The 144,179-nt window shown below is 39.3% G+C and overlaps 3 protein-coding genes across 3 annotated transcripts; 1 reads left to right on the top strand and 2 right to left on the bottom strand.

Moving 5' to 3' along the window:
* Positions 1-59,319: 59,319 nt before the first annotated feature.
* STMP1 (short transmembrane mitochondrial protein 1) lies at positions 59,320-66,477 on the top strand. Its single transcript, XM_040561443.1, has 3 exons — positions 59,320-59,532; positions 63,968-64,021; positions 66,019-66,477. The coding sequence occupies exons 1-3, from the start codon at positions 59,518-59,520 to the stop codon at positions 66,097-66,099; spliced, it is 150 nt and encodes a 49-aa protein (XP_040417377.1). The 5' UTR covers positions 59,320-59,517; the 3' UTR covers positions 66,100-66,477.
* A 7,474-nt stretch (positions 66,478-73,951) lies between these two features.
* Positions 73,952-101,288, bottom strand: SLC13A4 (solute carrier family 13 member 4). The gene is given in 16 exon segments (XM_040561431.1): positions 73,952-75,472; positions 76,215-76,352; positions 77,925-78,086; positions 78,901-79,031; positions 80,189-80,286; positions 81,468-81,569; positions 82,071-82,172; positions 85,065-85,184; positions 86,468-86,658; positions 88,159-88,236; positions 88,941-88,982; positions 90,474-90,541; positions 91,218-91,399; positions 91,986-92,122; positions 94,638-94,766; positions 100,452-101,288. Coding segments are annotated over 16 exon segments (1,917 nt in total). The 5' UTR covers positions 100,551-101,288; the 3' UTR covers positions 73,952-75,334.
* A 3,227-nt stretch (positions 101,289-104,515) lies between these two features.
* Positions 104,516-130,798, bottom strand: FAM180A (family with sequence similarity 180 member A). The gene is made up of 3 exons (XM_040561421.1): positions 130,504-130,798; positions 106,587-106,687; positions 104,516-105,731 (listed from the first exon to the last, which is right to left on the bottom strand). Exons 1-3 carry the CDS (start codon positions 130,577-130,579, stop codon positions 105,390-105,392), a joined length of 519 nt encoding a protein of 172 aa, XP_040417355.1. The 5' UTR covers positions 130,580-130,798; the 3' UTR covers positions 104,516-105,389.
* Positions 130,799-144,179: the final 13,381 nt, after the last annotated feature.

Raw genomic sequence — 144,179 nt, 5'->3', positions numbered from 1 at the left:
TTCTTTAGAAATTCAAAGAGGTATGTGACTACAGACTTCAAAAATCCCACTTTGTATTTCCAGTTTTTAAACCCTAGAACTGCAGGTAAAACTTGCAGAATGCCATGCAACTTATGATTGTAAATGCTGTTAATATTCAATGCTTTCGGTCCTGAAGATTGCTATAACAATATACATTTGTATTTCTTTCTCCTGTTGGTTGTAGTGCTTCTTGTTTCTTGATTAAGAGGGGAAAGATTACTGAAGAGAGCAGTACCAAATGGTTGTATAATGATCCTAATGCTGTTTAAAGGTTCCTTCAGACACAAATCTGAGCCCTAATTCACTAGTTATCAGCCACTGCTAAAAGGCAAATTGAGACGGTTTTTCATAATATCTATAAGTAAAGCAAAACTTAAGGTAAGGTTGAAACTACTGAGGGAACATGTCTTTTATTAACTGTGGGGCCTGATGGCACTTTTTCTAGGCCTTGGAGCTTTGAATTGAAAGAAATCCAAATTTCTCTTCAGTCTAATTCTCCCATTATTTTTGTGCAGCTGGCTGCACTGAAAATATTCTATTACTTGTGAGAAAACGTGTTTGCTATTTGTGTAGTCCTTATGATTTTAGAATACAAGTGAGTTATAAGCACTAATTTCTTTTTTCTTACAGTAACTCTGAGGGGTGAGAACTATTATTCCATATTTTTCCTGTTAAGAAATGAGAGACCAAATTAATTCCACCAGAATGTACAGAAAAGCCAAATCAAAGCTCTTGGACAGATCCTTCCTGGGTGAATGGCTGTGAAGTGTGGCTGCAGAATTGGTATTGGTATGGAGAATGAGAATTTTCAAATGCTGTAATCCTAGTTCAGAGAACAGATGTTATTGGAATTTTAACCAAATGGATGAAGAAATATTTTAAGAATAAGTATCAGCCTTTCCTGTTCATTGTTTTTGGAACTGATCAAAAGTTAGTGATTTAGGCATTATGACTGCTAACTGAATAATCTTGTAAAAAACCATCTATTTGCAAAATATTGTCAAAATATTGTCAGACTGTGATCTTTTAACCCTACATCCTCATCTATTTTCCTCTTGATTCCAGTTTATTAACTCAAATTCCTTATGATGCTTCAATAAAATTAGATGAAATATGTTATGCAAGACTAGAAGAGAGGAAGTGATGGGGAACAATATTGGTAGGTGACCATGAAGAGAGGCAAGTACCAATGGAAAATATTTTAGAACAATTTGAAATAACTGTGGACATTTATTTATCTGAAACATCTGGACAGTGCAGCATAGTGGCCAAATTAGGGTGATTTAAAAAGAGATAGATCTCACTTCTGAAAATACCCACTACCCTCTCATTCTACATACAGCAGGTAAGATTTTTTCATTACACATAGGCAGGCACATTCTCAGCCCAAGGAATTTGAGCCCCACTGCTTTTGTCCCGTTTTCTGCTTTTGAGTCACTTCTATATCTCCCTCGGATTCTATTAATTCCTTCTGAGTCATGTTTTATTCCAAATATAAACTCTTGAGCAATGAATGTAAGATCCAGAAATACTGAGATGACAAACATTTGCTAGTGTAGTCTAGATTAGTCTTGGGTATTTCATCTTAAAATATTCCTTTCCTATGTATTGTATATGGTTTGCAGTAGAGGACAGTATTAATTTTTCCAAAGTATCTTTTATTCCATTCCCCAATGCATGTTTCTTTAATACTGTCCTCCTGATGAATTTTCATTGTTTTCCTAAACATAACTTTTGACCTTTGCAGCAGTTCTGCACTCATAACTTTCATGACATACTGAGTTCCTCTCTTGTCCTTTAGGCAAAAATGTACAATGTGCTTCTATCCTGTCAGACAGAGTCTGTCTGTCTTCTGTTTGGTAACCCCTTGCCATTTATTACTGACAATCAGTAGGTATATCTTTTTTTTTTTTTTTAATCTACTTTTTACTAAACATCATCTTCAGTATATAGCTCACCTAAGGTCATGTCAATATCTACCAGCCTCTTGCTCATCCATCTCTCTCCCACTCTTATTTAGCCTTGTATAGGCTTGTTTTTCCTCCTGACTTCCTTTATTTTCTCCTTCTCCTGTGAATATAGGTGTCAGGGTTTAGCTCTTTCATACTTAAATCTTTTCTTTTTTGCCCCAGTGTAAGTCTGTGCTACCAGTAAAGCCCTGGTCACTCCCCAGTACCTTTTCCCCTGTGTCTCTTTTCTGCACTCAGAGCATTTATGGAAGAAAGGCCACAAAATATTTACCACATCTTTTCTGTCCTCATTTTCCATTAAACAACTCTTTTCCCATGTAGTGGGTTTTCTCATCTCAAACATCAATTGCCTTGTCACTGTCTTCAAGACTTCCCTACTGCAGCCACCTTTCACATGTTCCACAAATAATCTTCAGCTCCCAAGAGGAACTGGACCAAACTGAGTGCCTTTGCTTTACGTTTGCCTTCCTTTTCTTAAACTATTGAACTTGCCTGTTAAAATATGATGTTTCTTGACTGCCTTTTCCCTAAGTTGTTTGCTTGTTCCAATGGCCTCACTGTGTAGCCTGTCCTTGTCATCTTTTTCATCTTTCTGCTTTACTGTTTTCACTACAGAACAGTGCTTCCTGGGATGTTTTTTCTTCTCACAAAGGCATCTTTATCTTTTGCCTCTGAGACATCCCTTTTCTGCATCATTGCAGATGCTTGTGATCTGCCATTTAAATTTGTAATCTAGGTTTAATCTTTAATTTAGAGTGCTTTTAACAATGACATGCAAAGCTGTGTTTAATGTGGCTTGTTGAGATCTGCCATTTAAATTTGTAATCTAGGTTTAATCTTTAATTTAGAGTGCTTTTTAACAATGACATGCAAAGCCTGTGTTTAAATGTGGCAGATTCTTTTCGGTGGTGGTGAGAGCTTACAGAACACTGCAAATATACGGTTTTGTTGTCCATTTTAATTCCTAAAGCTTTGCCATCTTACATTTCAGTTACTGTGACATCATGTTGTCTGTTTGTGTCAAAGGCAGTTTTGCTCCCTGTGTGTATGTAGAAGGCTGCTGCTAAGGTCATTTTCTTAGTCCATCACTTTGATTTTCACACTTTGCAGTTGCACTCTCCTTCTGTATTGCACCAAACATTTTTTTTTTTTTAACTTTCCAAACTCTTTAGGCCTTATTGCAGTACCAAGTTGTCATTGCCCACCTCCAGTTGGGCTTTGAGGCCAACTTTCATAACAGCCATATTAAATTCTCAACTGTATACATTCAGGCACTGAGTGGCACCTTCACACATCTTTTATTTCCTATGGTCTTCCATAAAGTTCTGTTATTCCCTTTCAAGCCACAATTTAACATTCTTCTTTGGTGTGGTGCTCACAAAAAATAGGGATTGCTGGGCTTTTGGTGTTCTGAGACCAGAAGCCAAGCACACCCACAAACATTGCCTCATTGTTTTCCTTTACTCCTCCCATCTGTCTCCGTCCATCTGTTTTATCATATAGTTTAATTCTAGGCAATCTAAGCAAAAACAAGTTTATATGTCCACAGCGTCACTACCTACAGCACTTGACACATTGGCATCACAATCTGTGGCTAAAATCCAAATCTAAAGGCCATAAGATAATGCAAACACATACAAATAGATGTAATTATTATTAGGTGTTTACTAATATTTTACCATTTTTCTTCCATTTTCCTGAAGGTGATATTATTCATTATTAAAATATATATTCTTGTCTTTTACCTGTTAATTTAGAACTGCAAGTGTTGCTTTTTTTTTAACCTTCTGTCACAACAAACTATTCAACATTAGTGTGTGTGAATTTTGGCAGAATTTTCCCATCAACTGTTCATGAACAGTTTCTCCAAAGCAGTCAGTAATGTGGTGACACAACATGTGTTAAAATGACACATAACATTCCTGCCAATGATGACAAGAGGGAGTTAATCCATATGTTGATATGCTGTCATTCAAAAGCAAAGTAAGAAATAAATTTATCTTTAGGCAAAAAAAAAGGGACATTCCTTGATTTTATTGTTTGGATGTTGTCCTCTCCCATGAGTTAGTGTGGCAAGTGTTCATAAGAATAAATACCCTGGCTCTTGCTAAACATGTTGTGGTCCCCATCTCAGGAAGATGAATTAAGTTTGTATCTCTTTTTCTGAAAGCTGTTCTCATTGCACAGTCTAATATCTTGAAGCAGAGGGAAACAGATAGCTTGGTGTCCTTTCTTCTTCCATTTTCTCAAAACCTTCATTGGAGATCCATGTACATACAGTGCTACTTCTACACACAACTACTTGCCCTGTCCAAATCTCAGTGGCACAGGTGTGTCAGGGATGATGACTAGAATGTAAAAACAGCAGAGCAGCACTTTTAAGGACCAAACTTTTGTACTGACTACATGGGACATACTGGTGTTTTCAAATACTGTTTTATTTTATATTTATATTTATATTTAATTTATTTATATTATTTTATTTTATTTATGTTATGTTATTTTATTTATGTTATTTATTATATTTTATTTATTTGTTTTATTTTATTTTATTTTATTATTTTATTTTGATAAGGAATATTAGTTGTGAACATCTGGGCCTCTCTAATGGCTACTGTGTTCTCCTAAAATGCTTTACAGGGGGGAATTAAGTCCCACCAAGGGACTTAATCATGTCTTTAAATGATTTGATGAATTCAGAACATAGTTTTATTCATGAAGACTTATAATAATCTTTCATGTGTGTGCCTTAGTTAACAAGGTATTTTGATAGAATTTTATCCTGATATGTAGCGTCAGAGCCCCTAATGTCCCTAACCTCTGAAACAATTTGTATTCCAGATAATGAAAGCCAATGTCTGCCTGTCATTTGTGTCTTTGAAAATGTCTCCTGAAGCCCAGCATATAATGGAGTGCAGTTTTGATGCTGACTGCTCAGAAGAACAGTCAGTCAATGGTGAGACTTTTTCTAATCTGGACGCATGAGATAAGTCTGTTAACAAAGCCCAGAGAGCTCACTACAATGGCAAGTGTCAAATAATTTTGTCATTTGATATAACAAGTGTTGTACAAAGTTGTATTTTGTACTGCATTATTCAGTAACTTTAGAAAGTGCTATCTGCTTCACCTTAATTTGTGTGCGTATATATGAAGTTTCTATGTCTAATGAATACCTCTGCTAACTCCACTGTGCAAAAAGATTCCCTCTATCAGACAGTGACAACTCAATCACAGTGTTTAAGCATTTCTATTTCCTAATGGTCAGAATATACAGCACATCCACTGCCATAATAAGAACCTGATGGAATTACTTAGCCAGACCGCTTCTGGTTTGCATTAAAATATAATAATAATAATAATAAAAAAATATAAAAATACCTATCTTTCTGTATGAATTCATTTCAGTCCTCTTTGGACCCTGGAGATCCTAATCTGAAAGTATGATTTGATACTGACAGAAAATAAGAACTCTTGCAATTCTTCTTTTTCCTCCCTCCCCATTCAAACTGTATTTGTACCCACACTGACAACCAGTACCCCAAATACAACAGAAAAAGTGGCAATCAATCCTAAACTGTGCAGTTACAGATTAATATGTTTATAGGTAAGGTTTCATCTTAACCGCCTGTCGTAGTAAGGGTTTTCTTGTTGACTTATAATGCATTGGGATGGAAGCAAGATCTATCTTGGACCCATGCAATTCAGTGTCATATTTCCTCCTTGAGTTCAGTGAGGATACATGTTTTCTCTGAGACATTCCTTTCAGATTTCTCTGTAAAATTCTGCTCTATCTGCTTCCCCTTGAGAAATTAGGCCAACCATCTCTGGAGTCATTAGCAATAGCAGAAGTGACCTTTAAGGTTAGCCAAGGAATTTCATGGAAATCTTATTTTTTTCTCTCTTTCTATCACTGTCCCAATATTGTTAGTGAACAAGATCCATACCACTTGCTGTGTGAAAGGCAGGACACTTGGATGTGTCATGGTTATATTATTATAAGTAGCTCTTGACAGATATAAATATAACAGGCAACAAATGAAAAAGTGACAAACAATACAGCCCTCTAATGATAAAAGCGAATGCTAACATTTCAAGGAATAAATAATAATTATATGAGAATAATATTTTTATAAATCATATAAATGTAGTATCCATAATCCTTTCTTTGGTACTACTGATACCAGTCGAGTTTAAATAAGGAATATGTTAAATCTGCATAGTGGAAGGTAATGAATCCCAAAGCCTAGCAAAAAGATGTAGCCCCTGTGTAATTTTAAAAAGTCAATAGAACTAAAAAAGGCAGGAGAAGCATGAAGGATGCAACACTTCCTCTGTGATTGTTCTCCATAGCTGCACAGCTCAGAAACTTACACTGTGCTTTGGGGCCACCTTAGCTTGGTTTCCAAAAAAACAAACAAACAAAAAAAAAACAAACAACAAAACAACACAACAAAAACTTAGACCCACTGGGGACATTTTTCCATCCTAAACTAAACTGGCCTGAATTCTACTTTTAAATGCTGATGCCTGAGCCTAAAGCTGCTTTGGTGGTTGACTGTACATGTGGTAATGCCCTACAAATTCTGTTTTCCAAGACAGTGATCCTGTGGTGCTATAAAGGCAACAAGTAAAACTAGGGCATTTTGCTCTCTTTGTGAATGTCAGAAAACATAGCTGTGTTCAGTTAACTAAAACGGAAGGTAGATGGTGTTAGAAAGTATTCAGAGTTCTCGCTTTTCCATTGTGGAAATCTCGCTTTTCCATTGTGGAACAGACCAAGGGTAGGCAGAGCCTATGTGAGAAACTGAATTAAGATATGTATTAGTAATATTGTTTATGTGGAATTATTTCTGTTGTTATCTGGGGATAAAACTTCAGTTTTAAGGGTATACTTCTCCCTGTAGAGTTTTCTGATGTTTTTCTATTTCATGTCCTTTTAGGTCCATCCCTAAGACAAAGGACTATGATTGGTACTGAAGTCCTTGCTAACAGTCAAACCTAACAGCTTCATCAGTATCCCAGTACCTATGTTTTACTTTCACATCCTCATGGTAGCCTCAGCAAGTCTGACAGGCTGATATGGAATCACAGGCAATTTGCCCTCTTACCTCATGTGTACAAATGAGGAGTTTAATGTATTTTGTATGTTTAAATCCAGATCTTTTTCTACTGGAAAGCTTAGAGTTGTGTTGTAGCTGGCCAACAGTCAGCCAGTGTATTGTATACAAATATTATGAACTACAGGAATAACCAGTGTTATCACCTTAATCTCTTATTGATTGCTATGACATCCACATTACTTAACACAATTGCAGTCTAAGCTTTTGTTTGTAGAATAGAACACTGACTTTCTGCTGATAAAACTGCGTGATAAATACATGAATGAAGGACTAAACTGTGCTCTTACAGCAATCAATGAATGTAGTTATTTCATATCTGGGCAATCTTTTAATACATTCATATTTTCAGCTGAAGGTATCATTTGTTTTCTATAAAATTTAAGCTGCTTCAGGGCTGATGAAGCCTTCTGGATACTTATTTAAGCTACCTTTTGAATCCAGAAATTTGTATGAACACTGATTATTCTGAGGTCTGTTACAATTAGAAGCACACAGAGAATCTTATATTACTGAAACTCTTCAGTTAAAATACAAGTCAACAAGACATACAAGTTTGCATGGGGCACAATAGTTTAGGTTTAGTTTGCACATTCTCTAGAATGGAAAGAGACAGCAAATAAGAACATTAGTCTAATCAAAAACAGCTCCAGAAATAACTACACTAGAATTGCATCAATGACATTTCAGCTCATTTCTCAGTTCCTCTGAGCTTGAAATACAAGACAGCCAGACTTCAGCAAATAAACAAATAGTAACATTTGTTCAGTTTATAATTCAGAATAAATTAAGGACAAACATAAGTATGTGAGTGATACCAGCAGTGACACTGGTGAAATAGAATTTATCATATGTTCCCACAGTATGCACCATACTATACAGCAGAGTACTGCTTTCTCATCTACTTATATTTTTAATAGAAACAATTGTGTTTTCATTCAGAATCATTTAACATGTCTATGGCTGTTTTATCTGTGAGAAACTGTTATTAGGGGAACAATTTAGTTTTTCCTCTTCAGTGTTTTCCAAAGCAATTTAGCAATTGCAAATGAAAAGATGAGAAAGCCAATTTTTTTAGACTATATACATGGTATTATGGATCATGTCTGGAGAACTTGTGAATTCTTTGGATTCAAAATAGTTGATTTATAGGGTAGAAGGGCCTTAACAAGACAACTTATGTTTTCATCCTCTCAAGAAATTGTTCTCTTCTCATTTCAATTACGAATGTCTGTTTTGCATGGATACTCAATACTAAAGTTCTCTCTACTGATTAAAATCTCAAATACTTTGCAGTCCATTCCAGAACAGAAACTTACATAGTTCATTACAGTTTGTCTTCTCAGCTTCTGATATATAGTACATTGTTTTATTCCAGAGATTACCTGTATATACAGACTCCGATAGATTTCTTCTGTTTATATTCAGACTCCTATAGATTCCTTCCATTATATGAATTTCTATGAGAAACAAGTCTATTAGTTCCTTGCAGTTTTACTCTTATGAGTACAATTAGACCAAATTCCTCTGTCCCTATTACATTTGTCTGAGAATCTTACATGGGGAGTTTAGTAATGCTAATTATCTCAGCAGTAACAAATCCAACTTTAAATATCAGTCCAGACCTGATGCACTCACTGGAAATGTCTCTACCAACCCATTGATTTTACTGGGAACACAAAGAAATTAAGCTCTAAATGCAAACAGTTCAATTTAGTGTCTTAAATAAGGTGAGTCCAAGCTTAAATTTATGAATTTCTCTTAAAGATGTTCTCCAATGTCATCTTTGTTTCTTTGAAGGCCAACCTTAGTGCAAGAAAAATTGTCTTGAAGCCACCTAATGGTTGTAAAATAACTAAGTTATATTTGATTTTGGGATTCAGGAGACTCAGGACACCAAACAGGAATCTTGCATTCTGTAATATTTTCAAAACAAATTTCAGAGCAAATTTTTATAACTAAGCAAATTTTACATTATTAAAACCCAGAGGCAGTATTTCAGTATTTCTAGCTGCTGAAAACCTTCAAGAATGTACTGCTCTGTTTTCCTTTGTTGTTGTTGTTGCTGTTGTTGTTGTTGGATTTTTTTTTTTTCTGAAACACTTTCTGTATCAGTTGATGGTGTAAAAACAGCACCTAAGAGTGGGTCTCCTCACTTCATCACGTTACATTACAAGGATGAATTTTCTTTCACCTCATTTTCCTGGTTGTATACTGTCATTACAGTATCCAGTCTGTAGTTGAACAACTGCAATAACAGTGGGTTCAGGAGGAATAGGTGGGTGGAAACATCATTTATTTCTCATCATGAAGACACACAATCACATCTAATTTTTTGCACGAGTGCTTTTTGCAAGAGGAATGACAACAGACTATTGTTTTGACTAGGACTTTTTACATGCAGACCTGATTTGTGAGAGGTGTCTTTTTCTGCTGCCTAGCCTCACTAGTCACAGAAATCTATTTGGTCAAATCTAATTTGTAGTTTGGGTTTTTCAGTTCAGAGTAGTATAATTTGAGCTGTAAAAATGCCACACATAACACTCACTCCTCTTTGCAAAGGTGAATCAAATAGAAAAAGAGCACCCTGACACTTTGTGGGGTCAAAATGTAAATGAAGTGTCAATGTATTTTCAATAATCACCACTGACATTAAATATAAAGCAACTGCACAGAGAAATATTTCATCTCTTTATAGTAACAGAGGCTTTGTTAAGTGCTTTGACATTTATCTTAGAAACAGATTATATATACTGTTCTGCCATTTCTATAATTTCTTAACTTTTGTTTGTTTGTTTGTTTGTTTGTTTTCTTTCTTTTGGGTTGAACCTTTGTTCTGTATTTGCATTTCATTTATTACATTTTAAAGAATCCCACTAACCAGCTCAAAGCTATGTAACATTGCCTGCAATGAAAGCCATATATCATTTTCCTGTGGCATTAGAGAGACATTTTTCAGGAAGCCATCTGCAGTCACAGGTGAGCTGTACACCTTCTTCCACAGTGGCCTATGGATGATGAAATCCTTTAGAGAAAGAGAGAGAAAGGTCATTGCATTGGGATACCTTCTTGATAAAGCTCAGTACTCTGCAGTTTAGCCCTTGAAACAGAAATGAAAGGAATTTGTTCATTCAGTAAATACATTGTTCATTTGGGAGATGGCTTGTAGAATTCTGTTGGGAATGTGGAGAGTTTCTAACCAACTAAGGCTTTGGCAGGACCCAGACCAGCTAGTGATGCCAAACTTGGAGACCAGCCTACCCATAGCAGAGAGTGGAGACAAAACAGTCACAGCCTGAAGGAATATCCTCTGCGTATGGATAGGAAAGAAGCAGTAGGTGCTACTCTGAAAGGTTCAGCAAGCACTGGAGCAGCATAACCACCTATGGCTAGATCAGCAGCAATTTCCACACAAACAGTCTGAGAACCAAAATCTTCTAACACAGTTAGTGAGCATCAAATATTCTTCAAACTGACTATAAGTGAATGTCAAATGTTCTTCAAACTAACTAAAAGAGACTGCTTCCCAAAGAACAGTTTGAACTAGCTGGGTGAAAACTGACAGATATGATGTAGAAGGGCAGCTAACAAAAGCCTCGTTCTGAAAGCTCTGAAAGATGATCTGAAGTATCATTTTTAGATACATCTGAAGATATCTGGCATTGTTGATACATTGTGTTACTTCACTGCAGAGCAAGTTACTAGAAAGTAGGAAGGCATACATAAATGAATATGATCTTTGAATCCCTAATTGATTGGCTGACAATCCCACAAACTGCCTGATGAGATGTGATATAACAAAATATTTAAATTACATCTGAGAAAATAGGAAGATTAATCTCTTAATAAGTTAAGAGATTTAAATGCCATTCCCATGTTCTACCAATGATACTACAACTAAACTCTTTTCTGACATTAGTAGGATAAAACTGATTATTCCTTTTTGAGTTTCCAGCAATAACAGTCCTCTTAATAGATCTCTTGTGTAACAAGATATTTCACAGAATGAAATGATCACCTGTGTGTGCAAACACGCTTAATAGGACCAACTGTGCTCACTGTGATGACTAATGCTTTGAAACCCAGAGGATTTTTGCATATAGACACCTATGGAAATTTAAGACATTATAACCTTGTGAGGAAGAGGGGCTCTTACTGCATCTAAAACAAAGATTTCTAATATCCAGCAAAATAATGTATGTGATAGTAGAAAATAATCCCACAGCTAGGGAAGACAACTGAAACCCTAAAATTGAACCTGCAGTGGGGTTCACTAGAATTATTACACACAGAGGTCAAATCCCAAATTAAGTCTCTATTTATCAGTTTAGCCTTCTCTGTCATCAGTAGGCCACAGATCTACAGCTGTCTACTTGAATGAACTCTTGTTCTCAACATAAGTTACATATCTGTTGATCAGAGTAAGTCAGATTCTAGTTTATACGAAGGTGGAAAAAAAGGAAGGTGAGGTATCTATCCTCACACTGAGGGAAGAAAACACGCAAGAGGAAAACAGGAAGGAGGATCTGGGGAGCTATACAATGGTGAATCTAACCTCAGTTTTGGGGAAGACATTGGAATAATCCTTGTGGAAATTATTTCTAGGAACATGAAAGATGAGAAGGTGACTGTGAACAGCCAGGATGGATCTAGCAGTGGAAATCACAACTGACCAACCTGATTTGATTTCCGTGAGGAGATGACTTGCCCTGTGGACAAAAAACAGAGCAGCAGATGTTATTTATCTCTACTTTAGCAAGATTCTCAACATGGTATTCCACATTGCCAAATTGAAGACATGTTTTGGATAAATGGAGTGTAAGGTAAATGGAAAATTGCTGGAATGCTCCCCTGAAGGTCTAATGGTCAGAAGTTCAAAATCTAACTGGCAACTGTGTGCTGGTAACTCTCCTTGGTAGTTGATATCGGCACTGATACTGTTTGAATTCTTTGTTAATGACCTGAGTGAAAGCATGGAATACCCACACAATGGGCTGAGCAAATAGGAGGAGTGACTGATTATGCTGGAGAGTTGGACTACCATTCAGAGGGACATTCACAGGCTGGAGACACAGATCATCAAGAACCTCATGAACTTCAGCACTGACAAATCAAAGGCCTGCACCAGGATTGTAATTACCCCATACAACAGAACAGACTGGGGACCAGCTAAATAAGTAGGAACTCTGGAGAAATGTTTTTGGCAGTCCTGGTGTACAACAAACTGAATAGTAATCACCAGTGTGTTCTTGTGGTGAAGGAAGCTGTAAACTGGGTTTTATTAACAGGTACATAGTCTACATGTTCGGAGAGAGCTTATGCCTTCCTCCTTCTTCATGTAGCATGCTTTTTATTCATCACCTCATGCTGTTAAAAGCTGTGGGAGCATTAATGAAAATGTGAGCTAGATAAATGACAAAAGTGTTTTTCCAATCTGATTACTCAATAGAAAAAGTGCATTTAATTTGAACACTCTTCTTTATTTATGTGATTCTATCATTTAACAGGCATTTATGTTTCACTGGGAAAAGACTGGTTAGGATGGTTTTTACAAACTAGGTTGGGTTCTAACAAACACAGCAAAGAAGGAGATTTTGTTACAGAACCTCAGAAGATAGATCACAAAGCTTGTGTGCTCACACAGAAATTCAGGGAATTTGCAGTCTCTGATGCGTGATATTTTGGTCAGTGTCAGAGCAAGGAAACTGAAACCTCTTCTGAAAGGAGAGCCTCTCAGTGTGGACATAAAAGGATATGAAAGCTGTAAAACCAAATCCATTATATATATATATATAATAATATGTAATATAATATGTATATATATATAGTCATGTTCAATGCCATAAGGAAATGGTTTCTTCCAAATTTTGCATCTTTCCAAGGAATGCAGTTGATTCATCACCTATGACATGAGCTGGGTTTTTTGAATTGCATCTGATGCTTGTTCATGTTAGTGGCAAAGTTCATCAATACTCTTGCATGGCCAGAGTTCTTGCCACAGTGGGTGCTGACTTTGCCAAGAGTATCTTCCAAATGTAGTGGCTCAATGATTGATGATTTCCAGATATATAATCTAAGATAACACTAGAATCTTTCTCTGTGGTCCTATCAGTATTTCTTTTACTTCCTTTTTCATGAAAAGATGTTTATATTCTCCTTTATTGATTTATCTCTGAATACCATATTAATTGGGATCATAGCTCTGGTTTGGTATCATAGAATCAGAATATCCTAAGTTGGAAGGGTCCCACAAGAAACATTGAGACCAACTCCTGGCTCTACACAGGACCACCCAAAAATTAGACTATCTGTCTGAGAGCGTTGTCCAAATGCTTCTTGAACTCTGGCAGGCTCGGTGCCTTGATCGCTTCCCTGGGGAGCCTGTTTCAGTAAAACATAAAGAAGCAAGTGAGGTAGGAGGACTTTCTAGAAACATCAGTAAGCTTCTGAGAGTCATCTACACTGATCTTGGTAAATGTTTTCTGTATCTAGTAAATACAATACCAACAGAGGTTTTATGGTGCATGTTAATACACTTAATGCTATTCAGCACCAAAAGAAATACAACCCTCACAGGGTAGTAGAAACAAAGCATTTCCATACACAGTAGCTGAAACCTACCCATATCAAATGTTTAGTAGATATTACCTGTAAAAGACAAGAGCAACTGCAATTCAGTCCCATGGCAAGGATGGCACTATTTTTTTCATCTCCATCCAGTTTTTGAATTCAGTATCTTCTGGAAGTGCACAGCTGAAGGCTGTCCATAGCTATTATGAATATTATAATTGGAACAAGGAGAAGGAAGCCATATGGCCTTTTCTTCCCCTCTCCCATGGGCCGACTTACAGCTGGTGACAGGGATCTAGACTGAAATCTGAGCTGTGTTAATCTTCTTTTTTTCAGTTCTGTTTCACATTTAGGATACGAAACAGCACATGGATGGAAAAGTTCAAAAGTATTTGTGAAATAAAGGTTTTCGACACAAGTTGAATATCCATCCCCTGAGTTCCATGTGAAGACTGGAAGGAAAAAAATAAGGATTATTTTCAGCATATTTTACTTCTTTCTACTTATCAAGTTATAAAAGAAAAGCATCTGGATTCCCAAATCACATTTGTAGGAGAAAAAGTGGGGAGATCAGGCAGATATATCTAATAATTTTAGAGGAATAAATACTGTAAGGGTATAAGTTACTGCAGCTGAAACATGTAGAGACCTCACACTTCCAATGTAGTTCTTGGTATGCTGCTGGGAGTAACATAGATAAAAAGCTGCAATTATACAAGGAAATAGCAAAGTTATAGAAAGTTTAATCATAATTTCTTCAGAGATTAGAGATTAGCATTGCTATATGAATTTTGCAATACTCAACACTTCTTCTCTAGCTCTTCACTAGGTTCCTGAATGATAGTAGCTATTATTACATCCCAGCATAACAATATGACTTTAAGTATGCCTATTTACATCATGTTTCTTTATCCTGACCTTTTACATGAAACAGTTCTACCCCATGCAAATTTTGCATTTCTGTCTTCTGTCTGTTTTTTTACTCCCTGACTGGACCTCTAGTTCTGCAATGGTTGTTGTCTGAGAGATACTTTGGTTTTTGTACCGTAACGTGGACCTCTAGTCCTGAGGAGAAAAAAAAAAAAAAAAGTTACACTGCCAACTCTTTTTCTGCTATGCTTGTGCAACATTAGCCATGAAAGTTTTGGTGAAGCAATGCTCCCTTCTCTTTACTCAACCTTAAGTCATCTTGAAACATGGTGAAAGGAATAGGGCTAGGAACTAAAGAGTGATCTCATTTGAACTTATTGGCATTTTAAAGGCTTTATTTTGATCGCTGTCATCCTCCAGCTCTTCAGTGGCATAACCCAAATGAAATTGAGCTATATTTAGAATATCAATAGTGGTGTTATGATCGATTTTCAACTTCAGGAAATACTACGTAGCAAGAATTCTTAAATCCTGGAGGGAAAGATAAGTGCTTCTCGCCATAAAATAATACTCACCTTTACCACATTTTTTTTTTTTTAATAATAAAGGAAAAAGAAGAAGGAAGGGGAAAAAAGATTAACTGTTATCAAAAAATTCTAGCAGAATAGATGAGCTGAACATAAGTTACATTTAGTAAGCCTACAAGCAGTTCTACATGGTATTCCTGCTCCCAATGTATTATTAAGATGATTTTTCAGAAATGAAAATCATTGAAATTGACATTAGAGGAACCAGCAGCACAGAATAATAACCAACAGCTAAGATACTGGTTTCTGACTAAGGGTTTCTAATTCTCCATAAGCTCTTCTCAAATTCCTGTTAATATGGCCAAAGACATTCACAAATTGGAAAAGCTTCAGCCAATAGAATATGGCTTATGGACTTAGTGTGAGAAAGAGTTGGCACAGCTTCACAAAGCTCCCTCAAGGCTCTCTCAGGAGAGACTGAAGTGACCAAAGACAGTGGCTTCTCAGACTCTCTTGTCTTTAATAACTAAATCCAATATTAGTTCATGATCCCTTTAAGAATCTTTTTGAATCCTCTTGTAGCTGTATGGCTCAAAAAGCCCAGGAATTTTGAAGCAAGGTGGATTTCTAGTGGAAGCACATTTGAATGAGAAAAATGTATTTCTCTCACACACAAATAATAATTCTGTGCAAATTCTACAGACCAATGGATTTGCAAGCACAGGATATGCAGCATTTTGGAGGACTCTGAATGTCCTTGTAGAGACTAGCTTCAGTTTAATAACTGCGTAGTCCCAATGTCAAGAGAACTATTGTGCTTCTATTGCTGTAAAATTTGATTTTACCATCCAGATTAGTTATTATATAGTAATGAACCCTGTTACAAAGATATGGTCATTTTTATTATAAATGGTGATAATAATTCTGTCTATGAGGCACTCCTACTTCATGCAATGTATTGCACTGTCACAGGATTAAGCACACTCTCTGTTCCAAATCACTGTCCAATGTAATATATGATATAGGGCTCCCTTTTATTGTATTCAGCATCTTCAAACCCTTTCAGCTGTTTAGAAGTCATTGGTATGTTTTCTTGTGTAAAATGTTCCTCCCTCCTATTTTTTCTAATTTTGCCGGTATTTTAATTCTCATCAATAATTTCAATATAATTAAAAAGAGATGAAAACCAACCATTGTGGAGAAAAAGTCTAATGATCTCCACAAAACAGAGTAATTGTGGTTCAGCTTTTGTTGTTGTTGTTTGTTTTGTGGAAATGTTCTGGCATCAGATACTATCCTGAACTACCACCTACTGACTTGTAGGTTTGTGCTTTGTTTTAAAGCACCTATTGTGACAAACATAATTTCTCATGCCAGGCCTCAATCCTGCAGAGGACTGTCATGACAATGAGTTATCCAAAATTCCTTGCAGGGTGGGAAGCTGAACCAACAAAAGGAAAATGAGGGCATGCATATTTATCACTTATACTCCCACTGTTTCAATGGAAAACTCATGTGCTCCAAAGGTAAAGATAAAATTGAACCAGATGAAGAAGAGGTACTCAGACTGGTTGATAATCTGAACCATGTATAAATCGATGCAATATGTTCTTGTGTCTATAGGTGCCTTGAAACAATAGCTCAGAGCAGGATGAACCACCATGCTCACTTCTGTTAAAAAGTACATAAACACAGACAATACAAAGACATTGTTATCTGTAATCCTTGTTTAGTATTTCTCCTCCATGGGATTCAGCTCTCTGTGGCTCGAGGCTTAGCTCCAATGCAGCCTGGCTACAAAACCTGGAGCTAAATGTCAGAGCAAATTTTTTGTTGTGAGAAAGGTCTGTGAGGAAGTGCACAGAGCCATCCAAGATAAAGAAGCTTAAAATGCAAATTCATAGTTAGCAGCTTGAGGATTTAAGAGGAAAAATACCAACACAGCATGCTGGTGCATAAATTCCTAAAAGAACAAAACAGGAAGCCAGAAGACAGCAAACTAGCAGAATCAAGGGTGCAGGCTGACCTTTTGCCCCCGTGCTGATGAATGGCCAGCAAAGACTGATAGGGTATCTTGTTGAGGATGTAAATATATTAATGCTTAGTCAAATGGCTTGGCAAATGTAGTTATTTATTGCATGTATTTATTGTGTGTATCTTTTGACTTTTAAGCTGTGTCTGAAGCTCTGGGACACATGACAAAAGCTGCCTGACTCAGGAAGAGTTAAAACAATGATATTGCAAATAAATTTGTAATTTGCAGCTTGTTTTCTCCATTTCAAGGGAGGGGTTTAGCTATTTGTATAACCACAATTCAGAAAACTACTAACAGATTTTGTTTTTTATACTAACCTCTGACCACTTAGATGGGAGTAGAAACCAACAGAAGAAAAAAAAAAACAACCTTGTCAACTGAAAGAATTCACTGTAGTCTTTTATTTGATCTTCTTTCCTAAAGTATGATTAAAAAAAAAAAAGAAAAAGAAATTTGACAACTTTTCTTCCACCACATTTGCAACCTTCTGTATTTCTGACCTGTTTGTCATTGTTCCTATCAGTATCTAAAGCTCTTAAACATGATATAGAATTCATAGGGTAAAAATATTCTAACATGGAAATATATACTCTATGGAGAAAGAGAAAATATAAATAAAATTATACCTACAAAGGTGATCTTGCCAACCAATGGGGGAAATTTGCAAATTATTCCATCTTGCTGATTATTTTTGAAAATCTAGGATATTAAAAAGAAAATAGAATTATTCGAAGCATAGTTTCTAACTTTATATCCTTAGTGAGAATAGTGAGAGAAATAAACTCCAATTTTGTTTAACTGTCAGAAACTCTTCAGAAAGATGGAACTAAACTCTCAGGAACTTAGTTAACATTTGGTCTCTTTTCATTATAACAACATTTATTTTTTTTATTTTCTTGCTCAGAACAAAAAAGATGGCAGAAGATAGAGGTGATAGACAAAAAAATATATATATTATTTGGATGAATCTTTAAAGTTCTTAAGCAGAGTTGTGGAAGAAAATAGAAAATGATGCTTCAGGTATAAGATGTAAAGCATATCATGTGTCCTTCAGTTTACAGTAATAGAAAATATGATGGAGAAGACATGCTTTGGGGTAAAATTGCATACTAACCACTTTTGAATGGAGGCAATGCAAACAGAATATTAAAATATAATAACACCTTTATTGAAAAGTCAGATGAGAGAAAAACTGTCTGCTGCTATTTTCTTCTCAGATCTTTATGTGGTCTGACATTTCTAAGCAGACTAGCAGCAAGCAGCTGCACAGCTCTGGGTGATACACTAACAAAGATTGCTCTCCTGTAGAGCTGAGCCATCAGGACAAGCGTCTTAATATTTCTGGCATGAAACAGAGACCTTTCCTAAGATTTCTCTAGAGCCTGTGCACAGAAACAGCTGACACCATGTGGGCTCCCTTTAAACAGTTTTGAAATACACTATGTTCTCCTGCCTTTGGCCTTTCACACTGTAAACAATACACTTACATCTTTGATTTTAACAGCTCTGATCCTCCAGGCCTGATTGTTACATCCCCACCCCCCTGACAATGGGTCTCACACCTCACCTCAGCATCTCTTCTGTTTCCTCTTTCATGTCCCCTCCATGCCCAGGAGCCTTTCAGATTCTATCTTCAAACTATCGTGAAGCCTCTGAATGTGTTTGAGCTGGACAGTACACAAATGCATCTTTGTGAACTTTGTGATTTAAGATACCGGGTAGTTTAACTCTACTGTGATTACATTCAACACACAGCAAAAATCTTGATTTAGGATGGATGCTAGGGTGTGATATGATCACTTTGAACATGCAATCAATAAATTATAGTTCCAGAAACACACATAGATCACTGAGGAGAATTACCTTGCTAATGAAATGCCCATATCACTACAGAGGAAGAATGGCAGACCCATTTTTAACATATTTCACCTGTGTGTGAGGGGTGACTAGAACTAAGGCAATCTTCTTATACTCAAGCTGATGCCAGATGTATTTTCAGAGTGCTGGGTTTCTTAGTAGTTAGGGGTGGCCTAACCTCTCAGACAGCTTCCTGGTAACAGAAAAGGTTTACATTATCTTTGCAAAGTTCTCCTGCCTGGTGCAATGTGCTTGCAATGATAAAGAATAATTGGGTCCCCAAAGGTGTTTTTTTTTTTTTTTTTTTTTTTTAAATGACTCCACACTGCTGTTCATAACCATTTCAAACGTAACAAAACACAACCATTTTTAAATAGGAGGTTCTTAGAATTAATGGGGAACTCCATTTTATTTCCATTCCTGGATTTGGATCTTTCTGAAGAAAGATCATCCTCCATGAAATAACACTACTGGATCATATGAGAAAGTTTTCCCTGCTATCAAAAAATATGGTTCAGGCTGTTTGTTTCATGAACCTGAAAGTATTGACATAACAGCATTCTCATGTCATTGCAAACAAGACACAATTATGTAATTATGAGTTTTAAAGTAGATCTGGAATAAGATAGTAAATTTATTCCCTTAGAAATTATTCTAGGGATTTGCAAGAAAATAATGAATATAAGTTAGAGTTCATTTTCACCAATATAATAATCTGCATCACTCCTCATAGTCAGATGAGTACTTTATAGATTTTTTTTTCTCCAGGACAGCGTGATATCCTAAGACTGTTTTAAGATGCTTTGTTGTCAGATTTTTAAATAGAGATGTACAGAGAAAACACATTTTGAAAACAATACACTATAAATTTAAATCAATGTTTTCCTTGATTGCATGTCTACCCAGGAGAAAGTTCTAGTTCATTTACAGGACTATAGGTTCAAAACAGAAATGACTGGATGAAATTCAGTGAGTCAGATGAAGTGGTAAGTCAGAATAAATAATGCTTATGGCTTAAAATCTATTTCAACTGTTTAGAGGAAAAATAATAATAAAATAAATCAATCCAGATAGATTTGTAACATCAGTTGTTTGTTTTGTTATTTTCAATGGAAAGAGAGAAAGCTCTAGTCTAGAATAACACCACTTCCCTGGAGCTCTGCTTGGTTTATTCAAACTAAGAGTACATTCTACATACTTTTGAAGACCAAGAATAGGAGCTGAAAACTTGGGCACTGATTCAGCAAGGTACCCAAGAATGAGCTCAGCCTTAAAATTGCTCTAATCAAAGCAACGTTCCTGGTGCTACTGCTTGATTTTAGAAAGTAAATTTAGCAGTAATGAAAAGATGCCAGAATGAAAGACGTGAAGGCTGTCATCTCTTTACGCACAGAACAAAATGACACTGGAAGTAGCAAGGAAAGCTTTTTTAAGACTTTCCCTCCACCCCATCCTTATCACCCCCGTCCCCATATATTTAACTTAATTTTCTTTCTGATGCATTCCTTGAGATGCCCAACAACAATTTTAGTTAGTACCAACAATAGTAAGGCTATATTGACACCAATTCAAACTAATAACATAAAAGGCTGTTTGTAGCTCTAGCTAGTCCTATCAACTAGCCAGTCCCCTTAACAACTCAGCATCTTTTTTCCCCTCTCCTTGTCACAAATTCACTGCTTGAACTTGTTGCCCAGAGTTCCCACATTACCAACATCTCAGCACAGTGTCTGCTACCTTTTCTCTCTCTGGGAACACATCAGGATATTTGCCTGATTGACAGGTTTAATTATGAGTAGCTGGAGAATGATAGGGTCAAGGGCACAAAGGTGACAAAAAGAAATGAGATTTGGGGTGGATTACTGGGGGCCTTCAGTATCCTTGTAAGCTTCCAAAGGTGTTAGGTTGTGAAACAAAGGTTTCTTGGTGAAAATTTTTCAGAAGAGGTGTTTTGGTTTCTTAACAAGCACACTGCCTTCATAAATCATAAGAGTATTTTAACTGAGAAATAAAAATTTATACCTGCACAATTCCTACTTTTTGACATTGACACACTTCTCATCAGTACCAAGAAACATTTTGTCCCTGATGTAACACTGAAAATAAAACTCTTCTCTGTGTATAATATGGGAAAGATTTTTGTTTATTCATTTATTTTTTCTTCAGTCTCCTGCTGTTGTTAACAAGAAGTCTGCAACTGTCAACAAGATCTTACCAGACTTCCATTAAGACACCTTTTGCATTGTCATGCAGCAACAGGACAGGACTGAGATTCCTTCTGTACTTCTTGTACAGGACACTCTACAGGATAACGACTGCTCTTTATTACTGTCCCTAACCTGAGGTACTGAAGAATTTCTACAGTCTTCTCAGAAACCTGTTCTCACAAGGATTCAGGAACAGGTTGGGAAAGAAATGAAAACTATATCCACTCTTCTCTCCCATCTTGCCTCAGGGAAAGATGCACAGGGAAAAAGATAGCACCAGACCAAGGAGAGAATCATTCTCTCTGGATATTTTTCCTTACTTGGAGAAATTAAAAGTTACAGGAATTAGATGAGTTTGTCTAACTTGAACATGATAATGATTTTTTTTCCCATGATGTTCTCTAGAAATAAGCTCCAAATTACTAACGCATTATTTGAAAAAGAACTTGTATTTATTTTAATTTGGAGAGTGATCAGAGAACTCCTAGCTCTTCTGTTTTGAGTGTCTTATCTCCTTTTGGATGTTTCTTTCCGAGCTGAAAAGTCTTATTTTGGTTAGCCTTTCTTCATGTCTGATCGTATTTGCTGGCCCACTCTGCAGCCTTTTCATACCTACTGTATCCTTCTTCAGTATCTACACTAGTATTCAACATATAGAACGCTTACATTTTGTACCATGGTGCAGATAATTTTTTTAAGCATTTTCTTGATCACTTTTTTTTTTTTTCCCCTGAGTTTATGATTGTGTTATATTTATATATTTTTTTCTCTGTCCATGTATATCACCTTGCATTTCTTAACACTGAATTTCATTTCTCATTTTATATCTCTGTAACAGTCTGATAGATTGTCCAGCAAAACCTTAGGCATATTTAATTTTTACTATGATGACTAATTTTGTGTCAGCAGCAAATTTTATCACCTCACTAATTTCTCCTTCTTTCAGATCATTTATAAATACATGGAATAGCACAAGCTCCAGAAAAAGATTCTTGGGTGAAAGTATCAATGGTAAACCATGTATTTAACTTTGCACTAGCTATTTGGAAATCAGTAATTGAACTGAAATTCAATAATGCTATATTTGCCAGAGCCTTTTATCCCTTGCTTTATGACTGTTCCAAAGGATCTAACAGGTCTGTGAAGCATGACAACCATGCTGATTTTTCCGTAATGTTTTGTATTTATAGATAGGAAACTATTCCTGTTTTATTACAATGCCTACCAGTTTTCCTACACCAGAAGATTCATGGAGTTGTACTTTTCTGAAACATCTCTTAAAAATTGGCCTAATGTTCTCTGTTTTCTTATACAAAGCTTAACTCTAGAAGTTAGATATATGTTTTAGTAAAACATTTTAGAAGTTATTACTTGTATAACTTTGTTCTCTATATCTCTTAGGCCAATCTTTAAATTTGTAATGTTTTCAGACTTGTCTCCTCAAACCTTTTTAAACCTTTCCACAGTGAAACAGGGACATAACAACCAAATTTAACTTCGTTACTATTTTTTATTATATATATATATATATTTTTTCACTTACATCTGGGTAATTTCATATCCTGACTGACTTTCTGGTAGGCTCCATTTTCTGATACATTTAAAAAAAATTCCTATTAGAATTTTTATGCCTTTTGCAATTTTCTTATCAAGGACTTTGCTGACCTGCTTCATTACCATTCTGTGTGTCACATGCCAATTTCTGGGTTTTGTTTGTTTGTTTTATTGTTTTTATTTTTTTCCCCCTATTTGGACAATAAAGGGAAAACAAATACTTGTTTTGCCTCTCAAACTGTTAACCACTGCCTGGCAATGCAGTGAAGGGATTCTGTCCTCCTGAATGAAATGTCTTCACAGAAAAACTAGGGAGGTATGGGAGAGTTTCTTCAAAGCAAAAATAGTTTTGCCAAGGACAATAGCACATCTCTACACCATTCCCAGCACTGCAAAACTTCAGAAATATAGCTGTTTTAATCCAGTAGGTTTAACCTTTGAGTAGAGATATTAAATACTGCATGAAATATGAACTGCTGAGCGACATTTGCCTAAAATGTCACCTTATAAAACTCCTGAATTAGAATGGAATCTTTAAAGATAGCATATAAACTCTCTGTTAAACTGACAGTCACATTTTTTACTAGTTATCACAGGTTTTTCATGAAAAGTGTTTTCAAGAGGTCTGCTAATTCCTGAGGTGAGAGTCACTGAAACAACCACTTCAACTGGACACAGCAGCAGCAGAAGAAACAGACTTAATTTCAGAGGGGGAAGGTTCTTCCTCACTCCTTTGCCCAGTCACAGTGGACACCACATGGCTCCTCTCTAATCTGGTCATGGTCCTCTCAGTTTACTTCTCATTGATGAATCTTCCCTTTTTCAGTTTCATTTCTCTAGTTTTTCTTATAGATGTTCATCCACAAATACCAAGACCAGAGGCCAAAGTCAAGTGAGAAACAAATGCTATCTTTCAATATCTTTCAATATATAGAAAATATATATTCATACTTAGTTATATATGAAAAATGGAATTATATCTGCCACATTTTCAGTGTCCCCTGGCATTATAGGAATTCTGTCCTGCGTAGATCTCTGCCCTTCATTTAATTCACCTATTTCACTTGATCTTCCTGGAAGGAAAAGTTTCTTAAATGAGTCCCAACAGCCCTGCAGAGTTCCTGGCAACTGCTGTTGGATGTCCCTGTGAAGAGAATAGAAGATTGCTACTCAAGAGCATGGACTCTGTGTTGATCCAACGAAGTTGTGCAGTAGTTTGTGCTAATGGCATTACTTTTACTTCAGCAAGGTAGACTTTTGTGCCTTACACTCACTGTTGATACTGCATTCCTAGTAATAGTTTTAGAGACTGAAAGTCCATTAAGAACAACAGGTTTTAAACTGTACTATTATGCCCTGTGTCATTTTTGCTTTGTATTCTGTTACCTGCAACCATGCAATTGATGGAAGTCACCATTGTAGTCTCTTGAATTTGCTGTGCTTACTACATTACAAAGAAGTGCTTTTGGAATTAAATCCCTTTGTATTTGGAAGTAGCATAAATTGATAAAAATCAATGCACTTTATATTTTAGATGGTAAAAAATTATTTTATTTCACTTTTTTTTTCCTTATTTCAAAGCCAGAAAAGAACCACATGCATTTTTTTTTTCCTCCAAATTACACAAAACTCTTCAGGTATGTACTCTCAGACATTCCCAGGTCGTATTGTTTCTTTTAACAGAAGTTTCAGAACAGATGAGTACAAACAACTCATGCAGCAAAGACCTTCATTTACCTCCCAATATATTCATTTTCTCAGGTTAATACAAATAACAGTGGATGAGGTCATGGTCACCTTATTGAGGCTTATGGATCACCTCCTGAGATTAACACTCAATACAAACCTGCCTACTTAGATGATAGAAGCCATCTATGATGAAGACTGGAAATGCGACCTGCAGAGACTCATGCCTGCTCTGTAACCACTGCAAAACATAGGTCACACTTGACTTGGCCAAATATTCTGCTAGCTGATGAACAACCCTTATCTAGCATACATCATGGAAAATAGCTAGGGAAGTGTGTCATTTATAAAACTGCTTCTGTGGCTTAGAATTTGACCACAATATTCAAGGAAGCCTGTTGTGGGTTAACTCTGACAGGCAGCTAAACACCGCAAAACAGCTTGCTCACTTTCCCTGCTGCAGCATGAGGAACAGAATAAAAAGAGTAAAAGTGAGAAAATGTGTGGGTCAAGAGAAAGACAGTTTAATAAGCGACCCAAAGTGGCACACACAAGCAAAATGAAATAAATCATTCAGTCACTACTTCCCATCATCATGCAGGAAAGTGAGGCTTCTTTACATGTAATAGTTACTTGGGCAGACCAACACCATAACCCTGAATGTCCCCTCCTTCTTTTCCCCAGATTTTGCTGCTGAGCATGGCATCATATGGCATGGAATATCCCTTTGGTCAGATGGGGTCAGTTATCCTGGCTGTTTCCCTTCCCAACTTATTGTGCATCCCCAGCCTACTCATGGCAGGGGACAAAGTAAGATACAGAGAAGGCCTTGATGCTGTGTAAGCGCTACTCAGCAATAGCCAAAACTTTGCTCTGTTATCATCAACATTGCTTTGGTCACAAATCCAAAACACAGCATAATATGAGCTGCTATAAAGAAAGTAAACTCCATCCCAGCAAAAAAAAAAAAAAAAAAGTATGATCTCTACTCTTTATCCATACCACCGGGATTGTGGGATCTAAGCATGACATAAAAGATCAAAAACGCGCAGTTAGGGAGCTTAACAAGATCACCAGCCATTCTTCTGGTAATGCTGCTGTGCTCTGACTCTTTCTACAATATCTGACAAATGTATTTTCAAACAATAGCTATTTAAAGAAAGAGTTTTGCAAACTGAGGTGACTAGACCTGCTGACAGAGTGAGATACTTCGAAGGAGACCTGCTGGAATCAGATTCCCCTTGGATGCATTTTCATTTTGCAGGGAAAGAACGTCTCTCCTAGAATTGTGTTTGAATGGGAAACAGTACAACATTTTTCCTTTTCTACATGGATCCTACCCTGTCATTTCAACACGGAGACTGTACCCAGCAGTACCTTACTCAATGACGTTGCGAAGTCTATGATCAGTTTAAAACATTCTAAATTTGTCTCTTCTCTATGTTTAATTATTTCATCTAACATTGGCTCTTTATTAACATATAAATATAAACATAGTTATTGATTCTTCATCCAAAATCATTGTTGTAGACTGCACTAAATCCAAAACAAAGAGTGGGGTTCTGAAGCGCCTTGCCGAGGCGACCGGCTCCGGGGCAGACGCGTGCTGCAGCGGAGCGCGGGATCGGGACAGGCAGGGCTATTTTTCGGGCATCGAGCCTACGTGAGGGAGCCGCCAGGCACCGGCAGCCCTGGTGAGGGAGGCTGACGAGGCGTAGGCGGAGCCAGCAGCGTCAGCGACAGCTCCTCCCCCCGGCCGTTCAAAGGCAGCCCTTAGGGAGCGCGAGCGACTAGGAGCGCGGCGAACAGGGAGTGACGTGGCAGTTAGCGCAGGCAGGGCGGAGCGCTCACACCCGCCCATAGGGACAACTCGTCTAACGGCACTCTCCCGTCAGCTGGGCTGAAATGGTCTTCACCAGCACGGTGCTTTTCCTCGAGGAAGTCAGTACACACCCAGACCGACTGCCCGTCCAAACATGCGGCAGTTCAGGTCTCCGGATGCGGGGAGTGCCTGAGCCTCTTGCTGCCATCGGCGGAGGCAGAGAGACTGCTTGCGTGAGGTGCGATCAGGTGGACGACCTGGTCCGCATGGTGGCGGAACTCAAGGAGGAGGTGCAGAGGTTGAGGGATATCAGGGAGTGAGAGCGGGAGATAGACTGGTGGAGCAACTCCCTGCAGGACCGGAGGGAGAGGGACCAGGGTGAGACGCCCCAAAGGGGGGTGGACCCCCTGCCCTGTCGCCATCGGGCAGAGGGAGGGGACCTGCGAGTTGAGGAGGAATGGAGACAGGTCCCTTCTCGACCTCGCAGGAGATGCCCTCCCCTTCCGGTGCCGCCTTCCCAGGTGCCCTTGAACAATAGGTTTGAGGCCCTGGAACTTGAGAGACCGGTGGGTGAGGACGAGGTAGGAAGCCTACCCAGGAGGATGCCTGAGGTGAGGAAGTTGACTCCACGCCTCAGGACTGCCTCCACCAAGAAAGAAAGAAGGGTGATTGTTGTGGGCGACTCCCTCCTCAGGGGAATGGAGAGCCCTATTTGTCGGCCTGACCCCACACATAGGGAAGTCTGCTGCCTCCCTGGGGCCAGGGTCAGAAACGTTACCAGGAAGCTTCCAAACCTGGTTCGCCCCTCTGACTATTACCCGCTTTTGATAGTCCAGGCTGGCAGTGATGATGTTGAAAAGAGAAGCCTCAAGGCTATCAAACAGGACTATAGGGGGCTGGGACGATTGGTGGAGGGAGCGGGAGTGCAGGTGGTGTTTTCGTCTATCCCTGCGGGGGAAGGGAGAGGCACGGAGAGGACACAGAAAGCTCACGTGGTTAATAGGTGGCTCAGAGGCTGGTGCCAGCACAGAAATTTTGGTTTTTTTCACCATGGGGAGCTTTACTCGGCACCCGGCCTGATGGCCCCAGACGGGTCCCTATCTCCAAGGGGAAAACGGATCCTAGGCCAGGAGCTGGCGGGGCTCATAGGGAGCGCTTTAAACGAGGTAAGAAGGGGGACGGGGCTCAAACAAGGCTTGTTGGAGCTGTGCCGGGGGGAACAATGGCTGGGCTGGGGAAGAAGGCGATGGCCCAGCTGAAGTGCATCTACACTAATGCACGCAGCATGGGTAACAAACAGGAGGAGCTGGAAGCCATCGTGCAGCAGGAAGGCTATGACTTGGTTGCCATCACGGAGATGTGGTGGGACCGCTCCCAGGACTGGAGTGCTGCAATGCCTGGCTATCGGCTCTTCAGGAGGGACAGGCAGCACGGAGGGGGTGGTGGCGTGGCTCTCTACATTAGAGAATCTTTTGATGTTGTGGAACTCCAGGCTGGGAATGATAAGGTTGAATCCCTGTGGGTTAGGATCCACGGGAAGGCCGGCAAGGCTAGCATCCTGGTGGGGGTCTGTTATAGACCGCCGAACCAGGATGAGGAGACGGATGAGGAGTTTTATAGGCAACTGACAGAAGTTGCAAAATCGTCGGCGCTTGTCCTCGTGGGGGACTTCAACTTCCCGGACATATCCTGGAACACAACACGGCACAGAGAAAGCAGTCTAGGAGGTTTCTGGAGAGCGTGGGAGATAGCTTCCTGACGCAGCTGGTCAGTGAACCTACCAGGGGTGGTGCCCCGCTAGACCTTCTCTTCACAAACAGAGAAGGACTGGTGGGAGATGTGGTGGTCGGAAGCTGTCTTGGGCAGAGTGACCACGAAATGGTAGAGTTCTCTATTCTTGGCAAGGCCAGGAAGGGGACCAGTAAAACTGCTGTATTGGACTTCCGGAGGGCTGACTTTGAGCTGCTCAGGACGCTGGTTGGCCGAGTCCCATGGGAGGCGGTTCTGAAGGGCAGAGGAGTCCAGGAAGGCTGGGCGCTCCTCAAGAAGGAAATCTTAACGGCACAGGAGCGGTCCGTCCCCACGTGCCCAAAGACGAGCCGGCGTGGAAGAAGACCGGCCTGGCTCAACAGAGAGTTGCGGCTTGTGCTTAGCAGAAAAAAGAGGGTTTATAATCTTTGGAAAAAAGGGTGGGCCACTGAGGAGGACTACAAGGATGTAGCGAGGCTGTGCAGGGAGAAAATTAGAAAGGCCAAAGCTCATCTGGAGCTCAACCTGGCTACTGCCGTTAAAGACAACAAAAAATCCTTTTACAAATATATCAACGTGAAACGGAGGACTAAGGAGAATCTCCATCCTTTACTGGATGCGAGGGGAAACCTAGTTACTAAGGATGAGGAAAAGGCTGAGGTGCTTAATGCCGCCTTTGCCTCAGTCTTTAGCGGCAATACCGGTTGTTCTCTGGATACCCAGTGCCCTGAGCTGGTGGAAGGGGATGGGGAGCAGGATGTGGCCTTCGCTATTCATGAGGAAATGGTTGGCGACCTGCTATGGAGCATGGATGTGCGCAAGTCGATGGGGCCGGATGGGATGCACCCGAGGGTACTGAGAGAACTGGCGGAGGAGCTGGCCGAGCCGCTTTCCATCATTTATCGGCAGTCCTGGCTATCGGGGGAGGTCCCAGTTGACTGGCGGCTAGCCAATGTGACGCCCATCTATAAGAAGGGCCGGAGGGCAGACCCGGGGAACTATAGGCCTGTTAGTTTGACCTCAGTGCCAGGAAAGCTCATGGAGCAGATTATCTTGAGTGTCATCACGCGGCACTTGCAGGGCAACCAGGCGATCAGGCCCAGTCAGCATGGGTTTATGAAAGGCAGGTCCTGCTTGACGAACCTGATCTCCTTCTATGACAAAGTGACGTGCTTGGTGGATGAGGGACAGGCTGTGGATGTGGTTTACCTTGATTTCAGTAAGGCTTTTGACACTGTTCCCCACAACATTCTCCTCAAGAAACTGGCTGCTCGGGGCTTGGACTGGCGTACGCTTCGCTGGGTTAGAAACTGGCTGGATAGCTGGGCCCAGAGAGTTGTGGTGAATGGAGTCAAATCTGGTTGGAGGCTGGTCACCAGTGGTGTCCCCCAGGGCTCGGTACTGGGGCCGGTCCTCTTTAATATCTTTATCGATGATCTGGATGAGGGCATCCAGTGCACCCTCAGTAAGTTTGCAGATGACACCAAGCTAAGTGCGTGTGTCGATCTGCTCAAGGGCAGGAAGGCTCTGCAGGAGGATCTGGATAGGCTGGAGCGATGGGCTGAGGTCAACTGTATGAAGTTCAACAAGGCCAAGTGCCGGGTCCTGCACCTGGGGCGCAACAACCCCAAGCAGAGCTACAGGCTGGGAGATGAGTGGTTGGAAAGCTGCCTGGCAGAGAAGGACCTGGGAGTATTGGTTGATAGTCGGCTGAATGTGAGCCAGCAGTGTGCTCAGGTGGCCAAGAAGGCCAACAGCTTCCTGGCCTGTATAAGAAGCAGTGTGGCCAGCAGGTCTAGGTGATTGTGCCCCTGTACTCGGCTCTGGTGAGGCCGCACCTTGAGTACTGTGTTCAGTTTTGGGCCCCTCGCTACAGGAAGGACATGGACGTGCTCGAGCGAGTCCAGAGAAGGGCGACGAAGCTGGTGAGGGGTCTGGAGAACATGTCTTATGAGGAGCGGCTGAGGGAGCTGGGCTTGTTCAGCCTGGAGAAGAGGAGGCTCAGGGGCGACCTTATCGCTCTCTGTAGGTACCTTAAAGGAGGCTGTAGAGAGGTGGGGGTTGGTCTGTTCTCCTACGTGCCTGGTGTCAGGACGAGGGGGAATGGGCGAAAGTTGCGACAGGGGAGTTTTAGGTTGGATGTTAGGAAGTACTTCTTTACCAAAAGGGTTATTAAGCATTGGAACGGGCTGCCCAGGGAGGTGGTGGAGTCACCATCCCTGGAGGTCTTTAAAAGACGTTTAGATGTAGAGCTTAGTGATATGGTTTAGTGGAGTACTTAGTGTTAGGTCGGAGGTTGGACTCGATGATCTTGAGGTCTCTTCCAACCTAGAAATCTGTGTCTGTGTCTGAAGATTTAAAACAATTACTTCGGTACTGGCAGTAAAATGATATTGTATACAGATTTTCATTGTTGACCCTGAAGGGGTGGGGGGTGGGGGGAAAGAAAAGAAAGAGAACTTTAATAATGAAAGGTGCTTGCAACAGCTTTATGCATAAGAAGGAGTACCAAAGGTGATTCATGTGACCCAGGGAATGAAGAATAATTAATAAAATACAAGAGAAATGAGATTTGGTTCTTCTGGGAGAAGAACAGCTAGAAATCTGAGGGGAATAAACATAAGAAATACAGCAAGAATAGATAATTGTTAGATAACATTGAAACATAAATTAATGTTCTAATAGAACACAATCAAAAATGCACTGAAACAGGTTTATTTTCCAGAATATAAACCTTAGCATAAAATGCTAACAATGACATTCAAAGAAAACGCACACACACACACACACACACATATATATAAATATACAATGAAGTGGGAAAAAAGAGTCTACAGGAATACAAAGGAAGTCTAAGACATGCTGTAAGACTGGCATTTTGTCTTCATTTTTCTTTCAGTATTCTAGAACACTATACGAGAGCTCATGCATGGGGTAAACTTCTTGAGAAAGTCAAACAATCTTCTATTTATTTATTTATTTGTTTCTTATTTGTTTCTTATTACAAGTTTCCAGTATGTAAGTATAACTGTTTACATATAGCCCAGAAGACTTAAGTCATCACTAAGTTCCTGATCTAGTAGGAACAGTAGAAATGCTCGGCTTCTCTATTACTAAATAATTTCTATTATCTAAACACTAGCAAAACCTCAGTCCAATGAAAAATTCTTAAAATAAGTCTCAGGAAAGGAAAGAAACTCTTGTATCAAGATACAGCTACAGTGCTTTTAAACTTTGAAATAAAATTACTGAGAATATAACATACATTAAGTCCAATTTTCCAGAAAACAAGCAGGAAAATAAGTTTTTGCTTAGGAATAAAACTCTATTTTTGCAGGCAAAAAATTTAAAGAGCGTTTTTGGATTTCTCTCAAAGTATTGCTAACACTTGTTGCTCTCATTTTTGTCACATACAAATGTTCACACAACCTTCCATAATCCATTTGTACCCTGGTGTCAGTCCTGGCAGCCAACCCCCAAAGAACCCACTCATCTATATTGTTTGCCTTCTGCTGAGCCTTATGCTTCCCTTCACTTCTGGCAGTGGCCTCCACCACACCAGCTGAACCACCAAATGCAAATTTAGACAGGGTTGAATAAGTTTGGACTCCCTGGACCCATTAGTGACAGCTGCTCTGGCACATGCTCTCTGGAGTCATATGGCAGGACTGCTCAGTGCCCCCCTTTAGAGAGAGGTTGCACCTACTCCTGACTTCCCAAATGTTTAGTTGTTCCTTCCACTGACACTGAAAGCAATGACCCAACAGCAGTGATGACAATATTCCAATATAATACAATTTTAGTTATGTATTGTAGGAAAATGTAATATTTTATTACATGCAAATTAATTTGGATATACTATCAAAATTCATTGTGTACATCCAGGGCTCCTGGTCTCAACATCCTGTTACAAAGTAAGGGATATCTCAGCAAAAGAAGAAAAAAAAAGATTAATCACTTCTAATTTGAATTATATGTGTTTTGCTTATTGCTCACTATGGAGCTTGGAGAATCAAACAACAGAATTTACTTTTTCTTTCTTTACTTTTATCTTTATTATCTTTACCTTTATCCTTATCCTTATCATTTTTATCATTTTTATTTTTATCTTATCTTAATCTTAATCTTTGCCTCTTTTATGTTTTACCATGGATTTCGAGTGCTCAGCAGTGTTTGATAGACTGAAATTTGGGGATTTAGGCAGTGTGAAGTAGACTACAGAGTTAATTGCTTCAGTATCACCTGAGCATTAAATTCTCTAGTACTCCTAGGGTACTAATTGTACTTTGAAATCCCTCTAGTGATTGGTTTTGTCCTGGTATCTTATGAACAACAAGGCTTAAAAAATCCTTGTGAGATAGATTTCATTACAGCTTTTAAATAGTTATATAAACTGGACTGCAAAGAGATCAAGTTCCTTGCTCAGTGGTGTGCTGTGAATCAATGATAGACTCAGCAATAGACCTGAAATGACCTATAGCAGTTTCCTTTCCTTTTACTGACAGGCTGTATTTTCTCAGATAACAAATTGCACAGGCCTTTTCTTTTCCCCTATAGAATACGAATTATCAGTAGTTGGAGTTAGATTTTTTCTTTTTTTTAGGAGGCAACATAATGTTTTCACAATTAGGCAGTTCCTGATGAGAAACTTCTGCTTGTTTTTGTAAAGTTTTAGAGCTCCACAAACCATTTGTCTGTTCCATTATTTTAGATCTTATTTTTGTAAAACAAACAAACAAACAAAAAAATAAAACTTTTGATCTTGTGCACACTTGTTTTGCCTTCCTACTTTCTATACCTGGTCTGGAAGTTGAAATAGAAAGGAATCTTCCAAAGTCCTTTTTCAAAGGTAGTGCTTATGAACAAATTGGTATGGGAGAGGAAGAGAGAGTTGTGATTCATTATAAGGACTTCAGAACAACAAACCACTGCCTTAGGAAAAAAAAAAATAAAGAAAGAAAGAAAGAAAAAAGAATGTAGGCAATTGTGTCTTCCTTTCAGTCGTTGTTAATAAAATGGAAGCAATGTTTTACAAATCTGTAAGAGAAGTTCTGTCAGAAATCTCTTTATCTGAGACATCAATATAATGCATTAAAGCAAATTCTTCATTCAGAGCCCATCCTTTTTCTCCATTAGAATCAGCACTATTTTCAGATCCAAACTGCCTCAGTGAGCACTTATTGTCAGGGAAATAGCTGTTACAAAATGAGATGCAGAGTCTAGAGTAGCGTCAACAAAATATTGCACAGTCTGGTGTAATAACAGTGAAGAATCCCTTTCACTTCACACTAAACAAGCAAAATTGTGGAAAACAGCCCTAGCACTGAAGCTACTCAGCTTCTTAAGCACTGACTGTTTGTTTCATTTCCTTTGATGGTATTTGTCAACCATCTTCTGTTATGCAACATAACAAATGGTAAGAGCCTGGTTTTGCACAGCCAACTTGAGCTGTCTTGCAGCTCCAGTGACCAAGAGCTATGAAATCAATGGCTCTTCATTTGCTTTCCATCTCGTATCTCCTGCATGCTTCCTAACTGATTGCTAGCTTTACCAGCCCACCAACACACAGGTGACTTTCATTTACTATAAGACACATGTTCAACATACCTGTAAACAGTTTTGCAATGATTTGTAGGTACACTCTCACTATGTAATGCCATTCTTAGACTGGAAATGGCGTCTGTTAGCATTTGCTAGTCCTCCACTAGGCAAAAGGCATGTTGGATTGATTAATGTATGGTCAGTTGCCTCCCTGAGCAACTCATTACTCCACCATTCATTGTCAAATAGTGAACCCTGGTGAGAAAGTTAGGTCTTTCCCATATAATGCATGATGACCCTGTTTAGATACCAGATCAGCACGAGGTCATAGGTGTGATAAACATACTGTTTCCTAAGCCAGTAAAACTATCATACTATGTTGGAACAAGCCTTAACCTTCACTGTACTGATCGGCCTTGACCTGTTTCACATTATTTTAAGGTACTCGAGGGATCAGTCTGGATGCTAGCAAGAGAAACACCTACATACCAGATGCTGTGTGTTTCTTAAGGACAGTGAATGAAGTCAATACCTATTACCACAACTGTTGCCTAAATGGAGTTTCAAACACAGTGACCCATTACAGTTCAAAACTACAACACTGTTTTTTTTAGGGATATATCATCTTTTCATTAAAAAAAAATAATAATAGTTTAAGCATTGAAAAGATTGATTCCTTAGCCAGTTATCCTGCCTCCATAACCTAACTTTTGCTTTGTTCTGCTCCAGAAACAGGACTGGATGGAGGAATGAGAGGGTATTTACTCCCTAGCTCACTGCTCTGGGCTATATGGAAATATTTGTGTGAGTTCTCAGTATGCTGACAAGCCTAAAGAACAGCACTGCATTGTACAAAGATTTGACTAAGAAGCAGTCTGATTCCCATAAGGGTAGCTGCACAGCTTTGCAGCATGGCACGCAGTGCAGTGCACAAGCTGCTTACATGTATTAGCTTGACTGAAGATAGACAGAGTCATGTGCAATAGTGGAGGTATGTGCAGAGGTTGGTTTTGCTGCATGTGACAGACCTTTTTTAACAGAATATATCAATTTCATTACTTTCCTTTTGCAGGTAATTGAAGCTTCAGTAAATTCAAAGTATTTCCATATAACATGGAATCCTACATATTTCCCACATCTACTCACTCAGTAGTTCAAAAGACTGAATGAAGGAAACTTGTATTGGTATTAAGGCAGTTTAAAAACTTCACTTAAAAAGACCTGGCTTTCAACTGAGAGTTTTAGAGAGAAAAATATGCTCCTGGAGTTTATAATTGTTTTTCAATAGGTCTTCTTGTCTTAGGAGTCCAAGTCCCGCTGACATGCAATGAAAATTATGCTCTCACTTGTCTTAGAGGACTTTAAAAATCAAGATAAATATTCCAAAATTACTGGAATACCTTTGAAAAGTTTCACCGTCATGGAATACTGCATACATATGAGATCAGGATTATGTTTCATGTGCTTGTTTCTCTTAAATATGAAAATGATTTCACCTTCCTCTTTTCACTGCTATAAACATCATGTATGAGTATAACTTAAAGGCAACAAGCTTTTATTTCCACAATCAGCCTATGATTAAAGTGAATTATAAATGAGAAAAATGTTGTCAACAATTCAGTTCACAGATGCTCTAGAGTTAATCTATGTGGCATTTTAAACCTAGCATTATAGCAAATAGTCTAGCCTTGATAAAAGAAAGATAATGGATACTATAGTACATAAATTGTTAAAGGAAAATATTCCAGCCAAGATAAATCAGAGATCATTGAAAATCATCCTCTTATTCTATCTGTTAAGTCAGGTTAGATCAAATAAGGTGATTTTATGCTTTGATCAAGGATTTGTTTCTTTGAAGATATAAATTTTGCTGAAAGGTTAACAAAAGTATATCTAGTGCTTCAAACAAGATAGCACAGAAGACATCACAAACAATGAGGATTTCACACATTACTCCTGCATAGCTACACATGGGGTAAACATGGCACTTCTCCTGCTGATCAGCTTCCATCGCAGGAAAAGCTAGATATCTCTTCTCAGTCATGCTGGTAACCCAGACTGAAATCTCAACCAACTGTAACAGGGAACATCAGGCTTGTCAGTAGTCTTAAGGTGGGAAAGTAAATCCATCAAAATCAGGCCTTTTTGATCTAAAAAATAAACTATTTATCTGGAGATAAATACTTTTTGTGCATGAGAAACAGCATCTTGTCCACAAAATACACAGACTTCATGGAATTCTTGAGAAACACACTGCTACCCAGTACAGGTAGGAAAGCCTGTACATGGCCAGTGCCTGCTTGTGCGGTGCCTTAGTTTACCTATCTACATTCCAGATCTGATTTTATTAAAGTTTTGATAATGCTTAGAGTTCCTGAGATGCAGAGATTCAAATAAACCCAAGATATTTTTATACCTTCTCATTTCTGCTGTTTAGTTAGGTGTTCTGATTTCTGGTTCCCAATAAGGGCAAGTAGGCAGAGAGACAGAGAAAATAAAAGATGAATTAGCCCATCTTCTTCAAGACCCCCCCAAAATACAAGCCTGAAATCAAAAAACTCTATCATACCTAATGAAAAGACTTAGGCATGAAGAAATTTCCTTTAAGTCAGAATTTCACAGCTTCTTTTTCCCCACTCTGCAGTCCCAAAAGCAAACTCCTGCCTCATTAGGACAGTCCCAGGACTGTGTCCCTATAGTTGCATCAGTATGCACAGCTTTTCGCATCAGCACCTCCCCTGCATCTCACAGCACAGGCAGTGCATGCATCTGCCTGAGTGGGCACTTCAGTCCTGCCACAGAAGTTTGGGTGAGCTCTGGATTTTCTCCTCTCTTGTAAGATACTTGCACAATCCCTCCCTGTAAATTGCATAATAAGGAAAGGATTTTGCCAGATTGTAAAGGATGGATTGGTTTTGTATGCCGCTTTACATTTGTGTATATATATATATATATATATATATTTGCCTTTCATCTGAATGCCATGCTTTGACATATCTACATAAACACGGATAACATGTGCCCTGTCTGGTCCATATACCCAGCACGGTGATGTTCTTGAGTGCAAGGCATAAAGCTCCTGTCAGCTTAAGGATGAAGCTCTGTCTGACTGAAATGTCAGATGCTATATTAAAGAGGTAGCAGATTGTGATGATAATGAAGTGCTGCAGCCTGTCGCTATGTTACCAACTGCTCTGAACTGACATGTCAGAAGGAATAGGAAAATGCCCAGAATCCCTGTTTGGATCCCCTTCCCACGCCTACCACTGACTGAAGTATTTAAAATATTTACAGATATAGCCAGCATGTTTTTTTACAAACAAAGCCTAAAATGATAAATATATCATCCCGGTGAGTCTGCTGTCTAAAATCATCCCCTTGCCTTTCCAGTTAGCCTCAGACTGCATCCTGCACCCTCCAACAGAAAGAGATTGATTTGGGAATGGGCACTTCTCTGCCCAATCTCTGTCCCTTACAGAGGCCAAATTCCCCCTGACTGCTGCAGTGTGTTTAAAAGTAGATTGAAACAGGAGGAGAGATGGGTTCCTGCTGGCTGAGGATGAGGTGAGAGCTGTGAATGCTCTTTCAGGGGAAGGGGGGCATTCTCCATCCCTCAGCCTGCTGATTCTGCCTATTACTGTCTTATTTATACCACATTAGCATCACTGACCTGGGCAATGAGCCCTTTGGATAATAACACTGGCTGCAGCTGGCCCTTAAGGGGTGGGGGCAGAAGTGAGGGTGGTGCACAAGGGCACAGCAAAACCATCACCTTCATCCTGCACAGAGCAGCGCTCGCAGCAGGCTTAATCCCTTCCCCTCCCTCAGCAAATCTACCGTGTGCAAAGCAGAAAGCTCTCACAACCAAACCACTTCTGCTCTCATGGATTTTTTTTTTATTATTTTTTTTTGTGAACAAAGAGACCAAAACAGAGTCCTTATCACGATGCTAGGGATGTGCTATGACTTGCCTGGCAGTTTTGATATGAGATGGATCTTCATCACAGGGTGTGTTTGCTGAGGAGAGATTGTGTTTGGAAGGGCACTGGATCTGGTTGTGATTCTGTGTTCATAGAAGCCAATGTCATTTTTAAAACCCTGTCTACTCAGTCAAGCAAACAAACTGGTTGGAGTTGATTGTTTCCTGCTGCACACTAAGCTGAAATAGAATTCTTAATTATTTTATCAGTTGTGGCTGAATTTTCAGTTACATAAATTGGTACGTTTTCCCAACATTGTGAAAAGAGATCAGTTCTCTGAAAAGTCTACAACATTTAAAATAGAAATAGATTTTTTTTTCTGAAAATCTACCAAATTGTTACATTAATTCAGCAGTAATTATTTTACACTGGTTTTAGGCGAAAGTAAATTTGTTCTAAAAATGCAGAGCAGATACATTTTTAAGAGTCAATAAAACAACTATAGAAGTAATTCCATTGTTTGTGAAAAATCACACTAAAATATCAGAGGCTGCCAGACATTCAATTTCAATAATGATTTTTTTTTTTCAAGATGATGTGAAGCTGAGCATCAGAAGGAGACTGTAGCTACAATGCTCCAGGTACCAGATGAAATGGAGGAATCAGTGTAGTATGTTGCTTGGTGGGGTAATCCATAAGTAATGGAAGTCAGGATCTATCAGGAAATCTAATTTTTATTTATTTATTTTTTCTGAATGCATGTGAAAAAAAAATACTCAGAGCACAAAAGAAGCCCTGTACACCTAGGAGAGTCCTACTCCTGTCCCTGTCCTCCTGGTAGTAAGGGCACATGATGACTCCTGTTTTTCTTCTGAGAAGGAGAGTAAAACAGACATTTAACCAACCTCCTGAGTAAGAGGCTAAGAAAGCTTCTTGGCCTACCTTACTTGATCAACTATATTTACCCTCGAGCCACTTCAAAGCACTTGTCATCAGTCCTGCCATATAACTCACAGGAAAGTTGGAAGAACTTGTACAGCAAATACAAGGCCACAGCAATATCATTTAGGTGCTATATTTTCTCCTCTTTCAGCTGCATTTTCTGCTCCACTCTTTTGCACCCATACTTGTGAATGGGCAGCCTCTAGACCTAGCTGAGGCAAGGATCTGAGAAATTGTCTTTCTCTTTTGGCTCTGCTTAGCCACAGCTATCAGCACGTGTATGTGACTAGGCTAATATTACATATAAAGGAAAGAGAGAGATTACAAAGGCTAACTCCAACAGTCGACAGTAGCTTCCAGCTGCAGTGTAAAACTCTCTTGGGTAGCCAGGCCAGGGCTTCAGGTAAAAAGCATGTGATTTCTCATCAGAGATGTATTGCTACTAAGGAACATGATTAGATTGTCCAAAGAAGCTGTGGGATGTCCACTGCTCAAAGCTATCCAGATGTCTGCCAGCAATATTTTAGGCATGAGGTGCCTAAAATTCCTCATGATCCTGATGATTAACTGAGGTCCCTTCCAGTTCTATTTTCTATGACTGTATAATTCTGATGCATATTTTAATGTATTTTCTGCCTCCTGTGAAAGAGGAAATGTTGCTGTCTTGTTTCTTTAATGGTATTTGGTGGTATACTTTTATTGACAGCAAGGCCCCTGGAGCTCAAGATGTCAGATGTATTGACTCAAATATAAATAATTCAAAATTAGTTCCACCCAGCTCTTTACTCCGATCCTCCAGATAGATTCCTGATCAACATAATTGGAGCAGAGTTTTTGTTGTTGTTGTTGTTGTTGTTGTTGTTGTTGTTGTTTTCCTTTTAAGTAGAAAGTTTTGCTGTGTGTATTTTTTTATTTTTTTTTCCCCCCACAGGACTTCAGTGCATGAGCTTGACAGCATCAGCCTGGCTGATTGAAATGTGCCTTTTAACTTTGTCTTAAGAGAAAACCTGGAGAAAAAGCATGAAAGGAAAACAACACTCTAAATGAAAAGTGCAACATATCTACTGCTCCACAGCTCTTTCCAGCTTCTGTGCTGAGTGGATCAACAAGGGTTGATAGAATAAAACTAGGGTCTGCCTGCACCAGGGAGACTTGAAATGAATGAATGAAATTACTGGGGGTTTCAGCCAGTTTAGCTGTAATGAGGAGATGTCTTCTGTGGTCAAGGTTCTTGGCTTTGGTTGTTTTTATCTATTTGCTGTCAGTGCATGTTTTATAGATGAACCATTATTGGCAGAATGTCAGCAAGCACGTGTGCGCACAGTTGGACACCGAGGAGCCTCAGTAAATACTGAGATTATCCATAAGCACAAACAAAGCTTTGTGAAGATGTTTCAGCGATAGCAAAATCTGACAAAACATGAGTTTGTCACATCCAAATACATTACCATGCACACAGGAGGTGATACATTTTTGTTCTTTGTTTTCTTGAGCCTGAAATGTCCCTTGGATTATTACAGTTCCTGGGGGTTTTATGAGTTACTGGCAAATGAGAAAAAGCTTAATAGATGCATTCCCATTTTCACATTTTTTATGGTGGGAGACATACAAGATGTATTTTCTAGTTTGTAATCAGTCAACACTACAGTCAGAGAGAAAGTCTTTAAATAATTTTACAAATATAATTTAATAAATGACAAATACATATATATATATACCATCTTATACTGTGTGATATCATTTCACAAAAGCCAGTGCTGTAGGATATAGGTACCTGTGAACTTTTTCTATTTCACCCAGGTTCTGCACAGAGACTTTGCTCTTCTCCAGTTCTTGGAAGTGCTGATCTTACTTTATGCATGAAAGAGGAGAACATTTCTGTACCTTGGTGTATTAGAGCTCAAGTGCATCCTTAACTAGCTTTCTGCTCTCCTGTGAAGAGAAGAATTTCACTTATACGGTTATCAAGTTTGTCATCTCTCCCCTCTGCCTTTGAAGCATCCAAAACATATGCCAGGGAGTAACACTACAGTGTGTTACAAAGAGATAAAATGAAGAGATGATCAATCAAATCCAAAGATGGCATGGCTGAGAGCTAAAAGTCTGGTCCATTTAGGTTGCTGGTAACACACTCATCTCTCTCTCTCTCTCTCTCTCTGGAGCTAGATCTTCTGGGTTTTCTGAGTTCAAAGCATGGCATTTAGATGGAAATTCTTTCATATTGGCCACTATATGGTAATTAGGTCATTGAAGTGGATTGTGGCCGGCCAGCCAGAGAGTGTGCAAAAGTTACTGCTTCAGAATGGAAATGAAGAGGTCGTTTTTGTCTTGAGAGTACAGACAGGTAAAGTGAAATGATCTGAACTGGGATTTAGCAGATCCCTAAGGACAACAGCCTGCCGAGCAGTGCATACTGAGTGGCTTCAAGTGGGCTCAGCCTCTTACTGCCAGGACAGCATCCAAACTGACCCTTGTTATCTCCTGCAAAAGGAAGAGTGTCACCTCTAGTTCCTCCGCTGCCAGCAGCCTATGGATTTTATTTGGTTGAAAGTCCTCAGTCTGCTTCTAATAGCCCAATCATGTCATTTAGAAATGATAGTTCCTAATTAATTAACTTTGCAATATCCCCTGTAGATGTTGGGATCAAATTCATCCTCTGAACATTTCATTTCAGTGCATCTTTTCATATTTCCGCAAAGATTAACAGTGATTTCTCCAGGAAGAGAGAAGTACCTGAGAAGTTACTGACCGATTTCCACAGTAGCACAGATATATTATGCTGACATTTCTAATGAAATCATAAACAACCATCCAGAGAAAGAGGATACAAAGTGATTTCAAGAAGTTCTGCTAGCCAGTTTCTAATCAGTTCTTGCTCTAGAAGTAACAGAGGATTCATGACAATTTAATAGGGAAAAAAAAATGATTTGTTAGTCTCCAAATTAATAGGGAAGTTTATGGTGCTGGCACAAAACAGTTGGTCCCACTGTCTCATCCTCTCTACCTTCCTACCTACCAGTTAATACTTAAGTATATTCCTGTGTGGCTGTAACAGATGTAATCACCTTGAAGGAAAAAACAACCATACAACCATAACAACAATAAAATCAGTGGCTTGTATTCAATACTTACTAAGTAATTATTTCTTTGTAATAGCTAATATGAATTTAATTTCCAGTGTCTGTAATAATAGAAGTGTACCTCTTAAAGGGAAAAAAATAAAAATAGGATTACATTTTACCTTCGGGACAATTTTAGGAAGGTTAACTTCAGCTTACCTAAATGGGTTCACTGAAAAAAATAAGTTAAAACATTTTAAGAAGTAGCTATTGCACACAGTCTGGTGCTGTTCTCTTGTATATTAAAGTATTCTATGCAAACATGATGAGCAATAATCTAAGATTATTATAAAATGCATGTTCATTTATCAAAAAAAGCCTATTTTAGATTCTACAAGAATCCTGGCAGAAACTCAGCTACAGCCATTTAGGTGTTTATAAACAAATTAGCAGTTTGGAAGACAAGCTCAGATCAATATATGTCAGATCAGCAGAGTCTCTTGAAAAAAAAAAAAAAAAAGAAGGGAGGATAGAAGGCACAACAGAGATTTGTTTTCTAATGGATTACAATGGTGAAAGTGATTAGAGACAAGATTATTCTGAACTCTCTTTGATAAATTGTGCTAATCAATGTCTTCCAGAGAAGGTGATTACTTGGCCTGAGTGAACAGTATGGAATTAGACTTCCAAATATCTCTAGAATATCCGCTAGCATATGTGTGCATTTATATCTACAGCTATGCATACATACTTTAAATTAAGGATAATGTTGCAGAAAATGTTGGTGTGGTGCTCCAGACTCATGGACTGTGTTCTCTGTGGTACTATCAGATAAATGAGTGGCCTTGAATCAAACTATGTTACTTCTTTGTACTTAGGTTTCCCAGTTTACAGAATGATGCCAATCATACTGATTTTGTCAGGCAGTGTATTGTCATGTGCCGATAAAAAAATATTTCATGTTAATGGACTGAAAACAATTTACTGCTATTTCTCATTAGAATGAGGTAGTTAAAATTACAGCCAGGAGCTTGATTTCAAAAGAAAAGCCTGCACCAGTGTCTGTGTTTTTACCTCCTAGACAGCATGCTGTTTTTTTGCTGTGCTTTTCTTTCCATTGGCATTGTGTTACAATTTAGAAGTCTTATCAGATCATGGTACACACACACAGAGCACAGAAAGGTTTCATTGCCCCAAAGAGCTCAGGAATTTATAACAGGAGTTTTCAATGTATTTGAATCAACTGGACTTCTACCCTTCGGCATTGCTTTTTCCACAACATTTCCAATATTGCTAACTTTCATGCTGTTAGTGTTTTTTTCTCTGAGGCTTAGGAATACAAGGGGGAAAAATAGGAGCAAAGAAAAACTTTCCCTCTGTAGTAAAAGCCTATTCACTGACTCCTTTTCACACTCTCACTCTGGCAGGCTCTGAACAGCTACCTGCCTGCCTGCCTGCCCTAATGATTTTCATGTTCATCGAAATCTTTACTGAAGGATGGTTAATTGGTATATTTTTAGATGTTGCCATACATCTCTCTCAAAGCAAAAATGCATCTGAATAATGCCTGAAAGTCAACAGACGTGTGGTCTGTAGACACAAAACTGTTTTGAAATTCTGCTTCTAACAACTTAACATCAACGTAGCTTCTCTTTGTTGCAAGATATGAAAAGCAAACAGTGAGAACTTATGCATGAAATGGGCCTTCTTTTCAATGTTCAAATTTTCCAAGAAATTAAAAGCCTTTTATATGCAGCATTCAGATAGACTTTGTAATTGTGGGGTTGAGGGAAGCAGGAACTCAGCAGGCTGTTTTGGTAGCTTTTACATTCCCTGTATCCCTTTATTTTATCAGGGAATCAAAGAAAGAGGAGATGAATTGGTCTACTTTCTGCTAAGTCCTATTTGATATTGCCTGGTTTGGTTTCTGAATCAGTTCAGTGCAGGATCAAAGGAATGGTGACATTACTGCAAAGGAGAGGGTGCAAATGTGAGGTTGAGATAATGCGTAGCACCACTTCAGCACCCTTGCCACCTCAGCCGTTCCTGACTATACACGGAATTAAATGTCCTTCAACACCCTGACCCGCAACACTTCCACAGCACAAGAGCCCTGCCCTCCTTTTTGTTTAAAGTAAAACACCAAAATCTTGCTGCTCCTCTTTCTCTGTAAACTTATAGGCTGCAGGGAAGTGACCCCTGACTGCAACAAGCTCTTGAGCTCGCATCTTGAATTCAATGCATGCTGAAGAGCTTTGCTAGACTGCAGAGCTAGACTGCAACTCTGTGGGATCCTCTGAATGGGTTTTTCTGCTTCCACTTTAAGTAATGACACATTGGTCTGCTTGGGAAAAACAAAAACAAAAAAACCTTGAAGGGCCACATAAAGTAAAGAAAACCATCATAGTCATTACTGCCATCTCTGCAAAGAAAGCATTGCAAAGGCACTTTGCCTGTGTCTAGTTTACTGTCTTCCTATGAAGAAATATATTCAAGTACTAGGGAAAAATGTGCTTGTTTTGCCTAGTCTGCAGCCTGGATTTTTCAACAAAGGCTCTTCTCCGTGCTTCTGAGCTTTTAGTCTTTAACCGATGCCAAGGAGTAAAGGAGGCAGAAACACTGAAGTAGAAAAGTCAGGGTAAATTGTTTGAGATCCTTGGACAGAGGGAGTGGAGATAATGATGGGAGAATAAAATGTCTAATTGGAATGGAAGGCAAAGATAATTTATGAATGACAACCACAAAATAGTTTTATTTCTCCAAATAAGACTTACTCACATTCTTCATCTCTTTTTTGGATGTTTCTATTGGCCTTTTCATTTGAGGTAGAATAGGGCTTTGTCTGAAAATAATTTAGAAAGTCCTGAGGCATTCACATCATAAATAATATACTGCAGGCAAAATAATTATATCCTACTTGGAAAAAATAGGCAGTACGAGGATTAAAGAGGACTTTTTAGCTGTGCTTCTTCCCCTTGTGCAATTCTGCTCCTGCACAGTCATGTAAGTTTTCATTTCATGCTTACATACTGTTTTTCTCAACAGGCACCCTTCCTCCTATGAAGAAGTCTCAAGGCTCTCTGAAGACATTTAAGCATTCCTTCCTGGGGTCCAGGCTATCAACTCAATAGACCATTTGAAATGAACTTGTTTTCTATGTTGCTGCACATCAACAGACTTAACAGGGCCATGCGGCACAACACAGCTGTGCTCTTCTGAGTGTTTTAGATTGAGGGAAAATGAAACTTTTGGAACACCAAATCAAGATTCTGAAAGGGAAAAAAAAAAAAAAGATACAGATCTGGTAAAATGTAAATAACAGGACAGTGTCTGGGGAGGCTTCACTGATTCTGGATATTAAGGCAGACTGCTCTGATTGGCAATACAGCTCCACCAGACACACTTCATACTGTGCAACCTGTGACACCACTCTGTTGCTCAGGGTTCACACCTCTTCACACCCCAGAGCAATGCAGGCACACATTTGTAGTGTAGGTTTAACCTCTGCGTAGCTCAGTAGTTATCTTGCCTGATACCAGGTCTTTTAGGTGCCAGCTCAAGAAAATGTGAAGAGAGAGCAGTTTAATTCCCCCTTTCCCTTTTTATCATTAAGACATGACTTACAGTGTACTGTGAAGAACTCCATAAGTACAGAAGCAGCTCAAGATTTATTTTATTTTATTTGTTTAAGCCTTGAGTTAATTTTCTTCATGCTGCCACAGATGTGAACCATAATAATTAGAGCGTAGTAATTAGAGCTAGCTTTTGGATTTGGCTGCAAGGATAATCACCTGGGCACCCTGTGTACAAAGTGAGGACAGAGGGACCATTACGTTGCCTTAGGCTGTGCCTACACTGAGATGCTAGGTGCACCTTATGGTGTGTGCTCCCAGACATGGCATGACCCCTTTTGGCCTTTCCGCCGGGATTTTCTTTCCCTGGAAATCCAGTTGAGATGAGGAGAGAAGGGACTACTGCGTGCACTGAAAAATGATCCTGGTTTTGCAGTTACCATATAGAAATGTTGAAAAGGAGAAAGAGATCCGTAAATTACTTTCTCGATCTAACGCTAAGATTCTCCTTGCTTTTTGCAAGTTGTTACCCACAGTTTTCTGCTCTATGGATAGCTGGTATTTGCTGAAGGTTACACTGAAGGAAGATGCTAGAAAGTGGAAGACGGTTATATCTAGCCATCCTTCTTCATGATGGGTAAGTGAATTATATGTGCAAGGAGCTATCTGGTGTACATAAGGAATAGGAAAGGGAAAATAATTTTACTTTTGTAAGGCATGGAGTTGTTTTGCTGCTTTTTAACCTTAGAAAAACGTTTGTTTACCTGTAAGTTTCCACAGAAACTCAGCCTCAAATATAAAGTCATTTTTAATGAGGTTCTTGACCCTCATGTGCAGGGATCTTAAACAAAAAGGATAGGAGAAAGTGTGGATACTTAAGAGGTGAACCACTGTGAACTGAGCCAAAGATCTACTGTATGTTACAAATTAGCAACCATTTGTTCCTGCAGTTTTATTCAGGCTCTAGGAAATGTTTCCATTTACTATAATAGGGAAGTAGCTGAATAGTTGAGGGTTAAATTTGCATTGACTACTGGGTTAAGATAAATCCTCAGTGGGGAGCGAATGGTTACTAAGGCAACAGGAGCATGCATTCAATACCTGTTATTCAAGTCTATATCCTCATCCTCGTTAACTATCACATTGTTTATTAATATTCATTCTAAAATGACTGTTGCCAGAACCTCTTTGCTTTGACCTAAGTAGCAGGACATGAATTAGCACGAAAAGAACTTATAACTACTAGAGACATATTAAGATGCCTCTTGAGCAGCACAGGCCTTTGTACCTGAAAAACAACTTTCGCTTCCATGTAATAAAACATCAAAAAAGCATCTGTAAACAGGGTTCTGAAGGGAGCTCTGCCTGGAAAACAGCAGGACCTATAATGATGAGGGTCACATCTCCTGAATCAACTAGTATGAAATCAGCAAAAAGCCAGGCCAAAACATCCAATCAGCTTCCTAGCACCAGTATGTAGGAACTGCCACGTAGGACCATGCTAAGAGTATCTGACTCTATGTGTTATTGAAGACCATGACCAAGACAAAGTGTTTTAGGTGAAGCTGGAGTACTTGTGTTTCCTTATTTATTTATTTATTTATTTATTTATTACTATTTACCTATTTTTTACTCCTGTGATAAATGAAATTAATATGTTTAGAAAATATATGCTACAATGTTGGCCTATGATTGTTTGCAGACACTGGGAACATTATGGTAAGGACTTGCAAGAACTAGTACACATTGTACAATATAATAGCACTTCACAAAGCTCTTAAGAAACCTTTGTCTAGCCTGCCACAAGCACGCAGAATCAAATATAAATAGCACCTCATCTCCAAGCTTATCCATTCCTCTCCCATTCAGAAATTACATATCAACAGCAATAGATGCCTCAAACTGAAACAAATAAACAATTTTAAATGTTTCCTTGGGACTTAAAATTCTTCCCATTCAGGGAACTGCTCTCCCTTCCCAATCATCAAAACATACTATTTAATTACATTTAGATTTTCACACCATGTTAAAATGTTTGCAATATTTTATACAATGTTACTTACACATGAAATTGGTGTGTTATTTGAATAATGTATATATATGACAGTGTGACTAAAAAATTTCTGTTTGTGGCAAGCAGGAGCTTGCCTTGCTCTTTCTTGAAACACTACCAGAGAGGTTAAGGTCAGCTGGATCTTCTCAGTTTGTTATTTCAGTAACCTTTCAGGAGGCAAGGCATAACGTTATTTCCTTTGTATATTTGGCCTCAAATGCCCAATGCTTTTCTTAATTTTGAGTTAGGCCTTTAAGTCTATTGCATTTTGTCATCCACAGTTTAAACTCTATGAAGCTGAAATGCCCCCAAGTGTAACAGAGACTTGTCTATCAGTCAATCTTAAAAAGCTATGCTGTTGAGGCAAAGTATCTCATTCTTTATATCTAAATGGGTCTAAGAAGATGGGAGCACTCAGCTACTGAAACAGAACTAAAACACCTGAAAACACCTGTTCTAAATGACATATTGCAGAGAAACATAGTTTATAGTATATATAAACATCCTTGTTTTAGCTAGAATTTCATATCCTCCAATATCCTTGACTTAGGCTGTCTGAAACCACAGTGATTTGTACACTCCCTGTAATATCACATTGGTTCAAACAAATGAATCATTCAAAAGATTAAGAAAATCATTGTAAGTAAACTTTGTACAGAGTATGAATTCCATATTGTTATTAAATTCTCATAATTTTTTCATTCTGTATGGGTAGCTGTCAGATGAGACCTGGGAGACACTGGAAAGCTGTTGAAGAGAGGTCAAGATGCCCTCATAGTTAGGATGCTTTTATCCAATGGAATAAATATAGTGATTATCAAACAAACATTAAAATCTACGGGGAAAAAAAAAAAAAAAAAGATTTCTTACAGGGATTTAAGAAGTATCTGAATTTTTCACTTGAATTGGTTTTTAATTTCCTTCCTTTTGTTAGCTGCAGATGCTGGCTTTCTCAGGCAGTATAAAGATAAGACTGAGATTAGCCATATGCTAACTACCTAAGACTTTCTACAATTAAAAACGACACCTCAGAAAGGAATTTGAAGCATTTTGGATTTTACTAGCAATTGAAACTCAAAATCTTCTTTGGGCTCCATTAAAATATTTAGCCCAAACCCCAAAGACAAGAGAAGGCTTGTGACATTGTAGGGCAGTAACTCCCCAGCAGAAGAGCTCTGAGGCTCCCAGGCACAGCAGGCAGGAGGCAGGGTCGGGACAGTCAAAGAACATTCATGGTTGTTGTGTCTCACAGATTTGGCCATCTGGGCTATCTTGTTCAGTGAGGAACGCTTGGGAAGTGCCAGCATAAAATTTCTTGGTAACTTTATAACTGGAAGCATTTGAACTCTGATTGCTTGCCATTGAGTGTGACAGTCATCAAAGAAAGGAAGTGAATATCAAATAACTTTAATCAAATAAGTGGGGTTTCTCGGTCTTGTGTGTGATGTATGCAGGTTTTCATCTCCATGGAAAGCCAGAAAGAAATATAAACAAGGTTCATCGGAAGGCATTGCATTTGATTATTATTTTTTTTTTCCATAAGAACTGAATTGAATATTTAAAGCTACAGTGACAAAGGCATCAGCTCTGTGACTTGTCCTATGAAGTCACCTAAACTATCCCAATGCAAATGTGGAAGTCTTTCCAAGACAGAAGTTTTTGATTGACTTTGAGAACAATTTAATTTTTTTTTTGTTGTTATTGCTACTTTAAGGGGAACAGTTGGTAAAATGTTCTGACCCTATAATCCACCTCTACCTTAATTTAGATTATTTTGAAGATTAGACTGAAGAAGTGACGTCTAAGAAAATAACACCAGACGGTACAATTTTATTTTATTTTTTTTTCACAAAAAGCAGAACAAACAACCTTATGAGAGCAAAGGGGAGAGTTTTCTAAATTCTGGACAGACAACCTCTCAAAAAGCTGCTTGGTAAAGTGCGACACTATAATTAGATTATTCCACCAAGTGTAATGAAGTCAGTCAGTTAAACCAATGTCTCTCTGCCTGTTATGAAACATAGTGAGCTTTAGGAAGAAAAAGTGTTTGAAACTTAGTTTTTAAATAGGTATTATCTAACTGTAGGATAAAAGATTGTAAAAGGCTGATAATATTTTTTGATTCTTTGAAAATATGTCTTAAGTTCTTACTTGGGAAAAGAGCACCATCTTCTGATCATCAGTCTGAAATTCCAATATGATGTTTCATTTACATAGATTTTCTTGCATCAGTCAAACTGAATACTTAGACCCACAGTAACAAAGGCATAAGACTTTGTCTTATGGGTTTTACTTGTATACGTCATAACCCTCTTTCTGGAAGCTTTGGAAGACTCTTGAACATGTATGAAAGAAGGATTATGTATTTTTAGCTACCAGCTCAATGTGATGTTTTGTTGTCATTAGTAGCAGCAGAAAGCATGCTTAAGAACTTCAGATGCTATGGCGATATTGATAAACCCACATCATCATCAAAAGGATGATACATGCTTTCCTAGCACAGTTGCTTGTTAGAGATGCCTACTTCTTGACGGCACAAGCACCTGCCTAGTCACCTGAAGAGCTAACCAAAGGGTAAAGGATGCTTTTTAAGTAGTGCCCTTTTGTTTTCAGATGTCCCAAGAGAGAGAGGACACGGATTGTCGGACTGTCCTTTCCAGTCTCAGCACAGATTTATGCCAAATTACAGTATAATTTAACATTGTCTTAAAAGCATGTAGTTCTTCTGCACTTGAGAGAATAGTGAGCTCCTGAGTTCACCTCCAAAGCTCTTTTGAGCTTTTTTTTTTTTTTTTTTTTTTTTTTTTTTTTTTTTTTTTTCCTGACAGAGAGCCAGCTGTGACAAAGAATGGTTGACAGAGAAGTAGTCACGGGTGAGAGCAACACTTATCCAGTGCAATAAACACTCTCTCCACTCACACACACACGATGCAGCTGTATTGAAATCTCAGGTCATTACTCATGTGTTCTACCAAATATATTCCAATTATATTCTTTTAATTATGTCACATACATCTTCTTTTTATAGCTGCTCTGAATGCACTGACTTTTCTTCCACAAAGGTTGCTCAGAAAAGTTCTTTTCCTTATTTTCCTTCTCTCTTATGACTAAGTGATTGCACTCTGACTCATTAGAACAAAGAAGCAGACCAAGAGCATTGGGGTGGGCTATCCAGCAGCTGTGGGGAGGACCCCACCAGTAAGGGTGGTGGTACAGCAGGCCTTGGAGGGGCAGAGACCTGGCTGAGCAGGAAGCTGGGCTGTGAAGATGACCAGGACAGCTGCAGCCTTGGTCTGGACAGAACCAAGGACTGGAGTGCCCATGAAGCCCATGAGTCAAGGCCTGGAGGCCCCCAGCAAGGTTTCTCACAGCTCTGTCTCCAAACCTGGGGGGGTAGGGGGGGTTGGGGTAAAAACTGCAGAGCCTGCTGGTGTGCTTAGTACCCAACAGTAGCAAGTAAGCTTAGCTATATTTTTTTTCTTTTCTTTTCTCATTTTCCTGCACATTTAATAGGACTTGAATTCTTAAAAAGCTCTAATGCTATTCCAGAAAATTAGCGTGCTGGTGATTGCTGTCATCCTATGAGTGACAGGCTATTTTCCCACTGTCTTATACCTGGTGTGATTGTGACAGTTGTCTCTAAACCAGAACATGGGGAGCTGAACCATGAGCTCCCACAGCTGCATGAACAGTTACAGCTTGAAACTCTGAGCTGACTATCTGTGACCACCACTTATGCCTTCTGCAGGCCTGCCACAGAGAGGAATTCATGACATGTTTATTAACTACTCATGCAATTATGACTTTCTGTGACCACAAAAAAATTAAGGTCCTTCTCATACTACTGCCCTTCTCAGCCCATAGTCCATCAGCCAGAGCTAAAAGCTATTAGTGCTCAATAATTGCTTGGTTAACAGCCTTTTAAACATTCTTGAATTCCTTGTCCCAGAGGCATGCATTCAGGTGAACATCTCAGCTGGGGAAGGAGCTGTTTAGAGAACATTTCTAGACCTTGTGGCCACAGGGGAAAACTTAAAACCATGAGTCATTTGCATTCAAGATACTCCATTACCCTGTCTAGATATAAACTTATCAGTCTTTTGGGTTTGTGGTTTTTCTTTCTTTACACACTGGAACTTTTACCGGACAAGTTTGTAATTTGGCTGGCAGGGTAGACAAGTATTTCAAGAATTTGGATGCAAAGTTTGGTGACTAAGAAATCTGTTTCCTCCAACAGAAGGAAGAAGAAAGGAATTACTGGATCTAAACAGAAAGCACAGTAAAATCATAGCATAGGATGATTCAAGAGGGAAGACACCTAAGAAAGTCTCTAGTCTAACCTCCAGCTCCAAGCAGAAGCTCTGAGCTTGGACCAGGTTGCTCGGGGCTTTATCCAATTGAGTCTTGAAAACCTCTAAGGATGGAGATGGCACAGCTTGTCTTGGGCAACCTGCTCCACTGCCTGCTTGACTGCATGATAAAAGAGTTTAAGGTTAAATGAGTCCAAGTAAGAATGTAAGTTGCCTATACACATACACGTCTTGAAGGAACGGAGAGAAACAGACAAAGTAGAGCTATTTATATGAGGAAAGATAGAAGCAGTGATGTGTGTAGTCAGATACTAAGCAGGTGAGTTATAAGCATCTGTTGGCAATGCTAAGGGTGTATCAACAGGAAATGTACTTCAAAGGTATATGATAAACTCATAGATAGAGCTTGCAGATTTCCTTTTGTTGAAATGCAGTATTAAATCACTCTGGTAGGGTAGAATGAATGGCTTATCTGGTCAGGAAATGCATTTTCACATATCTACAAGAATAAAGGTGATGTTCAATATTTATTTTTTCATTCAAAGTATTCATCTGAAATTTATATGATTAGTCTGTTTTAGGAACACCTGATTGTAACTACTTTGCATATGAAGAAGATTAATCTGGTATTTTAGTTTGTCTAGCTCCTCCTCAAGTCCAAGTCCCTCCATTCATGACAAGCAACTTGAGGGGTTACTCTAAAAAGGGGCAAGTCTTAATTTTTTAGGTTCATAGATTGAACCCAACATCCAGACCATGCCACTGGAACAAGGAGCAATTTCTCTTTTTGTTGGAAAATGCAGAAATAATCAGTCTTTAATGATGCTAGGCAGGGCTCCAATGTGGATGCTCAGCTCTGCCTTGGAAATAATGCTGTTCATCAGTTCTGCTGCTCAGGGACCTTCTGTAGGTTATAGCTTCTTTGTTTCTCCTGTAGCTCATTGTCCTCATGCTCTAAAGTTTCCCTGTTTCTGGAAAAAAGGACTTTAAAGACAAGGGAGAGCTCTGGAGTTCACTCTAGAGATTCCTGGACTGGGCGGTGTCTGACGGTCTCCCTGTTCTAGCTGTAGCTCTGGTGTTGGCCCATTGCTGCTGGAGCAGCAGAGAGGAGCAAACATTGCAGGTCATCTCAGGACTGACAGGTCTAAGCTGTGCTCTTGGCCCCTGGGAATTTGGTCACACAGAGTTCGACAAACTCAGTTGTACAGTTAAGATAAAGAAGACTTCAGTACTTTCACATGCATGATGAGGAGGAAAATGATTTTTTTAAAAAAAAAAAAAAAAACAAAGCCATTTTTTTAATACATATATTTTTTATTTTTTCCCCAAACTTCAGCCTTTCTATTGAACCAGGCCAAATGTCTGTGTTTTGTGGTGCTAGGAAGTTTCTTTGAAATTCACAGTACTCTGTGTAAAGATTAGACCTCAGAAGGCTTGGCATAAATGACCATAATACTACATTTGAAAACTTGACCTTAAACAACTTCTAACTTGCATGAGTCAGTGACATCTTTTATTTTTCTGTGAAAAATAAACAAAGTCATTGTTTTGAGAACTCCAAAGGAGCTCCTAAAAAGACAGAGGAGGGAGAGGAAGTTAATTGGAAAATGATGTTTTCAACAGGTTTAAATTAACAACGAACTACACTTCCACTGGAAAAGTATTTGAGGAAAAACAAACTGAAAGTTTGTTTTTATTTATTTTATTTTTTTTCAGGCAGGCACTTATACTCAGTATATTGAAATATATATTATATGTGCATAATATATTCTGTGTGTATTGTATATTAAAATATTGCATGTCCCCATGGCAAGACAAAAACAAACAAACAAACAACAACAAAAAAAAACCTCCTGTAAAAGTAGAGATCCTCAGAAACTTTTAAATCACGGCACAAGTGATATAAAAGGCAAGGCAAAGAAAATTGGCAGAACTGAACCCAAGATCCAAAGTTTAAGCATAATAAAACACAAACAGAAATCTTAATATGTGTTTTTTTGGCTCCATCTGGTGTTTATTTAATAGAATTTATAGTTCAAGGAAATCTGATTTCTACTCCCTTTTCCAGCTCTACATTGGAAATGAAGAGAGGTCATTAACAAGATACTTAAATTTAGGCAGTCTGAGGGCTTATAGTCAAAGTTGTATATTCGCTCTGTGAAGGTGCAGGAATATTGTTTTTTATCAGTGCTTATCTCCTGTGACTTAAATCATATCCAGATCTAAGAAAGGGCTTTTCTTACCACTTTCCCTCAGGATGCCAGTCAGGCTGCTAAAATACTATTCCTCTCTACCAACCTTGCCCCACAGTATATCCTCATTTTGGCTAAATCCTCAGCACTACGTCTTTACTCAAGTTAACCCCCAGACACTTGCAACACAATCATAAGTCTTCACATCTTTTTGTTGTTGCTGTTGTTGTTTTTAAATTGTTCCTGCTTTCAAGTCAGATAATATCATATTTACTGACTATAAAGCAAACGCTAGTTGGGAGGAAAAATGAGAAGGCTACCAGCTGACCACTCATTGGATCAAATGTTTGTGGAGAAAGTATGTGTAGAGTCCAGGACATAAATAACTTTCCTCTTCCTTGTTAGTATTTTTCACAATACAATGGTGTAACACCCTTCTTTTTCTACTGGGCCTAACATACAAAACTGTCTCGTCCTGGTATGCTCTTACACCAGCAAACTTCTTTTTTTTAAAAAAGGGTAAATTAATTGCTATCATTTAGGAAAGAGATTCTTGAACTTGTTCCATAGAGAGGACTATAAACAGATCTGCACATACATGTTAAAAACATTAGACGATGATGAATGCATTTTCAAATATGATTTGGCAATTGACAATATTGTAGAATAGCCAGTACTTCCTGACAAACAAGTTTTCTGCACACCTCATCTGCTTAACTATACTTGTAGAGCACCTGAGTAAACTAGATAGCATTGAGAAAGTCTTCTGCAGCAGCAAATGAGATTTTTTTTTCCACTTTTTCAGTTAGAAAGATGTTTTCCAATCTTACTAATTTTAAGTACCTTACTCTTCATTATTCTTGGTTGTAAGTAACAATCTGTAGCAATGTCACTGCTGCTCCTTGACTCATACACTCTTCTTTACATTGCAGATGTTCACACTTTTGTCTTTGGACTTACTGTTTTCCCACATAAAGAACTCCATTTCCTAAAATATGTGTGTGCGATGGCAAGGTGGAAGTACCTAAAGCAAAGATGTTGTAAATCACCTTTCAGTCTCACTGGCCTCAGGTTTCACCAGGGCTTTCAGCTGAGTGCAGCCAGTTCAGTATCACAAGCTCAGTGCACTTCTGTTTGAATTGTTGCTCCTCATCCCACCTTTATTCTTCACATTGCTGCTACCAGTCTTTACAGCAACAGCTGGTAGCTACAAGAGAAGAAGCTGCAACAGTTGCCTTAAAAGAACAGAAAGACCCAGACAGCCTTGAGCCCCCAGTCTGGAAAGGATTATGACTTGTATCATCCCCTGACAGGACAAGCAGGACATAAAAAACAACCCACAAAGCAAATTAAAATCAGGCCCTGTAACCAAACCATCCCCAAGCAGGCAAAAAAAAACCGAACAATGTCCAGAATAGCATCAGTGGAGTTGGAGACGGAGTCTTTTGTGTGTCTCCCTGATTCCTTCTCTTCTCCAAGATTAGATAAATTAACTCCAACCACAGTACAGTCAATGCTCTGGCTGTTTTGGAAACTGCCTCCTTGTGACACTCTCTGGTCTGAGGTTAAGACAAATTTTGGGGAAAGTTCAAAAAAGGAAAGGCTGTTGATTTTCTTTCTTTCCTTTCGTTTTCTTTCCTTCTTTCTTTCTTTCTTTCTTTCTTTCTTTCTTTCTTTCTTTCTTTCTTTCTTTCTTTCTTTTTCTTTCTCTTTCTCTCTTTCTTCCTTTCTGTTTCTCCATTTCTTTTTCTTCCTTTCTTTTTCTTTCTTTCTTTCTTTCTCTTTCCTTTCTTTCTTTCTTTCCTTTCTTTCTTTCTCTTTCTTTTTCTTTCTTTCTTTTCTTTTTCTTTCTTTCTCTCTTTTTCTCTTTCTCTTTCTTTCTCTTTCTTTCTTTCTTTTTTTTCCCCCTTCCTTTCCCCTCCTTTTCCTCCAACTATGAAAGCACAATAGTTGCATTTATATGTCAGAAACAGACTGAATTCTTCCTTCGAATAAAATATGCCATCCACCATATCCACCCTCTACAGTCTCTAACTCAAAATGATTCAGCGTTGGCTAGTGTAAATGGAATGGGTTTACTTTAAAGGAAAAAAATTACTTTTGGCTGCCCATTAAATGTCACAGAGGAAATTCATGGCATGTAGGAAAACAACGGTGTATGGAACTGTTGAGCCAAGACTGCCTAGCAGATGTTGTATTCATTATAGTGTAAGCATTATAAAATCATTTCTAATGAGCAGAAAACAGGAAAAGCCTATCTCCTTGTAGCGATACTGTGAAGGCAGTACTGTTGTTAGAAGTCTTTTTTTCTTCCTTTTGATTTGTCATGCGCTAAGATTGGAATCTATAACATTTCCTCAGTGCTATACATGTGTAGAAGGCCTCAGGATTTAGGAAAACAGTTAATACCTGGTAATTTGTTACTATTTCCAGAAGCAAGGCAATTTCCAATGCTTTTGAGAGCACTGATCCAGAAGGCAGGCAAGGAATGTTTCAGGGAAGTGAGGAATTCCAACCCTAGCACTTGTGCTACACCAATACAAACCTCTGCTTCCTCTTGCCAGACATCAGCTCTGACTCAAGCAGAGAACCACAGCACAATGACTTTGGGATACCCTGAAAGTTGTCTCATGTCCAGCTCCCTGCTACAGCATCACCACCACCAAAATTTAATTTACTTAGAGTCTCTTTGTTTGCTCCCTTTTGGAAAATGGGTAGAAGATACTTCTTTGTATACCACTTTCTCACTGAGGTACCTGCTCTGGAAAGGCAGACTGCTACTTATTTTCTGATTAGATAAAGCATTTGAACTTTCTGGAAACTGGTCCTCAGATGGAGTTAACTTGGTTTCAGGGTAGAGTTGCCTAACAGTTCTACAATAGCCATGTGTTTTTAGTTTTGGAAGGTTTTGTTGTGTTTTTTGTTGTTGTTGTTGTTGTTTGTTTGTTTTTATTTTTTTTTGTAGTTGTTGATGGGTAGTTATTTTTGGTTGTTTCTTTCAGCAGGACTAACCGTCCTAACTGACATTTGCTGACCATCTCGATTACTTAAATGTAACCTTTAAAAGAAATTAAACCCCAAGTGTTTCACAAAGGACAACTATTCTTCATTTTTAATTGTGCTGGTAAAAAAAAATAATAATGGAACACAGACTTTCTGAAAGCTCTTAAAGGATCATAGGATGATTCGGGTGTAAGTGGAAGGAGGCCTCAGGAAGGCCCCAGTCCAACCAGCTGCTCAGGGCAGGGTCCATTCTGAGCTCAGACTGGGTTGCTCAGGGTTTTACCCTGCTGGATCCTGGGTAAAAGGATCTACCTCCAAGGGTAGAGATGGCACAGTCTCTCTGGGCAGCCTGTGCTGCATGGAGCATGGGGAATAAACAACGGGATCTGGAGGTCTGAGTGCAGTTGCAGGGTTAGGATCTCGTGGCAATTACTGAGACATGGTGGGACAGCTCTCATGACTGGAATATGGCCATGTACGCCTTTGTGCTTTATAGGAAGGACAGGCCAGGAAGGTGAGGTGCTGGAGTTGCTCTTTATGTGGGTGAACAACTGGAATCTATGTGGCTCTGCCTGGGGGGGGACGAAGTGCCTGGCGAGAGCCTACAGGTGAGGATTAAAGGGCAGGCCAACAGGGTTGACATTGTGGTGGATCTTTACTACAGGCCACCAGATCAGGAAGAGGAAGTGGATGAGGCCTACAGGCAGCTGCAAGTTGCCTTGTGTTTGCAGGCCCTGGCTCTTATGAGGGACTTTAAACACCCTGATATTTGCTGGGAAGACAACACAGCTCAGAACAAACAGTCCAGGAGGTTACTGCAGAACATTGCAGATAACTTCTTGATGCAGGTGGTAGGTTAGCCAACAAGGAGAGGGGTGCTGCTAGACCAGGTACTACCAAACAGAGATGGTCTAGTTGGAAATGTGAAGGTTGCGGGCAGTCTCAGCTGCAGTGACCATGAGATGCTGGAGTTCAAGATCCTGCGAGAAGGAAGCAGGGCAAAAAGCAGGACCACAACCCCAGATTTCAAGAGAGCCAAGTTTGACCTCTTCAGGGACCTAATTGGAGGAATCCCCTGGGCCAGGGCCCTAGAGGAAAAGAGGGCCCAGGAGAGTTGGCTAATATTCAAGCACCACTTCCTCCAAGCTCAGGATAGGTGCATCCCTACGAGAAAGAAGTTGAGCAAGGCGGGCAGGAGACCTGTGTGGATGGGCAAGGAGCTCTTGGGAAAACTTAAACAGAAGACGAAAGCGTACATGATGTGGAAGAAGGGGCAGACCACTTGGGTGGAATATAGGAATACTGTCAGAGAATGCAGGGATGCAATGAGGAAGGCCAAGGCCTGGTTAGAATTAAATTTATCAAGAGACATCAAGGACAACAAGAAGGGCTTCTTCAAATACATCAGTAGCAAAAGGAAGACTAAGGAAAATGTGGGTGCGCTGCTAAATGAGGTGGGTGCCTTGGTAATGGCAGATACAGAGAAGGAGGAGTTACTAAATGCCTTCTTTGCTTCAGTCTTCACTGCTAAAGCTTGCCCCCAAACACTACTGAGACCAGAAACAAGAGAGAAAACCTGGAGAGAGGAAGACTTTCCCCTGGTTGAGGAGTATTGGGTTAGAGGCTCAGGGGAGACCTTATTGCTGTCTGCAACTACCTGAAAGGAAGTTGTGGGGAGCTGGGGGTCAGCTTCTTCTCGCAGATAACCAGCGACAGGACTAGAGGGAATGGCCTTGAGTTGCGCCAGGGGAGCTTTAGGTTGGAAATTAGAAGACATTTCTTCTCAGAAAGAGATTGGACTGACGATGGAATGGGTTGCCCAGCGAGGTGGTGAAGTCACCGTCCCTGGGGGTGTTTAAGGAAAGTTTGGACATGGTGCTTAGGGACATGGTCTAGTGGGTGATATTGGTGGTAGGGGTATGGTTGGACCAGATAATCTTGGAGGTCTTTTCCAACCTTAATGTTACTATGATTCTATGAGGAAACAGTCTGTCCTTAAATGCTGCCAAGACTTCATGTTTCAGCTTGCACCGCTGTCTCTCATCTACCCAGCTGTGAAGGGCCTGCATCTGTCTAAGCACTAACCCCCTTGTAGGCCCTAAAGGGGTGCTGTTAGGCACCCCCAGCCACCTTTCCTCTCAGCTGACCAAGCCCTGCTCCCTCAGCCTCCGCTCTCCAGCCCTGACCAGCTCAGTAGCCCTCCACTGAGCTTGCTCCAGTTTGTCTGTGTCTTTCCTGCACTAGAGGCCCCAAACCTGGCTGTGGTACTTTACACATGGTCTAGTGAGTGCTGAGTGGACAGATACTTCTGTCAACCAAACACAGCCCTCTATACTTTCAGTAGAATTCCACATTCTGAAATTCCCTTTTGGGAATTCTGAAGTGCAAAAGTATAGCTTCTTCTGCCTTCTATTTATTTATTTATTTATTTATTTATTATTCTCACATGGCTGAAAAACCTTTCATTCAGCATCGGCATGTGAAGCCGAGATTTCTGGCGGCACTGAAGCAGGATGCCCAAATCATTCATGATTTCGCCTGCATCTGAGTGTTTATTTCCCCAGATATTTCCCTAAAGCCTCCATCTCGAATTTGTTCTTTCTGTATATACTCGGATTCTCAGCTCAGAGGTGACAGTCTGGATGGCTGCCACCAGACGTCTCCCCGTGCGTAAGGGGAGGCTTTCAGAAGGTGGCCAGTAGCCCTTCTTTGCCTCATCCTTATCCTCCAATGCGACAGGGGGCTGGTGGAAGCGTCCCCCCGAGCCTCTGCCCTGCCGGGGAGGCCCAAAACGAGGACCGAGACCGTGGGGCCGCCCAGGGGCGCGGGCGTTGGTGGGCGCACCCGTCCCCGCGGCGATGAGGGCGGGCCGGGACCCGGAAGAGGAGCTGCCGCCGACCGCCTGACTTCCCAGGCAGGCAGGCAGAACGGGCGGGCGCCATGCTGCAGTTCTTGGTAAGGCTCCGCCGGGCTGTGGCGGCGCCGCCATTTCGCGGCGGGGCGGAGCGAGGCGGCGGCCGGGGCGGCGGGCTGAGGGCTGCGCCGCAGAGCGGGCGGGGGCGGCGGGGGGGCCGCTCGTGGGAGGCTGGCAGGGGCCCGTGGTGGAGGAGATGCGGAGGTGTGCAGGCAACGCCTTTGGCTGAGCAGCCTAGCCTCGGAGCCTCCCGGCTCACTGTTGTCAACACCGGGAGACTGAGTTGACCAAAGCTGCGAGCACAGTGTCCTAGTGTTTGTGGTTTCCTGCAGTTTCTCTTCTCCCGCTCCTTAAAGGCGATCCTGGCCGTTTCGGTCGCACCCTTTTTTGTCAGGGAGCTGCACGGTTGTTCAGTGTCTCTGTCGTGCGGTGCCGGCTGTGGTTCAGCTCCCTGCAGGGTGGCTCTTCTCGGTTTCTCTGAAAATAAGGATGTTATGTCTTGTTTCTCTCCAAGTCATGCCCTTAATTTGTCTTTAAGATTCAGCAAATTTTCCTTGCCCTCGGTAATAATCTACAGCTACTCAAATTTCTCTGTACTAGGACGTACATGTACCTCACTCATTTTGGGAGAGCAGTGGTTTTCAGCCCTTGCCATTTTGCACACCTTTAAAATTGATCAGTGGAGATGCTATTTTGTGTGTGTATAAGTTAAGGCAGGTGATAATGTTTCATTACTGCATTTATTTTCCCATAGCACTAATAGGTGAATTGTTTTATATATATATATATATATATTTATTTATTTATTATTATTATTTTTATTTTTTCTCCCATTTTCCTTTCTGTCTTTATGTATGCTTCCCTAAACTCTTCTGGACGTCTGAGGTTGGATGCCCGTCTACTCTTAATTAAATACTTAATGCTCGCATTTTTTACTGTCAACTCAGAAAATAAATTACCTGTCCAAAAATAAAATTAAAAAGCTGTTCTCTGTTGTAACAAAGTACAGAAATAGTCTTCCATTTTTAATTCTAGTTGTGTGTAAGTCATTGAGGGGAGTGCTCTAGGTTTTCAGTTTTGTTCAGATGCATCCCAGTCAATACAAACAATTAGTGGTATCCTTTAATGTTTTAATAGGGAAGAGTAAGTCAGTTGGTTAATAAGTTTCATACAAAGTGTTGATAAGGACAAGAGATGGCCCTTTCTAAGTTGAGACAGCCTTGTGTGATTCTATGGAATGAATAAAAAGTTCTATTTCTAAACTTCAAAACAAAATGTAACAATAAGTTGATATGAAAGCATCAGTAATTTCTGTAGCAGGCTTTAGTTGTCTCTCTCCACTCAATTGAAAATATTCAGTAACAGTAAATATGCTTAGCCAGTCTCAAAGTTTCTGTGTTTATCAACTCTACTGCTTGCTGCTAATGTTGGTTTGTTTTTTTGCAATTTCTAGATAAAAACCTTGTTATGGCATCTCAATTAGTGCCTGAAAGTTTGAAATAAGATAAATTAATTCTGAGTTTTCTTCTTCTTTGGGTGTAGATTGGGTGTTTGACTTTTGCTCACCCTTGTTAGGGCTGTAACAGGGAGATAAAGGGATAATCTTGACAACCTTATATTTTTGTTACCCAGAGTTAAGCATAACTAAACATTTGCTTAAAATGTGTCTCGAAATGCTGGGTAGAAATTGGATGACCCTGAACTTTCATAAGCTTTATTGTCCTTAATTAACATGCACGTTTTAATTGCCTATATTTTTTGCAGTCCAAATTTTTTGAAGTCTAAATACTGAGATTTTTCCCACTGTTTGAATTGTCAGCTATCAAAGTAAATGTGACTGGGTAGATTGCTCTAGAATAAAATGCTAGACTTTTCAGTAAAAGAGCACACTTAAAAGGTGTACTAATGTCAGTACCATCTGTACCAAATAAAGCTTATCACGTAGCAGAACACAAGATGGTTGTCCCATCTTTGGAAATATTCTAGGTTAAAAGTCTAGAAACCTGCTAGGACCTAGTTTGTGTTTTCAAGTGAGTTCCCAAAGATACATATGCTGGAGATAGAGGAAACTTGTTTCTATTACAATGATCCGCTACATTAAGAGGAATCACAAATATGGTTTACTTCAGTGCAACATTTGTTAATGTCTCTCAGAGTAATTCTTTAACTGATAATTAAAACTACAACAGCAAATTATAACCGATGCAGCACCCACAAAAAAACGATGCTTCTTCTTAAATTATAAACACTATGCTCCTTAAAAAGTAATAACAAACAGACAATAAGATCAAAAGTGTATGGAAGAATTTACTGAAGTTATTGTGGTCATGGTTCATGGGGCAGCTTTCAACCAATTTTAATTTTCTGTAGCTAACTTTTCACCAGTGCTACTTAAGGACTCTGAGTCACTGAAAAGATGAGCTATACTGCATACCACTTTGGGCTTGGAAAAGATGTCTGCTCAGATGTGATGGGAAAGTTGTTGTGGACAGTGGGTTTTAATTTTCTTAAAATAGTCTTATTTTGGCAGCGGTGCCTGAGTAATAATAATTTTCTTAAATAGAATTGGCCTCAGCTGAGAATGAATGGAAGCACAGTGTTAGTAGTCTCTACTTCCAAAATAGTCAAATGAACTTTTATAGTATAGTGTGTCCTTATTATGGTGTGTAACAATTAAAAATATCCAGAGCCTTTTAGAGCTGCTGAGTGAAAATTTCATCATCTGCATTTGAAGAGAGGATTTTCTTTCCCTCGCAAAGTGAATCATAGAATCATTAAGGTTGGAAAAGACCTCCAAGATCATCTGCTCCAACCGTCCCCCAACCACCAACATTACCCACTAAACCATGTCCCTAGGCACCACATCCAACCTTTCCTTGAACACCCCCAGGGACGGTGACTCCACCACCTCCCTGGGAAACCCATTCCATTTCCTGACTGCTCTTTCTGAGAAGAAATGTCTCCTCATTTCCAACCTAAACCTCCCATGGCACAACTTGAGGCCATTCCCTCTAGTCCTATCACTAGTTATCTGCAAGAAGAGGCCGACCCCCAGCTCCCCACACCTTCCTTTCAGGGAGTTGTAGAGAGGAATAAGGTCTCCCCTGAGCCTCCTCCAGACTAACAACCCCAGTTCTCTCAGCCGCTCCTCGCAGGACTTGTGTTCCAGGCTCTTCACCAGCTTTGCAGCCCTTCTCTGGAGACGTACCAGGGCCTCGATGTCCTTCCTGTAGTGAGGGGCCCAAAACTGAACACAGTACTCGAGGTGTGGCCTCACCAGAGCAGAGTACAGGGGGACGATCACCTCCCTGGTCCTGCTGGCTACACTATTCCTGATACAAGCCAGGATGCCATTGGCCTTCTTGGTCACCTGGGCACACCGCCGGCTCATGTTCAGGCAAGCATCGACCAGCACCCCCAGATCCTGTTTCTGTGAACAACTTTTGAGCCACTCTGCCCCAGGCCTGAAGTACTGCATGGGGTCGTTGTGGCCAAAGTGCAGGACCCGTCACTTAGCCATATCCCATCCCATTGGCCTCTGCCCATCGATCTAACCTGTCAAGGTCCACTTGAGGCTTTTCTTCAGCTGGCAAGCGGAGGAACAAGATGAGAACTGTGCTTCCATTTTGCTCTTGCTCTCCTTCCAGATTACAGTTTCACAGACAGCCTTCACGCAACTATGAGTTTGCAGTTGTCAGAAGAGGTTGTGCCCTGCACACATTCCAGCAATGCTTTCCTGCCTTAGAGGAGCCCCTAGATCAGAGTGGATTTGGCTTAAAACTTATCTTTTGAGGTCCAGGGGGCCTGGGAGGTGTACAGTTGTTGGTGGTTACAGAAGAGAAGTAGCAGCAGTACTGCACTGGGGCAAAGTGGAGAGGGATGGGGAGCCAGCTGCCCATCAGTGACAGTGCAGTTTTGCATCAGTTGAAGTTGATGGGGGAGCACCTTTTAAGATGAGGCTGAGATCTTTTTGCTGTCAGAGCCTCTGTTCTGCAATTCCAGCTTGTGAATCTTTTTGTTGCTATTGTATTATTAATGTGTTGCATCATTCTGTGTGTGTGTTCTTCCCCAGCGCTGTGTTTTACTCAGGTATTGTGTTACTGAGGTATTGATGTAGGCTTTTCAGTTGTGGACCAAGACCTCTGAGGAATGTGGGTCCCTGCTGCTATGTAGTTGTACTTTCCCAGTGCTATGGGAGTTACTGCCTTTGTGGGTTTGCAAAGAACTTTACAAAGATGATCATAGCCTTATCCAGTCTTGGAGAACTGTATTTAAAACACAACGTTATTTCCAAAATACAACACAGTTAAGGTTTTCCTAGAGAAGCGACTGGGTAAAATTGTGCCTGCCTTTGGAAGAAAGGCACAAAAGTACAACTAAAATTGAAACTCTACTTTTCACCTTTTTTTTTTTTTTCCTCTTAACCAATGTGCTTTTGATAGGATGCTAACAATCCTTTTCTTTCTCCCTTTTTAGCTTGGTTTTACTCTTGGCAATGTGGTTGGGATGTATCTGGCTCAGAACTATGATGTAAGTATCCTTGCATTCTCAGAATTGAACTTAATCTGAATAGAATATATAAGGATGTTTTACTTTAATCACAATTGAATCAGTCTTAATTTTGTTGTTTTATTGGATTTGAATAGAATACAAATTGTATTAACTTTAGTTACAGATAAACTCAGATTTAAATGGAACCACAAAGAGCTAGATTCTTTTTGACGTCTTGTCTGTGAGAAAGTAATGTGTAGAGCCTTAACTAATACTGGGGACCTGGAGCACAGATATTGTAACCAGACATCTACATAGGTAGAGGCAGGAGAAATAGAAAAAGTCTAGCCAGCTGTTTGGGAGATTTCAGTACCTGCTTCTATTTCAAACAGTACACTGATCTGCAGTCTTTGTCTGACTGAGACTTTTCTCAGAGTTAGAACAGAAGATGTACAGCTAAGTTTTCAATACAAGCTTTCAGTTTCTGCAGAGTAAGTAGAATCCCTTATAAGACCAGTTCCGCTTAACTGTTTGCAGGCTAAAGTAGTTATTGAAATTTAACATACTTTTTTTCCCCTTTCTTTTATAATCTATACTAGCTTTTTCTTTTCAATATATTTTACAAAGTTAAGAAAATGCAGTCAAAAGAACATATTGTGTATCAATTTGTATTGTAAGCACAGTATAGTGTTTTTCTGGAAGCACTAATGATGCCTTGCCACAAGAGGGGACTTCTGCTTTTGATTTGGAGGAAACGGTTCCCTGATAATGTAATGCTGACTTGCAGTGGTAATTGGTAATTTGGTAACTGGCAATGGTAATTTTATTACTGGTATCAAAAATTATTTTTCTTAGATAACCTCTAAGATGAACTTCTCATCGTGAGATGCTAATTCTGCAATCATATGCATGTGTGTTTAATTATAAGCATATGGAGAGTTCTACTGATAGCAGTGTACTTCTCTTGGTTTATTTTAGATGTCAGACCTGTTAAGGGTTGGGCTCTTAATTTTGCTTTCTCAAAAGGAGCTTAAGTTTGAAAAACAGGGAAGAGAGAAACTTCTGACATTTCCTGTACTATCATCCTCAAACCATCCAACCAGAAGTCTGCAGTCTGTTTGGATTGAATATCCTTCTCTGCGGTCAGGGGACAAGTGAAGTAAAAGTCCATGATTTTCTTCATAAATACCAGTGAAAATTTTGGTTTGCTTTCATTTAATTAGTTCGCTTGTAAAATCCTATGTTGATTCCAAATTTAGGTCAGAGTCATAAGTTAATCTGTTTCCATCCCCGCTGCAAAAGTTCCTTTTTTTTGCCCCCCAAGTTGTCCAAACATACTGTTAGATTCCTTTTTAAAATGCTTTTGTTTTTAAAAGAAAACTGAAGCTTTGAATTTCAAAAGCAGCAAATTGAATTTTCATTCAAGTATGAAGCTGCAAAAGGTTGACAATTTGCAATGCACTAAACTTCCCCAGTGGGGAATTTTGGTGCCCACAAAATGGACCAGAAGAGGTATTTCTTCACAGATTATTTTAAAACATTTTGGCTGTTATTAAGCATCTCTTTTCTCCTGTGGTTTTTTTTTTTTTTGACCGGTACAGTACAATGTAATTTTCCCTCTAAAAGTCATTATTAAAGCCTGTGCATCAGTGCTTGAATCACTTACTCTTTGGCAGTTCATCCTCTTTCAGTGAGGAAGCCAGACTGGTCTTACTGAATTTTCTCTGAAGTGATTTCTTTTCCTCCCTCCTGTTCCCATCAACACTGGCTGATGTTTTTTCTTAGTAGTCTGCCTATTCCAAAATATTTCCCAAAGTCCCATGTGAGGTGCTTTCCTCTGCTGTTTGCTTGAGGCTACTTTGCTTTTAACAAAATCTATGCAAAGTAAAAGATCCTGGGAGCAAGCATCTATTAGAAAGCAGTGTAAACTTTTTAGAATTTCTGTGTTTATGGTATGGTCTTACCTGCTGAAGTTCATGAGATCTCATAACTCATTTTTTGTTGTTGTTATTTGTTTCTTGTGTTTGTCTTTAAAGATTCCTAACATTGCAAAGAAGCTTGAAGATTTTAAGAAGGATGTGGAAGCTAAGAAGAAACCTCCCAGTGACAAGTCCTAAGGAAGCGGTGTTACCCAAGTCACCTCTGTGCATGCATCAAGGATGCAATTTATCTTTCAGGCAACAAAGATCAAGCAGAGGTTTGGCATGGGAGCTTCCTCCGCTTTTAGTCTCCTAGAGCCAGAATGTCCTGTTTTGAAAAAGCAACCATGAACTTTTTGTGGGACTGATTTTCAAGGGTTTCAGAATTTTGGATTTGCAATGATATGACTGGATAAGATCACTTGTACTTTTCGTTATTGCTTTTCCTAATATTTTATAGCACGTTTTTACCTGATCCAACTGGAGAATAGTATTAGTCCTGTTATTATGTATACCTCATACTTTGTAATACCCTAAGTCTTAGAATACCGCAAAAGAAATTAAATGCATCGTGAAGTAACTTTCAAGGTTTCTTGTAATTTGTTGTGGGTATTTCTTAAGATCTGCATTCCATTATTTGAGATGGGAACTTCCTGAGAGGTGCAACAATAAAGTTAATTTGTCAAACTATGAACTTGGGGGGAGGGAGAAGTTTCTGCTTTTTCTATTATGTTAAATGATCGCTTCTACCAGTGTAAAATTTGTGCTAACTACTGATTCCGGAAGGCATAAAAGGTAAACAACAATAAAACAACTCAAGGGAGAAATACTTCATACCACCTAGCACAAGTTAGAAGAAACTTCATGGTAGCAGTATGCATTGAACATGCTAAGATTGTGATTGGTGAAGGAAGTTCAAAAATAAAGTGTAGCCATGTTTAGCTATTATTGAACTACCGAAGTGTACTTTGGTCTTTGAAAGGGGTTTCTATTAGCTTTCACAGACTTCAGACCAGACTGAAAGACCTATCCTCCATATGCTAGCTTTCCATACACTGAGACGGTACTGTACAGGTGTTTTCATGCTGTCATGAATGCAATGAATTTAGTTTCCCCTACCTTTTTTTTAATTATTTTTTTATTTATTTTATATTTATTTCCCATTCTTGAGCAGAGTGTTGAAAAATACTGTCTCTAACCTACTCACGTTTCTTTAATTGTCATATAAAACTATATTAGCATGTAATATTTAACTAGTTATTTCATCAAATGTGCTTTATGTTCTTCCTTTTCTTTACACATAAATGGGAAGGGCAAGAATATTCAAAATCTGTATATTTGCTGCCAGACGGGCCTGTCACTCTAAAAGTGCAAGTTGGAGTTGAAACTTTCAGCTGAGCATTCCAAGCATACATTGGGATTCTTTTCCTATCAGATTATGAAGTGAACCAGCTACAGCTGTAGTGCTGTAGGACAAGTATGTGTTAATTAATACTAGACACAAGACTTAAGCATTTCACAATGTTTGCAACACTTTCCAATTTAGCTCATTTCTTTCCCATATAATAAGCAGGAAATTTAGATAATAGTGCAATGCAGTTCTTGTCATCTTTGCAACTACTCTATAATACATTTTATTAACTGATTCAGCCTGAGGCTATCCTAGGTGATAATAAAGGTTAAACTTATGTTATATTTCAGATGGCGGAAAGTCCGCATGGATAATGCTTGATGCAGATCTTGCATCTGAGTGCTCAGAGGGACTTTGGTGGTGTCTTAGCAGGTCACACAGACAGGTTGAATGCACCTTCTAGACATCTAGGAGAGAGTTTTCCACTTAATATGGTTGCTGTGGATTTCTGCACATTCAAAATGTCTGTGTGGATAGCTGAAATCACCAACTAAAATACACAATCTTCCTTTCTTTGCTACAAACTCTTAGATAAATGCAGTTGTCTCCATTTTCTGGTGTTGATTGTTTTTTTGACATGTCCTAGGAGTTGAAGATTTGAGGCAAAAGGGGAGAAAAGGAACATATGAGTTACTAACAGACTGCTAAAATATTTACTCTGGACTGAGATGTATCTTGTGATGGAAGATGTTGTCCTAGGCTCTTGTGGAGCATCATCCTTTGAAAATAGTAAAAGGTTAATACTGAAAAGATACAAAATGCTAGATAATAAAGCTAATTATTAACTTACTGTGCACCAAGAGCTCAAATAAGGAAGGTGGATTTTTGAGAGAAATTCTGGCATTTTACCTCACAGAACTTCACTGAAGTGAGCTCTGTGATTCTGTGAATGCTCAGTGGTGCCGTTTTACATCACAGAACCACAAACCCGTGTTGCACGATGGGTGTTCCAGTCTCTTGGTTTTCGTGGCCCTTGGGCAGGACTCACTCCAGTATGCCTATGTACCCCTTTACTGGGAAGCCCAGAACTGGACAGAGTAGTCTAGATGTGTCTCATCAAGGCTAAGAACAAGAGAACTGTAGAATCATTAAGGTTGGAAAAGACCTCCAAGATCATCTGGTCCAACCATCCCCCTACCACCAATATCATCCACTAAAACCATGCTCCTAAGCACCACATCCAACCTTTCCTTAAACACCCCCAGGGATGGTGACTTTACCACCTCCCTGGGAAACCCATTCCATTTCCTGACTGCTCTTTCTGAGAAGAAATGTCTCCTAGTTTCCAACCCGAATCTCTCTTGGCACAACTTGAGGCCATTCCCTCTAGTCCTATCACTAGTTATCTGCGAGAAGAGGCCAACCCCAGCTCTCTACAACTTCCTTTCAGGTAGTTCTAGAGAGCAAGGAGTTCTCTTCCCCCAAAGCCTACTGGTTTACACTAGCTTTTGCAGCCCATACATCAAAGTGAGTGCAGTATTGTGAATGACAGAGATATCCTACCTGAAACAGCTCCTAAATAGCTGCTGTCCTGAACAAGTGGAGGGCAAAGGTCTGAGGGGTCATTCCCAAAGCACCAGCCCTACAGCCCTACATACTCCATCCCTTTTCTTCCCCCACAGCAGGACAGCACCATCGATACCTTACACACTGAGCAATAGGGGTGTGGTGTGGCAGTCATTTCTCCTATGGACAGGCCCATGGACCAACTGTGACCCGCACCTGTGGGTCTGTATGTACACAAACACATTCACACAAACCCTCCGGAGAGAAGCACCAGCTGTGCACAAACCCAACCACAATCTCTCGATATGCCTTTTTTTCCCCCACACATCCAAGCTTTTCCCTCAGGATTTTCCCGGCGCGGCCCAGAGCCTCAGGCTCTGCCCTGACCATAGGGGAGGTCGGCCCACTGAGGGGAGCGCCATCATCTTCTCCCTTGCGCCACCCGGTGGCGGCTGAACTAAAACTCAACTCTTCCTTCAGCCTGCGGAGGGTGGTCTGCTTAATGCAGCTGAGAGTGCTGTTGGCCTTCTTTGCCACAAGGGCATATTGCTGGCTGGTTTTCTCCGTGTCTGCCAGGACCCTTAGCTCCTTTTCTGCAAATCTACTTTCATAGAATCATAGAATATCCCGAGGTGGAAGGGACCCATACGGATCATCAAGTCCAACTCCTGGCACCACACAGGTCTACTCAAGAATTCAGACCATAAGACTAAGTGCACAGTCCAAATGCTTCTTAAACTCCGACAGGCTTGGTGCCGCGACTATGTCCCTGGAGAGCCTGTTCCAGTGTGCGACAACCCTCTTAGTGAAGAACCTCTTCCTGATATCCATCCTGAACCTCCCCTGTCGCAGCTTGACACCATTTCCTCGGGTCCTATCACTGAAAGAGAATAGATCAGCACCTTCCCCATCACTCCCCCTCGCGAGGAAGTTGTAGACTGCGATGAGGTCTTGCCTCAGTCTCCTCTTTTCCAAGCTGAACAGGCCAAGTGACCTCAGCTGCTCCTTGTACTTCTTCCCCTCTAGGCCCTTCACCATCTTAGTAGCCCTTCTCTGGACACTCTCTAATAGTTTCACATCCTTTTTTTTTACTGCGGTGCCCAGAGCTGCACACAGTACTTGAGGTGAGGCTGCACCAGCACAGAGTAGAGCGGGACAATCACTTCCCTTGACCAACTAGCAATGCCGTGCTTGATGCACCCCAGGATATGGTTCTCAAGTGCTCTCTTTAATAATAGTCTCCCACAACAGATGATTGTAGACATGGCTACAGCATAGGCCCAACCTCCATCCAGGGATCAAGTGAGGAGGCAGACTGGAAGCTATATCTCCAGGTCTGTGCTCGAGTGGGGCTCGTGGGCCCAAGGGAGGGAGTTGTGGGTAGGAGTCCCAGATGAGGATGCCAAGGGCTGTAAAGGCTCTTTGGTGCACTCAGGGCCCTGGCATTGGCTTTCTGAACCCCATCTGAGTTACTTAAATTACTAGTATCTCCAGCCTACTTGTGTAAAATTGGGTTATACTACTCAGGAATCACTCAAGGACAAGGAAAAAATTAATGAAGACAACTCTTTATGTTTTTACATTAGGTAGCATCATCTACATCAGAAACTTTTATTGTGAATTCATGTAAGGATACATGACTCCTGCTAATCTAGCATATTGTTGAAAACATTTCTTATAAGACAGCTCTCCTTTTTGATTGGAGAGTGAATATCTAGTTCATGAACCACCTTAATAGAGCTAACTCTTCACCGTGATATCTGATGAGTAAAGGAATGTAGTGCTGATCTGACAGCAGAGGACGTTTCTCAGTGGTGATGCTGCAGGGAATTGTGGTGGGACTCAATAAATGTATTGCCTTTGTGAAGACAGAATCTTTCCACTGTGGTTCTCCTTTGTCCTATGTTGCTGGCAGTTGTGTGCACCAACAGCTGTTATGACTTCTCCGTGTGTTCTCTCTTGATGCGATACTATATACTATACACGCTGAGCATCCGGAAATATGCTTTGAATGGCCCAGACTATTGTTGGCCCTAAGCGCAGGCAGCCTGTAGATTGCTGTTGAGGTTTAAGTGTTGCAAAGGAAGAAATCAGTATTTCAAAATTAACAAGGAGTTGATTTTATAAGCCTAGATTTATAGGCTGTATTTATAGAAATAGAAATGACTATAGAAATACAGAAATTACATTGAATTGATATTTGTATGTAAAAATTAATAATCTCCATTATGTCTAGTAGAATTACTTTGAATATTAAGAAATAATGGTGCATATTACAATGTAGATACTGCTGCTAAGTTACATAAAGAAAGTTCCCTTACAGGTCTATTTTTGCCTCAGATGAACAAGAAAAAGATGCTTACTCTATTTGTTACACTTCTCAGTGGTATAAGCTGACATTTGCTTTGCAAATCCCAAGCCAAGGTCATTTTTATTGAATTTGTACTGAGATAAAATAGCTGTGGATGTTATTTGCTTTTTCACCCGGAACACACATTAATCACAGAGAGCCAAGATTACTATCTTGAAAAATAAAACAAATTTCATAAATTGACTTCAGAATAGCTGCTCCCACCAAACTCAGTTCTACCTGTAATTTTTAATACATCTGGATAACACCTAAATCTCTCACTTCTGTAAATCACTGACTCAAAGCATAAATATATTTGTAAACTTTTCTAACCTTTCCCTGACTAAGGTTACATATTTGTCTTTATTTTATTTTCTTTAACTGGGTTCCTAGAGCACTGGCAATCTTCTAATGTGGAGTTGATTCGTGTCAAAAATAAAAAAGATAATTCAGGCTGAATTTTTTAAGACAGAGACACTGCACAGATTTACTTCTCATCTATGCAGACTGCCTCAAAAATAGAGGGAAGTTCATTCTTCTAGCCTAACCTTCCCCCAGTCTGCCTGATAGCATCTCCTGTGAGCCCAGGTTATGAAGTAGAATATACTGTTGGTTTTCTGTGTGAAAACAGAGATTCTACAATCTTTCATCACATTGATTTCATCACCCTTCTCCGTAATCTGCATCTTTGGGTTCAAAGGTGGAACCCAAACAGTAAGATCAGTATATGAAAAAAAGATACATAAGGGCCTGTTTTAAATTCTGTTATTCAGATTTTTCTACAAGCAAGAGAGAATTGAACAACCGCTGTAAAAGTATTACTATCATGCTCTGCTTTTAAGAAATAAAGAAATAAAATATCAGCTACAGGATAAAGAATTGCTCAGTATAAATCACCTCAGTTTGCTTCAGTGAAATTATTCAGGTTTTATATCACAGGAAAAAATAGATATGTAGCCTTAATAAAATTCTAGTAAAAGGTAATATAAAATTGTCAGATGAAATAGTATACTGCTACTAGTTAAAGTGATTATACTTTTTGGACAGAAATCTTAAATTCTGGGCTGAAAGCAGAACTTCTATTTTTATGACCTGATGAATGTGGTGAATGTTCAAAGCTTCTGGAACTCACTTAATTTGAAATCAGGCTTATTTCCCCTTGAAGACAATACTTTGGCTTTGGTCATTGGTGGAGACAAATCAGAAGTTCAGTGGCAGTTAAAGTTTCCCACTTTTTTATTTTATTTTTTTGTCCACTTGCCATTTATCGTCATTTCAAAATAGAAAAAGAAGCAATCAGCACCCATCACTGTTACTGTATGAGCTGTGCAGCTTGCCCAGTCCTAAGCTTGTAGCTTATCTGCTACTGCTTTCCCCTTTGAGATCCAGTTTCTGCCACTAAATACATTCTCATGTACTTTCTTGTGTCTTCAGTGAAATGAAGGGAATCAGAAATGTACATTTAAGGGCAGAATCTGGCTGTACTGCATGCACTGACTGATCTGGTAAGGAAAAAGTGCCAGTGCAGCACATCGCCTTCTTGGTGGGATGTGGCAGTGACAAGTGCCAGAAGCTGTGGACATCAAAATGTGCCAAGAGCACTGATACAAGAGGGAAGGCTGCTGGGGAAACTCCCTGCCAGAGTTCACTCTAAATGTCTCTGCATCAGTCCTGTGAGACACAAACTATGCCAGAGGCTCATAGAAATGTTTCTGAAAAAATGAAATATTGCTTTAGGTGTGAAACACAGCTTCAAGCAATTTTCTTTGACCTAGTGCTATTGCTGTGATTACTGGTAGATACCCTATTTGATTTGTGAGTAAGCCTACATCTCCCTAAAGCTGATTGGCACACCAGTTGCTTGCCTGTCTTGCAAAATATGAATACCCCATGTTCATATCCCCTGGGAATTGTGTGGGATAGCAAGGCCTGACGGGAGCAGAGCCGAGCCAAGAAATAAGTATTAAGCAAAGGAGAGTGATTTGTTGCCAGACAGCTAGGGAATTTGAGGACGGTGGTGGATGGAGCGTGAATTGAAAAGGATTAGAATATGAGTGCAAAGCAACTAAAGCTTTGGGAAGGAAGCAAGCCAGAAAAAGTTTGTTGTCAGGGGGAGAATGGCTAAAAGTAATTTTGGGGACTGTGAACAAAGAGATGTCCTGCTGGTTGTGCATGAGGACAGGCCCTTTGGATGGGGAGGATTTGCGTCCCTGAGGCAGACATGGGTTGCATGTGTTGGGATGCAGCAGAGACGCAGGCTCAGGGTGGAGGAATACAGGAATCAGGGAGGTAAGAAGGGTTTTCTTTCTTGGATTAGGATGGCATGGGGATGCACCAAGCCATGGATTTACAGAAATGCTTTGTTTTTCAAAACCAAGTTTACAGGATGTACTATGAATAGAAATTATTTTGTTAAAGGATGTTGCCTCCTGCTTTTGGTACAAGGAGTTAAGAAGTGCTTTTGGGATTTTTCCAGTTTTGTTCCCCCTCTGCTGACCTGTAACCTCTTACTACATCTGTTTATTTACAAGACAAGACTGTGGGATCCCTCTGTTTCCACAGAAGTCATAAACCAACAGCTCCTGCTGTCTCAGCAGTGCTTTCCTAAGGGCTTTGTGGATTATGAGGTGAAATGTGTCTTATTTATATTCTCACAGAGTACAAAAATATGCAGTAGTGAATAATTTCTTTTATTGACATCTTATTTATGCTGTGTAGTCATTCACACTAACATCTAGAGAACCTAGATTATAAATGGAAAGCATAAAAATGTGTTAATGTATATGAAGAGTGTGATTACATGAAATCCAGTCATCTTAATATACAGCTTAGAGTCATTGACATTAAAGAAATGATTAAAAGCAGCACATAATGCAAGAGAAGGTTTACTAGGTATCACAGGGATCCAGTCAGCAAGGGCATTCACTTTGCATATGATAAAGAGATTGGCCTTGTTGGTCTTCTAATTGTCTGCTCTATGTGACAGTTTCCCACATTTCAAGTTCCTGTTCTCTGGGCTGCTAGAGAGCAGGTGGGTGTGATGTTCAAGTGAATACATACGATGACGAGATATGCCAGTGCAACTCCACTTCAGCCCTCTCCCTTCTTACTCATGGAGTAGCACTGAGGGCTATCTTAGAAGAGATGGTACTTTCTCTGTCAGGAAAATCATAAATCCATAACCATCTAATCAGAGCCAAAAGAGAGGACAGCAATGGGTCTGTAGGCCAGGTAATGTTTTGCTGGTCATGGCTCCCTTTGCTGAAAAAGCTTCCACTGCAGCACAGTAATAAGGAAAGAAGATATTGACCAAAACTTTCTATCAGGGATTGCAAGTGTTGCAATACTGGAAACTTTATACTAATGCTGTGTGATAACAAACCAACCAACCAAACAAACAAACAAAAAAAGCAATAACAACAACAACAAACCACCAACAGCATAAAAAAAACAATTCTCCTTTCCAAGAGACTTCTTATCTGTTTTGTCATTTCTTATTATCCCTTTGAAATGCTGTAGCGGATGGTGGGTAGCTGTATATATTTCCAGACCATATGGATTCTCTGATAAACTTTTTTTTTTTTTTTTCCCCAACACAGTGATGACTTACTTCAAAAGAATAGTAATAATTTGCCTTCAAAAGAAGTAGGCTTAGAAAACTCTGGGTTTGGGAAGAAGACTCACCTTTTATTCATTCAAGTCAACAGTGGAATTGAATATCTAACTACTGAGTACACGAGTGTATGCATACTTGTCTTCTCTCATTGAAGTCCAATATCTCCTGTTTTATAGAGCTTACATAATTGTTCTAGACCATGAAAAATCCATAGGCAGAGAATTTGGAACAGCCCATTTTTTTTTTTTTTTTTTTTTTTTTTTTTCATATTTATGATACCTAAGGGAAAACAACAGAAGAAAGATAATCTCCCCTTTTAACTCACATTGATTTTCAGAACTGAAGAGTTATGGAGTTATGCAGAAGACCTTCTTATTATTTATTTTATTTTTTCCCCAGATCTTGGTTATATGTATGCACAAATTTTCTCTTTTCTTTCATATGTACAATATAGATTTAGTATTTTGTCCCTACTTGCTTTGGTCTTGCACTTTTTTTTTTTTTTTTACTTTTTTTTTTTTTAATTTGAAGATTTAAAAAAAAAAAGCTGCTAAATTTGGCGAGTGATGTTGCTTACTGCTGCCCATTCTGGAAAAGTATTCAGCTGGAAGAGTCTAATTCCCCATGTGTTGATTGCCACCATGACAACAGCCAGACCAATCAGATTTACACCCAAGCCAGCTTTTACCTATGAAAAAAAATAAAAAAATCACCAGAGCATGGTCAGTGATGACTTGATCAAAAACAATTAACATGGAAAAAAAAAAAAAAGAAGGCAAGAGGGTAAATGGTGCAGAACTAACTTTGATGGAATATATTTGTATATGTACGTATACTTGTTTATATGTATAATGATAATATACATATGCTGACTTCCAAAGTGACAAAAAAGCACAACTATTATGTATCAGAGTGAATATCGTGAGAGTATTCAGGAGGGATAGATGCTGATGCACCTAATCAGAAAACTACTTAGTTTGTCACTTGAACTTCTCAATCACATAATGAGAATGGGGTTTTGTACTACACATAGAAGGGTGATAACAGCATGTTTTAGTGTGGAGCTACATGATAAATCTGATTCCTTGTGCTCTCCTGATTTCTCCAAGCACTGAGTTGTGCAGTCTGTTTCTTCTGCAACTGCCATTTTGCTTGTCCTAATAGGTCAACACAAAGTATTGTGTACTTCTATTCTTTGATACCTGTTTGACCTTTAAGTTCATAAAAAATAAAGACAAGAAATGTGCATGTTCTACAGTAGAAGTACAGATGTTCTTAACCTGGCAGCTCTGAGTCATAACAGCAGTGCAAATCAGCATGAATTTATATTAACACTAATATCATCACCATTATTATTGGCTGCTGGATGTGGGGACAAGGTGTCGGGGTTGCATGAAGTATTGGAGAATATACCCGATCTCAAGACTCACCATATCTTTAATCTGGCAGTGCCCATAACTGAAGACAATGGCATTTGGAGGATTACCCACCGGCAGCATCACCGCAAAGGAGATACACATGGTGACGGGAATCAGAGTGTATAAAGGGTTGATAAGCAGGGTTTCTGACTGGAAGGAGAGGGGCAGCAAGAGAAGTTTTACTTTACCAGTAAAAGCCGTGCTCATAATTAAGACGAAAAACCTGTCTCTGCTTTACGTGAAGATAATAAGTTTATGAATCTCAGCTCCCTCATTTCTAAACCTAAGTGTGGAAATATTTTTTTGTTTGGTTGTCCTTTAAAGTGGGATAATGGTTTAATTTGGAGCTGGTCACCCTCCAGGGACTTCTGTTGAGCTATTTCACACTGGGCATGGGTGGACATAGCTACTGTTAGGCCTTCCTCAGCCTTTCTCTCACTTGTTCTCCCTGTCATTCTGTGCTGTGGATCTGATCACTGAGAGCTGCTTCAGTCTTCATCCAAGAGAGATCAAAGCTGGTTTAAATGAAGAATTTCCTTATTACAGCTGCTGAAGTTGCTGAAACAATTCTGTAAAGCTTTTCCAAGCAGCATTTAAGAAAAATAGTTGCTTGGTCTGAATTTGCATTGTGAGGGGGCAGTGCTGGTGGAATGTTTATTTTTATTTTTTTTAAAGTGGTCTAAATAATTGTTCTTCCACTACAGCCTTCAGTGGGGGTGAAACTTTGTATTTTAATTTGTGTTGTTGTAGCAACACAATACATAGTTCTATGCGGGAGGGAAAGGAAGGGCTAACCGAAGAGTGAAGGCTAACTGCAGACAGAAGTGTCTCCAAGTTTCTTTCACAGTCAAAAAAGAAATACTGTATAAAAATGGCTATTTATGCTACTAAAAGGAGATTACCACACTAAATTTCTCTTTAGGAGAGTCTCTTTAAGTGTAGTGCAGAGGTAAATTTGAACTCATAAGCCATTCTAACATAATTACTTATTTTCATCTGACCGTATCTTCATATTACCTCAGAGCTGTTCACATAATTTCTTTGACTCAATCTCATAAAATTGTTATAATAGGGAAACAAGATTCATGGTCTGCATTCTTGGTAAGGAAAGCTTCACATTACATTAAAAAAAAAAGGAATGAGATAGGTTTCTGTAACTGCTATTCTAATACGGAATGAGATTTGCATTTATTTCCTCTGCCTTTGTCACCAGTCTACTAATTTTTAACTTTTCCTTACAAAAATCTCTGCTTTCCATGTTGGATGATAACACACTTACCAGATCACACCCTTGAACACATTTTAATCTGATACAGAATTCATTAGTACAGTCTTTTCTTAGAAGTAATGAGTGGGTGACCACTAATTAACGAACTACACATTTAAAATAACATTGATAAGCTTTATGCAGACTTCACCAACTATCTTGTTGATTGCATGATCACCTTTCCTTTTATTTAAACAATTTATTCTTCAGGGCAGGAGCTATACTTCTGCTTTGTCCTAGAAGTCTCAAATAAATTTATCAGTGCTAAAATTGCCTATCAGTATTTTTTGCCAGACTGAGTTTATAAAGCCTTCTGAACACAAGACTGCAGATCAATAGTTTGCGAACCAAGGCAGGGTTTCATGGGATCCGAATGCCAATACCCTCCCATCCTGAAACATTCCTATGGGCCTATGAGAAAACAACAGACTAAAAATGCCATTGTTTTTACTCACCATACTGCATAAAATAGGTAGAAATATGGTTATAGTTGCTGGGTTACTAACAAACTCTGTAACAAGGGACACCAAAATGCAGGCCAGTAGAGTTACGGCCCAGTAGGGAAGGCTGCTCAGGGACAGCATTTGGCGTCCAATCCAAGTAGAGAGGCCAGACGTCTGAGAAAAGGACAGAAGCACAAGAATGACTAAGTATATGGGATGTTTGCTAACCAGTTTGTTCTTTTTGGGGCAGTTTGCATCAGAGAATGCCACCAGCAAATAAACAAAGTTTAGATCAATGTTTTCTCCATTACCTTTTGTTTAGTAAACTGGATTTCACTGTAGTGTCTAATAAACAGTTATCCACGGTATCAAAAAGATAAATAACATGAATTGGCACCAAAGCTGATCTTTCCTCTTTCTTCAGCATGCAAACTGAAGTATTGCAAACTGGTGATGAAGGATTTCATAGTGTAGGTAGAACTCATACATAAATTTATTTGCCTACAGATAGGTGTCTGTAGGAGAACTAGGTGTATATTCACGAATTGTATTGAGTGGAGATACAGTTGGTATAGCCTAGAGAATGATTTGTTTTATCAATGCTGGGTGTTTGACTCAGTTGCCTAAATATGAGCAACCAGTGGCAGCTGAGATGTTCTCCCCACAGCTAGCTAGCTGCTAGTTGAGAAAGGGTGAGGTTTCCCTCAGATCCTGTGTCATTTTTACCAGCCTTGTAGGAATATCTACAAGGTATCTGAAATGGCAGTAGGTGCCTATGCTTACACAACTGACTTGAGCCCTACCCATTCTTTTGTTAGCTAGGTATCTTTCCATTGAGTTTAGGGAGTAGGGGCTAGCTTGTGTACAAACTTGAAAGTATCTGCTTTATAATTCCAATCTGAGGAGCATACAAAAGGATAAAATTCAAAGTTTGCATTATTTATTTATTTATTCATTTTAGGAAGGGGAATATAATCTAAATCAGTACCTTGCATCCAGCTGCTAAGGCGTAACCACCTCCAACCAACACTACAATTTCCCAGGGCATGGTCTTCTGGAAGTCCTTCCAGGTAATGATGGGATCCAGTGTGTTAATGTTTGTTGACCTTTCAACATCTCCTATATGAAAATAATTGTGTGATCAATGTTACATTGGCATTTATACAAAGATCTTCACATTTCATGCTAGTAGTAATAATGCAATAACCATGGAAGGTATCTTGAGACCTGTCTGTGAGAGAGATGAAGAAGAAAAGCATGGCTTAATTCTCTGGTTAGCTCAACCTCAGAAAATGCAGCATATTGATTCCCAATACCCTGACCTCCCCTTGGCTGCTCTGTTGATGTCAATAGTTACAAAACCCTGTGGTTTATGATACAGCTTCTTGAGGGACTGTCTGCTGTGTATATACCTGTGAAAATTATCTGTAGATTACAAAGATGAAGATAAAATGGGTTTATTTTGTTAAAGGACATTTTCTCTCTCTCCACTAAGTCATGAAGCTTAATAAAATGCATTTATGTCCCTGAATAATTTCTTGAAGTAGAAGCCAGAGGGTGTTATTTTTCCTGAATGTTGCATGCATTTCAATATAAAACAAACCAAAAACAAAACAAACAAAAAAACATATCTATATACACTTGTAATCTCTACATAAGACTATTCAGGGAGTTCTGTTTCCATACATTATTGCTGAAAGCCTGGCACAGCAAACCGATTGATACTTCTGAGTGCTATCCAAAAATGAACGTGAAATGTCGATCATTATTATTATCAGGAAGATTGCAAAAGGAGCATTACCAAAAATTACAACTGTCACATATTTACTTACCTTTTTTACATCTACTTGATGAGATTATCAATGACTTCTTACATACAAGGAATGACCAAATTATTTACTAGAGCTTACCTTCACCCAAGTTTGCAAATCTCTGCATTATCATTCTCAATATGAAACTACATTTCAACCTTTCCTAAAGCTCAGTCATAAATTTTCAAAACTCTGTAAACACAGAAGAGATGATGGCCATTGTTACAAGACCTAGTAGTGTATCTGTGGCCTATTACCTGTTAGTAATCTACTAGATGAGACCACATGAACTAAAGCAGAGGACGAAAGTGGAGTTTGATGTAGGAAAGGATGGTATCAGAGGAAAAAAAAATTCTACACTTCCAATTGAAAAACAAAATGTGTTCTTCAAACATTTTACAGAGACCAGAAAAATATTCTTAAAATAAAATGTGCCATAGCTCTTTCTTCCCATATGTACCCTACCTTTTTCTCTTTTTCCAAAACATGGTTTTTTTGCTGGAATGAGGAAAAGGAGGAAACCAAGAAAAACAGAGACAGTGGCATCAGTCCGGTAACCTTTCCTAAGAAAGAAGTGGTGAAGTTATCATAAAAACTTACAGAAACATTCTTAAACTAGGTACATAACTCAGCAGTTACAGAATCCCAGAAACCCAGCATGGTTAAGGTTGGAAGGGACTGCTGGAGGTCATCTGGTCCAAACCACCACTCAAACAGTTACAGGTGAAGTTTTATTTCCACATTTGAAGTCTTAGCAATAGCCTTCTAGAAAAATATGTCTGTACATCAAGGATACAAACAAAACTTTTTATTCAATATAGTAAATTGTCTACATTAACTACCTGTAATTATTATTATTATTATTATTATTATTATTATTATTATTATTATTATTATATATTTTTAACATTCTACTAATAAAAAGAATAAAAAGAGATCCCTTTTGGTTTACAAATCTGTTAACTCAGAGGTACAGTAAAATAATTTGTTTACTAAAAAGAATAAATAGTAAATACATTCTCAGGAAAAGCCAAGCCCAAATAATCCTCTAGAAATGAACTGGACATTAAAACTCAGCCTGAAAAGTACTTCAGGGTATGTCAGACTACAAAGATCCTCAGGAAATCCCAATATTATATTAACAACTGTTCTTCAGTCAAAATTAGGATTACAAATTAAAATAATTTTATACAGCAGAAATTGAAGAAAATTTAACTTCATGTAGTCTTTGCTATGCATTGTTCATTAAAGTTACTTCAAATAGAAATCTTTTCAATATTATTTAAAATAAAAAATACCAGTTGTTTCAATCTTCTAATATTTTCTTAAAAAACTTTATCTCCAAAAAAATACATTATTATTATAAAAAAAAAATCTTTCAAAATAAAATAGAAAAAAAAGCACCCAAAAGTTTTAATTTGAATTGTAACAGCAATACATTTCAGAGACAGCTTCTCTATGAATGCACTAAAATGTTTTCACTTCAGTATGTGGCTTTCCCATTTATTACATACAAAATATGTTTATTTTGTATAGTTAATTCCTTCTTCCTTACTCAGAAAGAACACAGTTTGCTGCCGTGTGAAGAGATGTGGTTTAAAAAGCAAAAATCCTAAATTTGAATAAAAACTTCATTTTTTGCCACCTTGTTAAAAGTGGCTAATGACATTATGTAGCCAAAATTTATGGCAGAAAGTCAGAAGCTGCTAGGCTGTACTCCTTTGCAGTTACATAGGGAACTTACTTTTTGAAGAAAGATGACCAGCCTGGTACAAAGCCAGGCTCACGAGTAAACCAAAGCAATGTCATTAGAATGAATAAAAACCCAGTCACCATCTCAGGATAGCTAGAAACAAAAACAAACAAACAAACAAACAAACAAATGAGAGTAAAATCCAAGGTCTGTCTGAAAACTCGAGAGCAGATTCCAAATGAATTAAGCAATTATAAATGTTTCCCACAAAACAGGTATATACCATAAGGGCAATAGAAAGGAAGATTAATCTGAATTAAAGAATTCTACATTTTACTCTCAGCTGTGAACCAACTAAACCTAGTAAAAAAAATGAACTAAAGATATCATTATCTGTTTTTTCCGTTCAATAATTAATGGGGAAATCCTAAGGGAACATAATCATAAATGTTTGTTATGCATTTGCACTGTTTTCTGATGAAATGTGGTAATGAGTTAAAGTTCATGTTACCATTCTACTGTAAACACTTTGTATTGTATTTTTAAAAAGTGTAATAAGCATAAGAGCAATTGACAAAGTAAATCTGCACAAATATTTTTGTGGATGGTCCTGCTTGGGCAAGCAAATTACTGAGTAAATCATGTCTGTTTTACCTAACATTTCCCAATTTCTTATATTCTTCCTGAATTCTTCTCTCTGACATTTCTTCCCGTTTGGTCTTCTTCTTCTTGCTCACAGAACAGGTCTCCTTAAAACTAAGGTAGATAGCACAGTCAAATTAGACAAAGGTCTCAAGTGAAATAAAAAGTTGTAAAAAATAACAACAAAGTGGCAAGCTGAAAATTCCACTTTTCATTCTTCTTGGGAGAAGATATGACTGGGGCAAGACCTGATGGCAAAGGGAAGGGAAATTATGGCTTGTCACCTTCGCATGGTCAAGTTTCTAGGTTTTCCAAGAAGCAATCCTAGTCATGGTATGAAAGTCCCTATGGTGCCTGTCTAATGCTGACTGGTATCGCTGAGCCTCTCCAAACTATGGTTGGACTCCTTCCTGTAAAGTTCCTCAAATGGCTGGCGGTGGCTAGTTTTTTGCTGTGCCTGAAAATTCCAAAGGTTATGGCTAGTTTATATCTGTGAAGGAACTGTATGATTCCCAGTAGGATCAAGGATAGCCAAAACATGTGGGGTTTGGTCTGGCTTTTGAGCACAAGTTTGACTTGAATATTTAGGATTCACTATAACTAATGGTGAAAGCTATGCTGGGGATCCAAGTAGCTTTCACAGCTTGTCTGTTTCTACTCTTCCTAGCAGTTTCGAAACTAGGCACAATTAATGTAGTACTACATCGCCTCTGCTACAGAGGCCAAGGCAATAGTGTTTTGTCCTGTTGAAAAAAGTCTGTACTTCCACCAGGTAAATGCAAGCACAAGCACATTTCACATCTGAACACATATAAACCTTCCATACTTTCATATACAAATCAGGTGAAGCCCTTAGTTTCTGCAGCTTGCCTTCATGTTTTAAGGCTAGACTTTCCCAATTGAAATGAATACACTTGCAAGTTCATTTAAACATTTTTTTCTTTTATTCTTTCCAGTAGTGTCACTTTGCTGTGCTTTGAGCCACAGTTCTCTGTTTTTCTGCTTCAGCTGTACCATCTGTCAGACAGGGGCTTATGGAGGGAGTTAAGAAACTTCTGCAACTAAGCCAGTCTAAGATAGGTTTTTCAGAAGCTGGAACATAATAAGTACGTTGAGAGCATAATGGCCTGGTTTTAAAGTTCCTGCAATTTTAATGTGTCATTTATTACCCCACAAGAGATCTATGCTACTGCAATGGCCAAACAGTGCACTAATATCTCCCTCAAGAGTTAAGGTCAAATTATCAAAGGAATTTGCATACCTAAAGATACAAATAATACTTGATTGGTTAAAAAAAAAAAAAAAAAGTCTCAAACATTTTTTTTTTTCATGTCCCTTGCAATCAAACACCTATATGACACTTGTTTTAAGCACCATTAGTACAGTTCTACACATATAAGTATTTAAATTTCCTTTTGAACTTGTTTTTAAACTCCATTAAATCCACCAGCAGTAATGCATCTGCTGGAAGAAAAAAGGTATACGCTTTTTAATGGTCAGTTCTATAGCGACAATGATGTTATTAGCTCTGCTTTTCTGGCAAAAATTTTTTGGTAGGTCTATTCTTCATCCCCTTTGAATTAGTCAAAAACCTACAATCCAAGTCTGAGATGTTGTTCCAACTGGGCCAAGTCACAGCCTAGTGACACTGGGCTTCCTAGAAAAGAACATGCAACACGTACATCATGGGAGTCTAATAAACATTTATGCACAGACATTAACAGCTGTTTCAACATGTTGTCAGTGTTGCTAGGCTTAGGAGGATGTGAAGGCAGAGTATTGTAATCAAGCTCTTAACATAATATATTCCTTAATGAACTGCAATAAACAGAGATTTAAGAGGCTTGGAATCAAACAGCACTTCTCAAGAAGTCAATAATGCTTCAGTCTCTGGTATTATCTACAAAAACATTAATCAGCATGAGGTCTTGGATGCAATGTGGAATTTCAGTGACGTTTTAAAAAAATGTTATTGAGGGTAGTGTTAGGGCTTGTTTCCTCTCAAGCTTTTTTTTTTTTTTTTTTTTTTTTTTCTTTTTCTCTAGAAAGAGAGAAAGAAAAAAAAAAGGACTTATGTTAGCCTTTTAATTTGGAACTACAAGGCTTAGGGGAATGACTGAGAGAAGGACATGAAACTATTCACCTCTAAATTACCTCTTCAAATCTAGTCAAGGTCAACAGCAAGCAGAATTAATTATCATATTTTTGGTTGTCTTTCATGGAAGAATTAGTGATGTCAGTTCATCTTACTTTTAAGAGTAAACTAAATCAAATTAAGGCCACTTTAATTCTGAGTAAACGTGTGTGCACCACAATTTAATGCAGATTAACTAATCCACTCTAATGCACATACTTAGTCAATTTTCATTAACTTTGCTGAGTACCTCTGCAAAGAGAAGACGTGGTACAAATGAACTTGGAGACTGAGCCTTGTTCTTATCTGGGGGATCAGGGACTTGCTGGTATCAGAGGATATTCACCTCTTAGGCTGAGTCCTTTCCACTTTAAAGACAAATATAAATGGAGACAGTTTACCTTTAATTTTAACTTGTCTTACATTAACTTCATTGAGCTGGGGGCTGATCTGAAAAGTAACTTGTTCCATTCCAGGTGATTTTTGTTTTGTTTTGTTTTGTTTTGTTTTTCTTTCATCTTTTCAGTTGTGTTTTTCCAAAAGAACTTTTGACAAGATTTTTGCTCCCACAACAAGACACAGATATGAGTCAAACAAAACTAACAAACAAAAAACAACCACACCACAGCTGAATGCATAGTAAAGATTTCTATCACCAATACCTTTGCTCTCAAGCAGCAATACTATACACTCACTGCTGCCTATCCAGTGCTAAGAAATATGACTTCCTCCAGTAATTGTTCTTCCAAGAAGAAACCAAATTATACCTTAGCTTTTGTCATTTGCAACTAGAAATGCTTTAATAAGACCCATTCTAATAAAGTCAAAGACACCCTGCTTTTGGTATCTGTACTTGAACAACTTGCACTCACTTGCAACCCAAGAACAGCCAATGCATCCAGAACCAAGTAAGGACCAACATGATGAGGGAGATTGGGAAACTGAACAAAAACCAGGTTCCAAAATTCACCACTTCAGCATTTGGGTAGTGGCTGTAAAGGGGAAAAAAAAAAGTGTGTGTGTAAGAGTTTAGAATGATAAAAAGACACCCCCAATATGTACAGATGGCCATGCATGTACTTGCATGTATCTGTCACAACATGACAGAAAATTTTCATCAGCATATATTTGTGACAGCTACAATACATGTGCATATTAAAGCTACTTACCAAAGAATGTCAGTCATTGACCATGCCTGACCAAGAGATGAGCCATACAGCACTTCACACCTTTAAGACCAGGTGGTCTGGATTGTCCAGCCAACTTCAAAAAACTCTTACAGTTACCAGGAATGAGATCCTGGCCCTACCTGAGGTTATTGTTAGAAATCATTTAAGCATCAACAGGCCTAAGAATGATTTCACCCAGAATGTCTTTGTATGTCTTATTGCGGATGACAAAAATAAAAACTATATTCTACCAGGTTCAGACAAAGATGTCTGCTATGTGCCATGTGTCTGCTGTGGAAGTATCATACTAACAGGGTCTTTGGAAATGCTGTGAAATCCAAATTCTTGAGCTAGGGATGAGTTCTGAATTCAGTTTTCTTTGTTGCCACCATTTCAGAGAGAGAAGTGCAGCATATTATAACAGCAATGGCAGCATCAGATGATCAGAATTAGCTTTGAGCTTGGTTACGTATCTGTGCATGAAGAGAAGTTCCACTGGTCTTCTCACAGAGCTAATGTTTATGTTTTTGAGACTCCTGGGAATATATGATAAAGGGAGTATTTAGCTAATTACAGAGCTGCTTTCCATCTTCCCTGAAGAAAAGGTGTAAGGCCACATTTCTAAATTTAGTCAGTTTTTTTGCATCACATTTTGAACAGCACACCAATGATGCGTATAGATTCACCACAAGAAGTGGCTTTCTAATAACCCATAGAAAAAAATTTGAAGCAGGTTTTACGACTTTTCACCTTTTGCATAGATTTCCTTTTGTCTTCGTTCTTATGTCTGCATGGCTTTAGCAAGTGATTTTCCAGGGTCTCTGCTACTTTCACAATAATTGGTTTGTAATATCAACAGAAGTTGCTGAAGAAATATCACACACTTAGGAGTTTATTTCGCATGGGAGAAGGACAAGGACATGTATTAACTTAAGCTTCCCCTTTCAACCATTAATCATTAGAAAAAATTAGAGTAGAGGAGGAAACAAATCGTCTTCAGAGAGACCATCTTAGAAGAGTTCCCTGAGACAATAAATAACCCATGGGGAATGCCACAGAGATGATAATGACCAACCATATTCTCACACACCCAAAATGTCACTTACTTGTTGAAATGCTCTAAGAATATGAGGCTAGTAGAAGTCCCTATGATGGTTGTCAGTCCCCCAATGGTTGCTGCATAGGAGATGCTTAGTGAGAGGCATTTACAGACCATGTGGTCATGTCTGGACTGATACCGGTATTTAGTGCTCAGGTCCGGTTCTGAGGGCTTAGGAGGCAGGACCAGTATCTGAGCCTGTGAGGAGATACATCAACCAAGGAGAACAGGAGGTTTAGAACAGCAACCCAACTTTTTCTAATGCCATGGTGCTACTGGTCCCAAAGAAACAATAGGTTTGCATAAAAGGGAGCAAGCTTCTTTCTTCATCAGTATTAGTTGGGATCAGAGCTAGAAACCTGTCCAGGAGCCTGAAGTTGCCTGTCCTGAGGCAGAAATGTAGGACAAACAGTAATCGGGCTTCTGGCCATGGTATGGGTCAACTCTAGTTCTTACTGGAATCTCAGCTGGATACCAAAAGCCTTTGTGGGTTGCCGGGGCAGGATGCCAGCACTGCAGTAGGAGGAATTTATAATCCTTGAGGCTTATGAGCAGCGACCAGACAAATGCTTGGTGGACTATTTGCACTCATACTGGCTTAGGGCCTCTCATTAAGAATGGAGTGTTAGGACTCTCAGAGAGTGCATGAAACAGGCTGGGCAATGGTGATATGAAAGAAAAAGCTACAGAAAAAAATATTGCTCCAGAAGTTTTCTTAATAGTGACAGGAAAGACTCCATGTTAGTAAATCAAGCACATAGAAATTGGTAAAAAAGGTACAGCACTTCAGAGCACTTAGCATGTAACCCAAGGCTGTAATTTAGAATCAGGAAAAAGATAGCATGGGAGTTAACAGAGCTATTAAATTGTTAATTTGGATTTGGGTTTAGGTCATAAAATAAGTTATGCTGTAGATTCATCATTCTTGTGAGGGTACTCTGGTTCACGTCCCTGTAGGTTAAAGTGAAAAGAGTTTACTAGTGGCAAAAATAACCACTGAATGCAAACGGGAAAATGGATAAGAGGAAATTAAATATCAAGAGCAGTGCATTAGCCTTTATTTTAGAAACACGTTTAGATTCTTTTGAACTGCTAATAAAAACACATATGCTGAGTTTAGGTTAATCTTTTCTGGACATCAACTTATGCCATTTAGGTACTATATAACTGTAGAAAAAACAGCAGCCACTCATTGGATCCACTCAGGAAAAGTAGAAATACTGCAGTGGAGTGATGTAATGGAGGATTTTGGTAGAGGATATTTGGCAGAACAGAAAGGAGGAGGATACTAAGACTGCCAAACCAGTTAAATGGTTCATGTCTGCTGTTAGTAAGTTGTGTGTCAGGAAATGATGTTTTTTTGTGTTGCAGTATTTCCAGGGAGACTTTGCATAAATAAAGTGGGTAGAACAATCAGACAAGGGAAACTTGTGGTCATTAAACTGAAGATAAAGCTAAATGAATTGTACTAGCCATTAGGAAATATCTTACTGGGGGAAGGCCCTTCAAAATATCTGTGCTGGGGGTGTCTAAATAGGAGCATAGGGCTCAGCATAGGGCTAAAATGTGACTGCTGTTAAGTTGATGGAGAGTAATTCCATACAAAGTGGCTTACAAGGAACAACGTTGATGCAGTGGTGAGCAGATGATGTTCATCTCTGTCTTTTCCTTCATCCTCCATGTCTAACATTTCCTTACCTGAGGTAGGTGCTGCCCATTGCTCTTGGAATTCACCGTTCCATTAGGATTGGCTATCATGTGCACATTATTCATACTCTGTAGGGAGGCAAATGCCTTTAGATTAGCCTTTCTTCTGTTCCTGGAGACACCTTAGATTACAACAGATGATGTTTTGCAAAGGTCATGGGCTGTGGGCTTTCAAAACAAACGAATAAAACAAAACAAACAACAACAATGACAACAAAAATTCTAAAAGTTCAGCTATAAATTTTATACTGGAAAAAAAACTATAATTTTAAAATACTGTTTTTATTTTAAAGTGATGTTAAAATTCAGATTATAATAAGTTTAGGTTTTCTCCTTCTGCCATGTAAGAGAATCTAACAGATCCCTTGCTAGAGACTATGGCTTTGTAAGAAATGTAGTTTGTTCTAATCTACTGAAGCATCTCAGATGCAGAGGCTGACAATAACTAGACTTTAAAGATCTTATCTAACTTGGTAAAATTGAGAGTCTGTATGGAGTTGTTAATTTTCTGACTGGGTCTTTGGCTTCCAACAACATATACAACAAACCCTACAAAGTTACTGTTCCCATCTTGGTTTGTGCAAGCAGGCTGATAGGTTTAAATACAAAGCGGGGACATTTTGTACTATTCACTTTCTGCCAACAACCACTTTTTTTTTTTTTTTTTTTAAATAAAGGAAACCTACGTTTGTTGTAGAGCTATGTAGACTGTGCTCTGATGGCATTACCAGGCAGTGTAGCTCAGAAGATACAGGTACTACCTATGACAATACCTTTGAATTCATCAAGGATCTGAAGTCAGTATAGTAGTAGCACTAAAAACAAAGAAAGGAAATATGCTTTAAAAATGCCTGTTCACCCAGCTCCCCCAAAAGGTACAATCATTGGTAGGAAGGGCAATATCTGCAGAACTAGTGCCTACTGAAATGGTGAGGATAACATTTATTAGTATCTCTTTTGTGGTATCTTGGGCAAATATATTGGTAAGAGTCATTATGTTCCATAGCTCTGCCTCTAACCTAGTAGCAATGGGGTTCCACTTCTATGTAAGTAAAAATAAGTATTCTTGGTAGTGTACACTACATTCTAGGAATGGACTCCATTCACAGTGGAGTGAATCACTGGGCAATCTAGTGCTACCACTGTCTTGTTGTACTCTGCTTTTTCCTCCACCAGCCTCTTCAACACTTTCTGAGCACCTTCCTGTTCCACATTAAAGTTTTCACTAAAATCTCTCTTGCATGTCATCTGGACCATGCAAACGTTCCAATGAACTTTTACTTTTGCCATTGAAATCATATTTAATTCCAGAAGATGTTCTACTTTTCTTTTCCCAACAAATTTCAAGCTCTCTTTCAAGTAATACTATTTTAATGATAGCTCTGTTATGAAACTTCTGTTATGAAATATCCCTCACGTATTTTTCAATATGGCTTTAAAGGAATTAATGGCCTAATGTCAGACTGAAGTTTTATTCTATACTGAAGAAATATGGTTAGGATTAAAAGAGACAGTGAACAACAATATTGGAGAAGGCATTAGTCTCCAAACGAACGAGGAAAAACTATTCAGAACTTGCAAGGTAACTTAAAATCATCAACATGAGCCATCTGGATGATAATATTTGTTTTAAGCAAATTTTAAATGGTGTGACCATAGCTTGTTTTTCTTTTATTTGAACTCTTAGAGATAAATAGAAGGAATTCAAGAACAATTGTGTATTTTTAATCTCATATCTTGTAAGACGATTTTCCTCGGAATTTACCTGTAGTATAGTTTGAGGACAAGAACTTTGTATATTCTCCTATCTGGCTGGTTTAATTTGATAATTTGACATTGAAATTAGTCCTTTCCTTGATCTGCCCTTATTCTACGCAAAATAGAGGCCTGGTTGAAACTGTTAGTGATTCAAACTTTGGAATAACCTTGGCTGTACTAAAAGCAAATCTTTTACAGGTGTGTATGTTCTTTTTTCTTTCTTTTTTTTTTTTTTTTTCCCTCTTCTGTCATCTGTCTCTTGCATGTTCTTAGCATTCAGAGTTTTCTCAAGAATCTTCTGTAAGTGGATGTTTTCTTTCCCTTTATAATGACCATAGTGTTAAAATAAAACAAAATAAAATAAATGAATCCTGGCAAGGTTCATGAGATCCAGACCATTACATCAATCCTATTTCTCATATAAGCCCTTCCCTGTTAGTCACATCTAAAACATTCACTTTTAAGCTTTTGATTGCCCTTCCTGGCTCTATTCCTAGATTCATTTCATTGCAACCTGTGTAGGGTTCAAATCTCCAGTCGTGATGTACAGGGTTCATTCTTACTCCTCATTGATGAATAAGCTCCAGTGAAGGTTGGTCATGCTTGTTGCTGAGATCTGTAATGAAGGAAGAGAAAGCAGCTCTTGGGGTAAGAACTGATCTGAGCCCCTGGGCCATGCCACTGAACCTGGAGGTTCAAAAAAGAAAAAAAAAAAAAAAGAAAAAAAAAGCTTGTTTGTCTGAACCTTCTCAGGTACTCTCTGACTGTTATGCAGCATTCATTGTGTTGTATTGTCCTCATGACATACTTCTAACAAAAGTTAGATGACATTATTCAGGCTGAAATCTTTGAAATGAAAGAAGAGTTGTTTGTTTTTTTTTTTTTTTGTTTTTTTTTTTCTTTTCAAATCCTTGCTTTCTGGGAAGGAATGAACATTAAAAGCCTCTAAAGTTCTTATCAGTCTGGAAGATTTTTTTTTTCACTTTCTTCACAGAGATTTCCTTCTGACCCTGTAAATTATATGACCTAAGAGTTTATGACACACAGATTCCAGCTTGTCTCCTAATTCAACCTAAATAGTTTCCCAGCTCCACTTCTCCTATCACATCTTGAAACTCTCTTTCAGTTTTGAAAGAAATATCATCATGCTAAAAGAAAAAGAATGGACTAGTATCATTGGCAGTACAAATCAGACAGCTCTGGCTGACCTCAGTAGAATTTGACTCATGTGTGTCAATGACTCTCTCTGGTCACTGATAAATAAGAAAAGAATGGCCAACATTGGCAAATACCTATTGGCTCGTTTTCTTCAATAATGGTGCTGCCTGCAGTACTGATGACATCACGCTCCTCCTCAGCATTCACTAGTTCCTGGAGCACTGCTTCCACAATTGGCATCACCATGGCTGTGGTGGATGTGTTGGAAAGCCACATGGAGAGCACCGTGGTGCAGCACATAAAGCAAAGAAGCAACCTGGAGTACAACACAGTAAGACCTTGAGGCACTTTCACAAATGTTAAAGGTTTTCTTACCTAACATGTTAGACCTATGGTAACTATGTAAGGTCATTTTCTTTTTTTCTTTGTGGGTACCAAAATACTATTCCGTGCTTGGATAAAATGCTGCTTTGCGCTAATAACTGTCACAAGACCATGTATCATTGAAAGCCCTTTGTTGCCTCACTTGGAAACCATCATGTGATGTGAGAAACGCCAATTTTCAGCACTTTGAGGGATACTTTAAGAATCCTTTTGTGTTTGCTAAACAGGCAAAGAAGGAATAGAGAGACTAGGAACAAGGAATCAGTAGAAAATACGAAGCAATGGAAAAATAAGCCAAGGAGTAAGAGGTGGCAGAAAAATAAATAAATAAATAAATAAATAAATAGAAGTTGAGAATATTTGAAATCTTTCAAACTCTGGAAATAATGGTGGGTAGGAACAGTCTCCCCAAACTGAGCTTGCTTTTCCCTGTGGATTGGAGAAGTTTAAGTTATTATGTGATCTTTCAAGCTGCTGCTGTGAACCTCAGACTACCCTGAAGTCAAAGTTTCACTCACATGCCTGGCTTTGCTCCAGCCATCATGACCATTCGCAGGGCAATTCGCCTGTGGAGATTCCATTTTTCTACAGAAGCTGCCACACAAATCACACCCATGAGGAGCAAAGTTGTGTTCTTGAAATATTCTGCAGCCACCTGCATTAAAGGCAAGGGAGAAATAATCAATTTAAAAATATCAGTAACTATCCTACACAGAGAATATGCTGAGTAACAAGACATATTGTGGGTTTCTGCCCTTACACCAGAAGAATGAGAGGAAGATGGAGAAAATGAGGAATTCATGATTCATGTTTTCTTTAATTTCTTTTATGTTGCATTTACAAATAACAGTGCTCCATGCCCACTTGTCTGTAGAATTCTCAGCTTTGAAGAGACTGAGAGAAATCTTACTTCTTTGGGCAGGATGTTCACTGCTTGCAGTTAATCATATGCAGTGAGGTCCACACTGAAATAGCCACAAAATTCTGCATTGAGGGCACTTTATTCATGTGCTTCATCTGCTTTTTCTTTATGGAAATATAATTGTCTATCTCGTTTGTATTTCTTATGTTCAATTGTCTCTCTGAATACTGTAAACAAAGGTTATTGTGATGGTCTTTAGACACTGCACCAGAACTTTTCACAGTGGAAATACGCCTGCATTGTGTCAGGAAAAGAAGGTGAAGTTTAAAAAAAAAAAAAAAAAGGCTTAGGAAAATATTCAGAGACCATGCAGAAAAACACTCCAAAGCAAAATTCTTGAATGTGGGACTTACTAAGACATGAGAAAATGTTCTGTGAAGCTACTACAAAATTAACAAACAAGAAACAAACCAGAACATTCATGCACATGCACACACTTATGTGTGAAAACAAGCTAAATGGGAGAAATAATGTATATAATTGGATGCTTGGAATTTAGCTGAATTTTTTCTTCCTTCCAATGAATTTTTTTCCCAAACTATTTCTGGGAATATTTTCTGGAATATTTTTCCCTAAATATTGGCTCTTCAGTTTAAAACTATTGGTGTAACAAAATGTAGACTCGAGTATTTTAAAGCAATTAAAATCAGTAGAAATAGTATTTCTTCCATTGTCCTCTTCCATAAAAGTTCATGAATGGCACTAATATTTTGTGAATGTTACAGTAAGTGTTAAGCATTTACTTATATTTAACAAATCCCCATGGTGACCTAAATAGACTTGGCCATCATGTCTGTGTGCCAGAAATTTTAAATATCAGGTTTTTTTGGCTTTCTTCCACTGGTTACTTTCTCATTAACTTTATTTATTTTCCTTCTACTTTGTTCAAAAAAATCTTGAACTGAATGAAAGGAATCCATCGAATCAGCAGCACAAAGAATCTGTTGTTTCACTTTATCCTTTTCACAGTCATTTTGGAGAAACAAGTGAATACTAATGTTCTTTTAATACACGTGTAGACGCATATAACACCCAGGCTCATGCTCTTAAGCCCCTGTGAGTTATGTGTGGCTCAAACCGCAAAGCTTGAGGCCTGGTTTCTATGGCACCGCAGAAAAGCAGACTGGAAATACTGCAGCATCATCAGCCTTGCTTATTTTAAAATACAGGGTTTTATTTATTTATGTTCCTAAAGTAAATAATATATTCTCTGCAGTAGTCCCACTGCCATTTAATTTGATATTACATTGAATTTCTGTCAGGCTACCCCTAAATTTTCCTTCTCTGATATGCTGCAGAGTTTAGAAATGAAAAAGTGTAACTACTTTAACTTTTGTTAAGAAAAAAAAATCAACTGAAAATATTTAACTGTGTTGACATAGAAATGTACCTGGTTATATTACACAGCTGTTACACCATTGGGAGGAATGAGACAGGCCATAAAACTCTTGGTTAATGCTTGACTCAATCCATTTATGGACATGCATGGTATCAGATTGTGTTAGAAATTCCACAACCTTATGGTTTCTTTATATTCTTCTGTGTTCTTATCTGTATTTCTAGTCCTTAAAAACCAAGTGTTATTCCCCTCCCTCCCCCCCTTCTGAGAGAAAGAGAGAAAAGTGAGAAAAAATCTGTAGATGAAATCAAAGAAATTCTTGGCATATCATGAAAGAAAATGACATTCAAGAAAACTCGAGTAAGCAAATTCAGAACTGATCAATGAGACTTTTTTATACAGCTACTCCTTTGCCTTAGAACTGATGACTACAAGGCAACTCTAGGGTTACAGCTTGGAAAAAGGACTCAACATTTACCTGGATATTAAAATTATTTAATTTTATACAGTAAATGGTAATAGTTTTTAGAATGTGTAGCCTCGTGCTTTTGCACATCATCATGTCATGTAAATCTTCCAACTATTACTAAAGGGAAACTTTCCAGTTTATCCCATAAGTGCTGTTTATACAATTTTGGAGGAGGGGAAATGTCATATCCTTAGGTGGAGTAGGCAATGGGCTTTGCTGGTGATGCAGTAGCTAATAGGATGGACACACCTCTTGGCTACTAGAGCCTTTCATATGTCTAGCTTTCTTCCGCAGAAGAAAGTGCTGGTTGGCCCAGGTTACACATTATAAGATGTACACTTCTTCCTCCCAGTCTTGCTAGTCCACTAAGATTTGTTTTCTTCAAATAATTAACCGTGAGTAACAAGTTGAAATGATAAATAAGTGCACACTGGTCTGACCTCACTGGACTTCATGACTCCAAAAAGTGGATATAGGAAAGCAGGAATTAAGGCTGCTGCACCCAGAGGTACCGCTTCAGAAACCCAATATACAGCTGTCACGATCAGCACGTAGGCACATGAGGCTTCCTGTAGGGAGAAAGCACTGAGGTTACGTGTTGCTGCCATACCACTTATTGTGAAGGTGTTCATGGGACTCATCAATTTGTGGGTGTCTGGACTAAAAGAACTCAACGAGAACAATATAAGGACCTCCTAAATTACATCTTTTTGAGTATTAAACCTAGGCTACCATCTGAAAGGACAGTTCCTGAAGAAGATGCTGCTAATGAAAGTCTTTGCATACATACTAGGGCAAAACCTTGGGGTAACTTCATTTATCAGCAAAATAATGGTTCCAAGTACACTGATGGTTTTCTTTGATTTAAATAACCCAATACTTACCAAAGTTATATTCGTGACTCCTCAGACTGGGTCTGTGAAGCCTGTAATATATCTACCTGGCTTTTTCCCCAGTATTGGGCAAGTGAAGGAAATAGGAGCTTTCAGGCAGATGAGAACATTTGCATTTGCAGTAGCATCAATAAAGCTACATAATGTCTCTTCTTGGAAATACTCTGACAGTACTTTTGTAGGCATTATGAAATACTTTTTTTTTTTTTTTTCAGTCAATTTTATTTTCTCAGGCAATTTCTGCAGACCCTTGGGAAAAGGCCATGGTCCCAAAGGGCTTAGGGGCCACTGGATCACAGAGTAATCAAGAAAATTTGCTACTGTCCAGGGTTCTGGGAAAACAAAGCCATGACAATGTTGTGCTGAGCATTCCAAGAGAGCTGGTGAAAGGTGGAGTAAGTCTGGTCCACTTTTTAGAAAGATGTCTTTATTTGTGTCATTCAATAGGGCTCTCTTTAGGCTCAGTTTGCTATGCTTAGAAACCTAGGAATATTTCCTGTTAATAATTACAGAAATTACCTTAAAGAAAAAGTTTTTCTTTTCCTTTTCTCAAATTTGCAGCTGGACCCTGCATTGGGGTTAACTGGGTTCATATTGTTCTATGGAAGCTGATTTACACCAGCTATTAATTTTCCTATTCTTCATCAGTCCCTGGATGTTTCATATGACCATATTGAGTCACAAAGATTCACATCTCACAATGGCTATTATTTAGAAAATTCACTGTTCATAAATGGCTATTTCACTGTGTTCAAGTACAGCTTCTTTACTTTTGTTTCCTGACTGGATGATTCCCAAATTAATCAGCTTTCAAGAAGTCACACAAGAAATTCCCGTGTGTCCTTGTGTAAATCATTAGGTATGTATAACACTTTTTTTTGTTATTTATTTAATCAGTTTTGTGAACAAGGTGGCAAAGCTAAGTCTATACAGAGATGTGTACTCACTGGAATGACTCAATAGCTTGTATTTAAATTCAAGCTTATACATCTCCTTTTACAATACCCCTAATGTACGAAGATACATATTCAGCTGTTCCTTTTTTCTTTTTCAGTACCACTTATAGTAATAACAGGCAGACACATTCCAGGAGAAAATTTAAGAGAGGACTACTATGTATTGTTTTCTTTACATGCTTAGAAATTGCCGCCAAGCTTACTCAGAAACCTGGGTTTAATTAGCTGCCAGACTTTGTTCCGACTCCTGTTTCAGAAAAGTATAACATGAAGTAGTTCTAATTAAAATAACCAGGGCCACAAAACTAAATGAAAAGATGATATCAGGAAAATAATTTCCTTGAATTGGATAAGTCTAATGATTTTAGCGACAATTAAGAGTATCTGTAATGCTATTAGACAAGTTGAGAAATTGAATTCTATATTGTTATTTTCATGTGTAGAAAAGTACCTGTATTTTGAGTGTTCTGAAATATTCTGAACTACACAGAAACATGCATACTTCTTTCTCTTCTTTAATTATTACAAAAGAGTGGTTTAGGTTTTAAGGTAGCCAAAACAGGTTTCACTAGTCCTCTATGATCAAGTCCTTCAACAAAATATTACACTAATACTGAGAAGAACTTGTAAGAGAGGCTAGAGGAATTGTGTTGAATGAATGGGATCAGGGGGATTTTTATTTTTTAGTATTCATGAATTATAGAGCATGCATTTTACAAAATAGCATTGCTATACTCTTTGAACTCTGAAGGGCTGATGTTCAGTCTGTAGTAGCTTGAAGTGACCACCTCAATAAAAATTTCTGAATTAAATGGAAGTCATTTCAAAAGTGAGAATGCAGGGATTAGACATTTTTAGTAATCTCAAGTATAAAGGCAAAACTATTTTATGTACGAGTCACAGGACTCATAAACATTAGCCAGCTTGCCACTTAGTCAATTTTAACTGCATTTGACTTCATGGTTAATATTCCACAAAGAGCAAAGTTAAAGGTCCTTTTTGTTACCAAATGACTATTTATCACTTTTAAAAATTATATTTTAACTCATTAATTTCTGCTAACAAGCTAGTATGTGTTCATGGGCTCTGTATGATGTCCAGCAGTTTTGAGGAAACAAGTCCTTTTTAATGAAACATTAATTTTTATTTTAAATCAGTGCAGATATACATCCAAGATATATATTTTGTCAAAATTCCCAGTGTTCATTTTATCTTAAGCCAATCCAAATTATTTTCTCCTTCCAAATTTATATTTGTCTTGAATCTCTTTGAACATAGACTGTTATGCCATATTGCCTGTCTGCATGTAGCAACGGAATAATAGTGGAAGTGAAACAGAACAAAGGAACATTGCACCTCTGTCAAAAACTATCAGGGGCAGGAGCTAAGTCTTTGTGTTACTTATTTCCTACTTGCACTATTTATCCTCTCAGTGCTCTAAACTAGCTCTTTTCCAACACTAACTAAATTAACATTTTCTAGTGAATTGAATTGAGTTTATATTTAGATAATGGTTACCAGAGCTACCAATTACTGGATTGAAGTAAAAACAGTATAATTTCAAATGTCGCCACTCTTCTTGTACAGATGAAAATGAATGTTAAGCCCACCTCATGGCTTAAAACAGAGGATAGGAAAACACAACATAGTGAGCTCATATGTGATGGCTGGAGGGTCTACCACTTAATTTCAGTCAGTCCCTTAAGGGGACAGAAAAGAAGGCAGAATAGGAAGTCATGGCTAAAACTTCCACAAGGATCATGCATAAAACTTTAATAGCTAAAGTATCTGAGGATCTCAGAGTGATTGAAAACAAATTTTTGGATTACAGATTTGCCCACTTAAGGATGAACAATACACATCTTGCATGCATGCATGTGTTTGATCTGTGAAAAAAAAAAAAATTCAACAAAAAAAAACCTCAGTTCAGTTCAGTGTCTGGTCTACCATCTTTGAGCTGATAGGATCACACTGTAATTCCCTCCCTTCAGCCTGTATACATAAAAACAAAAGTGAACAAAAATGTGCCATCTGTTACTATTCAGACTGTTCTGTGCATCAGGCTCCATCCCCCAGATGTAGCATGTCAACCTGTCAGCATCACGTAATGCTTCAGGTCTCACAGCTTACAGCACTTCTTGCTGCCTTTTGAGGAACTGCCCATGGTTTGGCACAGGATCGGTGGTCTCAGGAGATCTTGGCCACTACTGACTCTACTGATGTGATACTCTATGGTATCACTATTGGCTTTTTGAAAAAATGTAGATAAAGATAAAAAATAAGGTAGAAATGCTCCCCCATTACTGTTAACAATGAAGGAAATTAAGACAGGATGAAAAAGTCCCATATACCAGAAAGCACAGACTGTTCGTTTGTTTTTCTGTACGTGTCATGGCCTGAAAGGTGCTTATGGGTGCCCCACACTTGCTATAAAAGTCATAGTGCAGGTATAAGTTTTGGAAAGGAAGAATAATTCAAAATTTTTTTCCCAGGTGTATTTTTTTTCCAATCATTTTTTTTTTTTTTGTCACAAAATACTAGAAAGAAAATGTGTATATAATTTCCTGTAAATCTTATCTCCAAACAGTTTTGAGTCCTTGTGCTCCCTTTGATGTCTCTTGCTACTACACATGTAATGGTACTTTGACATTTCCAGTGTTGTGCTGATATCAACAAGGAAGATGCAAGATGAAACACAAATATAATTCACCTAGCCATTCTGAACCCTATAAGACAGAAAACTACTATAATTGTCTGGTAAGTGAAAGTATAAGTCAGCAGGCAACAAATTTAATATTCAGGTTCAAGAAGTAATCTTAGTCAATGGGTTGTAACAAAGTAAATACTACACTAAGGCACTTGAATAGTGTCCTGTTAACTGAGTTTATTAGGTGTAGATGTTTTCTTAATGGCATTACAAACTTTTGTCCAGCTCTGGGTCAGGTTCACAGCTATGCTCTAACTTCTGTGGTCATTCGCTTATAAACAAAGTGAATCTAAAGCATCATCTGATGACTTTTCATATCACTTTGCAGTAAAGCAACACTACAAGGTGCAGAATAATAGTGCAGAGGAACACATACTGTATAATAGCAGTTCTTGCAGCAATACTGTCAGTGAACTTCTGTTCCAAAACCCACATGATGCTATTACAATTCCCTTGGTTATTAGTTTCCTTATTACATCCTGTGCCTCTGATTCCAGCAGTGAGTGAACATGAATAACAACATTAAGTGCAGTGAATCTCGTGTTGCTTAAGAGAGGTTCTCAAGGGATATGAAGCATGCTACCATTACAGTGCCATATAAGCATATCACAGAAAATCTGTTCATGTCGTCCTTTCACAGACACTGGGGGAGATGAAACCCTTTTAAACACACGTTTCTGTAAAAAAGTGTGCATTACTGTTCTTTGGAGAAGGCATGATTGTCTGTCATTCATTCCTTCTCAAGACAGAAGAGATGAAAAGCTACTATAAGAGTGCAGCTGAGATAGAGATTGAAGTTTCAAGCAGGAAAACTCATTCATACTGCAACATATCATTTGTACTAGCATTTCCTTTCTGTGAATCCGGTTTTTTCTTTCCCAATAAAAACCTATAGCTTTAATTTTGAAAATTACTATACAATTTCTAATCCTTTGCATTTCAATTTGATAAAGTAGTAGTATTCATAAATCCTCTGGTGCTAGAAGGAAGAATTAATCTTTAACAGGGTAGAGGAAGGAATGGAAATTGCTGCACCAGATTTATGTCTAGCTCTGTGGAAGCCACAGCTGCAGAATATTTAACGTTTTGCAAAAGCTGATAAGTTAAACATCACCATCTCTATAAGGTAGGAAACTTTTTTTTTTTTTTTTTAAATGTTTGACAACTGCAGAGACATGCATAGAGAGGAGTTGTAGCCAGTAGTGGATGCCATGTTTCGTTCTACATGTCTGTCATTGAGTCCTAGTTCCTCACTCACTTGAACAGCTGTCCTCTAACCTCACATCCATTTTAAAGTCCATCCATGCATACTTGTTATTAAAAACTAAAACACTGGAAGTATTAATTTTAAACACCTCTCTCTAAAGAAAATTTATTGGAAATGTTCTGTTTTCCACTTCCACTGTTGTAGAAAAGGAAGAGATACAGCGTCTCTGCCTTAAAATAGTGCTTCACCTGGTTCTTCAGCTCTGCCTGTGACATTACTCATGCTATCTCTGGTGTTACTGTGATGACTGCTCAATGACTTGTATTTCACACTACTTCAAATTCGAGTCCTTTTTTCTAAGAGTATTTTTTGCTGTGCTGTGTTTGTTTGTTCTCAATCCTTGCCTTACTTTTCGACTACTGCAGGTTTATCCAGCAAAACTGCCTACTGTACTCAGAGGTTTGTGAAAAAGAAAAAGAAAATGTACTTACACTGCTGGTGTATAAGAGTGGCAGAGGAAGTAGCAGAAGTGGAATGAAAACCACGAGTAAGAGATTTCTGGATCGGAGAATCTCCTTTACCATTGCCATATTCCTTTAATTCCCAGTGGCTTTCTTCTCCTTGGGTTTCTTTTCTTCTTGGGTCCTCAGATAGTCCAGTTTCCACTCACATTTTCCTTCACCTTTGCCTGGATTTCCCTGAAGGTCTCTCTCTTGCCTCGTTCCTATTTCCACCAAATCAACTCAAACAGCTTTCTTAATTTGCTTATTATTCTTGCTGTTGTTTTGAAAAGAAACCCTAATGATTTTCTATTAAAAAGGCATTCAGTTTATGTAGGGCTCATCAGCACATCCAAGTGATTATTACACCATAGCAGGCAGAGGTTTGTAAATTGGAGCATAATGGTCTTTTGACATTTTTTCTTTTAATTCAGAATCACAGATATAGCCGTATTTCATCCTTACCCACATGTTTTGAAAGTTTGTTTTTCTTCTATCATCTGATTTCCAGCAATGTAACTCCTATTTCATAGACTGGGTGAGATATCTTTGGGATGCGTCTTTTTCCTCCTGTTAATAAGTCTGAATGTCTCAAATATATGTTTCTTTTTTGCTGGAAAATAATTAATTGTATTTTTTCTTAAAAACCACAAACAAACAACATAACAAACAAACAAACAAAAAACAACTAACTTCAGCTCCTTATATCTTCTCTGTTCAGATTTTGTCTCTGCTATAATTTGGCTTCTACTTTGAATCTACCTTTAGCCCACTTTGCCCGAGCTTGGAATTCACAGGGTAGCAATTCCAACACAGATTATACTTGGTCTCAAGATTAAAAAAAAAAAAAAGTCTTAAAAGGGTTTGTTCTTTTTTTTTTTTTTTTTCTTCCACTACTTTAATTCGCCAATGAGGTCTGCAGGATTGCTGTATTTGCTCCACCCATTATCCAAAATGCAGTCACAAATTTTGAGAAAATCAGCAGACTCCTCTTTCTGACACATACACAAATGTTGAAAAAGATTTGTTTTTTTCAGTTGATGAACAGTTTGTTATTGTTCAAGGTTCCAGTACTGATAAACAAATAATCATTGTTTTCTGGACAGTACCTTTTGTCTTTCGTGGTTTTTCCTCTTGACCCTTGAATGCCTCTTATTCATAAAGCATGGACATTGATTCATGTGCCTTCAGTACACTAGGATCCCGACTCAAACTCAGAATTTTTAGGGTCTCTACTCTGGTCTTTTGGAGGAACGTTTTCTACTGCTCTTCAGTGGTTTCTTGTGGACAGAAAGTACTGCAGAATTATGAGTGAATACATTGACCCAGTACAACCTGCAGACATCCATTTGCCCTGGATCTCTACTAGAAGTCATGCACCTGGGGTTTTCCATGCTCCCAAACTTATTCAACTTGCCTATTGTCCCCCACACTCTGCTAATCAGACAGAAGATGAGCTCCCCCAGCTGAGCTGGGATACTTCTGTGACGTTGAGTCCTGGAGGACTGGAAAAGGCAGACCTGTGCCGGATGAGACTGCCTCAGCATAGGAGTCTGAAGTGCAGCTTGAATTCTTCCTAAAATTCATAACTGTATCTGAGACTATGTAATGTTTCTATGCCTTGAAACTAATGTCAAGCAACAGCACCTTGAGAGCCTTCAGGCAAGTTTAGCAATTAGATCTGGAAGCAAAAATTTAATTAATGTGAAGATTTTGGGTTGTACAATCCAGCCAGGGAATTTATGTCTCTTTTTGGCAGTTGTTTTGCAAAAAATATAAAACAAAACAAAACAAACAAACAAACAAAACAAACAACAAACAAACAAAAACAAGACAAAACCCAAAAGAATTATTAAAATACTCAAAATTTATTATCATTATTATAAATTTAATATATGTGTTATTTCACTTTTTCAAGATCTGGAAGGTCAAAGGCTGGATAAAATTTTATATTAGAGACAATGACTTTTTATCCCATGAAAGAAGGACCATCAGTAAACATGACTCAGTCTGAAGAAATGAGAAGCAAGCTGAGCTAGGGATAGCCAACAATCTTCTATCTATCTTTCTCTTTTAGGAGCAGACAACCTGCACATGCATCTTAAGCAATACTAAGGGAGGGAAGCTGCCCTAAACTCAGAGATCTGCCCTGAGGCAGAGTGCTCCTTCCCACAAGAACTCTGGAAAAAGGAGAGACCCTTGTTCCCATTTATTACATCATCCTGCTCCTTAGAGGGAAGAGCTATGCTCCCTTCTCTCCTGTACTGTTGATTTCACAGTTTCACAGACTGAAATAACCTGTTTTCCTTTCTGCCAGTCATTAAATAGCAAATCTACTGCTGAAATCAATACAATGGATAAACAGTTAGTTTTATGCAAAATATTTTTATTATTACATTGATGTTTTTCTGTTAAATTAACTTGGGCAGTCCAAGCACATTCCTGAGGAATAAATCTCTTTTGCCTACCACTCACGCAGAGTAATGCAAGGGCTGAACCAACTTCAGAAATATTTTATTTTCTGTTCAGCGAGATAAAGGGTTCTCAACTACCAATTTGCAAGGTATGTACACCATAGGGGATGATTACCCATCATTCAAACTATCTCTAATTCTTTTCCAAAGAGGCTATACTTACTGATGGTTAAACCCTCACTGCTTACAGTTCTGTTGTGGGATGAGGAGGGTAGCTGGGAAGTATTTCTGTGGATGGATCAATGCCAGCAACTAATACTTGCTGTGGTGCTCTTTTCTGTTATCTTTGCATATTTGGAGTCACTGGCTTGTAAGGGATTTAAGAGTTGCTGTTCCAGGCTCTTCCAGCAAGCAGTGATTCAGGGAGCCAGAATCAGTAGAGCTCAAAAGGCAGGAATGTGCTGGCATTCCCTCTCCCCGTGTTTGTAAAGCATAGGGTAGGAAGAAAACACAAGCAGATCAACAGTTTATGCTGAAAGCTTTAAAAGGCATGTGAGTTGTAGCACAAGGCTGCTTGAGGGTGCTGAACTGTGTGTGCAAGTACAGAAAATGATATATTGTGGCTGAGTTTCCAGTTTCCTTTTATGTAAACCAGAAAAGGTTTTGAAGATGGCCAGCAAAAGTCTTCAGGTGTAAAATACATCTACATATATGCGTGTATACATGCAATGATGTACACCATGCATGCTGATACTGTAACTGCTAGGGAGGAACAGGATTGACTCTGACTTTATATGCCCTTTTTCCAGCTATTTATGCCATTTCTAGCCTGCCCCTAAGGCCGCTGCAGTTCCACATTCCCATGGGTGATTGCCAATCCCAATATGCTCTGACTGCTTGCAATGTTGGTTTGCTGCAGCCACTTGGTTAGCTACAACCAGGTAATGCTGGATGGACTTTTCCGCTCCAGTCACTTGGAGTATCCTTGTTAAAGGACATGGAGTTTATTGCTCCTTTGGTCAAGTGATACAGAAGCAATTAAACATGTCTCAGAACTGGGTTTAGGGTCTTCAGCTGCCCTTAGTGTCTCATGTTTTTGTGATTTGAACCAATCTCCGTAAGATATTTTGTAAATAGATAGAGAGTGCTGGTATGAAAGAATGAAATATGCTCAGCTTTTTTTTTTCACCATACTCTGGAAGAAGAAAAACACTTAATATCAATGGAGAAACAGCATTTGTATAAATTGTTGACAAAAATTTGTGGTTTGCTGTAGAAAAGTTTAGATTTAGATCTTTCATTTCTAGTCACCTGTGTCACAAGATAGATCTCCTTTTCCTGTCCATTACAGCACATCTTCCATGATATATATTTTTTTTTCCAATTTGTAATAATCCTGCTGCACTACTTCTACAAACAGGTTTGCTATAAACAAGTACTGTTTTTCCTCTGTTGTCAATTCATGATTTCCAATGCGGACTGACAAACAGCATCTTCTGCTAGATGGTGGATATAATTGTCCCTGAGTGAACAAAAAGAATTATTCAATGCGCATACATACAGACACATGCACAAACTGCACACACATATACACAGGCGAACAGTTTAATTTACAATCAAAAATGAGCCACACTGAATTCAGCACCAGGTATGTTTAATCCACCTTCTTCCCTTGCCTCAGGGGGATTCTGAAGCACTAGTTTAGATGATATGTGTTCAAGTGATAGAATCAGGAAAATATTGTCATTGTTAAATTAAACAGGGCTTTTGTTTTGCCTTTGACTCCACTGAGGACAAATCCATGTTCTATTCAAAAACAAAGGAGCAGAAGCAAAGTCATGTGCAAACAGTGAAAGAGTCATTGCAGACTGTTTGGAAGGGCAGTTCTGGGGAGCAGGGAATATGTTCACAGGCATTGTTTGCTGCTGGTGTTCACAATGCCCTTTGTCTTCTACAAATGTTATTGTGATTAAAAATTGGCTCAGCCAAATAAAGTGAGTCAGACAGTGATTATTTACAAGAATAGTTGGAATTAATATTTTTCCATAATTTCTGGAGGCTGACAGTAACGAATCCTCTGCCTTTTACAGAGGACCTTTGCAACTCTTTTTAATATTCTTTTACTGGGCAGCTGAAATATGAACTTGTTTTCCCAGCTAGGAAAGCAGCATTTTCCAGCACATACACATAAGTATGTGAGCATAAGCATCATATACTTATGTATTGTTTATAGGAAACATACAGATAAGATACAGGCATACCCATCTGGGACTCCCTTATTTTCCAGTCACAAAACATGCCTCTAAGCCAGCACAAAAACAAATTTGGGGACTGAAAATAACATTTTTTCCCCATTTAACTTGTATCTATAAAGTCGATTCCACAAGAGGGAGCTAGAAAACAAATAATCTTTCATGAAGCAGGCTATTAAATTCTTTATAGAATAAAGTGGTGGACGTGCTACATGTGTCCCTTATCAACCAGAAGAGACGGCTGAGTTGTATCAAGTCTCCCATTATGATGGCTCTTTGCTGTATGGGAACATCAGGTCGTGCTTCAGGGCTTTGTAAAGACTGACAAAAGATTCAACCCAAGTGTCCTTCTGGTGCCCCTGGGACTGAGCAGCCCTGTAGGCTGTGTAGACCATGGTCAGCACTGTCCTTTCAAAGTCTTCTTTCTTGAGGACCCTCGGGTAGGAGGACAGCCTGCTACTCAGCCTGCGGATCTCTGTGATGCTCTTGGGGATAATCTCATTGCAGATGGTGTCAAACTCAGCAGCCTTCCTCAGTGAAGCCAGTTCCTCATCTTTGATAGAGATCCTCTGACTCTTGTCAATGTCAAGCTCAGCTAAAAGAAACTGGTACAAAATCAGAACACAGAAAGCTATTTATCTTCTCCAAGAGACTCTATTCAAAGTAAACACAAATTAACAACATATTCTAAGGTCTTTGCTACAGGTCAAATGGAGACAAACCTCTCAGAGCACTGGCTGGCGGTGGGGCAAACCAGAAAGTCTCTGTGAATATTGGACTCCTCTGTTACCCACCTGGGAAAACTAGAGATAGGCTATGGGGAAAGGAGAGAGGAAGAGGAAAATCAGGCAGTCTCCTGTTGTCCAAAACAGGCAGAGGTTGCTGCCAGTGCTATGTGAGGATTAGAGAGGAGGGGACTGCAATACAACTAGGAAAGATCATTTACCCTCACAGGGACAGCAGCTCTGGACTCTGCATTACATCTGCAGTCTCCACCGCTGGGAAAGAGGGGACCTGAATAATTTTGAAGTAAAAGAGTCATGCCTGTGGGATTACTCTGCAGTGATTGATACTGGTAGTTTTAATAGCTTGGACAATTAGTTTGGGACTGAGACTCAGATCAAAGAATTAAAATACATCGTGCTTTTAATATATAACTGTTCTGGAAGAAAGTTACTTTCAGTGGAGACATTTACTCCGTCTTTCATTTTGCCTGTGAGTGAGCTAGAACCCACATTTGAGGTACTGCAGGCAGCTGCTACCTGCTTAAGTGCTGAAAGAGCTGCATTTGGTGTCTATATGTCTCTTCCCTCCCTTTTGGTAAGCTACTATATAGTCAGCAATGGGTTTAAAGCTGGGATTAGTAAAGGTATGAAGACATGTAATGGATAACCCCATTATGAAAAGTAACCCCAGTCTTAATTAGAGATAGAGGAACCATCTGCTCCCATATACTGAACCTCATAAAGCAGGACCACGTCTTCCAAGGAGTTTTGTAGCACTGGATTAAGGAAGGCAGCTGAGGACCTCTTCAATCGCTGAGCAGCTGGGTAAAGCATAGCTGGAAAATAATTATGGAAAGTATCATTTCTCGCTGTAAATAAAATGGGCCACATGGACTGTTTGACTGTAATCAAAAAATCAAGTTAGAGGTTAACTGTCTGTTCCTTATCTGTAGAGAGTCCAACGCAGAGTGGTTTGTCATCCAGGCCTGGGACTCTGAGATGCAGCCACAGAATAAGGAATAGTAATGATAACTGCACCAACAATATAGCCTGAAACTTGTGTTCTTCTCCTGGCTCTGCAATGGGAAACCAATACTGACCCTCCATACAGCCTATGTTCTTCAGGCCATTCTCCTGCTGTCACACTTCTAAGACCCTACATTTCTCCTGGTTTCAGCTGTCTAAAAGTTGATCTCTCTTCAGTTGACAGTGAGCACCTCCAGAGAGTAGATTACCTCATCTGTCCTGGCTATTTATGTCTGGAAGGAGTGACTCATCCTTTTGAAATTGCTATGTCTCTTCATTAAGCCTGGTACCAGCTTGAACAAGACAGCTAAATTCAATGAGGTGAATCCCAATTTATTACCTTAATACTACACAGTCTTATAGCTAGACACAGCCCAGTCTGCCACAGTTAGGCATTTATTCACTGTTGCAAAATGCACTATGGATATTCTCTTAGGAAAATAAAACACTCATATATCCCTGAACCCAGCACCCCAGTGTGGTAAAACATTTACAGAAAAAAGAGCTGTACAGTCAGGAGCACAGAAAACGTCTGATGCTGGAAGAAGACCACCAAAAGGCTTTGAGTTGCTAACTAGGTATTATTAAAAGGTGTAAACTCCTTTTGGAGTTCAGGAGAAAAAAAAAATTTGTTCAATTTTATGTATGATTTGGATGTTGATGTTTAGATATGGTAACCATAGTTTGAATTTGCTGGATTTCTTCTAATATCCGGAAACAGGAAGGTGTTTTTTTTTTGTTTGTTTTGTTGGTTTTTGTTTTTTGTTTGTTTGTTTGTTTTTAAAGCTGTGCTGACATGATTATTGGTGAATTTTCTCATGAACTTCATTTCAAAACTTTAGCTGTTCAACACTAAGTAAATTTGGTAACTAGTTTAGACAAGGAGAAAAAAAAAAAAAAGACATTATGAACACCCTCCCGCCCCATCCCCACCAAATTAAATATATTAAAACAAACAAACAACAACAACAACAACAAAAACAGTTCTATAGTTACTAGTAACATTTAATAGGACACTCAACTTATTTTAAATTTCTGAGAAGTTTCATCCCACCCTCTGTCTACCATATTTTTTCCATGGAATATTTTAACTAGCTCAATTTTGTCTTTTTTTTTTTTTTTTTTTTTGCCAAAGCTCTTGTGATGGATTTTGCATGCTGCCTGTAGAAAATCTCAATGTTATTTAAAGCTCTCTATGCTGGACATGCAAAAAAATTCTGCAGTAACTCTAATTTTATGGAAAAATTGTCTCTGCTCCTTGACCATACAGTTCCTCAGAGAATTTTCTTCTTTGATTACCTAAGCAGATCAAAATCTATAGTTTCTTTTAAACTCTGTAGCCTGAATGTATTCCTGTTTCCTGGACTGTTTCCAGCTGTTGACTTTGTTAAATTTTGACTTGTTAATGATGTTTAAGACCTTATAATACAATGAGAAAGAAACCAGACCCTAAGAGATTTAATTAATTAGGATCTTTGCTATCTGGCATATGGAAAATTATTTGGGATAATGCCAGGTTTAAAGTAATTCATGCTTGATCTAGGAAAAGGTATTTTGGACTTGAATTAATGGGGGAATATAGTATAGGTAAAATAGTTTGCTATTTTGCAAAAAACATCCTGCAGCTGGATGCTACTAACTGTAAATACATCCTACAGTGTTGGGTGTCATGAAATTTTGGTAAGACACGGTTCTTCATATAAGGCTCAGTGCTTAATATCAAATCCATATGAGTTTGGATTAAAACTTCCTTAAGGAACTGAATGGTACCTGTGCAATATGTGACTAAAATCGTGAAAGAGAGAATGCACCAAGTAAAGGAACAGAAGTGCAGACAACTACTTGGTCTCTGCAGTAGTCTTTCCCCCACCATGATGCCTTTACTACCTGACCATCTTGTCTGGCCCAGCTGAGGAGGTGGTGAGCTTGGGACATGTCAAAAGCTGTCTGCAAGTTCTGCTCTGCAGGTGTGTTTGCCTTCATGTGAGGAGTCAACTCAGATCTGCTCAATTTGCTCCGGTGTAGTAACTGTTTGGAGGATTGTGGGAGGAATGATATAAGTGATCAAAAGGACAGGTGTCTCCTACGTCCGTTCTTCACCTGAAAGTCGATATGCCCTGTCTTGGTAACAACCTCCTCTCCAGAATCCTTCCTATCTGCTTCCTGCTTTTGGAAAGAGAACACAGCTTTCCTACAGCCTGGGTTTGACCTAGCCAAACTGGCTGACCACTGGCACTGTGGAACTATCCACAATTTCTGCTGCTGCTCCATCACTGATGTTCATCATTCTTGCTCATAGCTTTACCGAGACATACTGGAGCTATTTCGTCTTTCACTATTGGCATCTGGAGAACGCATTTGAGTGCTTGTGAAGGACTTGAAACTTCAAACACTAATTGCTGAGTAATTAAAACTTTTACTGGGCAATTAAAATTCTAATTTCTAAGCAGCTGGCAGAAATCCAGTCCATAATGGCGACGATTCATTTTTATCTCTTTTATATGGCTTTTCAATGGAACCAGACCCAGTGTACAAAGTACCTATGCATACGCAGATGGTTCTCAGCTCAAATATTCCCTGAGCCATGGAAAAGTTGTCTGTGTCATTTTGTTTCAGTGCTGTTATTTCTGTCACCACACTATTTGCTCTTAGCTTTCAGACAAGTGCAGGTTCCTACAGTGGGGCTTGGTGAGGAGTCATCAGATCCAGCCCATCACCATTTGCCCAGAAAAAAACTCACTTAAGGAGTCCTCAGGATATTGAATAACATGTTATTGATTTAGTACTGACACACTTGCAGAATCACAAGTAACATCTTGAAAGGCAGCTGGGTTTTCCTAATATGCTGTTCTCAGGTTGACATATATTACTTTAGGAGATTCAAAGGGACAAGGGCCTGAGCTGCTATACTGTGAGAAACAGTTTTGTATGCGTATCAGAATCATACCATCCTCTGTAGGGCCCAGACTAGCACTGACTCCCTGGTCTCATTATCTTGTTCCCAAAACATATTAAACTTTGTTACAGTTCTTACGAACTTTACTCAGAAACTCTTTCTGAGCTCATTTGTATTTGTCATGGTGATCTGATTTTCCTGCTTCACATTTTATTCCAGTCATTTCTTTTCTCCTTCTTCCTGCATAGCAGTCAAATCCTTCCACCATCACTGCCTCCACCATCCTCTCCATGAATTCACGAGTTCCTCAGAGATCATGTGAGCATTTAAAGCAAGTACTCTCTGACTTTTATCACACTAAATTAACGTGTATGTAAGTTTAGCAAAAAACTGAGACACATAAAGATTTGCAGCTAGTTTCTACATTTGGATTACAAATTCCACTTAAAACTTTTCTGCTGATTTTACTTCCTCCTGCATTTACTTCTAGATCTGATGTAAGTTAGCTGGGCAATACCAATAAATAGAAGAGTTGCCATCTCTTTACAGTTTTCTTTTTCAAAAGACAGTTACCATCTCTTTACCATTTTCTTCCCCAGAAGAGTTACCATATCTTATCTATTTTCTCCCCTATGTCATAGCAAGATTCAGAACAGGGTGCATCATTTTATGGTGATGATTCAGACAATGCAATTCATTTTAGTGGCAGCAGTTGTGAATGTCTGAAGAGAAGAGATCCCCAGTCAATACTGCCATAGAAGGCCCAAACTAGAGCTATAAGGCAATGGATTAGCTGCTGTTGATTTATAGTTTTTACTTGTGTTACAAATACGTTGAGAGATCTCCAACCGAGTTATGGGTGCTTCTGTGCAAAGAGCTGAGTGGTCACATAATGAAAAGCTTCTGATACATGGAGATAAGGTAAGAAAAATAAGGTTTTGATTAATATTACTGTAAACATTTTCTATTACATATCTGTGTACTAACACTCATCCTCCTCTGCATCCCCTCTTCAGAGAGGTGTTAGGAGTGTTCCCAGATCTGCCTACCCGCACTGCACAGAGAGGCCTCAGGGCTGGAGGGAGACGAGAGCAGTGTGTCTGAACATGGTCACCTGTTCCCAGCCCACCTGCCTGACCCTGAGCAGCCTGACTCTGTGCCTTGGAGTGCACCACTGCTCATGCCTGAAGGTGGTGGGCAGCCAACAAGTCTAGTCCTAAGGGCAGCTGACAGTGCCCCACAAAATGAAGTGGAGGAGTACCCATCCTCTTGCTCATGGCAGGAGTGTGGCCACTCTCACACAACTGCTGGCTCAGCTCCACTTCTCCTTAAGGACTACCCAGGTTTTTTAATAAGAGCTATGGCAGGGTTCTCATTGGGCTCTCAACTCATTGGCCTGCTTTTAACTGTTTAGCTCACAACATCTTAGAGACTTATTTACTGCTTAAATATAATGTCAAGTCTGAAGCTGCGATAGATTATTTAAAGATGTTTTCATCTCTTTAAGAACTGTGCAAGATTTCTGGACCTCAGTATCCACCCGATAGCATTTGTGATCCCTCTCCAGATTTTCTATGCAGTTTCACTGGTGACCGTTAGAGCTGTTTGGTTTTGCTTTCCAGTACTTGCTCCTGCTCATGGCATTTTTTTCCTGATTCAAGCACTGTGATGTGCTTGCTCAACAAGTACAGAGCATAGCAGCAAGACTACTGAATGTCTGGCATCATCAATGCCATTTTCCTCCCATACAAAAAAAAAAAAAAAAAAAAGTATCAAAGCCAAGAGCATGAATCAGGCCCTGTGGGGGCCATCCTGGCAAAGCATGTACACCTCCCTGGGGTTCCTGGGACATGAACCCAATTTAACTGGGATCATGACTCAGTAGGAATCATTTTGATTGACTTCAGGGTCATGGAAAAGGACTAATTGCTTCATTTGGACCCTTTACATGAAGGACAAGAGGAGCAGAGTAACAAGAGGGCTTGTGCTTGACTTCCTGAAAGTAGCATTTGCCTATTGGCATACGTGAAGGCAGTGGCCCAAGTGGAGCTGTTCTACAAGCCAAATTCAAGTCTGCAGCTGCTAGTTTTGTCTTTCTGTCTTAGATTATTAGAGCCTGACTCCAAAGAAAGTAGTGAAAGTCATTTATTTGGGCATCACTAGATTTTTGAGACCAACTCCGTATTTCTGAGATTACAAGGAAGAGAGCAGTTGCACAGGCAGTAATGCACCAGAAAAAGAAGAGCCATCTTTGAAACTCCTTTACATTTTTACCTGCAACTGTAGTAAAACCATATCCTTTCAGATCACCATAACCATCTTCTTACTACAAGATCACAACCACTGCTTAGTAGTGAGAAACTGGTACAAGCTCTGTAGTACTTGATTCCTCACAGCAAAAGTTTCCCTTTCTTGCCAAAACATTTGAAGTCAGGACTCCTAGATCTCAATGAGAGGAAATGAATGCATCTCAAATTATAAGGAGAGCAATTTCTCTCTATTTGGATGCATTTTATTAATAAACCAGAGAATAAAGGTTATTGCTACAAAAGAACTTTTCAGTGCTCTGAGTGCATGGAAACAAATATGCTACCCACTACATGGAAAGAAATGAAAATGTAAACTTGATAGGTTATTGCTCATGATGGCTCAGTAAAGTATATAAAACATTTTTTTTTAATTAATTCATGGTTATTATTTTAGTCTTCCTATAACAAGCCCAGAGAAACAGAGCATAACATAGCATTTGAATCATACTCCAGTGGTAGCCTAAAAATCACATGGTTAGAAAAGAAAATTTAACAAATCTGTAAACTGCTCAGTCTTTTTTTTTTTTTTCCTTTACATATATATTATATGCTAGCTTCTTCAAGAGTCAAAAAAAAAAAAAAAAAAAGAGAGAGAGAGAAAATAGCTCTATATTGCCAGACGCATAAGCCTTTTAAGATTGCTCTTAATCAGCCTGGAGCATATGTTAATTCCATTGGGGAGCTAGAAATTTTCTTGGTATCATGACATTTTTTTTCACCTGCCTGGGATTTGCACTAAATGGATCTCCAGCATACCCAGAGCATCCTGTCAAGAGAAGGTATTGTTGATAACCTGATAACAGATTTTCTGTTTTCTTCTTTACTTAAGAAGAATTCAAGCATTTGCAAAAGCAAATGAGCTGAACACTGCCCACAAGGTAGTTGTATATGCAGATGCAGCAGCCATTATAAAGCTACGTAAATATTATTAGTGATCTCGGTTTGTTGAACTTGCTGTGGAGGCTGCTGGGCAGTTCTCAGGGGTCACTGTTGCTTTGGATCTTAGGGCAAATATCTTAAACTCTCACAACGAGGATTTTTTTTTAATGGTGTATGAGAAGTGTTGCTTTGACTTTGGTCTCTATGCTTTTCCTTGACTATACATACAGAGAAGAAAAATGAGTCTCAAAGTCTGCATGCCCTTGAGGAAAGCTTTTTGTTTCATGTTTCACTTTGATTATCTCACTGATGAGGGTTTCCAACCAGCCCCCAGAAGTATATTTATACATAAAGAGCTTTAGTTTTAGTTAAGTTGCTCGATTGCTGGTGCAGGAATCCCTAGTTAACTGCCTCAGGTTGATTGTGAAATTCCTGTCCTTACTTTTCTGCAGTCATACAAAGGCAATACATATTTTGCTTTCTTAAGCAACTACCTACTTTGTGTCTGGGGACAGATCTTGATTCCAGAAGCATTGTTTCCTCCAAAGTGAAATGGTTGGCCTACGGAATTGTGTGGGTGGCAGTGGAAAATTGAGATGAGCAGGTTTATGTGCAGTAATCCCATTCTTCTTTACTTCTTGTCTTGTCTTGTCCCCTGTGGGCTTCATCACCCATAAGGTGTTTAAACTGTCCTGGGCCTGCATTCTCGGCCAAGAAAAGACCTGACCTTTGACTGGCCAGCACTGCAATGGAACGTGCTCAGGCAATGTTTCTTAATACTTCCAGACATTTTGTCTTCATGCATAAAACTGTGGTGTTAGAAATGATTGAACACTTTGCTTTAGCACAGGAGAAATAAAATGAGCAGGAAGTTGAAGGAAGAATAAGAGGAACAGGAAGAAAGGGAACCACACACACATGCACGCACACAAAAAAAAATAAAGATAGAAAGACTAGGGAAAATCATCACAGTGCTATAGGCCAGCTTCTGAACACCTGCATGTGGAATTACAAGCTACTCACAAAAGTAGCTCCCATGACAACAAGTACTATGCAAAACTTGTGCATTCCAGCTTAACACCATTAAAATCTCCATTACAGGGACTTGAAATCACAGTGCCCCTTACGAGAACACACAGCAGAGAGATGGAGAAGACATTTTAATTACAAACCAAGATGAACTAACACATTTTTAAAAGCAGCTACCAAGAGAATTTCCGCTCTGTATTTTCAGCTCCATATCATTGGTATCTTAGCTCCTAAGAATAAATTAATAATGTCCATGATCCGTCCTTTTATCTGCCTGTTGACTAAAGTGAGGATAGAGATTTGTTTCTTCTTTACTTATAAATGGAAGGTTAAAAGAAAAAAGCTCCATTTTGAAGTCTGAATTTTGTCAATAACGATACACAAGAAGTAGATCTTCCTACTAAAATCTGTAACAAGTAACACTGTGTTTAGAAAAAAAAAAAAACAGTAAAAAAGAGGAAAAAAAATCACCTTCGAATTATTAACAGATTGTATTTAATTACTTAGTTAATGACCTAATCATTTTTTTTTTTCCAAAGTTAACTTTTATTATTTAACTCCTTTTAAAGAAACACATTTTCTAAATGGGTGTCTTAGTTCCATAAAGTTTAACCAATCCACTCTATATTTCTGCACTTCATAAATATCCTGAGATACATCAGACTAGATTAGACTACATTAGATTAGATTAATGTGTAACAGAGTTCCTATATTAAACAAGAATTGTAATAGCCTTTCTAGTTACCTAACATAAGTAAGAAAAAAACTGTTTATAGAAATGGAGACTGCTAGAAAAGGAAACAGTCCACCTAAGCCTGTGATTGTGAGAGGTGGAGGAGATTTTAACTTTTATGATTTAAGTAGATGGTTTGAAAGATATGATTAGCATCAATCAACTAAAATGGTCTCAGAATTTATTTCCTCACATGGAATTTTTATTATACAGCATTTTTACCAATTCCCGGCCTGGAGCAACGTATGCGCGTTATTTATTCTTATCTTGGTCCTAAAGAGGGTGTCCCCACCTAGAATTACTTATGCTCATAAAAACATGCAAACAACCAAGAAAGCCTTTAATGTGCTGGAGTAAAGCTGCTGCAGCAGAAATGGAGAGAGGAAATACACACACACTGACTGAAGGAAAGAAGAAGTGAAAATTGTGTCCTTCGGTTACTGCCATAGTTCCAGGAACTGGGGATGGGCTATGGTGAGCACTACATGAGCAAAGGGCAACAGTAAAGAAGGGAGATATTAACACTGTTGCACAGACCTAACACAGAGGCAATAAGCAATTGTAGAAACCTGTGAAACTTCAGGCAGAGGTGGAAAGTGAAACTGTGCTTTATATCTCCTTCCTCTTTGCAGGGCCAGCTTTCCTTCCCTATGTGCATCACATTGCTCACAGGAACTTCTCTCCAAGATCTCTTGTATAAGAGAAAAACATTAAGCAATCTTAACTAAATGTCTTTGAAAATGTCTGTTACAAGTGAAGGGATATAATGATGGTTAGGTCTACTTCCAGATCTCCCATGAAGGGAACGAGGGAGGGAAGATGTGCAGCTAAGTTGGTGTTTCAGCACCAAGTAGTATGAAGGGCCTTTTTTTTTTTTTTTATTCTTTTTTTTTTTCTTTTTTTTTTTTTTTTTTTTTTTTCTTTTTTTTTTTCTTCTTTTTTTTCTTTTTTTTTTTTTTGTTGCAATTTCTTTTTCAGTCAGGCTTCCTTGGTTTCTAGGCAGGCAAAGATGTCTGTGCAACTAGGATTTTTCTGAGGCTGACCTCATCATGGCTGCAGCTGCAAGAAGCAGTCTGTATGCCTTCCCCACAGTCACATTCTCCTTCTTCCCCTTTGTACCGACACTACGTCGTGTGGCCACACGGTGAGCCAAGTCAGGGATCTGGCTGGTTGTGAATGAAGGCTCACAGCCAACCGAAAAAAAAACATGATAGATTTTAGCTGCCTTGTTTCCCATCACAGCTGCTACGCTAGCAGTGCTCTTCCTTGTGAGCAACTCCCAGTGCAAGTGTGGTCCAAGTATTCTTAGGACATTTGGTGATGATTCCAGTTCTTGAATGATGTAAGGATGGATGGTAGTCCTGGTTAGGAAAAGCAGCGGACATTCCTCATGGTTATACACCCTTGATCTAACCACCAAGCTCATGGTCTCCTTTCTGAGGATGGCCATCTCACACAGTGCAGTTACTCCTCCTACTAGAGATAAAGATAGGCTGCAGGACCACTAGCCACTGACCATCCCTTTCCCTTCTATGCTTACACTCTCCTGAACTTTTAACAGAGTAAATTCAACTGGCACAAAGAATATTTCAAATTTATTCTAAGAATGAATGCTGAGAAAAAAAATCAAACGTCCGGTTTGATCTACAGACCTAGCAGAGAGCAGTATGGATTTTGTCATAATCATGAATGACATCTCAGATTCTTCAGTGGAAGTATGTATTGCTGTTGTTGGCCAGTTCCAAAAAATGTCTATTCAGAGCATAGGAACAATATCATGTACATTAGATAGACAACCAATACTATATATGTTTACAAGCTCTTTTCAAGATTAGCCTGCCTTTTTAACTGAGAGAATGGCTGTCCCCTACCACATGCTAGCAATAGAATTAGGAGATTTCTGTCTCCTGATGTTTTCCAGTTCAATCTGTCTGCCTTCTCTGCATTAATGAAACACAATGCACTGGATCTGTTGAAAGGACCACTGTACAAAATTCTGTGCAGGTGTCCAAATTTAAAAATACATGGGCCTACTGACTTAAAATATATGACCTGCAGATTAAGATATGATATATGATAATAATATATGATATTATGATCATGATATTATGATCATAATATATGATATGATATCATCATAATACATTATATTATGATCATAATATATGATCTGCAGATTAAGAAAAATAACAAGGGATTAGTGCTGGTGCTGATTGTGTTGTCCTGTGGTGAATTATTGTGTGGGAACTGTCCCACTGAGATCATGGAACTGTTAGCTGAGGGAAAGGAAAACAGAAGAAATGACAGGGACCTTACAATAATTCACTTAAGCCATTTGTGAATACCTTCAACCAGCAAATAAATTCCAGAAGTTAACTGTGGATCTAGGAACAGTTATTAAACTGATAACAAACTATCTATTATTTTAATTGTGCATGAACTTCTCACCCACATATAGCAGCAGACGTGTGAAATGACAAGTTACTCCTCAGACTCATTAAGTATCAATGTCACAGCTCAAAACCGAGGACAAATAAACATTACATTGTTCATCATATCTTCTCCCTCATAATAGAAAGAATCAGAATTTTCTTCCCCTTTCCTTCAATTCCCATCCAAGCTCAAGTAAATCAGTAAGAGGAGAATACATAAATCCCACTTCTCTGCTTCCTCTGCTCCAAGATTTTACTTTTTCTTCAAAACCAAGGCAGACCCAACTGTTTTTACAGCTGCTCATTGAGCTCCAAATGTCAGTGCACCTGCTACTATTTTTCTTAATGACATGAATATGTGCTGGATAGAGAAAATGTATAAATCAGCATTGCCCAATAAACAAAAACCAGGGGGATATCACATCCTTTTTGTGAAGAAATAAATCATTTCTGGAAGTAATGCGTTTTCAAAACATTGTGTATTTTCTAGTAGTGAAGATAAAAAAAAAAAAAGACATCTGAGAATGTAACAGAGCTGAAGATGGATTCACGTTGTTTCTGAACTGAACTGGTACAGCTGTTTTGCCACCTGAGCAGAACACGGAGTGCGAAAAGCTGTGCTGTATCCCTGCTGAAGAACCAGAGGGGACCACATGTCTCTTCTGGAGTGGTGAGGGAGGGTTGCCACGAGAACGCATCTGTTCTGTCAAGGTCACACCTGCATGAATGTCTGGATCCTATTTTGTTATTTTCTGCATCTAAGTGAAAATATTACTAAAATAATTAACAGAACTCAAATATAACAGAATATAATTGTTGGATTTCATTGTGTGCAGATGTAGTGGTGGGCCAACAGAATTTCATGAATCTTTGTGATATTGTCAGAAACATAGTAATCTGAAGGACGGATGCAAAATTAATTATTTTTATAGCTGCCTCCCCCACTCCACAAACACATATATGGGATTTCCATTTTACAATGCTGTCCTTTGTCTACTGTTCTTTATTATTTCACACTCTCCTAAAATCTGAATATTTCTAGACCTTTCAGGTTTCACAATCTGCTGAAATAAAGCTGAGACTGAGGTACAAATGGATTCACTATTAAATACAGAAAGTCCTGCCAGAACCTCGAGTGCTGCAAACTGCTAAAGGCATGGACGAGGTCCTCAGATGATCTGAACTAGCACTACCAGCCCTGTGATGCTGCTTTGTGGGCAGACAGGTCACAGAGAGCCCTGTGCTGTGAAAGGCATGTTTGGAATCAAGAGGAAGAGAAGAAGGTTAGATTCGGGCTTCCAGAAATCTTACAGTCAACAAAATTACTCAAATACATTGTCTTCTGAGGACAGGAACTGGAAGGAACCAAACGCTGACAGCTGCTTCTGAAATTAATGAAAGTTCAAATCTCAGCATCTTTTGCTGCTCCCTCTCCTGTCACCTACAGACGTCATCACCCAATGGCTCCCAGGCAACAGTACCCTGCCAGTTTGTTGTGGATATTAGAGTCAGAGCTTTTCTTCCTTTCCATACAGTCTCTTCTTTTGAGCTGAACTTGTAAAATGGATTTTTGCTTCCAGGAAAATAGTCTAAGTAAATGTTTAAGGAAAAAATGCTAATGATCTCATGTTCTATACTTAGGAAGAGTGAAACTGGAGTAAGGAAGGAAGACTTGATTTCCAGTGAAAATATCTAGCATGTTGCTGACTGAAACCAGCTGGGAATTTATTCTTCATTTTAACTCCTCTGTATGAAGGAACTGGAAGAGAAGACATTTTTATGATTGTGGAAGAGCAATTTAAGCAAGTTGCTGTGATACATTGTAAATATCAACCTGCCTTTTCCTGGATTTTTCCTGGATTCATGAAGTTGAACAATTTGATGCTTTCATAATGAAATATGTTTGCTTAGAAAAGTTTGCCAGTATGTTTACACTCATTTGCTTGTCATTATAAGCTGCTAATGAAAAATCTTTAGGTCATTCTGACTTCTGTGGTCTTGTGTCTAGAGAAACACTCTTCATGAAAACCAGACTTTGTTGTGTGATAATTCTGCATGACATTTCTTCCTCAGTTTGGTGGTAATGATGATTACTAGGGAAGCTTATAGAGATCATCTAGGTCTGAGCATGTGATTGATATTCATCTTATGCCATCATCATCTAACTTGCTTCTGTCATATTATGGGAATATTATTATTGGTCTACCTTATAGATTTGAGGCAATCACTGTCTGAGGTACTGGAGCACACACAACACACACACCAAACTAATTATTTATAATGGTAGATTGACATTTCGCATGGCCACAAAATGAGGTAGGGACAACTTGTCCCCATATTTATGTTTCTAAATGGGAGCCACAGTACTCTTTAAGTTCCATTTTGACCTCTAAGCATTGCACAGACATTAAAGATGAAGTAGAATGCAAACTAGCTGGCTGAGCTCCTAGGACACACTGGATTAGCAGCTGCATTGGGTTACAGACAGCACTCTAGGCTGTTGTGAAAGGGACATTCAGAAGGTGATTTATAACTTCATATAAATAATGCTTGCTTTATTTTGTCAACAAAAGCACCTGTAAAGAAATGCACTGTAGATTGAAAACAAGCCCTAAGTAAAATGAAATATATTCAAATAGCTGCTCCCTGTTGAAGGACCAGCACTCTTTTCCACTTCAGCAAGCAGGCATTCAGGGGGTGCTGAAGTCCAGCCTCAGGTTCAGCAGCATTTACATGCAGAGGTGTCAGGGGAGACTCAGGGGAGACTCATTTGTTTCTTTGACAGTTGTCTTGTTTGGCAGCATGAATTCAATCAGGAGTGAACAAGCCAGCTGGAAATGATGCACACATCTCTTTGATCAAGTAAGTAGAAAGCAGGAATGAGTACAGAGTATTTAACACACATGATGGGTTGGTTATGTTTACCTCACTGGCAAATGTGTGCAAGTAGAAATAGAGCTCTGCATCGATGTGCTGTTTTGCCTGAGTCCCCATACGTTCCTCTGTAGGAAATATATGAACATCTCATTCTGCTTTAGACTTCACCTCAGCTAGACAGTGCTGGCTGTGAGCAGCACGCACAGAGATTTGGGCTGACATAAGAAGATCTGTGCTGGATGGATGGTCTGTGGTACATGTAGTTAGTCATTCAGGGTTTGAAGGGCATCCAGAACTTCCCAGCAGACATCCAACAGCCTGCTCCCTAAATACTATTTCTGGCAAAAAAAAAAAAAGAAAAAAAGTGTCTTTCTAGGGAAATGTAATTTCTCATGGTTAGCTATATACCAGGTAGATTCTTGAAATACTTCTTCATAATCTGGAGCCCACAACATTTCCTCACTGTCAAAGTGAGAAATACAACACCCTGAAAAGACAACCCCTCAGTCTGTGTGATGGGTGGCTTGTGACTGCCTTGCCTTTCTCAGCTCCACTGATAAATATCTGAATCTTCCTCTCAGCTCCCTGCATTCCCGGAGGATTCCCTCCATCCACTGTATTCAGTGTTGCTCAGGGCTCAGCCAAGCAGCTGCTGTCTTTGTGCATCTGGGTTTGATTCTGGGGAGAGACAGGGCATGGTGAGAGACAGGGACTTGGTGCAGAAAGGCAGGAGGGTTAGGCAATGATGGCAAGAACCCCAGACCTGAGACAGAAAGTAGGTTTGGGCTATTCTTATTGTTTGACACTTCCCTTTGCGACTCGGGCCTAACTGGGCCTGATTGTATGAGATTCCTGTAATGGGGCACACAACTGAGGAAAACTTGTTGGGTATTTTTGTGTGGACCCAACTGTTCTTTGGGCTTACTAAGTACAAGCTGAGCTAAGTCTTCCCCTTTGAGCTCTGTTTAGTAAAAACCCCTGTGAAAGAAAGCAATAAAACAAGCTTTATATACGTTTTTATCGTTAGACTTATTACCTTTCAAACCTTTCTGCCAAATTGGCATGGCGATCCAGAAAACCAGAAGCTGCTGTGACTATGACAAATGAATGGTTTCACTTAAAACATGCTGTACTATATTAGGATGTCTACAAGTAGTATTTAACTGGAAATGGAGCTTGTTCAGTGCCAAGTCATGAACAATAGCAGTAAATGAAAATGAAGCATGCGTTAAATGTCTTTTATTTTAGGAGGGGGTTTAAGTCACAAACAGTTCTCTCAGACATAGAATCTGCATTTAATAAATAAATTCAATAAAAAAAATTACTTTGTGCCTCTTTAGAACCAGGCACAAACAAAAACATAATGTCATGGCTGTGAGCATTATGAAAACCAGGGAGGAAAAAGAGGGCTTGCAGAACTGGCTTGCATTTCTCCAGGGACTGATGGGGGGGGAAAAAGGGACATGCCACTGTGTCACTGCTGCTATGACTGATGTTAATGTGAGAAGATGACGGGTATTAGTGGGGAATGCTGTAGCCCTATAACCTTTTAAAAGAGCAACCTTCTTGCAACTTCCATGGAAAAAACAGGCTGTTTCTTGGGAAGTGGGGAGAGTTCCTTTCATACCTACATAGTTTAAAAAGCTCAGAGAGAGGCAAACAAAAGGAGATATGTGGAGACCTTGACACCTTTCTGATTCAGCAGCAGTAACTTTACCTTTTACACTGTGACCAGTGGTGAATTGCCCAAACTACTGAATCTCACCATCCTGGTGCATTGGCAGGTCGGTGAGGACCACAAGAAAATGTGAGTCCTGCTTATGTGAGAAAAGGCAGATATATGCAGCCAGCCCATGAGCCTGAGAAGCAGACAGATAAGATGAAGACCAGCTGTGACAGATGGACATCTGCTGAAGAGCAGGTTCAAATGAGGATGCATACCACACTGACAAGAGGGTGAATGCTACCCTATTCTTAAGCAAATCTGTGCTTTATTCTTTCCCATCCACATTTATCACATTTTCTCTCTCTGTCAACTTTTCCTCTCTTTTCCTCTTTTCCTCTCATTCATGCCAATTCCTCCAATTTGCTACCTTTGTCTTCAGCTTTTTCTCTCTTCTTTCTTTCTTAGCATTTCTGCCTTTTCCTTTTGCTTCTCTTGCTTCCCTCTCAGTTACTCAAAAAAGTCCTGTCAGATTAGAAAGTCTGTACTTTTTCCAAAACAGACAAGAGATCAGAAGCATCATCTCCATTTCGGGTATGCCACCACCTGCCAAGTAGAAGGAAATGTTGAAATCATGATGTTTTGGATCTCAGCAGATATCCACAACTAGTCCGGGGCAGTTTACTCTCTTCACAACTAGGCAAAATCTAACCTAAATGTTCTGCTCCCCCACAGCCATTCCAGGGAAGGGTGTGGGTGGGTCACACAGAAGACCTTGTGCATTTGGGTCTCCATCAAGTGCTTGCAGGACAGCATTGCCCTTCTGCCACCCCATTTCCTCCCAAATAACCTCTGAGCTTTGAAGAGCTTATTTTTCTCTTTCTCAGCAACTCTTTTTCAGCTACCCACCTGGCTCCTTCTGAGCAGAGAGAGACTCCTGGAGTTTGGAGCCCAGCTCCTGGCTGGTGACCTGTTTCCCTGTGGCCAGGGAGGAATTTCCAGAGGATGAGCGGTATGCGTGCCGATCTCAGGGGAACTGGGGAGCTGCCAAACCGAGCCAGCATGCTGAGCCAGGAAAGGCCCCACATACGCTTTCACCAGAGGAAAGGAATGTTAGTGAAAACTGGGAATAGTGGAGCTTATTTAACTCTGCTCTCTTCCTCCTTGCATTCTTCTTAGCCTCAAGCCCAGTACGGAGCTCTGCTTGCCACAAGCGCAGCAGAAGCAAGGCAAGAAAAGCCAGGTTATGGTTGCAGTCTGCAGCACCTCAGGGTGGGGGGTTAAAGAGAACTACTGGTGAAGGATAAAATGTTGAATAGGCCAGGGAGCCCCCATGACTTGGGATGCAGACTCAGGCTGGTATAATGTCTCCCAATGAGTGAGTATGCTGTGGCGGATATACCACGCTTATGTCTGTGTGTCTTCGCACAAATGTTACTTGTAGTTCATCCTGTTTGATTTTTTCTTCCTTTTTGTGATACCTTGATACATTTCCTTCTCTGTTTCCCACCATCAGCCATCCACATAGATGACTTGCATGAGCTTCACCCACAATAATGACGTTTTGCTGTAAAAAACACTTTAACCAACAGATAACCCTTCAAGGCTGGAAGATTTTAACACTCGGGGTCACTATAGGAAACAAAGTTACTGAGAACAACTGAGGTTGTGGCCTCCCTCAAGACAGTGGCAAAACTCTCACTGACCTCAGTGCTGCTGGTTTGCACATTTTGGTGCTTTTAAGGTTAAAGCAAGGAACAGATGGCTTTGCCCACATCAGACCAAGACACTCATCACATGGCTCCCTGTTTTGCTAAAAACTCAGGGTTCATGCATCCTGCTAGGTTCTCTGCATCTCAGATGCTCCCTTCAGTGGGGTGCAGAGGGAGAGTGCATGGTTTTGCAGAGTCCAGTTTTAGTCTCCAGGACTGCAGCCCAGCATACAAGTCCTGTCCTGCCTTGAACCTGAGCACTGGCTTTGCATGCACAGTTAATTACTCCACTGTTCCATGTTTTACCTCAGTGATTTACATCTTGCCTGCCACAATCTGAGTAATCAGAGCCTTTGCAGCCTGATGATGTTCATTAAGACCTGCTGACTTTCTCTTCAATGACACTGTACTGTTCAGTGCTTCTGACAGGACTTCATTCTGCCTGAGAAGTCATTACCTTCCTGCTGAATCTGGAATGATTTACCCAAGGAAACAAGAAAAGCACTTTATGCTTCAGAAACATGAAAAAAATATATATATAATCACCACTAACCAATATACAGGACTACACACATGCAGTCATCCTGAAGAAACCCAGAGCAAATGATTAAATTACTCTGTGCCTCACAAAGAAAAGGGATGTTAACACTTACTCTCCTTAATTACACTGAAAGTTCTTTGGAGAAGGGAAAATTTTTGCCCTATGTTTGTTTGCAAGATGTCAGGTATTAGTGGGGTCTCTGGCCAGAGCAGTGGAGTAAAAGATAATCAGGATAGGACTCACAGAGTGCTCTACAGTCTTCGCAAGTGTAGATGAGTTATTTCATTCATAACAGAGCTGCTTCACCTGTGGAGGAGAGCATTGGCTTAATAGCGTGCATTTGGAGCAGTGATTGGGTTGGTAAAAGTAAGATGAAGAGAGCTATTTCAGTCTGAAAGTGTAAGGAGGGATTTGGATGGCAAGAGGTTCTTGTGAGCTGTCCTTTGGCTGGGAGATAAGGAGTGTGTATACTGATCCAGATCCCATGGCAGTTCTACATCTGGGACCTACGCGAATACATGTGGGGCATGCAGAAATCCTGAAAAAAATAATTAAAAAAGTAAAAGTAACAGCATGTGTTTTACTGGCTCACTAGTCCTCAGTATTGGGATGGACCTGGGATCACTGAGAAGATTCTACTGGGTCACTTTCATCTTCTACTTCTCACTTAGTGTAGCAAATACTGAAGAGAAAACCGCTTTACTTCATAACTCTTTCCAATGTTCTAATGTTTTTTTACCTAGATTTCATTAAAATTATTGAGCTCTTTTCCTTTTTAACTTGATTCTGTCAACCAATTTATGACAATATGGGCTGTAAGGTTTAGCCATTTTTTGGCTGCTTTCTGTGGTGATAGGAGTCTCAGAATCACTTAGATCCTTCCCTGTTAACAGCATGACTGATTTTATAGAGTACAAAATCCACCTGTGATCTTACTAAAATGCAAAAACTATAATCTATCCTTTCTCTGATATCATCACAGTTTAGCACCATTGCCCTAGAAGAGATTATAAACTTTGATTTTTTTTAAGCATCTTTTGTATGTCTTTCAGCATCAGGTATCCACAGTGAATCCTGATTCATGGATCATACTCCATACAGCTTAAATTAATTAAGACTGCCTCTAGAGGAGCATTTGGGAAATCAGGACATGCTAGAAAGGATTTTGATTACAGTTGCAGCCCTACCCTATTGGATATTTATCCTACTCAGGTTAAATTCATTCAGGGGCTATTGTAGTCTGGTTATATTTTGCAACACTGAGCAGCTTTTACAGGTACAAAGAATTAATCCCTTTTCAGCCCCTTCTTCAGTCTACTCCCTACTGTTTCCTGCAACAGTTCCTTGTTTTATAGTTTCAGACTCCCACTGTGGCTGATGTCCAAGGGATCTGCTAAGTGGAACAGGAGGACCACATCTGTGCCACACAGCAAAGCGTAGGGCAGACATGTCAGAGCCAGACGCAGTATGGCCATATCATTGTGGCATGAGGTCCAAACAGGCGACCCTTGCTGAAAGGCGCAGCTCATTCCCTTGGGTACATGCCACGATGTGACTGTCACCTTGGTCGGACTACAGATAGGGACCCTTCATTGCCTTGTGCTGTGCCACCTCCACCCTGGGTCTGTGACCTCTGCTCTGCACACCATTGTGCCATGCAGATGTCCTAGTTGCCTCCTTCATTCATTAATTCTCATTTTTTTTCCTGCTTCAAAACATATTTTTGTGTTTGTCTACTTCTAATTTCTTAAAGAGCAGGAAACAGTCTTTAAATGACTCCTTTCTACTTATTAGTGTGGGATTTTTTTTTCAAAGATCTATTATTTAAGCTTATGACATACATTTACACTCATCTGTTCTACAAGTCTTTGCAAGGGAACTGAGGAAATAAAAGCATAGTTATAAAAGCTGTCTTCTTCAGGTTATGTGTCTTCAAAGCTAATAATTCTTCTGAATTTTAATCTCTTTCACACAGTGCCTACTTCTCTTTTACAGGTATAGCTGTGATCATTAGTGCGTTAGTGATTTGCATCAGGCAAATGAACCCCCAAACCAGGACACTCCAGCCCATAAACGTGTGTTCACAGGAATTGGTACAGGCTGCTGAAATAGACTCAAGGTAGGTGGGAAGAAAATCCACAGCAGATTGATCAAGTGGATCAAGGTCAGTGGAATGGGTCCTACAAGCAGGGAAGTCGGGGCAGCTGAGGCAATTTTCCAAGTGACCATGTAGGAGCCAGAGAAAAGGTAAATATTTTTTTTCTCCGTAAGAAGAAACATACTTTACACAGCCAGGCATGGGTAATAGGTGTTTTATGTGCAATACTTATTTTATAAATTGGATAACAGTAACTTTATGAAAATCAAAGGAAGTTAAATAGATATTGCACTTTAAAAAGTTCTTGTACCCAGTCAAGCTGGTGCAATTTGCCTTTGCTCTTGGGCCAGACCTTTGGAAACCTCAACATATCCTGAAGAAGCCAAAACTATAATTTGGTATCCTTGAGGTCTGCTAGGTGAATATGTGTGTTTGAACATTTGTGTCATAATTACATTCTGTGTTCAAGCCACATTCCCTTTGCTCACACCATCCAAGCCAAAAGTGTTGAACAAGCAGTACTGTCAGTGGTGGAATCCCAGACGTTGCCTGAGAAGGGAGTACCTGGCCATAACAGTGCAATAAGAGATGAGGTGGAAGAGAGGAAAATAAGGATGAAAGGTGTGGAGATGCTGTGCATACCCTAATTCCAAGGCTTTCATCTTTTTTCCACGTGGTAAAATCACCAGCAACCTGGTATGCAGCAAATGATCACATAGGATAGAAAATGCTAAACTCTGCTTCCTTACAAAATGACTGGCTGGGTTTCTAGTAGCAGCCAGTCTCTCTTTCCCTTCTGCATAGTTCCCCCTCTCTTTGCACTGGAGAGCTACCAGCCTGCTGCAGCTAAGCCCAGCAGCAGAAGCAGCCTGCAAGAGTTTTTCATGTAGCAGCTGCTCCATCAAACTCGCAAACTCAGTTGCCACAACATTAGAGCAAATACTAAAGGTTTGCACTGTTGGGAAATCAAGGAGTATGGGCCTTCTGTTCTTCCAAGTAACTGTTTCTTCAGAGAGCCTCTAAGGAGAACAAAGTATTCACCTGGTGTTATGGAACAACCTTTTGACTTTCACTGGGCACTAGAGGTACAAAATAAAGTGGATCAGATAAATCTGGATGTGACTGTAATAATGCTGAAGGTCTGGAGGGCACAGCATAGCCATACCCAAAAGCATGAAACCTCATAAGTATTAATATAGCTAATATATCCTTTCCTCACTAAGGTTTTCTTTTTTGTATCTTTCAATTTTCTGTCTTCCAGTATCTCCTTCTCCAGCCCCCACTTACCATTGCATCTCTTTCCCGCTGTCCAAGACGCCACAACCACAAGGAATCACACTGTCTTCACTCCCCAAGCAACCACATAACAGGCATGCTACTGTTTGTGTGCTGTTTATTTGAATTAGGAAGCCCTTAAAGCAAATGTTGCCAGCTGAGATGAAATGTATAACAAGACTTGCCTTAGGGTTTTCCCCTCAGGGAATAAGCAATTGTTATAATGTAGATCTGAAGCTCACTTCTGCTCTTCAACATATCAATGCTCATCAGAGCATTGTGAAGAAAGCAACTGGGTGGCAAGCAGTATGTGCCTTTTTTGTTTGTTTGTTAGTTTTTATTTATTTATTGTCAAAGGGCAGGGTTTGTTGCTTGGTCTCTATAACAAACACATCTTTTAAGGACTGCAATTGTTATTTAGGCCTTTCAGAAATTAATATCACTTCACCTCTTCCATTCCATAGGGAAAGCAACTCATTAGAGACCTAACATTATATTTTTTCCCTAGACATGCACTTTATAAAATTCAAGAGCCTAATATCATATGGATAAGGCTACAGAAGGCTTGAGGAAATCTGTGTTGATGAAACAAATCATTTTGTGCTCACTTAGTATTCTTACTTTAATACTCTAAACATGTCCATCCTAGTGACTAAAGTATGCCTGTAACTTCTGTACCAATGTCCACAGCTGGATCTCAGCAGGCTGAGGATTGTGTGTCATTTTTAATGCAAATGAATGAGGGAGTAAAAAAGAAAAACAACAACAACAACAACAACAAAAACAAGCAAACAAACAAAAACAAACAAAACAAATAAAACAGCCTAAGATTTGTTTATACTTTTTTTTTTTTTTTTCATTTACTGATGTTCATAAAGGCACAGGGAGGTGGCAGATTAGTGTTCCCACTCACCACTAAGCACAAGCACATTCGTCTTTCCTCACATGACTTTGTTCTTGAGCAAAGACTAAATACTTGGTTACAGGGCTTAGGCATCCAAAGTGCCCCGATGCCCCCAGTGAAAAGAAAAAAATGAATTAATTAAAAGCTAGACTTTGCTTTATCCAATTTTCACTGATCATTTATATTGGGAAAATAAACAAACAAACAAAAACTGCTGGTAATAAAAGCAGGACTACTTGTCCAACTGTTTTGTAAACAGACTGGACTACTAGTCAATATGGAGTTGATATGCAGATTTGTATTTCTTTTCCATCACACCAGATGCTGATCTGTCTTTGCTTTTCTATTGCAAAACACAGATAGGGAGTTGGACAAGACTTAAATAACTAAGGTTTAATCCAGACAAAAGTCAGTTGTCATTTGTGGAGGGAGGGAAGGGTAATGAGTGTGCAAAAGGGTGTGTCATGCCTCGGTACTCAGTCAAATTTCCTCTGAGGTTTCTGAGCAATTCATAACTTAGGATGGTGCTTTGCCCCCCCTAGATACTGCAGAATAGGATGGGATTGGTTAGGCTGACACATAGATATTTTAAGGGAGTGGAGGTACTCTGAAGCAGCTATTGTTGAAGGAGTCATGCCCTTAAGACGTATTTGCATCTGCACAGTCCCATCAGCTGTGGAGAAGTCTGGTTTCTTTCTGAGAAGGTCTCTCTATATAATACTTGTGAGCACTAAACTCCTAATCACAACAGTGAATCTCCTTTTCCCTCTGAAGTCTCAAAAAACAAGCTGTAGAGATTCCGGCTTGAAAATAATCTGCTTTCACAAAAGGAAGAACAGAGTTCTGATGTTTTCCTTTAAATGTTCATGGTGATTAAAACTGGATTTTAATAATTGCATGGGTTTCTTTTAAGGTTGTCTTGTTGTTTTTTAATTGAAGTAAGTGATTTAGCAAACAATGAACGTCCTTAAATTGTGTAGTGACTATTTCATGGAAATGGACCTTCCTCCTCCTTCCCCCACCTTTTTTTTTTTCCCCCTTCATAAATAGGATGTCCTCATTCTTCAAAAAGGTAGGATATATATATATATGTAATATATATATATGTTACTTATATATATATATGTTTCAGATATGCAAATCAGCTTCTAATTTCATGACCTTTTTATGTGTCATCACTGGAAAGACAAACACTTATCTAGAGAATTAAGGTTTTCATGAAGGTAATTGGTGCCATTACCTCTATTGTACAGTCACAAGAAAGTGAGGTATGTGAAGGGACAATCACTCATCCAGTATCATTGAAGAGGCTGATGTAAAAGCCAAGGAAAGAACCTGACACTGAGTCTCGGGTCAATGCCCTGTCAGCAAGCCCCAATGACTGTAAGGAACAATTAAATATCGATACAGACTTAACAGAATTGTATATCTCTTCATTACTGCATTCAGACTTTGCCTCTCATAAAAAATTCAAACCAAGTCCGAAGAGCAGATTAGAAAGGAATTATAATGAGAAAGAAACGGAAGATTGGGGCTGGAGGGTAGGAGAGGGCACCTGAGAGCTTGATTTAACAGACTCCAGTTCTTTTAAAAATCTGTAAATGTCAGTATCAGAAGCAAAAAAATCCCTTTTGGGAGGGAAAGACCATCCTCACTAGCTCTTAAGCAAGCATCTCATATGCAATCTAATAGTCCCAAACTGTTTCATAAGTTACTGTCACACACTTGAATACAAATACATCATGACTATGTATTGTAGTATTGGCCATCGAAGCCTGATAACACCCTAGGTATCTTTTTATGTTGTGTGTGCTAGTCTACCAGCACAGTGTCACAGGCACTTCTAGGCATCCTGCACAATCTGTGCCTTATTGTGTTTCCCGTTACCAGATATCTGCCTGGTAGAGCAGAAAATCATGCCACCTGTAGCTGCAAAGGTTTTTGCTTTAAGGTTTCATGACCTATATTTTCTGTTAATTCAAGAGCAAAAGGAGAAAGAGAAAGAAGAAAGTAAGCAAAAACCATAATTTTGGTTCTTGGGATATATCTTGTATTTTTTATTATAACAGAATATATAAATAATTTTACTTTTATTCACTTATGCATGTGTATTTTTCTTTTTGTCTATGTAAATATTTAACTGACCCATTTAAAGAAGAAAAGAAATTCCAGATCTGTGAGGGTCATATTACACATATATAAAATGGAAGATTTTTACAGACCAAATCTACAAACTCAAAGTTTTCTCTTAAATGTTTTTTTCATGCTTAAATCTTACCTCTGCTCCATTTGTACGTCACAGTGGCATGAGCACTGTAATAGAATAGCAGCAGCAACAAAGTCTTCCAAAGCATCCTTTTCTTTAAAATATGTATGTCTAGCTATGTATTGGCTTCTTTATTTTCTACCTCCCTTCTTCTCAGGAATAAATAAGTGGTTTTTCCTCTCCCCCTCCCCCTTTGAAGGAGAACCTGTCTGATCTTCCGAGTGCAGCTGAAGTCAGTGTGCAGCTTCTCTCCCAAACCAAGTCTCCTCGGGATCAGGAAACTTACTTTCACAGACAGACTTTGTTTTTATCCACATCTGGAATGACTCATGGTGCATGTGAGTTTGCTGGCAGCTGTGTGAATAAATATCATTACATTTTTGCAGTTGATTTTCATTTGTTATATGGGCCAGTTGGAATTTATTTTTGTCCAATAAACAGCCACAAGCGACCTCATTAAAGGACACCCTTGAGTGCTAGATCTGTTGCTACTTCTCTGTAACACAGGGGGCTGTACATTAACCTGCATCTAAGGCAGAAAGCTCCTCTGGAATGATGTACAGCTGCACTTGGACACTTAAGTCAGGGAGTGGAGCATATGCTCTGCAAGAACATTTTGCTACTGTGATTCATATAATCACTCCTTTATTAGGAACATATAATGCTGCACTTAGACTTCAGTTCTGTGAGACAAGTCTTGGCCTTTTTCTCTGTTTGGCCAGTGCAGAGCACAAGTAGGTCCAAATCCTTAACTGGCTCTCCTCAACGGTGCTATGGGGACAATCTATAATACCCAAGATGAATGTGGAGAGGTGATGCTGAACATAAAGGCTACTGACAGATGTTTCTTCCCTGATGCTGGCCCCAGGGAAGATGACACTGGAAGCATTATCCTAAAGAGACTCAGCATGGAGGGAGCTGTGGGTATATACCGTCTGTGGTGCAGCTCCAACAGCAAATTCAGGACAGGGCTGGGGAGCCCATGGCAGTGCTTGGTGGGAACACAACACTGGAATAACAGCAGGTTGCTGTGTGTCAGAATAGGCTGCTGAAAAATTGGGATATAAAGTGCACTTAGCAGAATCACAGGACAGGATATACCCCATTCAGTGCCTCAAAGTAATGTGTCTAATTCTCTGTTACAGGTGAATGCCAGCCAGAAAAAAATCCACTGACTGTATTTATACTGGTGTAAAATTGACATATATGAGAGCAGAGTCCAGCTTAGAAGGTATAAATAGCAGAATTAAGGGGAAGGATCAAGAGCTGGAATGAAGAGGGCACTGTGGCTCAGGATTAATGGGCGCTGGCAGGAAGGCAGGAGAAAACCTGCTCAGCTCCTGCCTTGCTCATGCCAAACTCTGGTCTTTGCCTCAGTCCCCTTATTCTTCTCTGTACCAGCTTCAAGTAACACCAGCTGCAAGGGAAGGAGGAGGGTCAAATAAGGTTGCCTTGCCTAAAGCGACTTCACTTATTTTCCTACACATACGGATTTTCCTATACTCAGACTGCCTGAGGTTACTCCCACATGAGCAGCACATGAATGTAAGACAGCTCTTTGCATGCCAAGAAGATGGCAAAAAGTACAATTAAAACAGAGAGCGGCTAACTCTCTCTCTCATTATATACTCTTCTTCTTACCAAAACTTGTTAGGGATGGATCTGAATACAAAGTTAAAACTAGGAGTGAGAACAGGTGCTCTCTGGAGAAGTTGAATCAAGTCATCAGCATGGCCAATTCTGAGAGGATGTGTTTGCATCAAGGAGGTGCAAACTGCTCACTAGTAAGGGGGTAATGATCTGCCAACTGTTGAGGAAAAAAAAAAAAAAAAGAAAAAAGTTAGGAAGTACACTTTAAATTAGTAAACCACCTTAGTGAAAACCTTCTAGCAAGTTAACAAAGTGGGAATAGACAGCTTCATTAACTTAAGTGCATCAGTCAGGCTACCATAGCATGAAGATCTTAATACCAGCAGAGGCTGTGAACAAGATGTTTCAAAGCCAGGTAGACCAGGGAGAAGCATCACTGCGTCACTTAGGTTGTGCATTCCAGCCTTGAGAGATGAAAGAAAACTATGATAAAACTCAAAATCCAATGGGGTAATTAAGGAACACATTTTTGGTGGTGCTGGATAGAGGATGGGGAGTGGAAAAGATGTTCTGAGGTGCTGTATCATGTAATTGTTTATATCTAAAGGAAAAGTTGTTTATAGAAGAGGATGAAGGCGTTCAGCCTGGCTCTGTCCCCCAGTATTTTGCTGAAAGAGCCCTGCAGGATGGCTTTGCCTCCTGTCTGTGAGCAAAAGGACAATTCCTATGATCATTTGATGTCACCAATTAATATAGCCAGTCTAGAAAAGGAAAAGGAGAAGAGTCCCAGGAATTTCATTCCCTAATCTTCTACTCCACCTCCAGCCTCCAGAGAAAGCACTGCAGGAGCAACAGAGAAGCAGCAGCTGGGAGAGACAGGAGAGATGTGTGATAAGACTGGCATACAGGTCAGATGGACATGAGGGCATGAAATGATTACAGATCTCTCCTTTTTCAGACTCTGGAGAAGTTGCTCTGAAGTTACATTATCTGCGATATTATTATTATTTTTTTCATTATTATTATTTTTATTTTTCCTTAGTCTGAGTCCAGCTACAGGACCCTCTCTAGGAGCCTTGTCCTTATTTGAACTCAAATATGAGTTCTCCCCATCTGTGGGTCAGGACTCCACTTAGTGGAATCTTCAGGCATTCCACTTTAGACTGCAGCTCTGTGTGTATCACAACTGTAGGGCAAATGGGCAAATTTGATATTAAGACTTTATGAATGATACATGTCCATCTGTAGTTTGTTTGTTTGTTTGATTGATTGTTTGTTTGTTTTATGGGAAATGCAGCTGTAAATATAACAAGTCTATGTAAAATGAAGAATGCTCTCCATGTGGCATCTCCTCAAAAAGTGTAAATGTCCCTTTCTCCCCATTTAAAACTGTAGAAGTTTTTCTCTCCCATATGGATGCATACACACAGAGAGTCATATACTCCATATTAAAGAGCCCTCCAGATGAAGCCGTGAGATAAATCTTTCACATGCACACAAGGAACTTCAGCTCTATAGCTTCTATTCATCTCATGACTGTATTTTATTAGATGGTTGCCCAGTTTCAGCTCAAGGCAGTTTCTGGCTTTGCTGGAGGCTTGAAACACAGCAACTATAATGAATGCTGAAACAGTGTAGAAATCTTCACTATTTATAAATATTAAACACACTTAAATTGTTTTGGAAGTATCAGGCAGAAGAGTTTTATGGTGAAGAATTCATCTTGAAGATGTGTCTGCTGGGAGAGGGTACCATGCTGCTGAAGCCAGGAAGCAAATAGCTGGTCTTCAGGCTAGTCGATATTCAGATTTTAAAGCAGCGTGGTGCTGGACATTGTCACAGTCATGTTAAGGTGAATATTTATGTTTTGTTGGTTCTTAAACATTTAGGTGTTGCAGCTGTGATTCCTCCAGTGCTCCCAGTATCTGTGAGACCTTTCAGGCACAGGAAAGAGGTGACTACTGCCTCTGGCAGGTTACTTGGGGTAAAAATGAACATTCATGTAACTCTTAGCTATATGACTAGACTCCAAGGGAGCAGCTTTTCCATTCAATTCCTCCATCCTGATGCTGTCATTCAGTGTCTGTATGCACTGCTACTTCACCACAGTCTTTTTGAGAAACCTGGAAATAGGGGAGGAAGGAAGGGTGTGGGTGAAGACTAAATAGGGAAGGAGTGAGCTATTATTTTGTGGTCCATGCAAAGTGAAAACAGAGAGATGGTAGTGGTACTCCAAAGCTGTCCTTCCTTCCCACAGGTACTGTCATGGTGAAAGGACAACTACAGCAGATTGGGAGTGTGGAAACTCCGTACTTCCCAGGGGATGATCTGCAGTGACCAATGCTTCAAGTGAGGTGTCCCTATGCGCTATCTTTAGTAGCTTGTTGTATGGAATAATTCATAAACTAAAAAGACAATACAAAGAGAAAGAAGTCACCAGGTAATCCAAGATCAGCAGCCTGCTGGGTCTTCCAAGAAAAACAATCACTTTTTCATTGGAGAATACCAGTGCATTACATCAGTTCAGTTTTAGCTTTGATGAACTTCTGCCAAACCCAAGGCAGGGTTCCAGTCTGTCCTGACACCTCAGTCACTGAGAGAATTCCTCACATATCTTCTATCAGACATATTTTTTTATTTTTTTTTTAATTTTTCTTGGCTCAATTTGAAAAATGAGAGTGTGTGGGCAGGAACTTCTTCTGAACCAGAAGCTCTGCTTTACAGCCAGACTTCTGTCCTGCCCAACCAGCCATGAGACATCTGCCTGTTAGTATGCCAGCACAGTGGGACGACATCTACGCATGACACAGACATTGGTCTCCTTCCCACAATAGAGATGGATAAACTGAGACATACACATGAAGTGACTCACTCACAGAATGAATTGATGGTAGAGATGGGTCTAGAAACTAAGTGCTGGTCCTTTTATTCTTTTGCCCAAAATATAAGGTCCCAATCCAGCATGCTAATACACCGGCTAAAAGAGCACCAATGTTATCTACCAAGAAGAGAAAGAATCTTACTCAAGAAACTAAGTAGTAACCACATAATTAGGAGCACATAAGGGGAGGAAAAAGTATATGTATATAGACATATATACATATATTTTTCAAAACCAGACTACTAGGCAGCTGAATATTATTATCTGTGATGAATTCAGCTGTCCCCTCAGCTGATGCTTTTCCTGCTGTAACAGTTTGGATGACAGAATCTCACCAAGCCACTGGTAAAGAGGCCAGGATCAACCTTGCATAGTCATAGAGTGCTACTCTGGAGTTGTGAGTTGGAAGGGACCTTGATGCATCTTACTGTTGTTCTGCCCCAGAGCTCCCTAGTTACCTTGATGTAGCTGTGTGAGTTCATATTCACAAGAGCACTTAGATGCTGAACTGATAATTTAGACCGATATTTAAATAACAAAAATTTAAATTCTACTCATGCAGCTTTGCAGATATCTGAACTGCTTGTGTGCCTAAGCTTCCTTTGTGAAGTTTCTTAAATGCTTGTATTGCTGTAACTATCTTGAAAACAAGGAACAGCTTACATCTTATTTCATATTTCAAAAAAATATTGAGACTTGTCTTAATATTTACAAAAGTATCTGTCTGCAAATGCCCCTTCTCAAATTCCATGCTGCAAATTTCAGTCTTTTTTCTTCATAATCAGGAAGCAGATGGGTCACATCTTTTGCTCTTTGACTTTACTGTTCAAGAAGTTACCCACTTTATAATGTATGCTGGTTCAAAGCCTTCCTCTGCCTGGGAAGATGAGAATACATATCATAGAAGAGGATTCTAAGCCCTAAATTGTAGGATCTTCTGGGATGGAGCTTTTCAACTCCATTGCTGAATCTATTCCCATGGGCAGGAGGTAATAAAATATTCATTCTTGCAAAGAGAAAGAACGTGAGGGTGACTCTTTTGCCATGATCATAGACCCACACAGGAGATGCAGGTCTTACTACCTACTCTGATATCCATTTTTTAATTTGGAAATAGCATTCATTCCATTAACAGAATAACATTATAGACACCTGGCGCATAGGGGGGATGAAAGATCAAGTTGCCTCAGGAAGAAGAGGTATTTGAATGGTATTTGAATACAGGTTCTTGGATCCTAGTCATGTACACTAACTAATTAACTGAAAAGAGATCCTTCTCCTGCTTCAGATACAAAAAGTCAGGAGAGAATTCATGTTTATGAACCTGAACAGAGACAAATAACTTCCACTAGCTTGAAGCTTGAAAGAGATACAAAATTTAATATGCCCCTTTCTACTTGGTATTTCCTCTTGACTAGCGTAGATCGTTTCTATTTTTCAGCCTGGATTATGTGAACCATTCTCAGACATCGGACTCCCTCCCCAGGCACTATACAGATAGCCTAAAAACTGAAAATGGGGCTGTGAATACAGTTCAGAGCAACTTTAAGCATGCTCAGAGTTAAGCACGGCAATGATGAGCCAGGGTCTCCCCTGAATCCGGTCTTGATAAACCGGATGTGCTAGTAAGGCTGTTTTGGTCAAATATGTATGCCACTACATGAAAACTAAGGATTTAAATTTTGTACCCAAAATTGTTAAGAGAACATGTAAGAATTTTTTGTTTGGCTGTTTTGTTTTGCTTCCTTGTTGTTTTTGTTATTGCTGTTCAGTTCTTCAAGCATCAGTCAGGATGGTGGTACTCAAGCCATCCCAGAGAGGAAGGAACATGGAGACACAGGAGTCAGCATGGAAATACAGAAGTCAGCACAGATATACAGAACTTGTCATGGAAAGTCATGGATGAAGACTGACTTCTTTCGCTGGCTGCGCCTTATAAATACAGAATTAATTTTCCTTGTAGCTGCTAGGGCAGTTGTTGAAAACTGTTGAAAAACAGTTGTGTTTTTCAACAGTTGTTGAAACAGTTGTGGGGTTCTTTTTGTGTTGTGTTGAACAGTTGTTCGACAGAGTGTTGAAAAACACCAGAGCTCCATCTATCTTAGAGGATCTATGCCGATTTACAACAGCTTATAAGGATCTAGTCCTTGGTGGGTAACACAGAATAGTCCTTTTGGAAAATTAAACTTTTTAAAGCATTCCATCAGTTACACTTTTTTTTTTTTTTTTTTTTTTTCTCAACATTTTGGCCATTGCTATAAATTCCAATGATCCAATGATACATAGCCAATGCAAACATTAAGTCCATGACTTGCAGTTAAGCAACAGAAATTGCTGTTAACTGTGCTACTATAAGACGAAGTCTGAAATGAAGCAGACAAGAATTTTGTGTCACAAGTCACTGCTAAAACCATAAAGGAAGGTCAGCTATGCAGAGAATTTCCTGCCTTTCAGACTAGAAAGTCAATAATGACAGCAGTGAACATTCACATGTGGAGTTTTACGATTAAATCCTCAGAAGAGCAGAAGAATGTATTTTTAGTAAATATGGCCATGAAATGTTAAATAAAAAAAAATTAAAAAAAAAAAAGAGAAAGAAAGAAAAATTGAACTTGACAACATAAAACCAAGAATAACTGATGCCATCACTGGAGCAGAAGGAAACACAAAGTTATAAATACAAGCTCATTACCATAGTTCATTACAAAGAACAGCCAGACCAGAGCCCTGCAGATTTTCTGTTTTACTTGGAGTATGACCCTAGATTCATCAGTTTATTAAAACTGTGAAAGGAATTATCCTGAGGAAAGGAGAGAGGCTAATACTCTGGCTAATAATTGTAAAACTGTGAGATTAGAGTCACAGTATGAGACCCTCCAGATCAAAGAAATAGAGTATTCCAGCTCTTCCTTTCCTCAAGCAGACACGTAAGCAAAGCAATGAGAGATGCAGCAGGTGACCTGTAAAGCAAGGTCTAGACTTAAGATACCTTGATCTGTAGACTGAACCATTCCCCACTACAAAATGAGCATTCCTGCCAACAGAAAGATTTTTTACATCCAGAAATCACAGAGCAATTGAATTTCTGCTGCAAAATGAAATTTTCATAGTTTCTAGTTGCCTAAATAGGCCTTTTAAGTCAGACTTGCAGATAGGGAGGATGCAGGAAATCATAACATCCCCCAAAAATAGGAAGCCTGATGTGTGCCTGACATGTCAGATCCACTGAACACATGCAGATCTTCACAGAGTTATTTTTTTTCCATGTTGCTAGTATGATTATCTGTCAGACTTTCAGGGAAGCAATTAAACATTCCCTAAAGCAGTAAGGTTTTCAAATATGAGAGCAACTCCATGGGAAAAGTCTTCAAGAGGAATTCAGGGACCCTTCTGTTTCTTTCTGTGTGGTATAAACTTCAGTTTGCCTTTTGGCAAACTCTGAGTAAATAATCGACTTTTCTCTGCTTGATTCCCTGTGTGCAGAAAAAAAAAAAAAAAAAAAAAAAAAGGTTATTCTGCACTTGGTCCTCATCTCTTTACTTCTTTAAGCTGTAAATCCTTTGTCTAGAGTCCTTTGTCTGTGCCATACCAAGCACACGTGGGACTTTACTTCTGCTGGGGCCTTTAAGCGTCCAATCAATCCTCTATGTCATGCCTTCCTATTTAACCACAAAGACAAAAGGGAGTGACAGAGGAATTTTCACTTTGTTTTGTTCAAATAGGTCACATCTCAATTTATTGCCAAATGATGTAATTTATTGTAATATTTAGCACATGGATTTGTTCAGCAGGCTTAAGGGGGCAAAAAAACGACCATCTCCTTGAACTTAAAGCTCAAGACACCTGTTTCTGTGCTGGAAGATGATGAGGGCAGAAAAATAGCAGCCGATACTAGCTTCTAATTTCTCCAGGGCTTTCCTGGTGTCCCTTTTGTGAAACGGCAACTTGATTCTAGAGATAAGAGCTGAGACAGACAGTTTTACTGACAACACTGAAAATAACACACAGGCTGGAGATAAAAAGGAGGTCAAGACCAATTAAATCTCCTAGGCTGCACAGGCCAAACTAGAAATCAATACCCTGAACACATGAAGTGTTGAATGGTAGTTCAAGACACATTTTTTCCCACATGTGGACCAAGATTTTTCGTGATATATAAGGTGAATAGCGTCTTAAAGCCCAAGACTGTGTTATACGCTTCAGGAGGAGAGACAGCACATTGATTTAACAACTTATGTTTATAACTAAAACCTGTCCAGGATGGCAGATTCATTGAAGGTTAAAGGATCAGAGGTGAGTATAAACCATAAGTAGCATCCTGGGTTCAAAGAATCTCTCACAAGTGCTTTAAGCATTGCACTTTCTCTTGACTTTCTTCCCAGCTGTAATCCCTCTCTCTGATCAGGCTCCCAGAGTCTTGTATATACACACACAACGGAGCAGAGGAAGATGCAAGCTTCTGGCTATTCTGCAGGGCTTGAGGAGATGCTTATTGTTGGAGTATCTGCTCATCCCCAGCAGGCTGCAGCTGTCCTGTGCCACGGCATTTGACAGACTAAAATGCTGCTGTATGGTGATGAAATTGGCCCCAGGCCTTTATGGAACTGTTTCCAATAATGACAGTTTCCCTCTCCCCCTTTGCTCCCCCCCCAAAACAAACAAACAAACAAACAAACAAACAAATTCTGTGAGTGAATGCATACAACAGGCAATTCCCTCTCTTGAGAGGTCCACAATCTTTCAAGTTAATGTATATTCCAGTTAATGGGAACTGTAATCATTGGCACAAGGCCCACATTTAGCTCAGTACCAGCCCTAGCACAAGGGAGGCATTCAGCAGTAGCTCACATCCAAAGGCAAGAGAAATGAGCTGCTAATTGTGTCAGATGTTGCCTCGGGAAAATCTAGCTTGTGGTGCAGCAGCCAGCTATATTTCTCTGACCCATTCAAGAACTGGCTGCATCTCCTCTGCCTAGCACCCATGAACTGCCAAAATTAATAGCACGTGATGCTTATTATCTGCCAAGACTTCTTGATTGTGTATGGCACAGTGCACTGGTGACAATGAAACCAAATTACCTTTCTTATTGCTAAGAAGGGTGTGGACCAGTTTCTTTCTGATGTTTTTTCATTTTTCTCCTCCCTCAGCTTGGCACAAAAGCTTGAGAGCAAATGCAGTGGAAAGAAAAAAAAAATCCTTCCAGAACTGCCCATATAAGTCTATGTGCATATGTGTGTGTATACATATGGAGAGAGTGAGTATACTGCTTAGAACTGCTCCCCTCATGAGAAAGACAGCTTTCATCCCTGCAGAACATGGCAGTGTGGAATTGCTTGCACCACAATGACCTTACCTCTGCAATATTTGCATTTGTTGTCCTTCAAAATCCGTATCAACTGCTCCTTCACTCCTGGGCTGTGCTATCAAGTGCCAAGAGACCAAAAGAACAGTCTCATTAGCTCTAGGCTTTCACCAAACCTCCAGTGAATTGGTGGTACTGGCAACCATGGGAGACATCTAGCTACTGTCTCTAAGCTGGACAATTCTTTGTCGCTAAATTGCTTTAGTTTGGTGGAGCTTGGACCACCACCCTTGCTCCCAGTTGCTTCTGTATTACACAATGTTGTGTACTACAAAATGGTGGTTGAGGTCACATCGACCAATTTCTTGTACACCACCTGTGGCTAAAACAAAGAAAAGTGTTTACAGGCAATGACAGATATACTGCAAAGGAGAGGGAGAAACTGTTGTCTCTCTTTTGTAAACAGGAAAATCAATAAAACTCAGGTAGCTTAAATGTAGTAGGGAACTGTATGATGAGGATACTTCTTGGAAAACATCAATTAAAAGAAATTGAAATTTTCCAAGGTATGGAAAATGCGTGTACAAATTCTGGGAGGAAATATTTCTAAGCCCCAAATGGGAATTTCTGGGGAAATCTGATAGGGCATCCAGCCCTCAGTGAATGAATGAAATCTTCCAGTGCATAGTTACAAGATATGGAAGACCTGGATTCAAGTCCTTGTTACTCCCACATTTGAGACAAGAGCCTTATCCGTCTATTGACTACATGCAGAGAGAGGTCTTCAGGTGTCTCTGTTGTAAGCAGTCAGTTTTCTTTACGTAAACTAATATTAATTGAGGCAGGAAGCCAAACTGGGCTCCTCTACCTCTCATGTTATGATCCTGAGTAATGCCTTTCTAACTCGTTTTACTGACTAATTACAAAAAGTGAAACCCCTTTCACAAAAGAAGAGGATTGAGGTAGCACCTCTCTCTTTCTCTAAAAAGTGTTGGATTTTTCTGAACAGAGATAAAGTATTTCTGATAATAGAAAAAACTTTTTCAGGGAAGGAAGCCTAGTTTTCACTCACCATTAATTGTGCCCCTGTAACAGGAGATCTGATGAGCAGAACTAGGCTTAATAGAAACCATTAAATATGGTTTGGGTACTAAAATCCAAACCAAAGATGGCTTGGATTTAGTACTTCTGTTAGTTGAGCTCACAGAGCTCAGAAAAATTATGCAAACGATTGAAGAAACGCTTCCAGTTTGGCTTCCCTTGGAGCCAAATCATTATGTCAGGCTCCACAGAAAGCAGTGGTAGTTTTTATCTACAGATACAGGTTTTATGAATATCCTTTTTGGAGAAATATGCAAATGCCTAATGCAAAACAAGATGCATATCTGTCTCTGTCTTTCATACGTCTGTGTTCACACAGCTGTGTGAACACCCTCTCTTTACGTCAGGCTTCAGATATCAGATTCCATCAAGCAGAATTTATATCTCTAATAACATGGATCTGCCTGGAAGTGCTCAGCATAGATAGGGTGCAGTGGTATGGCTACCCAGGGTGCAGGGAAGTCAGATGCTTCATACCTACAGGCTGCAGAGAGCAGGTACAAGTAACAGCGTGGGATTAACAACTGGTCAGGCTGGTGCAGCTGTGAACTCCTTGGCCTCATTGGCCTGGAGCTGGTTCTCCCCAGGAGAGATCTCCTGCCTTGTGCTAATGAAGGGGTGCAGGGGTGGCTGGATGCTGAAAGCATGTGGGACAAACTCCATCTGAGCACAGGTGAAAACCACAGAGTTGTGCATAGTGTGTGCTTGAAGGTGGTTCAGAAACCAAACAGCACTGAAAAAAGAGTAGGAAAATATGTCCAAACACAGTCCCTCCTGAGACAACTGCTATGCCAAAGTAATCTCTGAACGTACATTCTGTATCACTAGTAAGCTCTTTATTGGGTAACCTGTTCTTGTAACTTGCATAACATCTCGATCATTAAAGTATAACAACAGGACCAGATGTGTGGAGGATATACATTTCTCTTCTAGAAGGTCCCACTGTCTGCTGACATAACACTGGCAGTTGTCAGATTAGCTGAGGGGAATGCAAAATATGGCTGTGTATCTTTAAGAGCTGGACCTAGTGTTTATGCCACATTTTAGTCAAAATGGGAGAATGAAGGTAGGAGACAAATTATGCTAAAGCAGATATTAGTAAGTATTAAAGTGAGATTAAATGTAAACTTTAGCAAACTGGGAAAGCATAAAAAAGGTAATTTAACATAATCCTTTTTGAAATTATAAATTAAAGATGGCTGATCTCTTCTGTTCTCCCTCTCTCTCTCCCTTTCAGCCACTATCTTCTCTTTTTATTTTTATTTTGACAGTAAGCCTAATGGAAAACACCAACAGCTGAGCTAAGTCGCTGAAACATTGGACAGAAAAGGGAAAAGATGAAGGCAGCTTTGCAGATTTTGCAGGTTACTGCCTCTGTGACAATAACCTCTCTCATTCCCTCCACCCCCCTCCCTCTGGGGATGTACATCTCCTGCTGCTTTTAGTTGGAAAGCAGAAAGAAACCTTGCAGATAAATGGGTTCAAGCATGTGTCCCAGGGAGATAATAGTTCTGACGTTATTCTAATTTTCTCCTAGTAAACTAGGGCTTGGTCCTGAAACACTCTCATAGGCAAGGGGCCCTTCCACAGAACAGGAGTCCCATTTTAACCACAGAATAATATTTGCAACAGACCTGTTAGGTCTTTATGGATAGCTGAATGGAAAGGAGCTTTATGTTTGGTGTTTGGCTTCCAGAAAGGAGATAGAACATTCAGATGCTGTTGGTCCACAGGAAGCCACAAAGCAGGAAGGATTTCAATTCTCTCCAACATCTACAGTTGCTCTGCTTTCTGTTCTTTCCTTCTCTACCTCTGTATCCCACAGTCTCCCCTTCAAGGGACCAGTGTCATGTTTCCTCCTAGTATCAGCCCCCAGGACAGGGTGAATGACAGGAGCAGAGCAGGCTTGGAAGGCAGATGTTGGATGCCAGGTTTGTGGCTTTGAACTGTTTGCCTGGGTTGTTTACTCTGCCTCTTTCCTCATCCAAAATCTCTCCATAGTTTACTCCCAATTAGAATATCTGCAAGTGCCTGTTCCCTTTGTTTCCCTGTGGCTTGCCTAATAGGCTGCTAAGGCGTTACTGAATTCCAGGATAGACAGTGAAGACATATGTGCCTACGCCTTTCTGCTGCCGTCTCCCACTCCCACATGCACACACATCACCACAGAGGAAGCAGCTGACCCCATTGGCAAAAAAAGGTGACCGAAATATCCAAGGCCCCACCCAAGGTTATTGAAGCCATTAGGAAGACACCCAATGGGCTCTTGGTCAGGCGTATAATGAGCACATACTTTTAAAATTAGTTTTCACCATTGTGACAGGGAAAGGAAAAAATATGTTTTATTTATCTTGTGGCTGTCTTAGCCTGAGTCTTCTCTGAACAGTTAAAGCAGATCCGGAGCCACCTCTGACCTGATTAGAGATTTTCTAAGGCTGCGGTCATAAGCCTGCACTCTGCTTGGGTTTAGGGTGTAAACCCCCTCTCCCTCACTGACACATCAACCTATGTGTGTGGATGGACATCCACAGCCCTTTTACCAACAGTTCACTTTCCACTCCTGTCCCAACAAAACAAAGAATTGCTCACCAAGGAGTCAAAATCAACTAAACATCATTTTCTGTGTCCTGGGACATACCCAAGGCCCATCTCAGCTAATGGAAATGAAATATACAGTGGTGGAAGGAGAGGTGCAATTCTGCAGTGACAGAAACAGTCAAAGAGACATTTGACAACACCAGACTGCTGTGATGCTGTACATATGCAACTTGCAGTATTGTTTTTGGCTTTTGTAAGTTTTTGCCCCCCCCCCA

Source organism: Cygnus olor, chromosome 1 (genome assembly GCF_009769625.2).
Source record: "Cygnus olor isolate bCygOlo1 chromosome 1, bCygOlo1.pri.v2, whole genome shotgun sequence".
NCBI lineage: Eukaryota > Metazoa > Chordata > Aves > Anseriformes > Anatidae > Cygnus > Cygnus olor.
The sequence above is the reverse complement of the archived record's forward strand: the minus strand, read 5'-3'. Positions and strand labels throughout refer to the sequence as shown.

Bases quoted from the DNA above. Each gene is read 5' to 3' on its own strand.
- FAM180A (XM_040561421.1), bottom strand. From the start codon at position 130,579: ATGCTTTGGAAGACTTTGTTGCTGCTGCTATTCTATTACAGTGCTCAT. The intron at 106,688-130,503 runs GTAAGATTTAAG...ATTATTTTCCAG, and splicing joins GACGTACAAATGGAGCAGAG to CTATGCTTTACCCAGCTGCT. The intron at 105,732-106,586 runs GTTCAGTATATG...ATTTTGTACCAG, and splicing joins ACGTGGTCCTGCTTTATGAG to TTTCTTTTAGCTGAGCTTGA.
- STMP1 (XM_040561443.1), top strand. The intron at 64,022-66,018 runs GTAAGTATCCTT...TTGTCTTTAAAG, and splicing joins ATCTGGCTCAGAACTATGAT to ATTCCTAACATTGCAAAGAA.